The 127,202-nt window shown below is 41.0% G+C and overlaps 1 protein-coding gene across 13 annotated transcripts; it reads right to left on the minus strand.

Annotated features, from left to right (window-relative positions):
* Nucleotides 1-15,764: 15,764 nt before the first annotated feature.
* Nucleotides 15,765-112,788, minus strand: LOC133455011 (formin-binding protein 1). 13 transcript variants are annotated; one of them, XM_061733795.1, is made up of 18 exons: nt 88,095-88,477; nt 76,266-76,381; nt 68,547-68,603; nt 68,229-68,376; nt 57,340-57,402; nt 51,903-52,007; nt 44,611-44,739; nt 42,287-42,433; nt 39,614-39,805; nt 37,832-38,020; nt 29,201-29,215; nt 28,881-28,916; nt 24,232-24,341; nt 24,010-24,142; nt 22,829-22,950; nt 22,537-22,691; nt 20,464-20,622; nt 15,765-18,020 (listed from the first exon to the last, which is right to left on the minus strand). In XM_061733795.1, exons 1-18 carry the CDS (start codon nt 88,257-88,259, stop codon nt 18,013-18,015), a joined length of 2,049 nt encoding a protein of 682 aa, XP_061589779.1. In that variant the 5' UTR covers nt 88,260-88,477; the 3' UTR covers nt 15,765-18,012. The 13 variants fall into 13 exon arrangements, with proteins under 13 accessions (XP_061589779.1, XP_061589783.1, XP_061589778.1 ...); XM_061733799.1 differs by lacking the exon at nt 15,765-18,020 and having other exon boundaries at nt 19,114-20,622; nt 37,832-37,927; nt 88,095-88,478; XM_061733794.1 differs by lacking the exon at nt 15,765-18,020 and having other exon boundaries at nt 19,114-20,622; nt 88,095-88,478.
* Nucleotides 112,789-127,202: the final 14,414 nt, after the last annotated feature.

A 127,202-nucleotide genomic window follows, 5' to 3' on the forward strand; every position in this document is an offset into this window, starting at 1 on the left:
TACCATGCACCTCAAAGTTACATAGTGCCAGTAAAGGCGATACAGACCCACAATGACTCTGGAAATATTATATTAAGGTGGAAAAGTTACATAGTGCTGCTTTAACATGGGAGTCAATGGAGATTGACTTGCTTTCGTAGCCAGAATCCAGTGGTCGGTCGAGGAACTGCAACGAATCTTAGCATAGTATGAAGCTCAGCCCTGAAGTTAGATGGTTGGTGCCTGTTCTCAGCACATGATCTGGACAAAACCTTCTTGTATGCTGTCCGGATAGCTGTTGGGTCAGAAATTTGAAATAAACATGGTTAAAGCAGAAAGGTCAGCTTTGCTTTTCCACTGGTGTGGAAGTTTATGCTTTAACTGTTTTTTTTTTACTATCTCTTCTGCTATCGGGAATCGTAACCATAAGAATTCCTCCCCCTTCTGCACTTCCAACACGTTGTCCTCCTCCTTCATCAGCTAAAAAACCTCCATCTCTGCCACTGCCACAGTGCTGTTGCTGTATTGTCGTCTCCGTCCCGGTGCCAAGAGTACTGAACTTGAGTTTCTTGCTAAGTATGGAATGTGCCAGGCCAGAACAAATGGTGTTTTTATTTTTGCCACATCGAGAAAACAAACACAATTCTCTGCTATGGGCATTATGTGACCATCTTTGTTGGTACTTTTTTTGTTGGTACTCCTAAAAAAAAAACACAGATTTAAAGTACAAAGACACTTGAATTGTACTTTTTTGAATCTGTGAAACAGCCTGTAGCTTTAAAAAGGACATATTACCCTCCCTATGATTCAGCTTTAGTCAAACACTCCCTGTTGAGGTAATAGGGTGTTTCATAATGCTTACATGTTTCAGATTAATCTTTTCACTCTTCGCTGTAAAGGACAGGTCACAAAAAAGACCCAAAATATTCTACATGGATACTCATTAATGAAGCCTGGGTGCTGGTGGTGATAGATGGATGGATTGATAGTTAGATAGATATTTTATTGATCCCTTTGTAAGTAAGATTAATGCTAATGTTGCTAACTATCTGCTAACAGAAAAAGACACTTATAACACTGTTTTCTTATATGTGCTGCTCCTAAAAGGCGCAGAAAAAGTCTTTCACCAGTACAAAACTTGTTGTACTTATTTTGGACTCTGTGCGTCAGCCTGTAACATTTTCAAAGGCACATTTTTCTCCTTTTTAGGAGTCTAGTCCTCCAGCTCCCTTGTGAGGTGCTGCAGTGGTTCATAATACTGAGACATATGTTAAATCATTTTTTAACTTTTAAGCAAGTTAGATCAATGCTGAGTCCGAGGCCGAGGCATGAGGCCGAGTGCGACGCGGCAGGGATGAGAATCAGCACCTCCAAAACCGAGGCCATGGTTCTCCACCGGGAAAGGGTGGCATGCCTTCTCCAGGTGGGTGGAGAAGTCCTGCCTCATGGTGGAGGAGTTCAAGTATCTCGGGGTCTTGTTCACGAGTGAGGGAAAGATGGAGCGTGAGCTTGACAGACGGATCGGTGCAGCGTCAGCAGTTATGCGGTCGGTGTACAGGACTGTCGTGGTGAAGAAGGAGCTGCGTCTAAAGGCGAAGCTCTCGATTTACCGGTCAATCTACGCACCTACCCTCACCTATGGTCATGAACTTTGAGTAGTGACCGAAAGGACGAGATTGCGGATACAAGCGGCCGAGATGAGTTTCCTCCGCAGGGTGGCTGGACGCTCCCTTAGAGATAGGGTGAGGAGTTCGGTCACCCGGGAGGAGCTCGGAGTCGAGCCGCTGCTCCTTCACATTGAGAGGAGTCAGCTGAGGTGGCTTGGGCATCTGTACCGGATCCTCCTGGACGCCTCCCTAGGGAGGTGTTCCAGGCATGTCGCTCCGGGAGGAGACCCCGGGGAAGACCCAGGACACGCTGGAGAGACTATATCTCTCGGCTGGCCTGGGAACTCCTCGGACTCCCCTCGGAACAGCTGGAGGAGGTGTCTGGGGTGAAGGAAGTCTGGGCATCCCTGCTGAGACTGCTGCCCCCGCGACCCGGGAACGGATAAACGGGGGAAAATGGATGGAATGATGGATAGATCAATGCTCATGATGCTAACTGTTTGCTGACAACAATAGACCAATCAATGCATGTTTTCTGTTTAGTGGTGCTCCTCAAAACCTCCCAAAAGCTTTAAAAAGTAAAAAATCACTAAACTTCTTTTGGACTATCTGAATCGGCTTGTCTTTTTGAAGACCATGCACATTTTCCTCCTAATGATTTATCTTTGACGCGCTCCCTGTTGGGGTGGTGGGCTGAATCAATGTGTTGCTCAAATGTAATTCAGCCTTTCCACTCAGGCTTTACAAGATATGTTGCAAAAAATAATAATTTCAGGCAGAAACTTTGTGCATCACTTTGCACAACCAAGAGACTGTTTTTGACCAGTGATGCCTTAGGAAATAAGACGTGCTTGTGTGTTGTTTGATGCTGCTCCTCAGAGGCCAAAAAAAATGCTTTGAAAAAACATACAAACATTTAAATATATTTAGTGCTTCTTACATATTGCTTGTATCATACAAAAAGTGATTTTTCCTCTTTATAATTCAGCTTCACATCCTTCTTCAACGAGGTGGAGAGGTCATTCATTACGCTAAGACATAGTTCAAGCGATATATTCAGCCTATTTCACTCTTTGGCTTTTACAAGAAGGGTCACAAAAACGACCAAAACACTCCAGATTTTCATTAACTGAGCCCAGAAAGTCCTCGGTGTGACTGGTAATCCCTTGGGAAATGAGACAGGATTGGTATAAGAGTCATCGCATGACTGACGGCATCAAAAACATCAGCTTGTCTGTCTCATAGATGGTGACGGAGCTTCTCTATTAAAGTACATTGGGTCATCCAGAGTGGAGGCCATCTCTCAGTAGTAGACTCCCTCAGAAGCATAAATTACATTCAGATTTAGTACATGTTGATTTATTACAGAAACTGTTAGTCAGCCTCAAAAGCATCTATTTTGTCCGTCTTTGAGAACCTCTTACCTTCACCAAGGTTTTGCCGTATGCGTTCAGTTTTTTGGAGTCTGGGTGGCTCTGTGTGAGCAGTTTTACCCACTCTTGTTGGTCTGGAGATGTGCTCTCTGTGGTAGAGCTGCTCAGAGTCAAAGGTGGTCAGATGGTCTGGAAGTTTGCCACAGCCGCAGTCATAGTGGCTAGAAGAAGACCTCGTGAAATTGTCCAAAGATTACAAAGAGGGGCCAGAGTAACAGACTTTCCTTTGTCCTGCGGCGGAGGCTTTCATTACACTCATGAACTGCGGTATTCCCTGTGAATACTCACCAATGTTTGTCTCCAAACGTCATTTTCCATAGCTGCGCATATGTGTCCCTGCGTATGATTTATCGTGGGGCCTAAAAGAGGACGATGAGAGCGAAGGAACCCTCAGGTAAGAATTTCACTCTGCAATTTAACCGTGTGGCCCAAAGCCACCGTTGAAACCAAATTACAACTCGAGGTGGAGAGGTCAACAGAGGAATTTCATCATTGTGCTTCTTTGAGGGTGACAACCAGTGTGATGTTGACTTCTTTCTCACGGGCGTTCACTTCCAAACAAAGAAAGGACGTAAACAAGCGGCAGCTGCAAATAGAAATGCTGACATCACCAGGTTATGTGCAACAGATTAAGACGCATCTCTAAAATCTATTAAAGCTTGAAAAAATTCAGAGCATGTTGGCAGTTTTTAAAGTCTCCATGTGACGCTCCCACAGAAAAAGCTTCTGTTTGCTGCATTCAGAGATGCAGCAGTGCTGAGCTCGCCCCTCTGCCCCTTGAGTGTTCCCCACAAAGTACCAACAAATGTTCCACCACTGCACCAAAGAATAATTTAAAACTATCAAAGAATGTATGAGAACTACTATGCTGATGCTTGAGGAGGAAGAGGAGGAAGATGAAGAGGGAACTAACAAACGCGCAAAGGGCCAGACAGATTTTTATGTTAGACACTGAGGTGTTTTATGATCTTTGACCCTCGGTTTGGTCTTTGCCTCTAATCAGCAGCGAGTAATTAGAGAGCAGAGATGAGTGAGGAGCAGCAGTAGGATTTGCTGTGGAGAAAGTGAAAAGTATCTCCCGACACACCTCCAGGACTTGTGTAAACATAGAGTGTACTTCAGAGGCGCATTAAATCAGACTCCGAATCTGTACATTCAAGTATAAATCACATTGGTTGTCCCTTTGCCATTTTCTTTTGTAAGACTTTGTGGCCTTTAAATGAAGGCGGTAGGACAGGAAATGGGGGGACGGCATGCAAACCTTCACAAGGTGTGTTACCTCCATATGAGGGAGCTACCTTAGATTTCCAAGAAGGTATATCTTGATAAAACTGGGGTCCACTGCCATGAGATTATACAGTCCTGCTGTACTGCTCACAACATTGCCCACGTACTGATTTAATTAAAATGTAGTATACAGTATTCAAAAAAGAGGAAAATTGTCAGTATACAACTGACCAGGGTTGTTTCTCAAACCGGGGCAATTTTTTTGCTACTGTAGTTCAGGCAGTTTTTTACGTTAAGCTTCATAGTTTATTCATAGTTTTATTTTAATTCCTCAGTCTCGTTCATAGGTCTGTTTGAGGTGCAAGAGGTACTCATCAGCGTTTCCTCAGCTGGATTTGTGCGATTACAGTTTTACTCTAAGGTTTGGAGGTCATATGGGAATGTTGTGGTGTTCTGCCGGTTTTTCAAGACATATATTTCACTGTGTCTTCCTCTTCATGGAGTTGGACACATAAAATGGATGAGGGGTGTCAAAAAGATGGGATTTTCGACTTTTAAACTGAAACACTCCTCATACAGGGTTCAAATTTCTCCCAGAACTCAAGTTAATGTAATGTCAGCTTGATCTGTGGTGTGAAAATGGCCGTTGCTTCGCTGTGGTTGAGCGCCAGAAAATAAACTATTTTTATTCTTTTTTTTATTTTATTGTGTTTGGTATCTACCGAGTGGTTCAAAGCATCCCATAAGTGACCGCTGAGATACGCTCTGAGTTTCTTCTGGTGCTGGACCGCGTCTGAGACCCGTTGCAGATGGACAAGGCTACCGACGTGGAAGCTTGATCGGATGCGAGTCCCAATAAATGTCTGTTTGGAGGTGTCCTGAGATGATCCACCTTCAGCTGATCCACATCAGAGGTGCACAGATTTGCAACGGGGCCTCGCATTTCAAACGGCATTTCACAGACGACATCGGCAATGACGCTGCGTTTAGTGGACACACATTTAGCTAATCATCGGCCAGTCACGCCAATCTGCTTAGTACATTTAAAAGCAAAAGGACAAAAGCTGCTCCTGGCTCCTGTGGCATTGCTCAGTCAAGGCTGTGCTCAGAGTTAAGTAGCAAACGTGATGGCAGCTTGCCTTTAGCCCTTTAGGGGTCAGTTGAGGAACTGCAACTTTTCTTATTTAAATGAGATGCATCGGGTAGATCTGCTGTGGCAAACTGTTGCTTTTGGTCCTGTATTCTCACGTGGTTTTCACTTTTCAATGAAGGAGTCTGGTCCACTTTGGCTTTACCAGTGGCGCAATAGTTGAATATCTTACATAAAGGATGACAAAGCAGTAGTCTAAGAGATTGAACGCTGTCTCCTCATTTCAGACCCATTACAAAGATTGTAACAGGAGCCTTTGTTATCCTGTTCATCTGTGAAAAATGTATATGTGTGTGTGTGTGTATATATATATATATATATATATATATATATATATATATATATATATATATATATATATATATATATATATATATATATATATATATATATATATATATATATGTATATACTGTATATATATATATATATATATATATATATATATATATATATATATATATATATATATATATATATATATATATATATATATATATGTATATACTGTATATATATATATATATATATATATATATATATATATATATTAATAAAATAAATATATGTGACATATTTAAAAATATATCATATATATTTTATATCAAAAACGCACATATATATGTTTTAGGTTCTTACCAGCATGGTATTAACCATTAATATATGTGCAGACAAGGTAAAAAAAAAAAAAAAAAAAGGAAAGAACTAAAAAGCCAGAATGTGGGTCTAAAAGTGCTCTAACAGCAATTAAAAGAAAAATCTGGGATGTTGATTTTACAGATATAGAACAGCACAGAGGCATTTCAACACTCGCACATGGGGCGTGAGGTGAGAGACTTGAAGCGTTTCGCAGACCGACGCCGCTCTCACCGACCCTTAATGACGGGGCTGACTGGGCTGGACTCCAGAGGTGTGCTTTCTCCATCAGGCGACCTGCTCTCTCCACGACAGACAGGAACATAACAGTAATGGAACAGACTGAAACCAGCAGGTAGAGCACAGTCAGTCGGCTGGCCAAAAGGTGAATAACACGCTCGTTACAAACCGAGGAATTCATGCACCAAAAGTGTTTGGATTCACAGGACAGGGAAGTTAACTGACAGTGGTCAAAGACGGGAAACTGTCTTGATTTCTCTCTATTTTGTATTTTTTTTAATGTTTTTTTTGGAAAAAAGACCATTTTCTGATGCTGTTCCAGCCGGGATTCGACTCTCTCAAGACATCGGGTCCAAGTGATGCGGCAAATGGCTTTTGAATTGTTTGGAGATCTGTCTGAAGCCATAAAAAAAAAAAATGCAAATATGCTTAAATCCAAGCCAAGGTGGCAGGAATCCATAGCTCTGGCACCAAAACCAACAAGTTCAATCAGCTCCCCGCTCAGCAGCTCCCAGACTTGTGAAGCGTGTGCATATTAATTCATTTTATGCTCGCGGCAAGTAAATGTTTACTGGAGCATCCAAATAAATATGTGGAATGGCCTTCCCTCGTCTTTGCAAAAAAAACAAGACATATAGACAAATTACCACAAATCAGGCCCATACAACTTATTTTTCTTTTGAAGCATGCATTCGTCTCCAACTAAGCGCAGCATGTGCATCATGTAGAGGCACAACCGTCCATGTTCAACCCTGAAAGCAGATTTTCTCACATGAATTCATCTTTTCCACAAAATTTCTATGGGCTGAAGTTAAGACTTTGAACTTATTTTTCTCACTTATCTCACTCATCTTCTCCCGCTTGTCCGTTCCCGGGTCGCGGGGGCAGCAGCCTCAGCAAAGATGCCCAGACTTCCTTCACCCCAGACACTCCTCCAGCTCCTCCGGGGGGAGTCCGAGGCGTTCCCAGGCCAGCCGAGAGACATAGTCTCTCCAGCGTGTCCTGGGTCTTCCCCGGGGTCTCCTCCCGGTGGGACATGCCTGGAACACCTCCCTAGGGAGGCGTCCAGGAGGCATCCGGTACAGATGCCCAAGCCACCTCAGCTGACTCCTCTCAATGTGAAGGAGCAGCGGCTCGACTCCGAGCTCCCCCCGGGTGACCGAACTCCTCACCCTATCTCTAAGGGAGCGTCCAGCCACCTTGCGGAGGAAACTCATCTCGGCCGCTTGTATCTGCGATCTTGTTCTTTCGGTCACTACCCAAAGTTCAAGACCATAGGTGAGGGTAGGTGCGTAGATTGACCGGTAAATCGAGAGCATCGCCTTTCGACTCAGCTCCCTCTTCACCACGACGGTCCTGTACATCGACCGCATAACTGCGGACGCTGCACCGATCCGTCTGTCAATCTCCCGCTCCATCATTCCCTCACTCGTGAACAAGATCCCGAGATACTTGAACTCCTCCACCTGAGACAGGACTTCTCCACCCACCTGGAGAAGGCACGCCACCCTTTCCTGGTGGAGAACCATGGCCTCGGATTTGGAGGTGCTGATTCTCATCCCTGCCGCGTCGCACTCGGCCGCAAACCGCCCCAGCACATGCTGAAGGTCCCGGTCTGATGAAGCCAATAGGACAACATCATCTGCAAAAAGCAGAGATAAAATCCTGAGGTCCCCAAACCGGATCCCCTCCGGCTCCTGGAGAAATCCTGTCCATAAAAATTATGAACAGTACCGGTGACAAAGGGCAGCCCTGCCGGAGTCCAACATGCACCGGGAACAAGTCTGACTTACTGCCGGCAATGCGAACCAGACTCCTGCTCCGATCATACAGAGACCAGACAGCCCTTAATAGAGGGCCCCGGACTCCATACTCACTCAGCACCCCCCACAGAATGACACGAGGGACACGGTCAAATGCCTTCTCCAGATCCACAAAGCACATGTAGACTGGTTGGGCCCATGAACCCTCGAGCACCCTGCGGAGGGTGTAGAGCTGGTCCAGTGTTCCGCGACCGGGACGAAAACCTTATTGTTTCTCCTGAATCCGAGGTTGAACTATCGGCCGTATTCTCCTCTCCAGTACCCTGGCGTAGACTTTCCCGGGGAGGCTGAGAAGTGTGATCCCCCTATAGTTGGAACACACTCTCCGGCCCCCCTTTTTAAACAGAGGGACCACCACCCCGGTTTGCCACTCCAGCAGCACTGTCCCCTTCCTCCATGCGATGTCGCAGAGGCGCGTCAACCAAGACAGCCCTACGACATCCAGAGACTTGAGGTACTCAGGGCGAATCTCATCCACCCCCGGTGCCACTGAGGAGCTTACAAACTACCTCAGTGACCTCGGCTTGGGTGATGGATGATCACGCCCCAGAGTCCCAACTCTTTGCTTCCTCAGTGGAAGGCATGTCAGTCGGGTTGAGGAGATCCTCGAAGTATTCCTTCCACTGTCTGACGATGTCCCCAGTCGAGGTCAACAGCTCCCCACCCGCACCATAAACGGTGCCGGCAGAGTACTGCTTCCCCCTTCTGAGGCGCCGAACGGTCCTCCAGAATTTCCTCGAAGCCGACCGAAAGTCTTCCTCCATGGCCTCCCCGAACTCCTCCCAGACCCGGGTTTTTGCCTCCAGGACCGCCCGAGCCGCGGCTCGCTTGGCCTGCCGGTACCCATCTACTGCGTCAGGAGTCCCACAGGCCAACATAGCCCGGTAGGACACCTTCTTCAGTCTGACGGCATCCTGTACTTCCGGTGTCCACCACCGGGTTCTAGGATTGCCGCAACGACAGGCAACGGAGACCTTGCGTCCACAACTTCGAACCGCCGCGTCGACAATGGAGGCAGAGAACATGGTCCACTCTGACTCAATGTCCCCCGCCTCCCCCGGGATCTGAGAGAAGCTCTCCCGGAGGTGGGAGTTGAAGATGTCCCTGACAGAGGGCTCGGCCAGACGTTCCCAACAGACCCTCACAATTCTTTTGGGTCTGCTCGGTCTGTCCAACCTCCTCCTCCGCCAGCGCATCCAACTCACCACCAGGTGGTGATCAGTTGACAGCTCAGCCCCTTTCTTCACCCGACTGTCCAAGACATGCGGCCGAAGGCCAAATGAAACGACAACAAAGTCGATCATTGACCTCCGGCCTAGGGTGTCCTGGTGCCACGTGCACTGATGGACACCCTTATGTTTGAACATGGTGTTTGTTATGGACAAACTGTGACTAGCACAGAAGTCCAACAACAAAACACCACTCGGGTTCAGATCGGGGAGGCCGTTCCACCCAATCACGCCTCTCCAGGTATCACTGTCATTGCCCACGTGAGCGTTGAAGTCCCCCAGTAGAACAATGGAATCCCCAGTTGGAGCACTATCCAGTACCCCTCCCAGGGACTCCAAGAAGGCCGGGTACTCTGCACTGCTGTTCGGCCCGTAGGCACAAACAACAGTGAGAGACCTTTTCCCGACCCGAAGGCGCAGGGAAACGATCCTCTCGTTCACCGGGGTGAACTCCAACACATGGCGACTGAGCTGAGGGGCTATAACCAAGCCCACACCAGCTCGCCGCCTCTCACCCTGGGCAACTCCAGAGTAGTGGAGGGGCCAGCCCCTTTCAAGGAGCTGGGTTCCAGAGCCCAAGCTATGTGTGGAGGTGAGCCCGACTATCTCTAGCCGGTATCTCTCAACCTCACGCACAAGCTCCGGCTCCTTCCCCCCAGCGAGGAGACATTCCATGTCCCCACTGTGAGGGTTTTAGTCCAGGGATTGGGTCATCGAGGCACCCCGCCACGACTGCTACCCAGCCTGCCATGGTCCTTCCTGCGGGTGGTGGGCCTACGAGAAGGTGGGCCCACGTCACCGTTTCGGGCTGAGCCCGGCCGGGTCCCACTGGCAAAGACCCGGCCACCAGGCGCTCGCATACGAGCCCCAACCCCAGGCCTGGCTCCAGGGCGGGGCCCCGGTGACGACGATCCGGGCGACTTTGTTGTTTTCTTCACCATGTCAAGCTTGTGAACTTGGGAAACTTGGGAAACAGTTAGGGACCAAATATAATATATTTAATTTTCTCAGATGGCAAAAATAAGAACTTTATTGATCCCACATAGGAGTAATCCATGTTATCAGCTATAGAGAACAAGGTAGTGCCGAAAAACAATATATATCCCCCCTCACAAAAATAAGAAAAATAGAGAAACATATTTTCTCATCAACAAAACATATTTAAAAATTTTCAAGTAACAAAATAACATATTTGAACCAATTTTCAGACAATAAAATAACATTTGAACAATTTTTCAGACAATAAAATAACATTTGAACCATTTTTCAGACAACAAAATCACATTTGAACCATCTTTCAGACAATAAAATAACATGTTTTGTTGATGAGAAAATATGTTTCTCTATTTTTCTTTTGTGAGGGGGGAGCACACAGTCACAAGAACACCTGGAAGGATTCATGCTTATGACCACAGAGAAAGACATCCTCATGTCCCTTGACAATGACTTGGTCATAGACAGAGTTGCAGAAAAAAGTGACCTGTTGAAGAAACTCCTTATCCCCAAACATTGAGGAAAAGGGCATTGCTGGTTTGTTTTTTTAGGTTAGTATTCAACCTTCATTTCTAGGTGAGTATTCAAGTTAAACTGTATATTTACAGCCTCTTTACATTGTGATTTATCATAACTCAAACAGTGTTGTGTATTTCAGATACCTGTTTTATATTGGTTCAACTAGAGGGACTGCAGTGAGACCTGCATTTCTATGTGAAAGTATTCAAGTTAAACTAGAATACTATGTTCTTAACCCAACATCTAGTCAACATCATTGCTATAATTTGGATGGTATAGTATAATGAATCACAATTAAGTATTGTGACACTCATGCCAGGCGTTATTGTTTTTTTTTTGTTGTTGTTGAGTTTCCACCCGCCAAAGTTAAGACTTTGAACTTATTTTTCTGTAAAACAATAAACCCCCACCCCCCTTTTTTTTACCAAGAACAATTTGTGTGTTGGGGCTTGGTCTTGACTACCCTCTGGGCTTCAGCCCACAGACAAACATCACAACATGTTTCCTGAGAATTTCCTGGTAAAATTCAGAAATCGTTGGTCCATCAATGAAAGGAAGAAATCTTGGTCTGGCAACGCCGTGTTTTTAGAGGAATGACTTCTTGCAGCTCTCCTGGGGATGGTTTGAAATAACAAATAAATAAATGAAGCTGCTTTGGCTCCATTTGTAGGTAATCTGTGTGGAGACCAAACTCTTAATAGATGGCTTGTAACCTTTTCTAATCTTGTAAGCATCAATAACTCTCTTTTCTTTCTTTTGAAGTGCTGAGAAAACAACTTTTGTTCGATGAACATCCACGCGTGTTCTGAATTCCTGTTTTTTCTTCTTTTAATCAAATATATCCCCTTTCAAATCTGATTTTCCATCCACGATTGAACAGTGATTCCTGTCTCCAATTTCATCTCCAAATGTACTACAAATCACGGATGTTTCTGAAATAACACTTCTTTATTTATTTTTATTTTTTCCATCTGCGTGTTCCAGCTGCTGAAGTTTTATATGAGGCAAAACTGCCCTCTGCTGACCAGGAGTGAGACGTACACCAAAGGTTTTCCACTTCTTACAACTGGACAATTACAAAATAGTTGAATACATCTTTTAAATCCTATGCCCATCGTCCCGATTGCCTTAGGTAAATATGTCATATGAACAACCTCATATCATTTTTTATCAATATGTCATTATTTATTAAAAATCACTTAAAGAAAGATCATGTGGCCAATGCCAAGTACCCCCATGTTTAAATAGCTTGAAGATCTGTCTTTAGCAGCAATAATTTAAATGTTTGTGTCCTGCTTGACTTTATCAGTCTTTCAAATTGATGAGGGCGATTTTAAAAAGGTTTTATTATTACTTTTTTGTCCATGCCTCTTTGTTGTGTTTCAGCTCATTGAGCTTTACTGGAGATTTTTGTTTATGTCCATCAGGATCTATCCCACCATTTCCATTATGTTGAGGTCTGGACTTCTATTAAACCATTCCCAAACCGGGACTATTTTACTCTTCAGCTGTTACGCTTGTGTACTTCGGCTCATTGTTCTGTTATGACCCAATTCTGACCGGTCTTCAGCTGTAACATTTACGCCTGTAATAGGCTTGTAAACTGAAAAATCAGTGACATAATCCCTCCAACATGTCCTGGGTCTTCCCCGGAGTCTCATCCCTGTGGGACATGTCTGTAACACCTTACCAAACAATAACGCTCCAGATGTAGAGAGGCTGCAGGTGTGCAGAGATCTGCACACCTGCTGAGGATCAACTCAAGGACTGATGATGAGCAATACGTCGCTGCACCTATTACATCCAACGGAAATTTGAAGAGGGCCTTTAAAATTGTCTACGTGATTTTTTTTTTTGTTTTTGTTTGATTTTTGATTTTATTTGTTTATTAAATAAATAAGCATTGTTCTACTAATTAACCATGAGTTCATGCTGCAGTGAGAAACAATTACATAGTAATAGAAATATACTTCAGAAGTCGTCGCAGCAGGCATTGACCTGAGCAGATTGATCATCTCAACTCAAGATTAATGAAAATGTCAATGTGACATACACAAAAGTGTAGTCATATTTGTGTTATATTATATACCTTTCTTTCATGTTGATTAGCCTTTAATGAGCATTGGGAATAAACAGGGATCAGTATCCCAGGAATACACCTATTCCCCCTTCCACCACCAGGTGGCGCCTCGACACGTTCAGAGGTCGGTTTGGCAGGTTTGAAACAAGTTTATTAGGAGCACTTTATACTTTAAAGCAAAAACCGGACCTGGTTTAATGACATGAAATGACATGACTTTGTATTAGTTTGATGTATACAGCGGAAATTTAGGATTCTACACTTTTTTTTTTATTACGTTACAGCCGTTTACTACGTGACTTGCTGGTTTTTTTCATTGCTATTATTTTGTATGTTGCTCCCTTTAGTTGCAAATGCTCCTGTTTTGTGTTTAATGTGTGAATTACTGTTTAAAATGAAGAAGTACATTTCCGTTTTCTTTATACATTGTTAATTCTCTTCAGTTCTGCCTTGAAATACATCTAGTTTTCTTTATACATTGTATTATACACATCATGTAGTTAGCCTGTTATCAGAACAGAAGGAATTCAGGTTGGTTTTATGATTCTATAAATAAGTATTTAGTGATGGGACAGTTTAAAATAATAACACAGTATATGAACATGAATGAATAGAAGAAGGTATTGTAATGGTTAAGACATATATGACTGAAGGAAATATGAGTTATTGATATTTTGTGAAAATTATTGCTAATAAAACAGATGCGCAAGGAAGAGAGAGCAAAAAGCACTAAAACTGACTCTGTCTCATGTTTTTCCCTGTTTATTCAGGTCTATCCGGCAGAACAGTTTAAATATATATATAATCCGTTACAAAGCCACATCCTGGGCGTGTAACATCAACGTTTGACCTTCCAGGGTTTCGCTGGGAGCTGTACAAAATCTGATATGGTGGATATGGCGCACGTGAAAGGTTTCAATGAATCCTGATTTCATCTAAAAAAGCAGCTTTTCCCTCTATCAGGGTCTCCACCGTTAATCAATGTATTCTGCATATTGATTTGGCATCGGTCAGGGGTGTCGGGCTCTTTCATCCTGGGCCAAATCAGTATTATTACCGCCGTTTTTCAGCTACTGTGAGGTTATTTAAATGGGTTCAATTCCCGCCGGGGACGCTGTGGGCGCTGAAGTGCGTGTTAAGTTCCACCATGACTTCAGCACCCACACCCTGGGTGGGGTTGGAGAAAGGGCCCTTCTGTGTGGAGTTTGCATGTTCTCCCCGTGTTCCCTTGGGTAGCTAATGTGAGCTACCCTCACAAAAACATGCAGCAGTCCTGGGCTACACATGCCCCCTCTGGCCAGCCGGGGGAACCAGATGGGGTGGGGAGGATCCGGCCGGAATAACGTGATCCTTCCATGCGCTACGTCTGGCTGGAGAAGCCTCACCCTGTCTGGTGAAAAGAAGCGGCCTGCTCACTCCTCAGGTTAAGGAGGAGACTTGAGCTCAGTGCAGGGCAGTGGCGTCAATTCAGTCGAAGCTAAGGTATGGCAAGGTTACGAGTCACATTAACTAGAGTATCAATCAACACGTCCAGCAAATGCTCATCACAGAAGTCTGCTATGTAGCTTATCTGTGTGGTTAAGAAAATTGGAATTTTTTCAAATGCAGTCTCGCTCACTGCAAAAACTCAAAATCTTACCAGGAATATTTGTCTTATTTCTAGTTAAAATGTCTCATTTTTTTTTTTTCGGGGGCACGGTGGCGCAGCTGGTAGTGCAGCGGTCTCACAGCAAGAAGGTCCTGGGTTCAATTCCCGCCGGGGGACGCTGTGGGTGCTGAAGTGCGTGTTAGTTCCCCCATGACTTCAGTGCCCACACCATGGGTGGGGTTGGCGAAAGGATCTTTCTGTGTGGAGTTTGTATGTTCTCCCCGTGTTCCCCTGGGTAGCTAATGTGAGCTACCCTCACAAAAACATGCACACAGTCCTGGGCTATACATGCCCCCTCTGGCCAACCGGGGCGCCAGATGGGGTGGGGAGGATCCGGCCGGAATAACGTGATCCTTCCACGCGCTACGTTCGGCCGGAGAAACCCCACCCTGTCTGGTGAAAAGATGCGGCCTGCTCACTCCTCAGGTTAAGGAGGAGACCTGAGCTCAGTGCAGGGCCCTCCCGGGGTTGGTAGAGGATGGCAATGCCCAGGACTGTCAGTAGGTAGGAGCAATTTTTTAGTCAAAAAATCTCATTACACAAGATTCATCACCAGAAAAATAACTTGTTATTTGACCATTTTCACCTGATTAAAGTAAATTTTCACTTGAAATAAGTAGAAAAATCTGCCAGTGGGACAAGATTTATCTTCTCATTACAAGCAAAACAATCTTGTTCCACTGGCAGATTTTTCCACTTATTTTAAGTGAAAATCTACTTGAAACAGGTGAAAATGGTTGAGATTTAAAAGATTTAAAAATTGTACCTTGTGAAAGACACTTGAACATTTGTTATTTCTGCTTTTTTAATTCCTGCCAGCTTGTTTCGTGTTAAAACACCAACATAAACTGTGTTTTCTGGCCAAGAAAAAGGTATTATTTGGTTTTTCATCTCTGTTTAAACTGCCATCACTCAATCACTGAACTGGCAGGGACTTCTATTATAATTGTCCTTTCATGCTCTCGTAGGCCTATAGGCCTCAGCTTTGACGCGTCTGACTCAGGTTTCATATAAGATGTCCTTTCCTTACGGGTGCCAAACACATTTATCCGGGCTTGAACCCAGCAGTGCTTGTGTCTGATAAAATACAGACCATCTCTGACTGTATGCAGCCCAGGGATGCGTCGGCGGGCGACCGGGCCAGGGATGGATCCTGCTGGACCGCCCCAGCTGCTGATTCAAAACCAGGACGAGTACCACTTCTCATTTTCCAGGCATGTTTAATTGGCACAGTAAACACAATACAAAGTATTCAGTGCTCCAAAACACAAGCACGGGCCACCAAATGGGACGAAAAAAAAAAAACAAAAACAAAAAAAAAAGTGCAAAAACACGCCATTTGGTAGACCTTACAAAGGAAAAGAAGTCTTACTTCGCAAAAGCAGTTAGTCATGGTACAGTAAGACTGTCAATAGTTAAAATAGACTTTTTTCCTTTTTAAACTTTTATTCATATAGTCATATATATTCTCTCTAATTCCGTTGTGTGGTCTCCTCTGTACAGGCGGTCAATTTGGGGCTAAAACGGTGGTGGTGCTTTTGTTTCCGAGCAACGGCAGGCAGGTGGCTACCAGACAGCTAAAAGAAAAACAGGTGGTTTGTATATCTTGACGTAGGAAGCGTTGGGCTGGAGAAAGCTTTTGTTTTTTTTTTTCTTTATTCTTTATTCAGCAGGAATTTCGTCATTCTCTGCAAAAGAGAGTCCACGTGATCGCCGCGTCCGTCCTTCCACCGCGCGGGAAAGAGTTCAAGAAATTCTGCATCCGGTAAAGATTCAACAATGGCTTCTTCCAAAACACAAAGTAATCGTTATATTTGCAGTTATGACATTTAAGTCCCAACAATAGAACTTTCCAGCAAAAAGAGAGAAGGAAAAAAAAAAAAAAAAAAATCACATTTAAGAGAAAAAGAAACCAACCTGTTAATCGTGTACATTATGTGCCGTTGAGGGAAATTCTTAAATCTGACAGATTATTAAAAAATCAGCATCAGTGTTTCTCTCAGTGAGAGCAGAAACCCGGTTAAGGCCCAAATCAGGTGGTGTCGTCACAGGAAAATGTGCATCACAGTATATCTTTCATATACAGTAGATGGAGGGTTTGATCCGGGGTTTCTTTGACCACGCCGGGAAAGTTCCCACGTGGCGATCAACCGTAAACTAACCACAACTTTTGCATCTGATCAATAAACTAGCATTGTTTTCACACGACAAAGTAAAAAGACATCACAAGACGTTCATGAGCTATCTATGCATGAAAGTCGTTCAGAAAACAATGTTTTCGGGTCCCTGTCGTGGTTTTAATTGTGATTTTTAAACCTGGGATCACTGGGAGGAGATCCCACTCTGGTGTTATCGGGAAAACCAGGAAACATGCTCTCTGAACCAACGAAAAAACCACAGGCACCGAACCCAAACAGTAGCATTCAGGTTAATTTAAAAAACAGTGTGACCAGGCAATGAGGGTTAAAACTCAACAGAGGAGGCTGGAGGTGTGTGTGTGGGCTCGACGCCCACACCCGCCTCTCCGGGCCACCAGCAGAGGGGCGGGGAGGAAGACAGGGCAAGCATGCAGCACAGCACAACGCCCCGAGCTGTTGCAGCAGCAACAAAAAAAAGCAGACGCGGGGGTAGCCCGAGCCGCCTGAGGAGGTATGGGGGTAGGGGGGTGGGGGGTGTGGTCAGAGAGAGGAACAGACACCAGTGATGAGACAAGAACAGGATGCAGGATGGTCTGTGGCTGGTCCTGGACACTACGAGACATGAATGTGGATGAGAATCAGCCCCTTCCGTCTCCAGGTGGGTGACACCTGCTGGGGTTCAGAGGGAGGGAAGAATGGAGGTGGAGGTGGAGGTGGAGGTGATGTTCTCACAGATGAGTCTGGGATGAGTCTCCAAGTCCAGGTTTCACTTCTCTCACACACACACACACACACACACACATGGTCACCTGGAGGTTTTCCTCTCAGGCTGCTGCTCGTCTCCGTCCTGTTTCTGACCACACCAGTTCCTGCGTGTGTGCGTGTGCTTGGTGTGTGTGTGTGTGTCGGAGGGTGGAAACAAAAACAGAGCCGAGTGGAGGGGTGGGCATTCAGAGCGAGGAAGCCAAAAGCCTCGATTCGTGGCCGCGCGCAGAGCAAGCGGAGTTAGTCACGTTAAGAAGCGAAGCTTTGCTGAAAACAACACAAAGCAGGCTGGATGCTTGAATCTGGGTGGAGGTTAAGGATGGAGGTCGTGAGCGGTAAAATTTAGATGGATTTCTCTGCAGAGGAAGCGCAATGTTGACTTTTTTTTATTATTATTATTATTTTTCTGTCTGTAACGTTTGTAATATTCAGCTGCGCTCTTATCGGCCGTTGCTCTCTTTTTAGATAGGGTCAGGGTTCAGTTTTTCACACGCCGGAGTCTCCGAGGCTGCTTGCCCTGATATTCCTCAGCCAGCCTCACACTTTTAGGAATCTGAAATTCAAAAAGGGAAATAAACACACACACACACACACACACACACAGAAATGGTAAAACGGATGTTAGTTTTTGAGGAAAAATCAAGTGAAAGAGCTAATATTCATACATGGAGAGGTGGAACTATTAAAGGACGCTCTCGCACCATACGAGTCGCACCGAGTCCAGACGAGACCGACCTGCCGTCCCGTTATTCCAGTCAACGATGTGCATCGTATGCACGTCGTTACTTTAAACACCCGTTCATTCACTCAAAGCGACCTTTTTTTTACATCTCTGTTGTTGAATGTTTTACAGGAGGAACCGCTGCATCTAAAGGTCATGTTTATGTGCCGCATGACAGGGCTGGATCGTGATTGATCTGCAGTGGTGAACCTTTTGAGCTGTGGTCCACGTTACATCCACAGCTGAGGTCAACGATTGTGGCTGAAACACGTCACAGAGGCATAAATCACTGCGTAGGTGACGAATAAACCAAAAACCATCTCGTATGTGAGCTCAACTCACCTTACATGTGATTTAGGCATTAATTAACCGTCAGAGTTTGTCAGCGAAGCTACACGAAGAAACTTGAAGCTTCATCCCAGCCAGACAGCAGAAAATCTTACTTACCGTATTTTCTGGACTATAAGCTGCTACTTTTTTCATAGGTTTTGAACCATGCGGCTTATACAAAGGTTCTAATCTGTGGATTTTTCTTCCACCGCTCAGGGCGCTCTAACTGGAATTAGAATCCAAAAAACCAAAACTAAGACAAAATAAATGCAAAGAAGAATATGCTACTTCTGCTTTAGCAGATAGAAGTAGAAGCAGATTTCAAACAGATAAATAGATAAATAAATACCGGTTATTTTCTCTTGGTTCTGTCCCGTTTTAATCCGCAAAGTTGCTGCTGTGTTAAAAGACACTTAGGAAAGGATCTATTTAGGTACAAACATGTACATCATTTACAGTTCAAAATCCTTCTGTACATGTAGTAAATATATAATCTAACAACAGAAATATCTGCGGCTTGCATATATTTGTTTTTAAATAGAGCGGATGCGGCTTATAGTCCAGAAAATACGGTACTTACTGACAAATTCTTTGCCGTGGAAAAAGTTCAAACTACATTTCATCCCTGCACTTTTTCAATGTCAATGCTTTAGTTTACTAAAAGATGTTGAAGCTTTTTTCTAGCTTTAAAGTGTTTTTTTCTTTCTTATAAAGTGAAAATAAAAATCCAAATAATTATTGTCTCCTGGTTTTACTTTTAAGCTTTACAGATTTAAAATAATAGATACAATCCGAGTAGACCAGGAATCAGAATCGGGGGAACCAGATATTTGGAGGTCAGCGGCCCTGGGAGACGGTGCGAGTGGAGCGCCTGGTGCGAGGTCGTCCTCACGCAGCAGCTACTGCACTTGTCACAACGCGCTGAATTCACGTCATGGCAGAACACCGTTTAAAGCTGCTGCATGATCCACGCTTCAAGTACAGTAACATAAAAATAAGTACAGTGTAAATGTACATTTACAGCACTGATGTGGTAAGTCATAAAAGCTGATTATAAATACTGACATCGAGGTGGGAACTGATCTCTTAAAGAGATTATTTCTGGATGTACCCTGCTTTTATCCTGCTGATTCTGTTCAACCGGCGATTTAATTATAATAAAGTAAAAATGAATTTAAGAGGATGTTACTCTCACCAGCTTCATAAATAACGTTATAAATTCAACCCCCACACAGGTTGGCTTCACAACATCTTGATGCTGCAACGTCTCGACAACTGATCAACAGCATGCAACGCTTGGGGGCGTAGCCTCATTCGTATTTTTTTTTCTCTATTCCATCTACAAAAATAACTCTGTGCGTTTTTATTTTACAGCAGATGTAAGTCACATTTGCATGACTGCACACTGAGCATGCTCTCCCTTCAGCCGCAACAAAACACAAGACGTTGGTGAACATATTTTTTTTGATTTCTTATCATATTGATTTACATATTTGATCAAAACCATGTATATAGAAGTTGATTATCATAATGTGACAATTTTAACTGAACAGCATAGAAAAGAAAATGAGAGCAGACAATCATAGTCAGCAGCGGGTTTGAGCCACCGCGAGGCTGTGATGCATCTACACGACCACTAGGTGTCACTGCAGCGCGTCAGCGGCGAGAAGACACCAGTGTCTCCTCACACACTTGAGCAAATCTTTAGCTTCACAACAGCTCACAGTTACAAACTCACAAATGTCACGAGGCACAACAGACAACTCTGATTGGACCTTTTTTGTAAAGAGGCAGGAAGTGCGTCTGTCTGTCTGTCTGAGCAGCTGTTTTTGTTCATTTTTGCATGTGAATGGATATTTACTGGCAATAAAGGAAGAAAAAAAAAAAGAAAAACCCCACAAATGTTACAGCATTAGTTTGCTGAGTTAAATATACGTCATAGCACCTTTGGCATTTGTTTCCAAAAGGACCTCGACGTAGGATGTGGGGACGTATCCCTCCTCATCCTCGTTCCTCCGAACTCGCGTCCAGCCGTCTCCTTTATCTTCTTCTATGACGTACAACAGCTCGCCCTCAGCGACGGATATGGTGCCCTCATTATGACCTGGGATCGAGGGAAGTGAAGCAGAAGTAAGAGAAAGTTAGAGATAAGAGTTAAGGAACCAGAATGAAAGAGAAAATGGACCGGGGGCGTTTTAGAGGAAGCACCTTCAGCTCAGTTCATGCTGACCACTAATGTCATTTGTAAATCAGATTTACAGGAAAGAGGAAGCTCAGCCAGATGGTGTTACAACAACAACAAAAAAATGCAATCATAGAACTTGAAAAGTGGAGAAATGCCAGCTGGATTCATGAGTCCTGCAGCTTGTGAATAAAACAAACAACAACAAAAAAATAATTGTGGTTATCAGTGAAGGCAAACGTCAACCAGCTTGACCGAGCATGTCGAGGCTCGTAAAAAAGGCAAAAAAAAAGTCTTAAAGGAGCATGAGGCTCCTTTTAAGAAATGAGACTCATTAACGCCACCTTCACCACGAAGGCCGTTGGGGGTACTGCAGCCAACAGTGAAGCCGGCACGGGAGAACGGGGAGAACGTGCATGCAGCGTCATGTGACGTCACATCCGCAGGACAGCGCGGGAAATTCGACCCCACAATTGCAGCACATTTTGCAGCACACAGCCTGTTCAAGGCAACGGAGAGATACACTAGAGGGCTCATTCTTTTTGGTTTGGAACGCTTCATCTGACATTATTATTATTATTTTTTTTTTTTTTCATAAATCCTGCCTCAAGCTCCTTTAATATCCACTTTTATTTATAAAGAAAAAAAAGAGAGTTCCTGCCTCAAGCTCCTTTAATATCCACTTTTATTTATAAAGAAAAAAAAGAGAGTTTTTGGTGATGTGGTATAAGAATATTTTGTTTGAATGCCACACCTGATTTTTATTAATTTACTTTCTTTAAAAAATGAACATAAGGTGAACATATGAAGATCCATTTTAACTTTATTAAAAGAATAATTATAATACAGGAGTAGTACCATATGATGGTACTCGGTATGTAGATGAATTCAGGCTTTTGGAGTATAAATATTATATTTCTACAGCTGTTCAACGCTGTGATGTTTTCTTCTCACCCTACAGGAAGCTGGAGAAAAGCGACGCCGCTTGTGTTCCCAGGGTGTTTTTACGGGCGTCGTTATCGCCTGTCACACATTCCTCCCTTTTTTATTTACCGGTAACTTGATGGAATAACTGACTGCTACTTTTGCAGCCGACGCCAACACAACGTGCTCCCAGGAAGATAGCGAAACTGGGTCTGCTCTGGAAATACCATCATGGAAAAACTATTCTAACAGCAATTTATCTGAAGAAAACTCTTGCTGGGACGTGGAAGAGTTTAAAACATGTGATGACTTAATTCATGAGGCCTCCAGTTAAGGGAAGATCTTAGTACTTTAAACATAAAAGTATTACAAACTTTTACTTCATGCTTTATGTCACTTTATTTCCCAGTCACCTCGACAAAGAGTGGATGTAAAGAGCGGTCAAGCGACAGACTGAGTAGGAGGAAACCTTGTGCGTCGTTGACCCACCGAGGCCCCTCTGATCTAAAAATGGCAAAATGTCCTTTCATATCGGTTTTAAGAACATGCAAAAGTCTTACACAGCCATCGTTTTTAGCTGCAGCTGCCTTTTTTTCCAGCCACCTGTGCAGGTAAAACATCCTTTACATGTAACAAACTTAAAGAGAATGTGGCCGTCACGTGAGTGACACAGAAAGAAACACACTTCCTCCGAAGCATTTCTCATATCACGGATAGATCGGACCTCTTCACTATGTCTGGTTTTCCTCCAGTGCTAACAGGAATCACCAGTTTTCACAAATATCTCGCCCTTGCTCTTGTTTGCATCATTAGGAAGCAAGCGGGATGTTTTTCTATAAAAACGGGAACATACAAGCATTTCTATGCAGCGTTGTGCTTATATTAACCCTTTTGTGACAAGTGTGGACTTGCCTTCAAAGGGGTACAAGGCTTTGCAGGTGCCGATGGTGGGCAGGACTTCCTCATCGTCAAACTCGTCGTCGAACTCCGGCGTGGTGGTGGGGGGGTTAATGTTGGCTTTGACCTGAGTCTCTGAGTTCTGCTCCTCTGTGTAGCTGCCGTCCGGGCTGCTCAGGGGCCAACACACACACACAGTAAATAATACTGTGAAAACATACGTAGTTTTCTTCCAATATTTAAAAGGAAAAAGTCTGAGAACAGCTGCTTTTTGTGTCAGCCTGGTGTTCGTCAGAGCATACCATACCTCTCTCTGTCCTGAGCGCAGTTGTTGCTCACGGTCGTGCTGTTCTGGGTCTCGAAGACTACACTCCTCCGGTGCGTGTCGCTCTTAGACGGCATCCTCTCCTCCACTTCTGCTAGCCAGCCCTGAAACATACGCCGGTATCACCAGTACTCGAGTTGTAAAAAGAAATCAGGGGGGATGGTGGATTTTATCATATGGGGACAGATAATTTGTGCTGATTACAAATAATATAATATATTACAAATAATAGCAGTGACCAAAACACCTGCAGAAATACTGCAGGAATGACATAGCAGCAGTTAAATGCAGCCTTATGTAAGCTTTAAATATCCACTGGACTTACACCAAATACATCAAAACACAACAATAAAAAACAGTTTTCTGAACTTATCAATATGACTCTGTCCTTCACAGGATAAGTAAAATGGATCACTGCAAAAACTCAAAATCTTAACAAGAATATTTGTCTTATTTCTAGTTAAAATGTCTAATTTTAGTAAAACAAATCTCATTACACTTAAAACAAGACTCATCACTGGAAAAAAAATAACAATTTTCACCTGTTTCAAGTAGGTTTTCACTTGAAATAAGTAGAAAAATCTGCCAGTGGAACAAGATTTTTTTGCTTGTAATAAGAAGATAAATCTTGTCTCACTGGCAGATTTCCCTACTTATTTCAAGTGAAAATTTACTTGAAACAGGTGAAAATTGTCACATTATTCTGGTGTTATTTTTCTGGTGATGACTCTAAATGTTGAAATAGCAGTAAAACCACATTCATTGATGAAATGACATAAGGGATGGAAAGGGGGGATGGCAATTTTACAGGGGGGATGATTTGGACTGTTTTTATTTCAGGGGGGGATGCCATCCCCTCTCATCCCCCCTCAACTAGAGTACTGGGTATCACTGATGTTAGCAGCTCCAGCTTGAATTTTTCTCTTCATGACAGCGTAACATTCGTCTTGTTATCCGTTAATCAGAGACAAGACAAACCCATTTATGAGCAAAGGGTCAAAACGGGACTCCTCTGAGCTAGCACAGAGCTGGAACGTGCAGCCTCAAGCTGCATCACATCTTCTCTTTGTGTGCATGAGTGATGGGTCTCTTTGATCTTAGCCCAGCATGAGATTTGTGTTTGAGCTTGTATTCATTGTTGTGCCAACCAGCAGTGAACTCACCTCAAACTTTTGTACTTCCAACTGCAGCTTCTCAATGTTCTGGCCTATTTCTGATAGCCGGGGGTCCACACTGGCTGGATCACCCATCTGTGGGTTCTTCACGTACACGTCTTTCATCTTAGTTAGGGCGTCCCTGGGAGAGCACACGGCTTGAGTCGGTTTGCTCCGCACTCAATAATCAGTGACTTCATGATGCATTTATGACTTTTTTGCCAAAGATACCTCTGGTCCATCTCTTTTTGAATGTCTTTGTTGAGTTCATCGATCTTCCCCTGCAGCTTCTTCCTCCTCTGCTCTGGTGGCAGGTGACTGAAGTCCTCGGGTCCAGATCCCTGAGAGCACCACAGCGAGAACGAGAGACGTACAAAATGGAGGGGGAGGGGGGGGTTGGTACAGAAAAATAAGATGAGAAAACAACCGACTTTGATAATCCTTTACTTTCATCGTGCTGTTGTCGTAGGGGCCACCACTAGTTAGGTGCAGTATCTCCAAAAGCACAAGAGTTTAAATAAACTGAGCTTTTATGTTCAGACCACATCATTTACCAGAAGGAGATACTGCAGCTTAGGGCTGGGCGATATATCGAGATTTTAATATATATCGATATATTTTCAAACACGATATGGTACGAGACAATATCGTTTATATCGATTTAAATTTTTTTTTTTTTTTTTTTTTTTTTTACATTTTTTTTTTTTATGATTTTGATATAGCTTATTTTGTGACAAATTGACTTGAATGTTTTATTTGAGATTTGCACAAATGTTTTGTTATTTGCACAACTGTCAACCTCAGTGGAAAAGTCTGCCTGTTACTGTCTATTGTATTAATTGCACAGTGTATTTTAATTTAATTGTTATGCAGGAAAGGGATATTTGTTTTATTTTATTCAAGAAGCATTTTTATTCTATATATGCAGGCAGTTTATTTTTATTTCATTTGTTTTATACATTTTGATATTGTGCAGACCTCTGTTAATAAATGTACCTGTGTGACATTTGACACAAGGCTTTGTATTAAAACTGACTGTTTTTTTAAGGGTTTGCCTCAGAAAAAAATGAAGCTAACAGAGATGCTATGCTATAATGCTTTGGGGGAAACCCCAATTAAGGCACAGAAAAAATATCGAGATATATATCGAGTATCGCCATTCAGCTAGAAAATATCGAGATATGACTTTTGGTCCATATCGCCCAGCCCTACTGCAGCTGCTCTCTAACACACGGAGAGCTAATGTCTTTGTCTGAGTAAAGACTTGAGGCCTTTCACCTATTCAGTCCCCGCAACTAATCTAATACCTTCTGCAGTTGCACTGGAAATGTAATAAAGTACGACTGCCTCCTATTACTGCTCGTATAGCGTGTCAGCGTGGAGCTGGTTAATGGGTCTGAAAGTCTCTGGCTATGTGTTCTCCAGATGGAAGGCTGTGAGGCTGTGAGCCGTTTCCAGATGACACTGATATCAGTCTGAACTCAATGAGTCATGCTGCTCGCCAGACTCTCAGACTTTCTGCACACGTGCATCTACTCAGGTTTATCTTGGGGTGTCTATGAACCACAAGACTGAAAGGAAAACAAATCTGATAGAGAAAGTTGGCCTCAAATTGTCGTAGCGCGAGGAGAGATGCACCTATTGCATGAGCTGCAGTTAAACTGTTACGTAACCCACCACTGAACTATAACAGAGGCCGTGCGTTCGGCTGGATTTATTCGGAGCATACCTGTCTCAGCTTCAAAGCAGCAGCAGCTCAGCAGGGACATGCTCTTTTAACAGTTGTTGTTCTTTCATGCCTTTTTTTTTTTTAAAACCTTACAGGCCAACTGCAGCGTGTAGATATGTTGCTTATTCTTACCCTGCTGTAGGGCTGTGCGATTAATTGATTTTAAATCTAAATCGGATTTATTAATCAAAATCGATGTTAAAAAAGGAAAATCGGAAAATCGATTTTCCTTTTTTGCAGCTGGCTGCATTACAGACAGAGCTCCATCTTTGTTTGGTCAAGAAAATTGTAAATGTTGTCACTTTACTAAACTCAAGGAGGATTTACAGTATCTTTCAATTGCACTTCATTCCCAATAGGGAAATTTGTTTGCTATTTTTCTTTAAAAATAAAGATAAAATATTTTAAACAATTTATTCCATTGACTTTTGTAGTTTTACCAAAAAAATCAAAATCAAAATCGAAAATCGGGTTTTCAGAGAAAAAAATCGGGATTTTATTTTTGTCCAAAATCGCCCAGCCCTACCATGCTGGTCTGTTGTCATTAAATTAACTTCATAAGCCTAATGCCTTTTGAATTTTTATTTCTGAAATACTGCATCACATTGTAATGTTTTACACAATTTATCTCCAAAGGTTTGACTCTATAGCTGGTATTGAAGCTGCTGACGCTCCTTGGCGTCTGTCAATACATTTCTGAATTCTGGACTGGAGGTCTAGATCTATGACATCACAAAAGCTGTGGCCTCATATGGACTGAAGAGGTGAATGTCTGCTGCTGGGTCTCTTTTTTGAGACGGCATCACAGGATATATCTGCAGGAGCTACACGCTTCAGGTCAGGATTCACTACACATGAGCCAGGTCAAACACAGCAGCCAAGTTACCATGGCAACCTTACCCCTTCTCGCTGTATCAGCATGCAAGAGTGAACCGGGCATGCAACGATAACAAAGATCTGTCAGTCCTCATGCAGACACCACATGCTCCTCTTATCAGCGACTGAGTTATTAGTGTTTACATTCAAACTGTGTGTGAATAGATGAAAAGACTAGTTTCTAAACGGTTGTTCTATGAGGTAAAGCTACAATAAAAGCAGATATTTAGTAATTTATTGTTTGTAGTCTGACTGTTGTGTACTGGATAGGTACGTATTTGAAAATGTCTCTCTCTTTATAAAAACAGATACAGATTTACTAACATAAAATGCCCAAAATACTTCAGAGTAGTAAACTTGACATTTTCCTTTTAAAAGGAACCAATTTATCATATTGTTTTGGGAACTTTGAGGGGTATACTATAGCTTAAATGTTGAGCAAAACAATCTCACTCCCAACTCATCACAATAAGTCACTTTTCAATTTGTTAACGATGACAACACAACAAAACTACCTCAACGTTTTAGTCCACGGAGCACAGTTATATTATATTTGATTACTTTTAGGAAGCTTTGCCTACCTCTAGCGGTTCCGTCCCTACTATGGACAAAAACTACCCACAGTAGCTTTATGAACCCTCATCTAGGCGGGGACAAGTTCTCAAAGAGATACAATGCTCATCATGCCAGAAGTGACTAAGACACTCCAGAAAAGAGTGAATTTTGGACAGTGTCGCGGCTTAACTTGCACATCTATATTGGGACCCTCTGAACTAAAACTGCTTTACATGCCACGATACTGAAGCCAGATGTTGTGGGATGGGTGTCTTCGGGATCACTGAACTTGTCACTGTAGAAACTCATAAATTACAGAAGCTGTGTGTTACATGAGATTTGCTCTGTATCTATAGCTCAGTTGAATTCAGCTATATTAATATAAGCCAAATCACGACAAATGTCACCTCGAGGCGCTTCAAAAATCGAATTCGAATCCGAATTAGTCCAGTTGATATAAAGGTAAGTGAGAAAAATAATGCCCTCGGTAGGGCTGGGCGATATATCGAGATTGTAATATATATCGATATATTTTCAAACGCGATATGGTACGAGACAATATCGTTTATATCGATTTAAAAAAAAAAATGTTTTATTTGAGATTTGCACAAATGTTTTATTATTTGCACAACTGTCAACCTCAGTGGAAAAGTCTGCCTGTTACTTTCTACATTGTATTAATTGTACAGTGTATTTTAATTTAATTGTTAAGCAGGAAAGGGATATTTGTTTTATTTTATTCAAGAAGCATTTTTATTCTATATATGCAGGCAGTTTATTTTTATTTCATTTGTTTTATACATTTTGATATTGTGCAGACCTCTGTTAATAAAGGAACCTGTGTGACATTTGGCACGAGGCTTTGTATTAAAACTGACTGTTTTTTAAAGGGTTTGCCTCAGAAAAAAATGAAGCTAACAGAGATGCTAACAGAGATGCTATGCTATAATGCTTTGGGGGAAACCCCAATTATGGCAAAGAAAAAATATCGAGATATATATCGAGTATCGCCATTCAGCTAGAAAATATCGAGATATGACTTTTGGTCCATATCGCCCAGCCCTAGCCCTCGGAAACCAACAGATTGTACCCCGACTTCAGTATAATCTGCCATCCGGAGCAAGCACCAGGCGAATGTGGATGGAAAAAACTCCCGTTTAACCGGAAGAAACATCTGGCAGAACCAGACTCGGAGAGGACATCACTTCTGCCTTGAGCCGTTGGGGGTTGAGAGGACAAGAACACGATCTTCACCTAAACCGTGAGGATGTCTGAAACCTACCACTTTGGGTGATCAAACAAGCAGCAACAAATGGTCACACATGGGATGTAAACTCGAGCTACCCAACGTGAAAGTTCTTTAAATTGGTACTAATCTCTTTAAAGCTCTCCTTGCAACCTCCAGATCGAAGCGCATCAAATGAGTTGGAAGTGAGAATGTGCTGAAATACACAATTTGTACGGTAAATATGACACAAAGCCCCCAGAGTGCGTCTTGTTTTATTTGGAATCCTGCCATCGTGCAGGACTCTTCGGTTAGCTGCACGACACAAAATGAGACAAAAAGAAAATACTACTCGTCGAGTAAAACTGGCATGCAGTGTAAGAACAAGAGATCTTAAACATGATCCGATTAGTATTTGTTACAGAGACACACAATTTTGTCGAGACACACTGTACTACAGGACTAACAGATAAAACATAGAGTAAGTCTGATCACCTCAATGAGACTCCGGACGTGGGAATTGAGTGTAATCTGTACCACAGAGACCACAGAGAGACAGGACAACAACACAACCACAACGTAAAAAACAAACAAAACAGACAAAGACATGAGTCTCAGGTCCAGCGATATTCCACAGCAAAAAAAAATATGAAAATATTAACTCATATCCAAAACACCAACGAAAAAACAAAAACAGGAGCACACAACAAAGCTGTACAGGACGTTATTGACAAACGTGTTACTGGGATTGAGGGACGTGGCGTGCGTGCTACGGTCATGCCTCTACGGTCGTGCGGTTACACGGTCATGCTTACCAGCTTGAGAGAAAGCTTCATGGGGGGGAGGGGAGAGGAGGAGAGAGAAATGGCGAGGAGGAGCAGGAGGGAGAAAGAAACAACAGACATGAGTCAGCATCAGGAGAATATCACGGCCGTTTCTTCTGGTTTTTCCTTCTGATAAACACAGTTAACCTGCATGTTATAGAAAAGCGTCACTCTGCTAGACTTCACCAAGTGAGGAAAAGAGGCCAAAGCGCTTAGAGGATAAAGGATTTGGATTTACCTTAAACACAAAAATGTTCTTTCAGAACCCCCCCCCCCCCCCCCCCCCCCCCCAACTCTTTTCTAAAGTGGTGAAGTTTAACATTTGCAACACAGTGAATTAATTCATGAAAAATGAGAAACAAGATGATGAGGGGAAAAAAAGACCAACTCAATGAACAAGCATGAGGTGAACAATGAGGCAAATTAAGAGAGAAACTGATGAATACAAATGCAGAGGAAAGAAGTAGAGGGAGGGAGCCTGAGCGCCACAGCCGTGAATGAACCCTTTACTCGCTGATCCTCATCTGCTGCCGACATAACGGCACGGTGCGGGCAGCAGAGGGCGCCGCGAGCACGCCGTCATATCAGCAGGTCTGCGTGTCCACACTGAGGCGGATACAAGCTGGAGGGACACTGTCAAAACGAAGATTCAACTTGCTTGTCACTAAGAGAATGCTACTTATTATGAAGCAGATCATAAATAAATAAAGAAATAAAGAAATAAATAAGGGTAATTATGAAATAACAATGGAGCAGAGTTATTCAACAGCTTGTTTGCATAATTAGCTGGGTGGATTTGAGGGGATATTGTTACAATTGGAATACAAAGAGCAGGCTGCAGGCTGGTAGAGCTGGAGCAGATGACTGGTAATCCTGTTAGGCTCACAGGCCGGTGCACCGAGGAGCTCTGCTTCAGCGCTCTAATCAAGTCAATCACCTCCAAAGGCCTGCGTACGCTCCTCGCTTACGTCACTTTGTGATCCTCTCCCCAACTTCACACATCTTTAAATGGGTCGCACATCTTTCTAGTGACTTACTGAATATGAAGAAGAGGATGGAGTTGGTCAGATAATGCTACAATCTGTAAGGCAACTACAAACGCATGGAGTGCTGCTGGGTGTAAAAAAAAGTATACTTCAGGTGCTCTTCGGCATGGGGATCCAAAAGATTCAAAAACAATTTGGAAAAACCGAGGCACTCAAGAAGTTAGAAAAATTAAAAGGCCTTTATTAAATCATGGCTTAGAAAAAGTTAAAATGCCTAGAAAAAGTTAAAATGCCAACATGTTTCGGCCATGTAGGCCTTCCTCAAGGCAGATAGCAAAGACTTTGCTATCTGCCTTGAGGAAGGCCTACATGGCCAACTTTTTCTAGGCATTTTAACTTTTTCTAAGCCATGATTTAATAAAGGCCTTTTAATTTTTCTAACTTCTTGAGTGCCTCGGTTTTTCCAAATTGTTTTTGAATGCTACAATCTGTTTTGGACTTAAGTGGAAACTAGGAATGAAGCTTTTAAGCTAATGCTAGTTTAGCGATACAATCTTCCACCTCTTTGTGCTCCTTTTTCAACTACATCAGGTGTAAAAACAGCACAACAAAGGTGATATTGATTTGTTTGGCCATTTTTCTCGCTTCAGCTGATCTACCTGCAGCTTACTGTATTCAATGATGTCCAATAACCTTTTTTTTTCCAGCGACTGCTTCTCACTCTCATAAAGTGAAGTCACGCATGCTTTTTGCAAAACAACTGCAATCACTGTTTAACTCTGAGCACGATCTCCTCCTCTGAGCTTTCTATTATTGTGTGACCGCTGAAGAGCTCTCAACAAAGACTGTTCAACCACTTAAAATCACGATGAAGACAAAGACTACTCAATTCCACAGACCGACATGGGTGCACACGTATATCGCGGTACTTACAGACAGATATGGCACAGCAGCACACAGAAAAAGCCCTGGAGGGGTGAATTCTTGGTACTGCAGGTTGAACCCAGATCCAAAGTGTGACACACACCTATTCCAATTTATTTATGGGGGACCACACTTGAGTGGGCATTAATGTTGCATATCTTCAGGTGCTTGCAACACTTTGTTGAATTGACCCCTTGCAAACTGAGCGGGGGAAGCCTGGAGACGGCTGCAGGACACGGTGGACCTCAAGCTGATACATGTGATGAGGGATGAAGTCATCATGTTCTCCGATCATCCATCCCGAGTCTACACGTGTCAGAACCATGCGATCAATACGGAGCCAGCCACAGACACTGGCACTCTTTGTGAGGATGGTTTTTTTTCCTCTTTAATTGGGACCCGCAATTAGGGTTGCCACCTTTCAGAAATAGAAATAAGGGACGCCCCGATTTCAGCAGCGCAGGAGCCAAAAAAAAAGCCCCAAAAATTCTAAACTGAATAAAAATGTGTTTATTTTATATGAAAAAACTAAATGCTTTGATTTAAAGTTTAAAGTGCTTTAATAGCATTGAACTAGCATGACTGTACAGACAGACAACCATACTAGCAACTGAAATAGCCTCCTATGCTACGTATGTCCACATCAGCCCAGATGTAATATAGCCTACAGGTGAAGAATATGGTGTAAAAGTTAATTTATTTCAATAATTCAACTAGAATATGGTGTAAAAGTTAATTTATTTCAATAATTCAACTAGAATATGGTGTAAAAGTTAATTTATTTCAATAATTCAACTAGAATATGGTGTAAAAGTTAATTTATTTCAATAATTCAACTAGAATATGGTGTAAAAGTTAATTTATTTCAATAATTCAACTAGAATATGGTGTAAAAGTTAATTTATTTCAATAATTCAACTAGAATATGGTGTAAAAGTTAATTTATTTCAATAATTCAACTAGAATATGGTGTAAAAGTTAATTTATTTCAATAATTCAACTAGAATATGGTGTAAAAGTTAATTTATTTCAATAATGCAACTAGAATATGTGTAAAAGTTAATTTATTTCAATAATTCAACTAGAATATGGTGTAAAAGTTAATTTATTTCAATAATTCAACTAGAATATGGTGTAAAAGTTAATTTATTTCAATAATTCAACTAGAATATGGTGTAAAAGTTAATTTATTTCAATAATTCAACTAGAATATGGTGTAAAAGTTAATTTATTTCAATAATTCAACTAGAATATGGTGTAAAAGTTAATTTATTTCAATAATTCAACTAGAATATGGTGTAAAAGTTAATTTATTTCAATAATTCAACTAGAATATGGTGTAAAAGTTAATTTATTTCAATAATTCAACTAGAATATGGTGTAAAAGTTAACTTATTTCAATAATTCAACTAGAATATGGTGTAAAAGTTAATGAAAATACGGTACAAATCGTGTCCCGTATTAGTTCAATACGGGACGCAACATTTTTTTCTCAAATAAAGGACAATTCCGTATTTTACGGGACGGGTGGCAACCCTACCCGCAATCTCCCCGCACAACCCGGATGGATCGCAATTAAAGAGGCTAAAACCAGTGTTCGGTGTGGCTTTTTACTAATCACACACATCTGCACGCACTCGGTATTCATTCAGTCTTAATCCCAAACACACACCTTCTCATCCTCTCACACACACACACACACAAACACACCGTCGTCTATCTCACACACACACTTACTACATATTGCCTTGCTTCAAAAGCATACGTGGGCCGACCCAGAGTCCTCTTCATGAGCTCTTTGTGATAAATGAGCGAACGTGGGGATTGCTGCTGTGGTGGTCGTCAGAGGGAACAAGGCTTAATCAATGAGAACCTTAAACTGTAAACAGCCTTCATTTGACTCCCGGAACACAGACGCCTTTTTCTTTTTCCTTCCAAGCAACACACAGGCGAGACGAGAGCACATTCACAGTGAACGCCGATGGACTAAACAGCTAGTATGCAGCAAGCTTCTCCTGCGCGGGTACACATCTGTCCACTCTACCACAGGCACAACTGGAATCCTTAATCTGATGGTAGCGTTTCCATGCAGGAGGTGGCAGAGGAACTCAACTGAACTTTATTGATTTGCCTGCAAGTGCAACCACATAAGACACTCAGGAGCTGGTTTAACAGATATTTCCTCTATTGTGAAACCAATGAACATGGTTTCTGCAAGTTAAGACTTGTCTAAGACATTTTAATGACAAAAGTGGTGCAATGTAGCTTAAGGCTCAGTGTATGATTATTATTTTTTTCTTTCAGTGCAAAACAGTCAAATGAACGACACGTATAAGGACTCCCAGCACAGAAGGAATGAATGGATTAACTGGTGATAAATGATTAATTCAAGGTTTTGCTCAAGTCACCATCCCCCTCATTATGGGGTTTTTAAAAGTCCTTAATTTGACAAAATGACTAAAAGCAGTTTTTTGTTATTGGGGGTCAGGAATCAAGGAGGCTGCATTAGCTTCAAAGTAATTTTTTTTGTCTTTCTCAGGAGAAATTTGGCCTGGACGGAGAAAAGCTGTTGGTTTGACCTAGCAGTTCATACCGCTTGCTGACAGTATTGCACCAGTTTTACTTAAAAAAAAACAAAAAATAAGACTAAGATGAAGAAACTAAAAGAATAACAAACAGGAACAACGGATTCAGCATCAGAGGAGCTAAGATGGTTGATGACTGGTGACATCAAACAGCTAAACAACGCCGTGTCCTGCCTGCAGCATACCCAACCAGCACCAAGTTAACTCCCTGCAGATTGTCAGAGCCACACTGAAGTACAAAACTGAGGCAGGAACTTGTTCGGGTCCCGTACAAGAGTTTCTACTGGCAATGGAGACATGAGCCAAGTTTAACCCCCTGCCGATGGAAACACATTGAAACATTTCTGCCAAGACAGAAGGAAAATTAGACTTTTTAACTTTTTTAACAGACTTTTTGCTTTTTTTAAAATGAGCATTTCTTCTTAAAATGAAAAAAAAGGCATGGATGAAGGCTCATTTATGAAAATAAAGAGCTGCTGCTAGGACTAGCTGCTTGCAGCTGCTCAGAGGTATTAGCCTATACTATCTGTACCAGGGATCTAACACAAACCCTCCCTTCTTTATCCCAGGGACTAAAGAGAGTATAAAGTTGAACAGGTAGCTGTTGTGAGACATGGAACAGTTTACTGATATTTATTTTTTCAATGCTCATCCACTTTCTAGCCTCCAAACCTCCCTCCAGCTTTATCTACACAATTAAATGTCGCAGTTGGGTCAAATTTCTATATTTTAAACTGTATACAGTTGAAACAATGTACCATTTTCATCCTAGAATGTATATTTCTTTAAATCTCTCTTCTAAAGAGCTGTTGCAGCACTTCCGCTTTCAGAAACGTGCACTTCCTGCTGAATCTGCCTGGCGCCAGAAAAACTGCACACTTCCCTCTTTCTGCACTCGTTTCAATCATTTCCGCTGCACTGCCGTACAGTATTGTTCTCCTGCCTTTTCACATGTCATGTTAGCGCCCATTTCATTCTGAAGTTTTTTACCGTGAGCGCCTGCTGCCCTTTCAAAGTACGAGTGCAAACAAACAACACACCATTTCTAATTGTGGACACACCGGAAGGAACAGTGGAAGTTACTGCCCATTCCCGAGGTCAAGGGGACCCGGGAGAGGTGGAGAGGTGGGGAGGCGTGACCGGAAGGTGCTGGTGTGACCTTCCCCAGCGACTGTCACCCAGTGATTCCATTACAACACAAACCAGTGCTTCAGAACAGGAACAGGTGATGACATGAGTCAGGACACCGGGCTGGCGCTGATAACACCACCCACCAGAAATCCTGATGCTCCTGCTTACTATGGAGTCAAATCAAGGCCAAAAGTTTTGCTAATTTGAAAATAAAATTTGAACCTGAAAATTCTTTTTTTCAGTTTCAAATCTTTTTATTTCAGTTTCAAATCTTTTTATTTCAGTTTCAAATCTTTTTTTCAGTTTCAAATCTTTTTTTTTCAGTTTCACGTGTTTTTTTTTCAGTTTCACTTCTTTTTTTTTCAGTTTCACATTTTTTTTTCAGTTTCAGACTTTTGGCCCCGATCTGGCGTGGGGGGCGTGGCATCAACTGAGAGGGGCGTGGCATCATGAGTGACAGCAGAACAGAGAAGGCGGGGGACGTTCCTCAGTCATGTTGCCTTCAGGAAACGTAAGTTGCAGAAGTTATCAGTAGAAGTTTGATTCAACACTGTATATACACCATATTCACGTGATTGGCAGTGGAAAAAACTGATACTAGTGACACATTTCTGTTTAAAAAGCTGTTTTAGACCGTACTTGGTAGTATGTGGAAGTGGGAAATGTCAAACTTTAAAGTGTGGCTGTTGAACTGTACACCTGCATAGTTTATTGCTTTTATACTGCGATTGGTGTCAAGTATGGTCTAAAACAGCTTTTTAAACAGAAATGTGTCACTAATATCAGTTTTTTACACTGCCAATCACGTGAATATAGTGTATATACAGTGTTGAATCATACTTCTACTGATAACTTCTGCAACCTACGATTCCTGAAGGCAACATGACTGAGGAACGTCCCCCGCCTTCTCTGTTCTGCTGTCACTCATGATGCCACGCCCCTCTCAGTTGATGCCACGCCCCCCACGCCAGATCCGGGCCAAAAGTCTGAACCTGAAAAAAAATTTGAAACTGAAAAAAAAGAAGTGAAACTGAAAAAAAAACACGTGAAACTGAAAAAAAAAGATTTGAAACTGAAAAAAAGATTTGAAACTGAAAAAAATAAAATTGAAACTGTAAAAAAGAATTTTCAGGTTCAAATTTTAAAGAATTTTCAGGTTCAAATTTTATTTTCAAATTAGCAAAACTTTTGGCCTTGATTTGGCTCCATACTTACCATTTCCAACATCATCGCAGTGTTTCATTCTTTGTGTTCTTTCCCTCACATCACATGCATCAAAGACCCAAACTCAAACAACCTGCCTCCAGCACAGATTAAAAGAGGAGCGCAGGGAGCAACTGCAATCTCCATGCTTCGGCCGGGACTGTTACAGGGGGTTCTGTCCGAAAGGAGGGAAGGTGGGTGACACGCGGGTTGTCGTTGTGACCACAGTTAATATGAAAAATGAAGGGACAAGGTGAGGAAACAGCTGGTGAGTCAGACGAGACATGTGGAGACATAATGAAGCGCTACAGAAGCATGCTAGAGAAGCACAGAAGCTGAGCACTGCAGGGGCGAAGGCCTGCCGGACTGATTTGTTTTGAAAGCACCTCTGGACGTGGTTGTTTGGTTGATGGTTATGATGGTTATGAATCTTTATTTTATAGTACTTTATAGTAGGAAAAAAAACAACATTTCTTTTGCCGAAAAGGTGTAGGCTGAAGCCGTAGCTTATACATTACATTATACGTTATACGTTACATTAACGTAAAAATTCCAATCCTGTAACTTTTGCACAGACTCATATCCGGCACTTTACAAACCTCATTGTACATTTCTGTCTATACTTTTTTACCTTTCCTAAGTTCCTAAGTCACTTCTGTACAGACTCACCCGGCACTTTAAAACCTCATTTTGTACATTTCCGGTCTACATTTTATTTTACTGTTTATACTTTTTATTGTTTATACATTTCATTTTATTTAATCTCTTATATATTTGTTTTTATATTTGTATTGTGTTGCACCAATCCCCAAAACAAATTCCTCGTGTGAAAACTTGGCAATAAACCCCTTTCTGATTCTGATTCTGATTCTGATTCTGATAGGGCCTACCCTTTTTTCTTATGATCAGCAAAAATATGAGACATTAGCTTTTACTCAGTGGAAACAAACAATACATAAAGAAAAAAGAAAAAAAATAAGTAAGACAAAATATAAAATTGACGTTTCACATCCTAGAATGTTTTTGATAGTATACTTTATAATTATAGTGTTTTATATTTATTTACAGTATTTTCTTTAAACAATTTCTTAAACTTGACGATAGAGCGACACACTTTTAGGTTGTTATTACAACTATTCCAAATTTCTCTAGCCTTAACTGATGTACATCTCTTTTTAATATTAGTTCTTGCTGTCGTCATCTCAAACATGAGTTTCCCCCTCAGGTCATAGCGGGTTTCTTTTATCTGGAACAGGTCCTGAATGCAGTTTGGAAGCAGTTTCTGCTGGGCTTTAAAGGCAAATAAAACAGTTTTCTGCTCTACTATATCATGGAATTTTAAGGTATTATATTTAATAAAAAGATTATTTGTTGGTTCATAATAGTCGGTTTTATTAATTATCCTTAAAGCTCTTTTCTGTAATAGAAAAATAGGGTTTGTGTTTGTTTTATAGGTATTACCCCATATCTCCACACAATAAGTCATGTATGGAACTATGAGTGAGTTATACATTAAAAACTGTGCTCTTTGACAGAAAAAATAATTTGTTTTGTTTTATTTTATTGAATGCAGTTTGGAAGCAGTTTCTGCTGGGCTTTAAAGGCAAATAAAACAGTTTTCTGCTCTACTGTATCATGGAATTTGTTTAAACGAGACAAAGATGAGGAATCGGCCTTTACAGTGCTTCGCCCATACAGTGCCGAAGGTACAGGTGTAAACACGCACATATACACACACACACATTCACACATGCATGCACAAAGCTGCGATGAACGCACGCAAACGCACTTACCCCTCGCCTCAGGCTCCGGAGGCAGTGCATTTTGGGTTTGGAGGTCATGAAGTCGTTGAGGCGGTGGGAGAGGGGCTCCTTTTGCTGCTTGGGAGACTGGGGGTCGTTGGGAACAGCAGAGGGTGAGGGTGGGGATGTGGCTGGGGGGGCAGGTGGGGGCTGGTGGGGGGACGTTAACAGGGACATAAGCTACCGGTATGAGAGGGGAGCCGTAGCGGAGAGGAGTAGGAGGAGGAGGAAGAAAAACATGGAAGAAGAAGAAGAAGAAGAAGAAGAAGAAGAAGAAGAAGAAGAAGAAGAAGAAGAAGAAGAAGAAGAAGAAGAAGAAGAAGAAGAAGAAGAAGAAGAAGAAGAAGAAGAAGAAGAAGAAGAAGAAGAAGAAGAAGAAAGGGGTGAGAATCCAACGAAAAAAGACAAAAGAGGAAAAGGAGGAGGGAACACAAAATGAAATAAATAAGCCTCCCACAAATATTAAAAAAGAAACACACAACAGAAAAACTGAACAGAAGAGACAACCAAAGGAACAAAACCTAGTGTATGAGTAGTTTTGTTGCAGGAAAAAAAAAACTGTCAACACATAAAACATGAAAACTGTAAAAAAATTAGATAAAAAATATCAAATTAAAACAAAAATGACCAGAGTGAGTAGGAAGTGTCAAATGTGTTAAAGCGAGCAGCTGCAACAAAGCAAACAGCAGAGGAGTCAGTCAAAGCGCATGCTGGATTCCTTGATCGAGATCCCTCTCCGGTCTTTCTCTCAACGTGCCGACTGAGACGGGAAATTCACCACATTCCGGACCATTTCTGAATTTTCTAACCCATGGATGTACCTACGCTTGTCGCGGTACTAAAACCTCAGACTGCAGAGTTCACCGACCGGTAGCTTTAGAAGTGGAAGATTGAAGATTGAAGCGGGCATGAGGTCTAAGATTCCAAACGATGCGCATGCATGAGCAGGTGACCCGGCACCTTTCGCTTTAAAAACAGAGCCTGTAACGTTAGTACCAGCCCTCAGCAGTGTGTGTTCCCATTATGCTTGCATGCATGTAGTAGCATATAAATACCCCTATGCATTGCTTCCTATTCTTGCTATTCAGGGTTTAGTTGCCATTTTTGTTGCTAGAGTCTGCATCGAACAGTGCATACACACATCTTCCCACCAAAACACACACACATACACACACACACATCCAATTACTTGCTTACGCTCTAATCTAATTCATTACCAACAGTGCCACCAGCCCATAACCCAGATAGAGGTCAGTTTTTTGCTGTTTACAAGCAGGAAGCTACTGTAGGCTGATGATCTGTCAACAGACAGGTGGGGAGGGACGGTCGTCACCTCAGATCTGACCTTTAACTTATTATTTGCCGGGTAAGTCGGTCCACAGAGCAAAGGTAGAAATACATTAGTGTGTGTTACAGAGGGGAGACTCAAAAAATCGGTGAGGGTGGCTGCGAGGGAGGAGGAACAGGTGGCAAATAATAACAACACAAATGGCAATACTAACAAAGAAATAGCAACCAATTTGTTTTTAGCTTAACATTGAGAACAAAAAAGGTTTGTGCATAAATGTGACATTAACCACATAATCATTTACACCGGTGCAAACAGAAAATAATGATCTGTGAGACCCCCCCCCCGCAGAAAGGAAAAAAAAACACCAGCTCCTTTAAAAACAAGGTGACCTCCGTGTGAGCACACGGGCATTGGAGCCGGTGAGGCTTTGCTTTTATGTGAAAACGTGACTCGTATGAAGTGTTTGCTCATCCATGTGTTACCTTGTTCTTGTTCTTAATGAAAGGCCACAGTTTGCCCTTGCTCTTGCTACTGGGCTTCTCTTTGGCCTCTCTGGTGTTGGACAGGCTGTTTTCAGACGCCGTCCTCTTCATGGCCATGCCGTAGTCCTCAAACTCCACGTCTCCCGGAGGCTCGAACCCAGACTTATAGGACTCCACCACCTGCTTTGAATCCTTTTTGGGGAGACAACGGTTGGAGAGATTAGTGGAAACCAGAGGTGGACAGAGTACTCGACCCCAGTACTTGAGTAAGAGTACAAATACTACTGGTCAAAATTTACTCCGTTACAAGTAAAAGTAGCTCAGTCAAAATATTACTCGAGTAAGAGTAAAAAAGTACTTGCTTTTAAAGGTACTTAAAGCGACACTACGTAACTTTTCCACCTTAATATAATATTTCCAGAGTCATTGTGATGGTACATCAACTTCCAACAGGTTTAATGACACCTCTGTCATGGTCTGAGGGGTCTGTATCTCCTTCACTGGCACTATGTAACTTTGAGGAGCATGGTAGGAACCCTGCCACACTACTGGTAAAGCACTACCGCTTTTGTCCAAAGGAGACGCCAAACTCAACAAAAGCTGAAAGTTACGTTGTGCTGCTTTAAGTATCCAAAAGTAAATGCTTTTAAATTTACTTTAAGTAAAAGTAAGAGTAAGAGTAAGAGTAAATTTCTTATTTTCCACATCAGTAAATTACTATATTTTTTCTAAATTAATTGTTGCGGCTCTGTCTTGACTTGTTGCGGCTCTGTCTTGACAAACGCAGGCTACTTTGGCGGTATCGTTTTGAGGAGGCTTGACGTATTTCCGCTTTCCGTACATCCCAGGAGAGCGTGCACTGTGATAGGTCTCCTCCTTTGACAAAAACAGCTTGTGTCCAATAGGATTTTAAGGAAGAAGAAAAAAGAGCAGACCTGAAAGTAACGAGTACTTTTCAGCCTTCCTAGAAATTTACTCGAGTAAAAGTAAAAATATTTGTCTTGGAAATGTATTCAAGTAAGAGTAATAAGTACCAAAGAAATCTAATACTCAAGTAAAGTACAAATCCTCTGGATATGTACTTAAGTACAGTACTCAAGTAAATTTACTCCGTTACTGTCCACCACTGGTGGAAACCTTGCAGCCGAGTGTCTTTAGAAGGATGCTAAAAACAACTAAAAAGAGGAGGTCTATCCGTCTGTTTATCTTGATAATGAATTGAGTTTGTGGGCATAAAAATAAAAAGGATAAAGATCCAACAATGCTGTGAGCCGGTTTCTGAACTGTACTGGGATAAGAGCAGATGGATGGAGTGGAGATCAAGGGTTAAAGATCTGCAGTTGTGCTTTCCATATATGAAAATAAAGGAAGGCAGACGGAGGAAGGAGCATGTGATTTGTCATCCCCAGCCGTTGTTTATTCCAGCAGTCTGGAGTCATCTCCCTGGAGCTGGGCCACGCTCGGATAAGGACAAACACAAATACGATGCGCTCCCCGGGGACAGGCTTGCTTTTTGTCATATAGCAGACAGCCAACATGTGACATGGTGATAAAGAATGTTGCAGATTTTCCTTTTGAACACAAGCAGCCTTTCATGTCAGCATCCAAGAGAAAGAAGTAATAACAAACAACTGCAATGTGCTCACAAAGGAGAAGTGAAAGCAGAAATTATACTCAACACAGTTATCCTGACTTTTATTCCCTACAGATCTGAACATCTCATACATATCTTTTTGTTTTTAACTCTTCAGGCTAAGTGGCAAACATGGCTTCGTCAAAAATGTTAAAACTAAAGCCATAACTGAGATAATCCTTGTGGCATCAGGTTTATTTTTATTTTTCGGCACCAGAAGATATTACACAACAGTTCTAATAACCAGTTTACTCAAACCACGGAGCTAAAATCTGTGAAATGCCCCTTCAAAGGGGAGTCCCGGATATGTTTTTAACCCGGAACCCATTGAAAGTTGATGGAGAGAACTGGCATGTGTTTCTTCCATTGAGTTTCTTCCTGTAGAAGGTCGGCCTTCACCTAAACTCCTCCTGTGTGAGTCAGAGTTATTATCGTTCACGAAAACGAACGAAATAACGAAAACTAAAATTGAAAAAACAATTTCGTTAACTGAACAAAAACTTTAGAAAACTAACTAAAACGAACGATATAATTTCCTCCGTTTTCGTCCCTGTCAATATAAGCCTCTTGGTATGATCAATTTATTCTGCTCTGGCCGTTTATCTCCAACTGGCAGCTACGGCACCTGAACGCCTCACGGTCCGTGACGTCAAAACTAAAACTAATAAAAACTAAACTAAAACTAAGCATTTTTGAAAATATAAAAACTAATAAAAACTAGCAAACCCACACTAAAAATGAATTAAAACTAACTGAATTGAAGGAGAAAAAGTCAAAACGAAATAAAACTAAACTAAAATGAAAAATTCTAAACTATTATAACCCTGGTGTGAGTCTGGTCTAACTCCCCGTGTTGCTGCTTGTTTTCACTTTGAAAGAGTACTCATTCAACTTGCACACTTGTTGCTTCAGCGAGGGCTTCATCAGCAGTGTATGGGTTCTGTGTGTGTGTGTGTGTGTGTGTGTGTGTGTGTGTGTGTGTGTGTGTGTGTGTGTGTGTGTGTGTGTGTGTGTGTGTGTGTGTGTGTGTGTATACTCACAGTTGTGGGCTCGATGGCCTCGGCAGCGTTCGTCATGCCGTCTAAACACTTCCCCACGATGGGCAGCACCTGGCGGTCCACGTCTGCGAACGTCTTCATGCACACCGATACCCTCTCGATCCTTTTCTCCTCCATCTCCTGGAGTTTCTGCATTTCAACACACGTTTGTTCATAGATGAATAAAAGCCAACTCGGACGCCACTTGATGTGGAAAAACTGATGCAACGTGACTCGGTCTGAGAATATTTTTGCGACTGACGATATGAGATCAGATGCACCCATAAAAACAAAGGAAAACAGCAATAAAGTAGTTTTGGAAAGTTATCAGATACATTTTAGGACAGAAGTGGCTGCTTGGCTTTTGAGTTACTCAGTGCGGTTCCATGCACATTTAAATCAAGCTATTGGCAACAATCTAGCAAAGGATTAAACTGGAGTGTCCAAAAAATCCAAGTATACATGCGCAAGAAGATTATTATTATTGAGTGAGGTGCGTTCGACTCCACAACGCTAGGTGGCGTCACATGCACTTCCCGTTAGCATTCTTCAGGTACATAAACAAGCGCGAAAAAGGACAACAACATGTTAAAAAATGGACGCTAATGATGCAGCAGCTCTGTAAATTTCATACATACAAAGCCTGATCATGTTGCAGGTTAGATGCATGCAAAGTCTCCCTCTTCTTCTTCTGTTACCATGTTGTAGTGATGCTGTGACTGTTATTATTCCTGCGGCTCGTCACTTCCAGAAGGGGGAGTTCCGGGGCGGTCAGTAGCTCGGTTAAGCGTGGGTTGCATATACATGCTGAAATAACTCGAACTAGCGCCGCATTATCTGGCATTAAAAGCTCGATCTCAAGAGCTTCAGTTCAGCCCGGCTAAGGTGTAAACATGGCTTTTAAAACGTCGATATCGGTCGGAATAAGGCAAGAATTCAACTTTCTGTTAGTGCATGTAAACGTACTGACTGTTGCTAGAGCCATCTTTGCGATTTTGAACAATATCAGATAAAGCAGCAACTCTTCATGTCTGGTTCCCACTGTCCTGCATGCTTTAGATGCTCCCCAGCTCCAACACACCTGAACGGCTCACCAACCAGGTTTAGCTGCACGTGAACCACTTCAGCGGACATCATTGAGTAGCCCCAGAGGTGGACAGAGTACTCGACCCCAGTACTTGAGTAAGAGTACAAATACTACTGGTCAAAATTTACTCCGTTACAAGTAAAAGTAGCTCAGTCAAAATATTACTCGAGTAAGAGTAGAAAAGTACTTGCTTTTAAAGGTACTTAAGTATTCAAAAGTAAATGCTTTTAAATTTACTTTAAGTAAAGTAAGAGTAAGAGTAAATTTCTTATTTTGTTGAGTTGAGATGTTGAGTTGTTGAAAGCAGAGAGGTAGTTCTGCTTCGGCAGACACAATAAACATTTGAAAATAAATGTCTGTGGTTTGTCTGTGCCCTCGTTTTTTACTTGGTCGAACTCAAACATTGAGTTAAGATACGGCCAAGGATTTTGTGAAAGTCCCTGCTCCGAGTCCGGCTCATTATCAGACTCAGACGACTCAGCGGATTGTCTTTCTTCTCCTGACGCAGGCGTAGCCGTTGTTGCGGCTCTGTCTTGACTTGTTGCGGCTCTGTCTTGACAAACGCAGGCTACTTTGGCGGTATCGTTTTGAGGAGGCTTGACGTATTTCCCCTTTACGTACATCCAGTGGAGAGCGTGCACTGTGATAGGTCTCCTCCTTTGACAAAAACAGCTTGTGTCCAATAGGATTTTAGGGAAGAAGAAAAAAGAGCAGACCTGAAAGTAACGAGTACTTTTCAGCCTTCCTAGAAATTTACTCGAGTAAAAGTAAAAATATTTGTCTTGGAAATGTATTCAAGTAAGAGTAATAAGTACCAAAGAAATCTAATACTCAAGTAAAGTAAAAATCCTCTGGATATGTACTTAAGTACAGTACTCAAGTAAATTTACTCCGTTACTGTCCACCACTGAGTAGCCCACATCTATTCAATGGGCTGCATTAAAAAAAAAAAGCTATTTTAAAGAATTTCTGTAAATTAAAACTTAAATCTACAATGAATATGTTGAAATATGTTGTGTGGGGGGCATTTTGAACTCGTCTATGATTTAAGAGTGGATAGATAAATAAATGCTATCACAAATGAACACTGCTTCGCACATCCTGAAAACAAAACACTGCACCGTTATTTTTATGAGTCATCCACAGAAGGGTTAGTGGTTACACGTGATGCACAACCCCGGCGGACATCTTCATCTGAACTAAACCAGTCTGCAGCAAATCATTTCCTTGTTGCATTTACCTGAAATATGGTGGGAATAACTGAGAAGTAATGGTCATGCTGCTCCTGGTTGAACTTTTGCAGGTAGGAGGCGTAATCACTCTTGCTGTCAGAAGCCATCTGGTGCCTCATCTGAGCTTGCTGCCTTGCCTGGAGGAAGATAAAAAAAAAAAAAAAAACATAAACAACCACATCCCAGGCACGTTCTTGTCACTTAAGCTCATCGTGCCCTGATTAACACAGAAATATGTGTTACACACACACTCACAGGCCAGATTATAAAAACCGCTATAAGAGCATTTGTGCGTACGAGTACCCATGCACACATACAGTATGTGCACACAGACACACGGAGCTCGCGGACGCACAGACACAGGTGCAAACCCAAGTCAGGGGCCAGCTAGAGACATCTTTATTAGACCATATATAGGTTAGAACAAACATATACATACATATACCTAAAAAGGCAGTGCAAAAGCTGCAGGACGGAGGAATTGGGATTTTGACTGCCTGCCTGATCTGGCCAACGTCTGCTGTCCATAGTTTTGATTATTTTAAGATGGTTCAGGGCGAGGGCAGGGAGGCAGGCAGTCAGAAACGCAGCAGGAGCAGCTTATTACAGACCAGGAGCAAACAGATGGAGATGAGATTGTTGCAGTGAGACAGCACGTGTGTGTCTGTGTGTGTCTGTGTGTGTCTTTAGGACTCATATCAGTTTCATCTTTCCACCAGATCTGAAGCCCGTCCACACATAAACAGTGACTTCACTGGGTTGTCCATAACAGAGGGTCAACTTACGAGTCTGTGAGTGCAATCAGCGTTCAGTGGGCTGAGTGCATATGCAGGGAAAAAAAGTGGGAATACAACCGTGAGGGGCAGTAGAAGGAACGGAGGCGTGATTTGTCCTCATTCAGTTGAGATCACGTTGGCTTGCATGAGCGGAGGCAGATAAAGGAAAAGGAGACCATCGGCGTTGAGGCCGCTCAGATCCAGAGGTGCATTGTTTCCATGAGGGATGACGGATAATTCCTCAGAGGGAAATAATGTGAAGCTAAAAAACACATGTGAGAAGCCCACATGGTGACCTGTGAGCATTCTTTGGTGCACATGTGCTACGCTGGTGTCGGTGCATGTAAAGTGCGCTGGCTGTTTTTGAGCCACGGTGAGGGTTACAGTTTATCGCCATGGTAACAGAGCAGGTAACAAAAAACTTTTAAGAGAGCAGTTGTGCCTGCAGCCACATCACATCCTGTTGTCAGTTTCTGGAAATTGCCTGTTCTGTGATCGCTCTTCGTATACGCTTCCTGTCGTCGGGTTGATGATTTCATGTATGTTCAAATACGATTCATCTCATGTTTTAGTGTAGCAACATAATAAAAATCATGTGATCATGGTGCGTCTTGGTATTAGATGAACAACATAACTCTGCTCACCTTTACAAACATTATTTATTTAGCAAAAGAAAAGTAAAATGATCTGGACAACACCGAGCACCTCATTACTTCTTCCACAGGATTTAAGAGGGTTCACTCTAGCCAGGTGCTCAGTCCTTCATTCAACGATCATCAGCAGGTGTAAAGACACCTATATAAACAACACTAGGGGTGGGCAAAAATATCGATATGGCAATATATCGCGATACTTTTCCAGCCGATTCAATATCGATATAAAAAATTTGAATATCGATTTTTTTTTTTTTTTTTTTTTTTTTAATATATTTTTTATCCCTGATTTTTTTCCCATTATATCACCCAGTGCTCCTACCTAAGTGACAGTCCTGGGCATTGCCACTCTCTACCAACCCCGGGAGGGCCCTGCACTGAGCTCAGGTTTTATTTCACGTTTTATTTCATTTTATAATTTATTTTTTATATAACACAATTGCCTTTCCTTGGTTTTAGTACCCATCTTTCTTGTGTTTATTATCATTTGCCACATAATTAAAGCAACCTCATACTAAATTTAATGTTAATTTCATATGATGTAAATAATATGAAAAACATATACAAATAAGTTGTAACTTTAGCTTGTATAGTTATAATAAAACATTGTTTTGACTCAGTTTGTCCCATGAATTGTCACTATAATCTGATGAACGTGCAACTCGGATTTTAAGATCCATCACTATCATCTGATGTACATATATACAACTTGGATTTTAAGATATGTAATGCATTTTTAAATTTTTCGGTGAACTATGTAGAATATAATAATCGGGATATCGCATAATCGGGATATCGCAATGTGTATCGTATCGTGGCTCAAGTATCGTGATGCGTATCGTATCGTGAGGTCCTTCCCAATACCCACCCCTAAACAACACCCTAGGATTTAGGTGTGTAACAGAATGCCATGAGGGAAAGACATAACCACTAATTGCAGAAAAGCACTTGTTGCTGCACAGCAATCTGGACAAGGTTATAAACCCCCTTCAAAGCAATCTGGAGTTCAATGTGCCCAAGTGAGCTACACCTCAGACCCTACGGGCCTCACTAAGCACAACTGGAAAAGGACAAGAACAAGTACAATTTGTCTGAAAGGGTTGCCAGGGGGAAGTGTATTCGTTCCTCATTTAAAAAATAAAAAAAAGAAAAAGAAATTTAAAAGCAACTGAGTTTTGCAAAATTGCTTTTGAACTTCTGGAAAGGGGTCCCTTGGAAGGTTGAGACCTACAGTAAAGGGGGGGGGTTGCAGGGCCTGGACATCCAGCATGTGTGGCAAAAACTAGCAGCATTTCAGCAGGAACGCCTCATTTTCACTGTCAACTACGGTGGTGGCGAGGTGATCCTTTTGGAGTGGTTTTTGTAGCCACAAGAACCGGGTGTCTTGCGGTCATTGAGTCAACTATGAACTCCTGTGTTCAGAGTATTCCACATTCCTGACCCAATTAAAGCGCTGTTGCGAAGCCTTTAGCAGAGCTGTGCATGAGTGATCACAAAAATATCCATAAACTGATGCAATGCTGGAAATAAGAACAGGCCAAAACTCCTCCGCAACAATGTACAAGATTGATGAAGTCATACAGGGGACAAATACGTCCAACTATTGCTCTTAAAGATGGATCTACAAACTAAGGATCTGTAGAGGTTCTTCATTTCCCACACGACATTTTCATTTCGGCTTCATTTTTGTCAATTAAATACGAGTACGGTGAAAAAAAGTTATGTATTTGCTAGGTATGGGCGGTATGGACTAAAAAAATGTATCACAATATTTTCTGGCATTTATCCCGATAACGATAAATATGACGATTAAAAAAATACCAATTCAACTCCACCTTTTCAACTATAAATCTATCTCTCTCTCAGATCCGCCATGTTTGTTACACAAAAACGTCATCAACGGGAATTTATCCTTTTTTTTCTTTCTTTCTTTCTTTCTTTTTCTCTTTCTTTCTTTCTTTCTTTCTCTTTCTGGCTCATTTCCTTCCTTCCTTCTTTCCTCCTGCTCTCTCCTTCCTTCTTCTCTTCCTCTTTTCTTCCTTCCTTCCTTCCTTCCTTCTTTCTTTCTTTCTTTCTTTCTTTCTTTCTTTCTTTCTTTCTTTCTTTCCTTCCTTCCTTCCTTCCTTCCTTCCTTCCTTCCTTCCTTCCTTCCTTCCTTCCTTCCTTCCTTCCTTCCTTCCTTCCTTCCTTCCTTCCTTCCTTCCTTCCTTCCTTCCTTCCTTCCTTCCTTCCTTCCTTCCTTCATTCCTTCCTTCCTTCCTTCCTTCCTTCCTTCCTTCCTTCCTTCCTTCCTTCCTTCCTCCTGCTCTCTCCTTCCTTCTTCCCTTCCTCTTTTCTCGCTTCCTTCCTCCTTTCCTTGTTTTCTTTCTTCCTTCCTTCCTTCCTTCCTTCCTTCCTTCCTTCCTTCCTTCCTTCCTTCCTTCCTTCCTTCCTTCCTTCCTTTTTTTATTAGAATTTATCGTTTTTACCGCGAGATGACAAATTCTTATCGTGAGGAATTTTTTTGACGGTATATCGTGAACGGTAAAATATCGCCCATTCCTAGTATTTGCTCATTTTTTTTGGTTGTATTTTCCAACTGCAAAGATTCACTATGATATAGATCTTGGCACTTTTGTACATGTACGTTTTGCTGCACCTGTAAGGACCAGGGTGAGAACGTGTTCGGCAGAGGACAGAAAGCCACCGATCACAGTCAGACAGGACACGGTGTGCCGGCGGTGAGTCACACTCCACAGGAGACCACTTGTGTGTCGAGACACGAGTCGAGACAATGTGTGTTCTCACAGATGTCAAACGTTCGCTGCACGCCAGACCTACCTTATGGGAGCTTCGCTTCAAGGTATGGCATAAAATAGATATACAAACACACATGCACACAAAAGGAGCGTTAGCTGTTTCCAGCTAAACTAGAAGTTGCCATGGATGCACTTCCTGGACTGGCAGGCGTGTCATCGCTCAGAAAGGGAAGTTGGTACTCAACCACGGTCATCATCTGAATACTGGAAATGTGAACTGCTGCTCTATGTTGAGAATGAGCAGAAGTAGAAAGGTGTCCAAGTGTTTTTTTATACTATGTAAGCCAGTAAAGTCTGAGGTTTTACACTGACCTTTTACAGGCATCGTGGATATCTGGGCTGTGAATCCAAACCCCAAATTGAGGTATTTGTTTGCCAAAAAGGTGGAGAGGGAACAGTTTCGAGGTTTGCTCTGACAGCCCAGAACTCCACAAAACCTCAGCTCACACAACAGCAGCTCTTTTACCCTGACAACGTTTTATTTCAGACCAAAAGTAAGCGCTAGAACTTCAGTCGGTCCAGCCGGCCGTTCTCTAAAACCTCCCTTAAATCTGAAATTGAAAATCTAATTTTGTCATTAACAGTTTCTAAATTATTTTTCAGAAGCCCTATGAAAACATTGGGTAATTTATGTATTTATTTATTGTCTAAAACTATGACATATCTGACATTAAAGGGTTACAGGTAAAGTCATGAGGAATTGCATCGTACATGTTTATGTTTCATAGAGAAATGAAACTTTCTTTTGAGAACCAAAAAAAAAACATAATAAACAGAACTGATGAAAGACAAAGGACATTTATCTTCTTATCTCTTTAAAGGAGCTTGAGGCTCCTTTTAAGAAATGAGACTCTCTAGCGCCACCCTTCACCACGACGGCCGTTGGGGGTACTGCAGCCAACAGTGAAGCCGGCACGGGAGAACGGGGAGAACGCACATGCAGCGTCATGTGACGTCACATCCGCAGCCCAGCGCGGGAAAATCGGGACCGAATTGCAGCACATTTTGCAGCACACAGCCTGTTCAAGGCAAAGGAGAGATACACTAGAGGGCTCATTCTTTTGGGTTTGGAACGCTTCATCTGACATTATTACTAGAAAACTTAAAATGTATACGGATTTTTTTCATAAATCCTGCCTCAATCCGGCCTCAAGCTCCTTTAAGATTAAAGAAAAAAGAAAAGGCAAATCTGAAAAGTCAAACGTCAGTCAAAACTTCAGGAAATTATAAGTTCTTTTGAACTTCTTATGTTCAGTAAAGAGCATAACTGTACTCGCAGCAGGGCGGCTTCCAGAGCAGCTTCTTGATCTGCTGTTCTGGATCTTTCCGGCTCACAGCTGAGGCCCATTGTAGACGTTTAGCTGCTCGTCCAGGGTGCAGAAAGGCTCTTTCTTCCCCCCCGTATTTGCATAATAATCGGGTCTGAACCGTGTCAACTGCCCGAGCTCTGCTCCAGCAGCTGATGAGGCAGCAGGAGCACGCGCTGCTGACCCATGATGCCTTTCGGGCGTGGGAGCCGTGTGGGTTAAATGCTGAGATTTTTGAGGGCTCTTTTTAACTGGTCGCGACAACAGGAAATGACATCAGCCGCAGGCCCAGGAGGGCTCTGGTCCGCAAGCTCTGAGAAGCAGACGATTGCAGCGTGCGTTGACGTACAGACGAGCAGACGAGCAGACTGTGTAATCTCTGAAACACCCAGTTACATGTTTGATTTATTTCGCTGGGAAAAAGCAAGTGAACCAATATGTATCATTAAAAAACACACACAACCACACAAGCATGCTGTTAACCGTCTCTGTCGCTCAGGTCTGGCCCGCCCAAGCTGCTCTACCATGATAATGAGGACTCAGTTTTACTATCAGCTCGGTTTAACAGCCGATCGTCGTGCTCACAGGACAATGCCAGCTTCTACACCAGGGGTCGGCAACCCGCGGCTCCAGAGCCGCATGCGGCTCTTTAGCGCCGCCCTAGTGGCTCCTGGAGCTTTTTCAAAAATGTTTGAAGTTTTTTTTCCTTTTTTTTCTTCCTTTTTTTCCTTTTTTTCTTCCTTTTTTTCAAATTTTTCTCTTCTTTCTTTTTTATTTTTTTCCCCTTCTTTTTTCCTTTTTTCTCTTTTTTTCTTCCTTTTTAATCTCGAAATTTTGACTTTTTTCACACATTTTGACTTTTTTCTCGAAATTGTACTTCAACATTAATCTCGACATTTAGACTTTTTTCTCGAAATTTTGACTTTTTTTTCAACATTTCAACTTTTTTCACAAAATTTTGACTATTTCCTCGACATTTCTACTTTTTTCTCAACATTTTGACTTTTTTCTTGTCATTTCGACTTTTTTCTCAACATTTCGACTTTTTTCTTGACATTTCGACACTTTTATCTTGACATTTCAACTTTTATCTCGACATTTCAACTTTTTTCTTGACATTTCGACTTTTTTCTCGAAGTGCATAATGAAAAAAAGATCTTCCCCCAGTTCTAACTAATATAGTTACATGCAGCATGTGTTGTCACACATTTTGACTTTTTTCTCGAAATTGTACTTCAACATTAATCTCGACATTTAGACTTTTTTCTCAAAATTTTGACTTCTATTTCAACATTTCAACTTTTTTCACGAAATTTTGACTATTTCCTCGACGTTTAGACTTTTTTCTCAACATTTTGACTTTTTTCTTGACATTTCGACTTTTTTCTCAACATTTAGACTTTTATCTCGACATTTCAACTTTTTTCTCGACATTTCGACTTTTTTCTCAAAATGCATAATGAAAAAAAGATCTTCCCCCAGTTCTAACTAATATAGTTACATGCAGCATGTGTTGTCTTCATTCTAAGGCTGATACAAAACTTTTCATTTTTTGCGGCTCCAGACATATTTGTTTTTTGTGTTTTTGGTCCAATACGGCTCTTTCAACATTTTGGGTTGCCGACCCCTGTTCTACACGGTGCCTCTGGCATCACTCAATCTATATAAAGGCTGATAGCAGAGGAAGGGGGGTGAGCGGGAGGAAAGGCCAGGAGATTCTGTTCAGGAAGAACTTGTGTGCGTCTTGGGAGAGGGATGATACGTACCTTTTCCACATCGGCCTTAGTCACGTTAATATCGGCATCCATCTTCTCAAAGTACTGCTGTGCTCTGTCTGCCTCTTTGCAGTCCCTCTCGAACCTTCTTTTACACTGCAAACGAGAGGAGATCGAGTTTATTATGATCCCAGACGTATGCTAGCCGTTTCCTGCCGTGAGCAGGAAAGAGTATATACTGCATGACCTTTTAAATGGACGTCATGACTTGTACGTATACGTCATGCGTATTTCGGGCCCAGCATTGTGTGCCGCAGAGGCCACTTTCTGTCACTGACACAGCAGTGGGGTCTGTTAAAGTCTGCAGCCCACAGATTAAACAAATATTCACAGTGGTCATTTGTGGACAGAAAAACAACCGTTCATTCAACCCTCTTTCGACCCCACTGACGGAACAATCAGTGTTTGTCGGGCCAGTGTGCACTCCCAACTACGCCTCTCTGCCTCACACACAATGGCATCATTGAGCGCACAGAGACGTTTGAGGAGGACAAGGCAGTTATGCATCTCTCTCACGTTATTCCTCTCCCTCGTCAAAGGGGCCAGGCAGAGATAAGAAGTGGTGCTCGGCGAAGTTTCTCCTGCAGCTCCTCACCAAGAAAAACAAAAATAATCTGCTCAACAGCTGATATGGAAGAGATATTTCCACGTTTCTCCCTCTGAAGCTACATCTGCCTTTATGAACGCGCCTTTTTTATCCCTCTGAACCTGCGATTTAGGGCAACAAATGACATATACTTGGCCCTAACCTGCACTTTATGTCTTTCTAACATATCTGACACTCGATGATGTGTACCTTGGTTACCATAGCAACCATCATCTCTGTCAGCCCTACCTCCAATGATCATTCATCATGATGAATGATGAAATGATGAAAAATGCATAATAAACTTTCATGGATGAAAGTCAATGACAGACTAGCATGTAGCCTGATACTGTTTTTAAAAAATATTTACACATGTCATACACCAAATTATCTCTTTTTTTCAGTTGCTTCTTGCTAATGATAGCCACAGCTATCGTACTAGACATGCCACGAGAGGTCATTTCACCCGGCCCAAACCTAAAACCCATGCACTAAAAAGAACAGTAATGTACAGGGCAGTTACTTACTGGAATAGACTTCCAGAAACTTGTTGGCTTCAAGAGGAAACTAAGAAAGGAAGTTCAAAAGAAACTGGTTGTTTTAGATCGTGTCTAATGGTTTTAGACGTTTTTTTGTTTTTGTATTTGCCTCATTTAGTATGCACTTATTTATCTTTAATTGTACTTGGATTTATCTTTAATCTATCTGTTTTTGGTTGTTATTTGTTTTTTTCATTTTCGTTTTTTCATTTAGGAAAATTCATTTTCTTTTTTTCATTGTGCTTCTGCTTCTTATTATCTTTAGTTTTTATTAGTTTTTGTTTTTTGTCTTGTTTTTCTTTTTAGTTGTTGTTCTTTGTACTTGTTATCTACTTTGTTTTATTCTGTTTAACTAACATTTTATATTGTACTGTAAAAGTTTTTTAGAAATGTATATTTGTACTGTTGGACCCCAGGAAGAATAGTTGCTGCTGAGGCAGCAACTAATGGGGATCTGAAATAAATAAATAAATAAATAAAAATTCATAGAAAGTTAGTAGTAATCTAATTTTACTTCATGTCGCTCCTGTCCAGAAGAAATGGCGCATGGTTTCATGCAGACGACAGAGCAGGAGGTCCCTCGGGGGGTTGTGCAGCCAGACAAGCATTGAATGAGACCTCCCGTCTGTCCTACCTCGACTCTAGAGGCAGCATGTGTTTCCCTATCATGTGGTAATGACTGAGGGTGCCTGGAGCAATGAGAATACGCTCAATTTTAACATTTTTGTTTTGTTTTTGCCACGAAAGACCCTACTGTTAGACCTTTGTGCGACTAAGAGCGTGCAGCGAAATGTTCAGTGTAGTTTCTTTGAAAGTACGGTATTTCAAAAAGTCCACAAGTTGTGGCCGGGTATGGCCCGTCACTCTGTTTTATCTGGTCTATGAGAGCTTTGAAATGCTGCTTAAGAGGCCCGAAACTGTTGTCCATAAAGTTGGAATAATTTTGTTTTCGGTTGTAAAAAATTGTTTAATCCCAACTTTATGGGCAACAGCGTACATGGACCTTGACAACAGGTTTCAGTTTGACCGCCACATCCCGATTTTGAGACTTCCTACTAGGGCTGTTCGATTTTGCCCAAAAATAAAATCTCGATTTTTTTCTCTCAAAATTCCATTTTCGATTACGATTACGATTATTTTGTGAATTGACAAAAGGCAAACAAATGATTTCAAATATGCTGTTTTTTTATTGAACATTTGCCCCATCGGGCTTTAAGTGCAAACTTTGCTCTTATTAAACCAAAAATGAATGAATAAAGTTCAAAACTCTGTAAAATAAGTTGAAAAAAAGTTTTAAAAAATATAATAAAATATAAAGTTTTATCTCTGAAAAATCAGCAAATCAGCACTTGCAAACATACAGTAAGTTATATTTCCAATTAAATAAAACAAGACATTTTCTAATTAAACTAAACTGGGTCTTTGCATGCTAAATAGAGGTGTGTAATGTCAGTCATTACATTTGCTATTCACATTTGCAAGTTTTTTGCAAGGAACACGAGCCGGTCTACCACATCTGGCTTGAGGGATGCCCGGTGACATGTCGCAGGTATTGAGAGGTATCAATCATTAATATGTGTGCAGACAAGGTAAAAAAAAAAAAAAAACGAAAAATCAATTTTACGAGTTTCACGTTTTAACATCGTTCTAATTACATAATCGCGATTACGACTTAAAATCGATTAATCGAACAGCCCTACTTCCTACAATTTATTTTAGTTGCCTGGCCAACATTTGTACGTGGGGTCTATCTGATGTAAATGAACTGAATCTCTCGCAGTGGTTCTGCTCAGATACACGGGTGATGGGTGACCATGTCCCCCAAATCAGTGTCTGATCCGGGTCCGACTTGAGCCAACAACATAAGTGAGAACCAGCAGATATATTCATTTTTTGGGAGGTCTCATTTTTGAGCCCATATACAGTACAGACCAAAAGTTTGGACACACTTCCCCATTTGTTTGAATGAAAAGGTGTGTCCAAACCTTTGGTCTGTACTGTACATCTACGAAGGCCGCAGGCCCCTTTGTACCCTGAAAGATGGGACACCCCTACGCTATATGGTTTAGAAGTGTTTGTCATTTCTAATCTGCGACTTCAAATGTGATCATCAAACTGCCTCACGTGGACGTGTAAGAGGGACGGGCGTATTGAGTATTGAGGGAGGCAAATGGGATTAGGCCTCATCCTTGAAGCTTCATTCTAGAAACCAAATTGCAAACCACAAAAAAAGCAGCAACAACCTTGTGTTAAACTTGTGTTATCAGTTTAAACTTAATTTGAAGAAACTTTTGATTATCTTGAAGAAGTCTTGTTCTGATTCCTACTGTCACCTAAACCACCTGACGTAACCTTGTCCTCATCGTCTCTTGTGACAACTGTTGATGGTTTTATGGCACTACATCATATATCAACAATGATGAAACGAGTTCACAGGGCTACATGAGGGAACCAAGAAAGTCACAAGTAAAAATGAAAGAGAAAACTGTTGTAAAGGATCCATAACCTCCACGCCTACAGGAGGACCACCTGAGCTAAAAGCTTAGCTTAGCTTTAAACCACTCCAATTCTTTTTGATTATTGTGCTTCATCACATCTGTGTGACACCTAACTCAACCCGAAGCAATTTTAAAAAGACCTCTTTTATGTTGATCTTTATTCACCATGAGGTCATGTTTTGGGTGAAAATACCACAGAGACACGGTGCAAACGTTTCCTTACACGTCTGCGCCGCTCTCGGTTTCAGGGTGTTCCTCGCTCGACTCCCCCCAGTTCCTCTCTTACATCCGTTGTCCTTCTCTAACTTCCCTCTGAACTGACGTTGCAGCTTCCTACTTCCGGGGGACAGCGAAGGCCGCATGACGTCAAGCTGGGTGGCTCAGCTTAGGCCTGGTATCAGCATGAAGGGGAAGTAGCTCAAACCCCAGCAAGTTAACTCAACTCTTGTTTCAGATCTTCACTGAGAGTATGTCGCCATGGTTTATGTGCTCCATCAGCACGACCTGGTTGAGACTAGGGATGGGCGGTATGGACTAAAAAATGTATCACGATAATTTCTGGCATTTATACCGATGACGATAAAAAAAAATACCAATTCAACTCCACCTTTTCAACTATAAATCTATCTCGCTCTCAGATCCGCCATGTTTGTTACACAAAAACATCATCAATGGGAATTTATCCTTTTTTCTTTCTTTCTTTCTGGCTCATTTCTTTCTTTCTTTCTTTCTTTCTTTCTTTCTTTCTTTCTTTCTTTCTTTCTTTCTTTCTTTCTTTCTTTCTTTCTTTCTTTCTTTCTTTCTTTCTTTCTTTCTTTCAGGCTCATTTCCTTCCTTCCTTCCTTCTTTTTTCCCTTCCTTCCTTCTTTCCTTGTTTTCTCCCTTCCTTCTCCCCTTTCCTTCCTTCCTCCGTTCCTTCCTTCCTTCCTTCCTTCCTTCCTTCCTTCCTTCCTTCCTTCCTTCCTTCCTTCCTCCCTTCCTTCCTTCCTTCCTCCCTTCCTTCCTTCCTTCCTTCCTCCTGCTCTCTCCTTCCTTCCTCCTTCCTTCCTTCCTTCCTTCCTTCCTTCCTTCCTTCCTTCCTTCCTTCCTTCCTTCCTTCCTTCCTTCCTTCCTTCCTTCCTTCCTTCCTTCCTTCCTTCCTTCCTTCACGTACGTTGTGCGTGGATTTAACGCAGAACCATAAATCAGCTTTACACAAAAACATCATCAACAGGAATTTATCATTTTTACCGCGAGATGACAAATTCTTATTGTGAGGAATTTTTTTGACGGTTTATCGTGAACGGTAAAATATCACCCATTCCTAGTTGAGACCCTGCTTCGTTGCCCGAGCGAATCACTCTCGTACCACGCGCATTTTAGAGGAACACATTGGTGATGAATGTGATGAATGTGTTGTCATTAGTTCAGTAGAAGGCCCCTGAGTCCATCTGGGGATGATTTTGTGTTCAGACTGTGAAGGGAATGTGGACACAAGGTCTGGCATTAATGTTGGCCCCTTGTGGCTTGATTTCCTGAATCTCAGGTCTGAACAGGGTCAGACGTGGAAACTGGATAATTCGGTGCTGATTTGGATCTGTGATGTTAAAATACCCGAAAAAATATCAATCGCTCACCGAATGAGTGGCAGACATTTTAAGTTAGTAGTGTATAAAATCCACCCCTTCTTAAAACAGTAAAAGGTGTAAGGCCTCTACTCTGTAAATGATTTTGCTACTAAAGCCAGGACTAATTAATGACCAAGAGAGAAAATAAAGATGCAGGGATGTACGGGAGGATGACTTCACGTATACTCGGTCACTTACTGATTCCAGCTGTTTCCACGAACTTTCAATGTGCTGCTGTGCCTTACGTCCATCATGGAAATACTGTTGGAAAAGATGAGGAGAGAGAGAAAAAAAATCATAACACCATTCATGATTTCCAGGGATTTAAAAAGCAGGTGTCCCTGACCTTGACACGTAAGAGATTATAAATTAGAGTCTTCAAGCTGCTCTCAACGCAACTCGCTACGTGACTGGAAAATATTGAGGCGAACATAGAAAGTAGGGCAAATTCTAATACACGCTTTAATAATTATCACCGCGTATCCCACAGGCTTAGTGGTGATAGATTTGTGTAAGCTCGGGCAGATGGCTACGAGTCCAAAAGATGACATCCAGCATTCGCTGCAGGTGCATCAATACTCCAGAGAATCTGTCACCATTTTGATTTATTTAGAGCAGAAACAAACGAAAAAGAACAGTTTAAAAGAATTACAGGTTCCCCGTATATCGTAAATCCAGCAACAGCGTGATGAAGCAGAGCAGGCGTTTGTTTTGACAAAGTTTTAAAGTCGCGTTTAGAGCCAACAGTGAGGTTTCTGCTGTTAATGAAGCATCCCCCCCCCTGTCTGTCGGGATGTCGCGCATGCTTTCACTGCATGATGATTTCATGGAGCCGGTGCAAATCAAGAGGCCTGAACCGAAAGAATCGGGCTAAAAAAGAAAACAGAAAACCGTGTATCCTGGAGAGGACGCGTAAAAGTACCACATTTGTTTCTGGTGCCACCGTGAGGGGCGTATTTGTGGTTTAGACTGACATATAGTATATTACACTAGAAGAGAAGCACAGTCGAGAAATTCTTGTTCCCTCAAGAATTCACACGAATAACGCTGGTTGTTCCCCCTGAGTTTATCTCTGAATGTCATTGAATACATGCAAAGCCAGTTGGCTGCTGTTTTAAGTACTACTTCCTCTCCCATACCGGATTTTACAGATCTGTTCATCGCATTTCCTCACGAAACACAAAAACAGTCCAAAATAAATCCATCTAGAGCTGCATTAGTAATTGCAACTTACACCATTTGCAAACTGAACCAGCTAAAAATGTCGATCCATCCATCATCTATCCTCATTCCTGTTTATGGTCGTGGAGATCTAGTGGAGCTTACTCAAGCTTTCTTCAGCTGAAAAAGGCTCTCTAGAGAGGTCACCAGTCCATCTCAGAGATAAACGAACCGGAGAAACACCTTGCAAAGACACAGAGCATGGACAACATGCATGGAAAGATGAACCAGGAAACTCTTGGTGCCCTTAAAAATGCATTGGATTCAGACTTTCTGACCTATAAGTTATAGAGGTGGGTGCAATTCATCGATGTGTCGATGCATCGCGATGCGTCACGTGGCGATTTGTAATCGATTATGGTCCAGTTAAAAAAAAAAAAAAAAAAAAAATTTAAGTTATCCTATCCAGATTCCAGACTGAATAAGCTGTCTTGAATCATTTCATTTTCAAGAATGCACATTTCTTACTGTTCACTTGAAATATGGCAGATAGTTTACACTAAACAAATTTGATGGAAGTACATATCTTGTTTACTTGAATTAATGAACTCATTAAATCCAGGGCTTGACCGTTTTCAGTGTTTTCCGCTAATAGAGGGCGCTCTCATGCAAGTGAAGCTTTCCCTGGTCAAAGTTAAGTAAGTCAAAGAGCAAATGTTTACATAGTCATAAAATAAGTTATTTTGTGTCTTTGAAAAATACATGTCAAATGTTCAAACAAACTTGTTATTTACTTAAAGGTATTGTGACATCATTTTTAACATGCTTTTAACACTATTAAAAGTCTTGGCCAACATCCCTCAAATGTGTCTAAAAGAGTGTAACAAGAAAAACTTCACTCTAGTACTCTTTTCCTGGCTTTTTATTACAGTGTTTTTTTGCGCCGTGAAAAATGCTTCCTTTCCCCCCTTTCCTGTCAATCATTGCTCCTCTCCTCCTCCAAAACTCGTCCTCCTCCAGCCATACGCTCACAGCGGCGTCGGAGAAATAAAGGCATGTAAATAAAGTGTCCCCTTATCTTAAGTCCAGTCAGTGCCCGCAGGTCTTCTTAGCAGTTTTCCTCCGCTGATGAGAACAGAAGAGGCTGTAAACAGCTCCGTGTTAAGCCTGATTTATGGTTCCGCGTTAAATCGACGCAGAGCATACGCCGTAGGGTTCAGCGTACGGTGCGCGTCGCTGCGTAACCCTTCGCCGTAGGTTCTGCGTCGGTGTAACGCAGAACCATAAATCAGCCTTTATGGTGCGCTGGAGAGGAGAGGAGGCAGGGAGCTGGGTGGAGGGGGCGGTGATTTAGCGGGCCGTTACGTAACGGCCCGCCAGCAAACCAGGTGCGCCGTTTTTGCATAGTTATGCGGAAAATCCCAGAAAGCACACAATACACTGAATGTTAAAAGTTTGTTGTTTTTTGGGTGTAATTGATGTCAAGACACCCAACAAAACACAAAAAATCAAGAAAAATGTGTTTTTCATGTCACAATCCCTTTAATGAGTGTTGTTAGAGGAACTGAGTTCATTGATTGGCTATTTATTTACAAATGTAGCCACAGATGAAGACAAAATCAATCTTGTATGGAAAAAAGCATTAAAAATCACAATAATCGAAGAATCGTGGCACCAATAATCGAATCGAATCGACAATCGTTATAATCGAAGAATCGAATAATCGAAGCTCCAATAATCGAAATCGAATCGAATCGTGAGGTACCCTTGTTTGCACACCCCTAAGTTCCCTTCTCATAAATGAAACATGGGAAAGGTAAGAGGGCACACAACGTGAACCAGACGAAGGCTTGCATTTAAAGTGGACAGCCAGTGATGTCACAAGTAAATCTTAAAATAAGTTAAGGAGGAGAAGGCAGGTTTAGTAATATTGGGGGAAGACAGTGAGGATGTGGCAGATCTTGGCAAGGCCAAGTAAGTGTGACATGCTGGACAAAGCTCGGTGACAGCTGCTGGTCTAAACTACCACAGCACATATGGTGTTTCCTTCCTGCCTAACTTGGCCCACCAAGGTGTAACGTAACCAAAGAGACGGAGTCCACCGGTATTAAAAAACGGAGAAGAACAATGCCCCAAATTTGTTCCTTTTGAAAGTAGCTTGTTATTTCTTTGAATGCAAACAAATACTTTCTTCACTGCATGTGCACCACTTGTTCGGCCAAAGGACTCAAAAAGAGTCGAGCAGACTAGACTGTCAATGAGTTCGGCCCTGGACCATGGAAGCTGAGCTGAATATTGATGCTGCTGTTCAATGACGGACTCGGGCCACTGTGAAGAAAGGAGGCCTTCTCCTTTGGGACTCTGCAGGGCTTCAACGCTCGGGCAGCACCAGGAAGTCAGAAGTGACTTCTGTTCGTGCGCTGACACGGGCACCAGTGAGAGATGGGAAATTAACACTGATGCAACAGACACAAAGGTTTGTCTCACCTGAAAAAAAAAAACTAGGTAGGAGAAGTTTCTGAGAACTGGTTTGCCTCAAACAGTCGTACTTCTCATTTCCCAAAGATTTTTAGGGAAGCTGAATGAAACGGGGAAGTGCTCCAGTTTCTCAGAGGAAGTATTTCAACTCTAACAGAAACGGGTGTTCAGAGTTGGTGAAGTCCTGATGATCCAGCGTAAGAAAAAATATGGTGTTTTTCATCCATGAATAACTGTCTGGCACCATAAACCATCTTAATACCTTGAATTTGTGTCTCACTAAGTAATGACAAGAGACATGTCATCAACCACAGACTGGCCGACATCACTGCAACCTTGGTGCTTTCTTTTGACTTCAAATTTGTCTCCATGACAATATTTCGAAAACATATCCAGTATACCATCTCACGGTACAAAACATCCATCACAAGGATAAATAAACTACAACTACACTCCTACTCAAACTGCTCCGGCAGGATTACATCTCATGATGGAACTGTGACCACCAAATCAGATTCAGTAATGATTTCATTGACGAAATTCACTGCTCTGGTTTAGGAGTAGGGACACAAAAGAGAAAAAGAAGGGGGGAAAGAGCGAGTAATTGCATATATTTTGTTGTCATAACAGTAACCTATCAATTTGATTTTAATCTCATTATAATGTTTAAGTTGTTGCAATACCCGATGCATCTTTTTCACATTAAACATTATTAATCTAAATTAATTTATGATTCTTTATAGCAGTGGTCCCCAACTTTTTCTGTACCGCGGACCGGTTTAATGTCTGACAATATTTCCACGGCCCAATCTAAAGGTGTAGCTGATAAAAACGAAATAAAATGACCGGCATTAAAAACTGTGGTATTTTCGCTATAGTAGTAGTAATAATAATAATAATAATAAAAACATCATTTTTGAAGAAATAAAATGAAATAATGGAAATTGTAAATTACCTATAATATCAGTGTTTCTATAAATGTGTTTTTATGTTTGTTTTCTCATTAATGTTATTTAAAGCCAGGCTTTTATTTTATTGTTATATATTAAGTAGACCGATATTTAGTGCTTTTATTTTGAAGGGATCTCACCGAGACCTCGTAAACATCCGGCGCTTCGGACTTTAACGGTAAAAGTTTAACGGCAGTAGAAAGTGTGTCTGAAAGACTAAACTAGTGTCGGGAATGCTAAAGTGGTGGCCAACTGACACAAAAAGCACCTGCTGATGAGGATTTGTGCAAATTTTATACCATATTTATGTCCAGCTTGAGTTTGGTCGCTCATGTATTGTGGTAGCTTTATTGCCAACCGAGCGAGCAGCTGCGTCGGTCTGTATTTAAGTTAAACTTATATGAATGTAGAAAGACTTACTATTTTATTTTATTTTATTCCTTTATAGCTCTTACGGTGTGTTTGCAGTGTATTTACATCCAAGGAATAAAAACATTGTGAACCATCAGTTTTAGAGTCATCCATCATCAGTCGGGGATTCTACAGAAATTATGTTTTTTTTTTTTCTCTCTGTGCGGCCCGGTACCAAATGACCCACGGCCCGGTACCGGGCCGCGGCCCGGGGGTTGGGGACCACTGCTTTATAGGACCTCCACATGTAGCCTTCGTATGTCCCATACTTCATCGTAGTTTCTTCTTCGTTGCCGTTTGTCATTCTGTATTTACACCACCGAACACTAGACGATGCTGCAGCGCTACTCTGAAGCTGTAGCTCGTAGTGTCCCGTTTCCTTTTGTTTACTTCCTTTCAGCGCATCTTACGAGAGTTGAGGCTGATAAATGTTGAGCATCGGTAACTTTAACGTACATTACAGCAATCTGTCCATTCAGCTTCAGGAAACAACAGAAAACAATAGAAGCAGTAAAAAGTAAAAGTCAGTCAGTCAGCGAGACCTGACGTTTACATTTCTGTGCCAGAGCACATCAGGCTGCATCAGAGGTTAGAGGTAGCCAATGCTAGTATAGGTTTTGCTTACACATCCGATTCTTTTTAGATTCCCTGGTCAATTCTTTTTCAAAACTTTTAAACAGACAATGGCTCATACAACATTGAAAAAGATGTGCATTTCAGTGTATGGTATAACACTCTGGAACAATCTTGATGAAAGTGTGAAGGTCTGCAAGAACATCAGGCTATTCAAACGCTGCTATAAGCAGATTCTCATACTGAACTACCAACATTTGATGTTATAATGACCATGATTTTTTATTTTATTTTTTCATTGTCTTTTTTTCTTCTGTGCATGATGCTTTTCTTTCTTTTTAGCTACTTTTATTATGGTGATTGTTTTTTTTTTTTTTTTCTTCGCTACTGTGCTTGATGCCTTTCGTTTTAGCTACTTTTATTATTGACTCACTTGTCTTTTAATTACTTTTATATTGATATACTTTTATATGTTAAGAAGAAGGGTATATACTGTATATACGTATTATTGTTGTTATTAGTATTATTATTGTTATTGCTATTATTATTCTTTTATCTATCGGATATTCTTATATTGCAAGAAGGGGCCGGACTAGATAAGCATTTGCTTCTTCCTGTCCCTTCTTGAACAAAACTGGTTGTGCTTTATTATTGTTGTTGATGCATGGTGTGTTTTTTTTTTTATTGTTTTGTTCAAGATGAATAAAGATCAAATCAAATCAAATTCCAGATAATTCAGCGTAGAAACAAATATGTCTGTGCAGGTTTTTAGCCTCAAGACAATGGCTTCACTGAGCACTTCCAACAAGTCAGTGCTACGACACCTCTGTGGGGGAGAGCAGCACCTACATCCAAAAGCCCAAATCAGTGGCTTATGTGTGATGTCTCATTGAGTTGCTGTGGACATTGTTGGCACCTACCGGCATCAGTAACGGAATTAATTAATTCTTAATGAAATGATCTGAGGTGGAGCCAGTTTTCGATTCTAAACTCAAAAATAATGTAAACATTCATCTTTTTACAGTTTGCACACTTTTATTTGAATTATTCAATTTGAAAGGCCTACAGCTTTTTGCTGCTACCTGTTCAATGCAAATCAGTGTTTTTATTATAATAAATTTAAATTTAATGCATGTTGTATCATTTTTGCAGCCTCGGTACCTTCTTCTTAAGTCCTGCAATTTCCATCCAACCTTAATACCAACAATAAGAGCAAGAATAATGATATTAAGGCAAAATATCTATGATATCAGACTGGATCTTAAAGGAACAGAATAGTTATATATTGAGAATAAATAGAAAAAGATGAGCTGATTCACTTTAAACTGCGATAAAATGGACCACCAGCCATCTGAGATGCAGCGTCACATTAAGGCAGATGTTTTAGTATGTCAGCTTCTCTGTGAAATCAGAGGTTCATCCTGTCCTCATGACTGCAGCAGACATACGCCAGCCTCCTCCACTCATTCTAGTTAGTAACAGCATGTGACTGTTATCGCTGTCAGGAACCTCCGACGGCGCCGGCAGAAGCACAACGGGTCGCTGACCTCAAGCTGTCACTCTCAGTTACAGCCACTTGAGAGGAAGAGAGTGGAATCCTTGAGATCATCATGCTTTAATATGTCCATGTCCATAAAAAAAAAAAAAGGGGTCAAATTAAACAGCAAATTAAATAATTAGGTTAACTTAATAATACCACGTAAACCAGTTTCGTCTGTTGGGACTAATACGACTTCCACAAAACAATTCCTCATGGTTCAACACACACACCAGTGAAATTCCCTTCACGATGTGGTCTTAGGTTTTTGGATTTACAGAAGCGTGATTATATCAAACAGAGCATTTTTCCTGCAGATATAATCACCTCTACAAGTATTTGGCCAGTATGTAACATTTTTAGAGACGTAAACTCAGGCCAAAGTGAAGACAGTCCCAAGAAAAATCCAAAATCAGCCTGCTAGAGTTTAACCCACGACTGTGACTGTAGAGTGAAGTCATTTTAGACTGAGATGTGACACCAGTGACTACTGTAAGATCAGACCATCAATTCTTCCTCTCAGCTTCCTCTTTGTTGGCGGGGGGGGGGACCCGAGTATCTTCATCCACGCACCAACTGATAAGGGGTGGGCAAAAATATCGATATGGCAATATATCGCGATACTTTTCCAGCTGATTCAATATCGATATTAAAAATTTGAATATCGATTTTTTTTTTTTTTTTTTTTATCCCCGATTTTTTTCCCATTATACCACCCAGTGCTCCTACCTAAGTGACAGTCCTGGGCATTGCCACTCTCTACCAACCCTGGGAGGGCCCTGCACTGAGCTCAGGTTTTATTTCACGTTTTATTTCATTTTATAATTTATTTTTTATATAACACAATTGCCTGTCCTTAAAAAATTAAAAATAATGGACAGAGGTTTATTTATTTATGGATTTATATCTATACTGACTGATCACTGTGCCTGTCCTTGGTTTTAGTACCCATCTTTCTTGTGTTTATTATCATTTGCCACATAATTAAAGCAACCTCATACTAAATTTAATGTTAATTTCATATAATGTAAATAATATGAAAAACATATACAAATATGTTGTAACTTTAGCTTGTATAGTTATAATAAAACATTGTTTTGACTCAGTTTGTCCCATGAATTGTCACTATAATCTGATGAACGTGCAACTCGGATTTTAAGATCCATCACTATCATCTGATGTACATATATACAACTTGGATTTTAAGATGTGTAATGCATTTTTCAATTTTTCGGTGAACTATGTAGAATATAATAATCGGGATATCGCATAATCGGGATATCGCAATGTGTATCGTATCGTGGCTCAAGTATCGTGATGCGTATCGTATCGTGAGGTCCTTCCCAATACCCACCCCTAAAACTGATAGCACTTTTTTTTTAAACAAACGGATTCTGAATTCATCATTGCTGCTCTCTTTGATTCGGCAGATGAAACATTTAAGCAACCATCAGAAGAAAGGGCACAGGGACTTTATCAAGTCAGACAGGAAGATGAAGGAACCGCAGCGGTCAACTCCAGAGTTTGATTGTCAAAAATACCCCAAAGAATGCTAGGAGGCCACAGCAATAATGGAAAAAATGACTGAATTAATTGTCCTGGTTGACCAGCCCCTGATGGTCACTGAAAATGTCCCATTTTGCTGCTTAGTTGAAGATCTGTAGAGGGCATGCCGTCCCAGAGAAGTGTGAGTGATGCACCAGGAAAAAGAAACTTTAAAAACAAAAAGAAGTATTGCACTCGATATCAGACGGCACAAAAAGGCCCGGTATGGGGATAAAACGATAGAAATGCTGAGTCATGTTGGCGTCGGAGGTCGTGCAGGGTCTTTAAGGGTCTTTAAAGTTCTCATTAGAGAGGACAACTAAGCTACAGTGTGAATGCTGACTAAACACCTTACGGTCATTCCTCAGCACAAACACGGTCCAGTGAGACTTAGGCTCTTCATCCCATATTAACCCTGATGCAGCTTCAACCATACCCTGAGAGCAGGAACGATGACTCCTGCACAACCACAACTCAGACCATCGCTAATGCTTTCTCTGACGTGTCGCAGACACGCTCACGATAACACTTATTCAAAGCTTTTTTCTTATTAGCTTTGACTTCCTATTCTTCTTAGCTTTTTCAACATGATACCATTCATCAGTCACTTGAATGTTTGGCCTACACTTTCCCCACGAGGACACTGTTCTGAATGTAGAAACTATTAGCTCGATGTTTGCGGATGAGAGCAGTCCTCTGTTCAGAGAAGATGCAGTAAATTATGCTATGAAGGGTAGCCCCCAGCACTGGCTAATTGAATCAACACAGCTGAGCATTTTCTTTTTTTTTTTTTTGTCAAGACACATGACACATTATGAGCAACCATGAAGTTCCGAGGCTGTAGAGCAAAGTAAAGTAGGACAGATGGGGGTAGAACGGAAGAAACTACGATTTAAAAGTAATGAAGGAAAGAGAACAGGAAAGTGTAGAGTAATGAAAAGGAAGAGATGTGTCAAAGTGGCATCCTGCAGGTGGTGAGCAGCAAGGGTCTGTCCAAGGACCCTGTAAATGTAGGGTTGCCACCTTTCAGAAATAGAAATAAGGGACGCCCTGATTTCAGCAGTGCAGGAGCCAAAAAAAAAGCCCTAAAACTTCTAAACTGAATAAAAATGTGTTTATTTTATATGAAAAACAAAATGCTTTGATTTAAAGTTTAAAGTGCTTTAATAGCATTGAACTTTCATGACTGTAGAGACAGACAACCATATAGCAACTGAAATAGCCTCCTATGCTACGTATGTCCACATCAGCCCAGATGTATAATATAGCCTACAGGTGAAGAATATGGTGTAAAAGTTAATTTATTTCAATAATTCAACTAGAATAAGGTGTAAAAGTTAATTTATTTCAATAATTCAACTAGAATATGGTGTAAAAGTTAATTTATTTCAATAATTCAACTAGAATATGGTGTAAAAGTTAATTTATTTCAATAATTCAACTAGAATATGGTGTAAAAGTTAACTTATTTCAATAATTCAACTTTTATATGGTGTAAAAGTTAATGTATTTCAATAATTCAACTAGAATATGGTGTAAAAGTTAACTTATTTCAATAATTCAACTAGAATATGGTGTAAAAATTAATGAAAATACGGGACAAATCGCGTCCCGTATTAGTTCAATACGGGACGCAACATTTTTTTCTCAAATAAAGGACAATTCCGTATTTTACGGGACGGGTGGCAACCCTATGTAAATGTGAACATCAAAATAAATGCTTAACTCATCCAAACAAATACAAACCACATAAAACAACCAGGCATCCTAGGGTGAAGGGTTCCCCTCTGGGAGGGCTGGAAATCCCCTCTCTAAAAACTGACTGAGCTTCCTGTGGACCAAGAGTGAATGCAGCAGCTCTGATGTCACCACTCGCACTTATGAATATCCAATCTAGAAAAAAACAGATCTGGTTGCTGTGCCTTCGAGCACCTCTCTTGGTTTTCCACTTCAGTTCCCTCAACTGGACTTCTGAATCCAAACAGCTCATGACAGATTTTTCAGAACGTACTATTTCAATCCCTCTCGCCGCCACTCCTCCACCAACTCTGTTGTTGTAATGCGACTTTGCTGTTACTTGCAGATAATGAAGTCCGCTGCTTTTCCAAATCAGTTTACGGGGTGAAAAAGGAACGACTCTCCAGTGAGGAGAGCCTCTGATGTTGTGACTATCGGTCACGTTCTGCACTTAATAAGCGTTTGGGTACATCTATATTTACTCAGTGATGACCTCAGTTCATGGAGAGCTGAGTATGTAAGAGGAAAGAACGACTTCACTTCTTCAAGGACTATTTTGCTGCATGTCCAGTTTAAATCGTTAGCATGGGTAAAATGAAAAGACGGCAAGGAAAGAGTATAGAAGATATTGGAGATGCAAAAGTAGAAATCGATTGCTCTGAATAGAAAAAGATAAAATCCTCTGATTATCTCACCGATTTTCTCTCAGACTTCAGCTCCTGCAGGTAGCGCGATAGCTCTGTGATGATTTGAGATGTCAAGTTCTCTGCTATGACCTCGTGTTGACCCGCGTAGTCGTTTAACTCGTTAAGCGTCATTAGGAAGGCTCGACAGAAGGTGTATCTGGTGACATGCAGGAGGTGAAGTTAGAAAAAAACATTGGTAGCCATAGAAATATTACACTTTCACAGGTAAAGAAACTGATATATGAAAACAGTATTATTCTTCACATCTGTTTCTCTAATGTTAAACTGTTCCTTTATTTACTTGTCACACGTGACCCATGAACTTACTTGCTCTCTTCCTCTTCTTTTGAGTTCTTCTTGGGCTGATATTTCTTTGACAGATTCCTGTAAAGACAAAAGAGTACAGTCTCATCAGCTGATTCTTACTGTATATATTCACAAAGGACCAAGTCTGCAGGCAGGCAGAGCATCATTCCCTTTATATTCCCCTGACACCACTCTTATGGACCTGCCAGAGGACCTCTGGTACACACTTCAATCCTGCAGGACTGAGTGGAGTGCTTTCTGCTCCGACTACTACACCCACTTTTCTCTCTTCGTGCCGTAAATCAGGCCTCCAGGAGGATGCACGCAGGGCGAGTCGCCACAGACAAGCGTGCTTTTCCAAAGCAGCCATTGCGCTTGTTTTGACTCTGGTTGTGTATTAGTGGCATGATATTAAAAGAGTGGGATGAAGGGAGACAAAACGGGATGTATAGTAAACAGTTGCGATGATGGAAATATGTCAGTGTGCCAGATGTGGTAGATCCGTACAGCTGCAAGGACAGTTTGCAGCCTAATCCAATGTCCCTCTCTTAAATCCCCAATGAGAAGTACTGTACTGTGTGATAGATCATCTCACAATATCATTCATATAGGGTAACAAAGTCGGCTGTGAGCAAAACACCATATCACACTCTAAACCAGGGCTATTCAATTGGCGGCCCGCGGGCCACATGCGGCCCGCTAGAAGCTTTTATGTGGCCCCCGGTCATATTTCAAAAAAGGGGGTGTTTGTTGAAATTTTTTTTTTTTTTTTTTTTTTTAATAATATTTTTATAACTGGCTACTATGGACTAAAAAGGTTGTGCTCAATGCTTAATATAATATTCAAATAAGGAAATCTTGGTGGAAAGTGGTGCTTTGTCATTATGGCATGTTTTATTAAAAGTAGGTCAATATCAATTTCATTAAGTTTGCACAATGCATGGTTTCAAAATGAACTTGCATTCAAAATAATATTTCTTTATCTGAATATCATATTTAACATTCACAATTGCTAAATCTGGAGACAATTAATACATAATTCATATGTAAACTAGATATATTCAAATGTATAATACAAATGTATTATATTTACATAAGTCATCGTCTTTGAGTGCAAAATACATTTTGAAAACCCCCACATTTTCAAATTGTGCGGCCCTCTCCATACAGTCCTTTTGCAGATGTGGCCCCCGGCCGAATCTAGTTGAATACCCCTGCTCTAAACTCAAGATTCTTTGTCTGAATAAAGAACAGCGATACCACGTTAAAAATGAACAACCAGGCAACAAAATGGTATATAATGGTTGGTATAATTGTCTGGGTGGCAGAAATGCATCAAGCTGTTTGCAAATGCAAACAACATCAGAATAATGCCAAACTGCTGCATACATGGGGTACCGACGTTGTAAAAATGTAGTATGAACGAAATGTTCTTGTTCACTAGACAGATCCAGTTGTGAAGATCGGTTCGTTCTTGATACAGAAAGCGTGCTACTTCTGGAGACATTTCTAGTGTGCAACTGACCAGCCCACCTCACATACAGTATCCCACAAAGCAACTACAACAGCAGAAGCTGTTCACAGCAGTCACATGACCGGCGTTTCTTTTTAACCTATAGCATAATGAATTCAGAAAAGGTCTGTCGCAGTGAACATCACCGTCAGTGACACATCCCTTCATTTGAGCAGTTAAAAGGATGACATCCTGATGTGTAGATGTACAACAAACAACAGCCAAGAAAAATTACCTCCAGGCTGGCGCTACCTGACTGGCTTGAACTGTGATGCTATAAATGCTAGCTCACTTAGCTAATGTTGGTGCATTCATGATTAACCTGCTTTTATTTTCAGTACACACTCTGCATAGTCGTGTATGACGTACACATGCAACGCTGCACAAGTCTGCAGTTATCTTTACATTATGCTGGAGGATCCGTTACAATTTCTGACCATCAATCTCAAACCCTTATCTTGTCGTTGGCCCCACCAGTCCATCCTTGGAAAATTAAGCTTTGAATATTTGTTGTAACCTTCTGATGAAGCTCCCAGAGCCGGCCGTAACCAAGACGACACGCCTCATATGTCTGGCAAGGTTGCACAACCTACAGAATGCGTAGGCTGCCTATTTTTATATTTTCTACAAGTTTAAAATCGTGCTTATTAAGATCAGTGCTAAACTGATGTATGAAAACATCTTTGCAGCTACTGCTGTGGAATGTGTAAATGGTGGTCCCTTCCTCTGTCTCATTCTGAGCGATTTTCAAATAAATATTTTCCTCGGCTCAAATCCATCTACACATTAATGTGCATCAATGCTGATCTGTTGTGGGGTTGTAGCATTTTATTGACTGATGGAAGTTTAAGTGCTTAAATGTGAAAATTTTTCTCAAAGAGGATGCTTAATTCTTATTTAAATAATGTATAAGTTAAAAAAAAAAAAAAAAAGAAGTGCATGTGATGCTCTCCATCCAGCTCTGTCTGCCACATCCCCCACGCCTCAATCCCCTCCGGTGTTTGGACTGTTGCTAGGCAGATCTATCTCTGTGTCTTGCGCTCTGTCCTTCTCACTCCGTCTCTAATTATAGCCCCAGTTTCCTTTCACCCATTTATTCACTCACACTCACAGCCAGATGATATCTACATCTGCTAGCCTCCAAAATACATTTAACAAACATGTCAAATTCAGAGCAGCAGCTTGTTTTTGGGAGGGTTCTTTTTTTTCTTGGTCCACATTGTACTGGAAGGAAACGTCTGTACATACTGGCTGATAATACAACCAGACAGACGCTCTTTTTTTCACCCTCACCCAGTGTCTTTTGTTAAAAGGACTTTATTTCCATTATATTATGGATTATGCCAGACTGGAATTTGGGGGGAGGAGGAGGAATTAATGCACTGGCCTGCAACGACTGGACTGGAGCATTGTGCATGTTTACACCGATGCAGAGGAAGAGGATTATTCCTGGATTAGGGTGTTGTGTGATTGGTATGGGGACAGAAAGGGTGCAAAGGAGTTAAAGCCTCAGATGGCATTCTTTTGGTAAGGGGCGACGGTCACTTTGGAGAAGCGTTATGGTGGTTTTCAATCTTGTATGAAGTTCATGTGTTCTTACTGTGCATGGGCTTTTCTCAAGGTACTCCAGCTTTCTTCCCCCAGTCCAAAATCGTGCATGTAAGGTTGTATGGAGATTCTACACTGACTCTGATAGTTTGTCTCTGTGTGACCCCGTAATGGACCCGACAACCCGGCTGGTATAGGCCCCACCCTCCCCACACGACCACGGAAATGGGTACATAAACGGGGTGGATTGATAAATGGATGGATGCTTATAACTGGAGCTGGTGATCAATACTCAGTTTGCCATAACTGACCCAGTTCCCCATTATTTTTTTTATTATTGATCTTGCGAATATATGACCAATTCTTTGGTCTACGATGGAATCATGTGAGGGCCCACATTGACACGACCAAAACACACACAGCTGTATGTAATGCCAATTCTGTCTTTTTTCTTTAAACTGTTTCTTTAAATATATGTACACCTTTTTAGTTGACACATACCAAAATGTCTAATGAGAAAAGACATTTTCTATTTGAGATGGACAAATCTGCCTGACAACACAGATGAGAGACAACAGGATGAGATCAATGGGCCAGCTCCATTAGCTTATTAGATCTAAAAGCCCTGTGTATTTTTCTGTACGAGTGTGGCCAACAGTTTAAACCTGATCTCGTGAGATAAGTTGATTACAAAGGATAATTAGTCTTGAGGTATGGCAAAGTAGCACTGCAACACTGAAAGGTGGAAAACAATAGAAAACTTGCACTCAGACTTTCCTAGTCAAGCCGCCCTATTTTGGGCTTTTTAGTCTCATTTGACTTGATGTGCACAGACGTATCTTTATGCATGTGCATCCACTCAAGAGCTCTGTATGGGCACAAAGATGGAAACAATCTATGTGCTCATCTACATGTCCTCAGATGGGAGAGCAAATATGGTTATATACTGCCTGCTTTAACGCAACGCAACAGTATAGACTAAATGCACCCTTAGAAGTTTTATACAAAAAGCAGCTAAACACCTTTCTGTTCATCGAACACCTTTGACACTATTGAAGTTGCTTCTGCAGATATGGGTGTTTTACCAGATGTATTATTAGAAATCTCTCCGTTTAAGATGAACCAGTGTGTGAAAAGTTAAGAAGTGGAAGGTTATAGGTTATATGGTTAAAACCTGCACTGAAACACAGACAGCTAGTCTTATTATCTCAAGCTGTCTTAATTCTCAAAAAGAGGAGTGGTGTGGTCTGCAGAAGATCTGAGGAGTTTTAATATAAATACTGGAATGGCATTGGTTGCTCCCTCTGAAGAGGGGGCGGGTGGTCAGTACTTAGGGCTTTAGCCATATTGGCCATCCTCTTTACAGATGAAGATGGTGGATTTGGGGGGGGGGGGGGAGGGGGGGATCTCCTACTGTGCTGGCTGAGCTGCAAGAAGCCCGAGGAGCTGGATTTTTGTCAGTACGGGGTTCCTCATGCTGCCATCGCTGAATATCAGTGACTGGAGGAAAACGGAGTGTGTGTGAGGGGAAAAATGAAGGGGGTGAACCAGGCAAAGGAAAAAAAAACTGGGTCAGACCTAGGGTTGAAAAGGCTGATACCTTGTAGTTACTATGGAAATGCAAGCTCCGCCCCATCCCCCCACAAGCTGACTTCCTCTTGCCTGAAGCTCAAACCAGCAACCACGAGAAAATGAGGCAGACAGACTTTTCACAACAAGAGAAAAATAAAATATAAGCATGTCGTCTGCCTGCTCGCAATCTAGTTGGAACAAAATCCAGCAAAATGATCTAAATCAATGGTTTGATGTTTTTGAAGTCTTATCATTTGGTTTAAATTCCCAAAACACCTTTTCACATCATTTGAAGCTTAATGCAATCTACTACAAGTTCCAGAAATGTACCAGGACTGAGCATTTTCATTGTTTACATTCGTAGTTTTAATTGCAATATCAAACTAAACTGTTGATGTGGCAGAATTGATTAGCTTAAACACACAGGCCGAGCAGGCATGAGGCCAATTTCCAGTCACACAAGTCCAGGATAGTTTTGCAGAACAACTGCTGGCCCAAGTCTCCTTAACAAGAACCACCATGCAACAGACATTTCTGGGAGTTCCTTGAGGGCTGAGATAAATCTTGGGTTGACCTATACAACGTAGTCCTGAAAAACTCCTTGGTGGGAGGTGGTGAAGACTCATCGGTCATCTATTTTAGGGAGGGGTCTTCTTACGTACGCAAACACAGCAACCATCTCGTCTCCTTCCATGTTTCCTAGCATCTGCCTTATCTTTCTTCCTCGTCTTCTCCTTCTTTTATTTATTTATTTTATTAGCAATTAAACAAAAACAACAAAAAGCTGCGCAGTCCTGCCCCCAACTAGTATGGAGGGTCGGTTTGGCTTTACTGTTACAGTAACACAACCACTGAAAGGACAGAAGAACTCCCCCCTGTCACAGGTCCCACCTTTGTTAGTTTGACCCTGGCGCCCGAAAACGGAAACCCACCTAAAGTCTGCTACCTCTATTTAGAAGCGAAGAAAAGCACGACAGCAGCTTGTAATGTCAGCAGTTCAAACATTTCAAGTAAAAAAACCACAAAGAAAAGCATCCACCGGACGCATTCCTCTAAAGGTCCATTAAAGATGTGCGGTGAAATGGATGAAGACGATGCCACGACTTTAGAGATTACAGAGGGGTCAGTTTCACAGAACTGGACATCTGCTGTTATCTGTTAACTCGATGGGTTCTGAAGCCTATTGGAAAACCTCCAGCCAGAATGTAGTTTGTTAGTAAACATTAGAGTACACCACCAAGGGTCACCAATAAAGCCTGACTTATACTTCTATGATAAAGCGACACGTTACTATGATGTAGGTGTGAACCTGAAGGCGTAAACTGCTGTCAACAGAGTATGTTTTGGTTTTTCAGACCATTTTAGCACCTTTTGGTTAAGAGTACACCATTATTTTCAGTCCTTCCCAGCAGCAGCAAGTGAAGAAACACCTCTGCAGGCTGAATTATCAAATGAATCCAGCTAATTCAATCTGATTCAGACAAGCCAGCCAGTGGCCAACTGCTTCAAATGTAGGGACATGTTATATCCATAGAAATGTTTACATTTGCATTAGGTGTACAGTAGTAGTAGTAGTAGTAATAGCAGTAGCAGTAGTAGTAGCAGTAGCAGTAGTAGTAGTAGTAATAGCAATAGCAGTAGCAGTAGCAGTAGTAGTAGCAGTAGTAGTAGCAGTAGCAATAGCAGTAGTAGCGGCAGTAGTAGTAGCAGTAGTAGTAGTAGTAGTAGTAGTAGTAGTAGTAGTAGTAGTAGTAGTAGTAGTAGCAGTAGTAGTACCAGTAGTAGTAGTAGTAGTAATAGCAGTAGCAGTAGTAGTAGCAGTAGTAGTAGTAGTAGTAGCAGTAGAAGTAGCAGTAGTAGTAGTAGTAGCAGTAGTAGTAGTAGTAATAGCAGTAGCAGTAGTAGTAGCAGTAGTAGCAGTAGCAGTAATAGCAGTAGTATTAGCAGTAGCAGTAATAGCAGTAGCAGTAGTAGTAATAGTAGCAGTAGTAGCAGTAGTAGTAGTAATAGCAGTAGCAGTAGCAGTAGTAGTAGCAGTAGTAACAGTAGCAGAAGCAGTAGTAGTAGCAGTAGTAGTAGCAGTAGCAGTAGTAGTAGTAATAGCAGTAGCAGTAGTAGCAGTAGCAGTAGCAGTAGTAGTAGCAGTAGTAGTAGCAGTAGCAGTAGCAGTAGTAGTAGCAGTAGCAGTAGCAGTAGTAGTAGCAGTAGTAGTAGTAGTAGTAGTAGTAGCAGTAGTAGTAGCAGTAGTAGTAGTAGTAGTACCAGCAGTAGCAGTAGTAGTAGCAGTAGTAGTAGTAGTAATAGCAGTAGAAGTAGCAGTAGTAGTAGCAGCAGTAGTAGTAGTAGTAGCAGTAGTAGCAGTAGCAGTAGTAGCAGTAGTAGTAGTAGTAGCAGTAGCAGTAGCAGTAATAGCAGTAGCAGTAGTAGTAGCAGTAGCAGTAGTAGTAATAGTAGCAGTAGTAGTAATAGCAGTAGTATCAGTAGTAGTAATAGCAGTAGCAGTAGTAGTAATAGCAGTAGCAGTAGTAGTAGCAGTAGTAACAGTAGCAGAAGCAGTAGTAGTAGCAGTAGTAGTAGCAGTAGTAGTAGTAGTAATAGCAGTAGCAGTAGTAGCAGTAGCAGTAGTAGTAATAGCAGTAGCAGTAGTAGTAGCAGTAGCAGTAGCAGTAGCAGTAGTAGTAGTAGTAGCAGTGGTAGTAATAGCAGTAGTAGTAGTAGCAGTAGCAGTAGCAGTAGTAGTAGTAATAGCAGTAGCAGTAGTAGTAGTAATAGCAGTAGCAGTAGCAATAGCAGTAGTAGTAGTAGTAATAGCAGTAGCAGTAGTAGTAGTAGTAGTAGTAGTAATAGCAGTAGCAGTAGCAGTAGTAGTAATAGCAGTAGCAGTAGCAGTAGTAGTAGTAGTAGCAGTAGCAGTAGCAGTAGTAATAGTAGTAGTAGTAGTAGTAGTAGTAGTAGCAGTAGTAGTAGTAATAGCAGTAGCAGTAGCAGTAGCAGTAGTATTAGTGTCTTATTTTTAATCTTATTCATCTGAAGGAAAAATGAAAAGTTCAACCTGATTTTCACTTTCCAACTCCAAATATGTGTCTCATGTCAGTTTGAAGACTCACCTAATTTGCTTTGCATAGCTGACTTCAATCTCCGATCGCTCCTTCACAAATTTGGTGTACTTCTCCACAAATTCAATCCCCCACTGCGTATGCTTCTCCAAGTTGTCAAACTGATCCTGTAGTGAAGAAAAAAGAAGGTGCATTGATGATTACATCATTCAAAATGAAGTAATTCCTTATCTTTTACAATGGAGACACACAAATGAAGTAAACATTCAATCAACTTGATCATGATGATATCATGGTGCAGGAGCGGCAGGACAAACAAAGGTATCCATCTTGGAATCAGAGGAGCAAAGTTTTTACAGATTCTTACAGCCAACACGGTTGATTATGTAAAGCTGCACAATTTATGGGCAAAACCAAAAATCACAGTATTGATTCACATGCAGATTCACGTATTGATTTATTTCCATACATTTACAAATTTCCTGATGTTATTCGTTGTGTAACAAAACGCTTGTTGATTCACCGGTCGAGCCAGAGATTTGCAAATTATTTACAAAAGGTGTAGCAGCGGTGTGAGGGAGGAAACAAAAAACACTCCACACGTGTGACTACAAACACGACCAAGCCGGAGTTTAGCAGCAAGGTAGAGAAGCTGCAGAAATAAATACCGCCAACAGTGGTGGAAGAGGCTGAACCTTGCTCGACCAACCGTATTATATACTTTGTCGCTTGCTTTACTGGGGCTGCACGATATAAATAAAAACATGCAATATCATAATTGAATAAGGTGATAATTATAAACAAACACACATACGATTAATAGCCTGACGGCTCAGAGCCATGTCTAGAAATAATACGGTATGAGAACAATCCATAGGGCCTCCTCATCCACAGGGCAGCACCAGCGGTTGTTATCAAACTGCCTTTGGTCAGAGTCGGTCAGTGTCGGTCAGCGTCGGTCAGCGTTACCATCAATCAGACCAACAAACACGGTTACGTGTTCCGAGTGACGGAAACGAGTCAATTGGAGAGTGAGTTGTGTTGAAGAGTAAATTAAACTTTTGCTTCAGCCTGTCAGCAAAATTATCTGATGAAAAAAAGAATAACATTAAAAAAATCAGTTAGGGTCTCTGATTGGAAAAGTATACACTGTGGTGTTGCCTAGCATCATGGCTATCATCTGCTGAGGCTGAAGCTACATCTCCATCGCGCAGCACCGGAAACCCTGCAAACACCGGCAGCGAAAGCGAAACTGAGGCCAGTGCCCCGGGACGCTCAAGAAGCGACTGCGATTCCCGTGGCAGCACTTTATGGGATGCTGTTTGAGTAACGTGACCAAAGACATCAGGGACTAGTTGCCATGGAACTCAAAGATGAAGAACGAAACAATCCTCTGATTACAAAACACTGTAACGGTTAGTGAAAACAGACGCCGGGGAGGTAATGTTACGCATTCATGGGATGGTTTTGAATGCACAGCTTGGGAATGGAGGCAGAATAAAGAGGGAATCTATAGTTTCTATGTGTGAAAATGGCCAACCTTGAAAGTCCCGTTTAGACACTACATGCTTTTTTTTCTGTTGAGTGCAATAAATATTTTCACACACAAGAAGAATATTGTGATTAATTCAGTTTGGTGGATATAATGCAGCCCAATTTTTTTATACAATCGGGTCTCTCTCAACCATAATCATTTGACATACACGATATGAATAAATTAACATTTTTCACCCTCAGTTACGAATCAGACAAAAGCATCTGCATGAATCCTTCAGAAACTGGCTTCCTGGTTATTCATGCACTCATTCTGAGCTCCATGCCAGTGTGACAAATAACTTTCCCTTCAATATCTAAACTTGATTTGGTAGTATTTCCATCATGGGGATTGAGTGAAGCTCAAGGTAAAATAAAGGTGTCGGGAGTCCGCAGCACTGATAACCGCACACAACTGTTCAGGCTGAACTCGAATTGTAGTGAAAATATGAGCCTCGAGTTGGCTGAGGTCAAGTCATGAAATTCATCAGCTCAGAGAAGAATGCACACACATACCTTCACACATCACAGCTCAATTCATAGCTACTTTAAAAACCAATCGTGATAGCACAAACTTTGTAAGATTTTAAAAGATGGACCAAAAAAATTAATTATAAAGAAAACCTTGGTGTAGCTCCAACAGTCCCCCATCCTCTCCTCCACCATGTCTGGCTCCCTCCCTCTGAGTCCAGCTAATAGCACTTGCAGCGGGATGAACTAAGCAGGTGTCAGCAGAAAAAAAAAAGGATTCAAGGATTCTCTGAGAAAACCATGAAGCTTACTGCAGGACTGCTTCAAGATATGTGCACTAAAAGCTTTGTGACACTCTAGACACAGGAAGCGGTTGCGGTGATGAAGAGGTGTACTGTCGCCTACAAAGTTATGCAGCATGTGCAACTTCAAGTGAGCATCAGTAGCTTTTTGTATGGTTGACTTGATTCAAGCAGAAAGGTCAAGGCCATCCAGTTTTGTGGCGTGGCAGTAACCTGGACTATGACAGTGTCCTCAACACCTCTGATGAACAGCCCTCGCAAACTCGACGCCTCCCAATTGAAGTACTCAAGGAAAACAATGGTGGGTCTCTGAGTGACAGGGACTTTCCAGTCTCCATTGTTTGTCAGTTTCAATGAGAAATCAGTCATCAACAAGCCACTCAACAGAAGAAAGACAAGATTAAAACCAAACAATTAGATGTTTTTCAATGAAATAATGAGGCAACTCCTCTGCTTCACCAGTCAGCGTTGTTTTCCAATGCTTGCAGAGACACATTTGCTGCTTTTTTTTTCTGTTATGACCTCCTTTCCTTTTTATGACCAAAGGGTTGCTCACTCCTCTGGAACCTTGTGATCTAACCTACTTCAATGTAACCATCCAGCAAAACAATCAGGGCACAAAAAAAACACACACACACACACACAAGGAAGAGCACACGTCAGCGCCACTACATCACACACAAAAACGTCCTTTACTCCAGCACACACATTTCTCACATTACCCTTTTCTGCAGGGGCACCATCTTATCCACAGCATGGAATGTGTACCCTTTGAATCATCCAAATCCGGGAAAATGTCCATTCAACTCGTCACTACCCCCTCCAAAAAACAAATGAGCGCAGCAAAAAATAAAATAAACAAAAAAAGCTCAGGTTAGGTTGGTGAGATCATCTGCAAGACCTTTTTGGTTGACCGTATCCAAAGTGCAGCAAGTGCACATCAGTAAGACAATGGTTTGGGAACAATGCCCAATGACCCCCCCATTCCCACTACTCCCACTCAAAAACAAAAAAGAAACTGCCCAGCTGTGGCAAGTATTTCCCAATTTTCTGGAAAGGAACAGGAATCCAAAAGAAAAGGGGAGGAAACGGTTGTAGAGCCGGCTCTCTCTGCAACACGCTCCGAATATGAGGTCACGGCTGCCTACAGCATTCAGGCTTAATGCTCCATCAGGCATAAGGTGGAATAAGTGAGAAGGGAGAGGAGGATGGTGAGACAGAGAGAGGGAGACAGAGAGAGAGAGAGGGAGAGAGAGAGAGACAGGAAAAACAAAGGGAGGGGGCTTGAAAGAAACTGAGGAGGCGGGATTATACGCAGAGGGGATTACACATGAGGGGGGGATTCGAGACCATACTGTAGAGGCTTCATAAATTGTGTCACTATCTACAAAGTATAAAAAAATCCTAAAAAATAAACAGAAAAATATATTAAAACACTGACTTAAAGCTTATGATCCATCTTGTGATGAGTCATTGTGAGATCCTGAACCTTTTGATGGGGCGTAATGGAAAAGCAATCGATGAAGCAATTTCCAAGACACAAGAAAAAATATCAGGTTTATAAATTATGGATTCGAGAGAGGAAACTAAAAAAAAAGAGCATAACAGATAATGACAATTGAATTACTGAGACGACTTCTCGCATCAACCTTCTGTCATTCCAGTGAGTGAAGTACTTAACACCATGAAAAATAAATTAATCTCTGACCAAAGAGAGCAGATCTGATGACAAAAATCTGCTGACTGCAACACTCTCTTCTCTCACCGGGTACGACTATCTTTGAAAATTAAACAAGCTCTAAATAAGTCTATTTTTAGGCTGATTAATGCTTTATTTCAGTTTCCAAGGATTTGTCTGGTTGATCAGACTGAATGGGGGCTCATTACTGGCTGTCAGGTCTAAAGCCGACAGAGAGTCTGTAGAAAACCTGATGATCACTGGTTGCTCTCTGCTCTTATTGGCTGATATCACCAGGTCCTAACCTCAGACCTCATGCATCCAGCCCAAGACTTCCTCTAAGCACTGCACTCTGGCAGATGCTTTAGCTCCCTCAGGTCGCACACCTCTAGAGTCCCGTGGGTAATACACACTTTAAACTCTGTACAAAAAAACGCATACCTTTTGTGCAAGCTGTGCATCTTCCACTTAATTTTAAGATATTGCATCAACAAAATCAACATTCCTCACTTGGCTAGCCATTTTCAGATTTATCAGAATGGGAAAATCCTCGTCTCAACTAGCAACAATGAGGAAACTATTTGATATTTTCATGAAGAGGGCATCCTTTAGGTATCTCAGTTGTGAGAATTCAAATGCTTTTTTTAAGCCAACAAATGAAATATACCGTATTTTCTGGACTATAAGCCGCACCTGTATATAAGCCGCATCCGCTCTATTTGTAAAAAAACAATAAAAAAAAGATATACAAGCCGCACCTGTATATAAGCCGCACCCGCTCTATTTAAAAAAAAAGATATGCAAGCCGCAAATATTTATGTTGTTAGATTAGACATTTACTACATGTACAGAACCATTTTGAACTGTAAATGATGTACATGTTTGTACCTAAATAGATCTTTCCTAACAGTGTCTTTTAACACGGCAGCAACTTTGCTGATTAAAACAGGACAGAACCAAGAGAAAATAACCGGTATTTATTTATCTATTTATCTGTTTGAAATCTGCTTCTACCTACTTCTATCTGCTAAAGAAGAAGTAGCGTATTCTTCTTTGCATTAATTTTGTCTTAGTTTTTATTCTAATTCCGGATAGAGCACCCGAGCGGTGGAAGAAAAATCCACAGAATAGCTGCACCTTTGTATAAGCCGCATGGTTCAAAACCTATGAAAAAAGTAGCGGCTTATAGTCCAGAAAATACGGTACTTGGATTTTGCACAGCTGGTAAGTTAAATTAGGGATTAAAGGCACAGGTTCAACTATGAAAAGTAGTAACCAAAAGAATTCCGTCCATCTGTCCATTCTTCAGCTATACCCGTGTCTCCTTATTCGTGTTTACTGGGTCTGCGGGAGCATGAAGTGGGATGGGCTCCACACTTTATTTCCATTTCTGGCTATGAATGCAACTCCTTCCAGAACAAAGACATAAATAAAGACAGGACACAGTCCTAGTGACTTGACCGCACGTAAAGCAGCAGCGTGCCAGGTTTTAGAGTCTTCCTGCTCTTCCTGGATGCAACTTTCACACTTTGAAATCCCTCAGTCACAGTTGGCTGGAACGTTAGCAGCACATGTGCTTCCAGCGCAACCCCCGTACCGAAAACTCCTCGTCCTGACCTTGACTCTCATCGTCTCTTTGATCTGCAGCCCCCAACACCCAACCTTGCTCCTGCAGCAGGGAATATGTGGGGGATCCCTTCGGGATATGAAACGGCCCAACCGTGCTTGTTATCTCAGGCCACAGTCCCACTCGCTGCTATGATCATTCTATTGTGGCAGTACCAAGAAAGAAAATAAACAGAACAGCGTAGATAAATATTTCTCATCATCCAGTAAATGGGAAACAGGTTCAGCTGAGAACAAAGGAGACACTTACTGTAGATGTTGCTAAATATACCGCATGTAGGTTGTACGAAAACAAACACATGCTTGTTTTAAGGATCAACCTCCTGACCTGTAGCACCCCTCCTAAGCAGTGCCGGGGATTATGGAGCAGGTTTACGTATCAGACCAGCAGTTAATCTGAACTAATGCACATTATTTAGCAACCACTTCAATCCAAATCTCCCAAGATTCCAGTTCTTTTATCACACACAGAACAAAGAGGCGAGCCTGACGTATGAGCACTTCCTTTCATGCCGTCTATCTGCAGGTCAGAGCAAATGATCAATATCTTTTTTTACCACAGGGGGCAGTAGAGAGCAATAAGCCTTCTGCTTCAAAATCACTAAAAGAGATGATGAAGCCCATCCATTATAGATGGAAAAGGTTTTTTTTTTATTATTATTATTTATTTAGTGTCCAGGACATTAAGGAAAAAATGATGAAGAAGTGCACAATAAAAAACGTTATAAAACTGAGTTGATGAAACAAAGGAACAGGAAGAAGAAAGATGCAGGTTGTGTGAACTGAATCATGAAAGTCAGTCGTGTAAATGAGCAACTGGATGGTAAAATAATAAACACTCGTGGGAACTTCCTGGTTTGTTTGGGTCTTGGAGCCTTGTAGAGGTCGCTTTGACACTCTGACCATCAACTAAGGGGATTGCAACGAAAAATACACGAGAAACAAGACAGGGCCGCTCATCCATCGAATAAGGGGAAACTACACATAAGACAGAAGTTTCCACATTAGGATACACATAAATCTGGATAAACATCAGTCATGAAAACACATTAAACTGTAATATTTAAAGAAATAAAAATACAAATTCTGCACATTTTCCAATAACAACATTTTGACAGTAATCATTCACAGTTGTCCAGTTTTAAAGAAAAAAAAGCTTTTCATCTAATTTACTTTGTGGTGTATTTGTGGTGTAACTGTGTATTTACACCTGATGAACTTATTAACAGAGTTTTACCAGTCAGTCTCTCTAAATTTCACAAAGTTTCCAAACTTAGTAACACGCTTTCACAATGTGTCAGTGACGTGCTTACAGTATATGGAGCTTCACCACTGACAAGAAATGTGTTCAAAAAGAGACTAGAGAAAAAAAGAGAGAAACAAACAAACAGAGAAAGAAAAAAAAGAAGAAAAAAAGACAAAAAAAAGAAAGTGATAGCGCAGGAGGTGATTCACTGAGGCTGCCGGGATAGATGTAAGGCTGCAGGGAGGACAATGGGACAAGAAACCATTTGATGCTTTGTCTTCTTTTTTTGTGGCACATGTGTTGACCAAGGAGTGAAGGCAGCAGGACTGGGAGGGGGTCTCCAGCTGCTCAATAGAAGAGCTAACATCTGTTCTTTGTTATTCTTCTACACCTGCTAAATACCTCTCACATTCAGAGCCATTTCCATCATTTCAAAACATACCAAACCAATTGCAAGTGGAGGGGAGGCTTTATGTAATGACCATACAGGAGTGTCCAATCTAATATTCACAATTACCAAGATGGCTGCAGAATGGTAAAAACACGTTGATGTAGGGCTGGGCGATATGGACCAAAAGTCATATCTCGATATTTTCTAGCTAAATGGCGATACTCGATATATATCTCGATATTTTTTCTGTGCCTTAATTGGGGTTTCCCCCACAGCATTATAGCATAGCATCTCTGTTAGCTTCATTTTTTTCTGAGGCAAACCCTTAAAAAAACAGTCAGTTTTAATACAAAGCCTCGTGCCAAATGTCACACAGGAACCTTTATTAACAGAGGTCTGCACAATATCAAAATGTATAAAACAAATGAAATAAAAATAAACTGCCTGCATATATAGAATAAAAATGCTTCTTGAATAAAATAAAACAAATATCCCTTTCCTGCATAACAATTAAATTAAAATACACTGTGCAATTAATACAATGTAGACAGTAACAGGCAGACTTTTCCACTGAGGTTGCCAGTTGTGCAAATAAAAAAACATTTGTGCAAATCTCAAATAAAACATTCAAGTCAATTTGTCACAAAATAAGCTATATCAAAATCATTAAAAAAAAATGTAAAAAAAAAAAAAAAAAAAAAAAAAATCGATATAAACGACATTGTCTCGTACCATATCGTGTTTGAAAATATATCGATATATGGGTCATTCCAGAATTGGAGGACATTTGACGTCCCACCCATGAAATTTCAAATAAACTGTGTACAAAATACATAATCATCAAGTTTTTGTGTAAGTTTTACTAGTCCTTACACCAAATCTAAATCATCTGGGGGAAACAATGTTTTGAAAATATTTTTAAAAATACCAAATAAGTTGGGAGTAGCCCCTAATATGCCATTTCCCCTGGTCCCAGCCCCTTGGTGACCAAATTGAATATCAGATAAAACTGTTAAAATTACATTTAAATCTACTTTCTTTTGTATTTGTTTGTCCATAAATGTCTCTTGTAGATGTGGAAAGCAATTTTTTTATCAAAAAAATATTTTAAATAAGTATTATTACGAATGGAATCTATGTCCCACACTTTGGCTGCAATCCTGTTACCTTAAGCTTTTTAGCATGGTAGAAGAAGAAGAAAGGTGCGTGTCACATGACACATTGGAAATTACATCATCAAACACTTTACCTTCAGCATGGGTAGAGCACAGGTATGTCCTCTCTTCTATTTTTCATATTTTTATAACATTGTCAGCCTTGCTTGGATGTCTCAATCTATCACCAAGAACCCTGTTACGCATATTTCCAGTATAATATGAATACTTTAAAAAAGGTTTTTACTTATTTACTTATGTAAGAGTGTTCTCTTGGTAAATGCTAACAGTTAGCTAAATAGCTAGCTTCATCTTTTGAGAAAAAGCTAACATTAGCATGGATTTGCAACCCTGTTAGTGGCAACCCTGTTACTGTGAGGGGCAACCCTGTTGCTGTGATTAGAGTAACAGGATTGCAACTCCTCAGTTTACTCAGAATTCAAAACCATTATTCATGGTCCAAATAAATATTTTACAAATAGTAAACTAATTGAGTTTAGTCTACATATTTTAAACAATTCAATTGTATTATTTTATTTTTCTTTCAGAGTGATGGTCCACCCCTCAGCGCTGCTGAAAAGCAAAGGCGCTATCGCGCTAGGCGTGATGCTGATCCAGAGAGGAGACAGCAATATTTAGAAAAAGAGAAACAGAAATGGAAGGAAGACTTAAAAACAGGGAAGAAGCTATTGCAAAAAGACCGCACGGAGAGAGCACAGCGTGTCCAGCGAAAGAGATGGAAAGAGGCACATGAGAGGTGCAACGCAAGGAAGAAGACGCTCAAAGCATTGAACACCCCTCCTATGAGCCCTGCATCTCCAGTCACACCAGAAAACCCATTGAGGGCCCAATTGCCAGATTCTAGCTCCACCTCTCAATCTGGGACTTCAATGTTAGGGTACAATAAAGTAAATGAGGAATGCATGTTATTGTAAGCACATTCTGCTAATAGTTGCAATGTTCAATTTGCAACATGTAAACATGTTTTTCTGGCCGTTGAGGGATGATCTCAATTGGTATCCATTTGAGGATATGCTGACAATAATTCCTCCACCAGAGAAGGTCAACTCCCGCCACTTGGCCATTGCAAGCGAAATATGGAATACTCTGGTCAGCCATGAAAAGTAAATCTGAAAATGAGGTGGCAGAAGTTAGCCAAGTGTTAATGTGGATCTGTTGAAAAGCTGTCTGTTTTTGTTTGCAAGTTGAGATAATTGCTGTGGGACGTTCTACCATGACCCCAATGTTTACAGTGCCAATGCACCAATGTGCCAATGTACAGAATGTGTACCATTTGTTGTTGTTTCCAGTTTTGCACTTTTTTCCGCACTTTTTTGGGGGGCTAAAAAAGCAAATATTATATTATTTCATGAGAAAAAGAAAATTCAAAGAATTAAAAACATTCAAAGAATATCTTTGTTGTCTTGAGCATTTACTTTACACATTTATTTAATGATCTATGCTGAAAAATAATGTAGATAGCAAACCAGTTACTTAACCACAACCCTGTTACACTCATTTCAACCCTGTTACCATATAATTTTAATCAAAAATAATAATAAATGGCTTTCTCAGCTTACAAGGGTTTGACCTTTTGTCATTTAAGCTCTTTAACCAACAATATGCATGAAGTTGTAGAGCAAATATCTTAAAATACATACTGATATTAGTAAAGTGAAACATGTCCTTATTGAAAAGTTGAGTACAATAGATTTTGAAAGTTTCTTAAATGAATTTAAATCAACTCATATCTGAAATCTAATAGTTATTTAGAGAGAATGTTACTTATTTCACCTAATGGTAAAGGAATTATATCTATTTATTTAAATTGTGATACTTTTTCAGGTCCCTGGCTGTTGGTAACAGGGTTGCGCCAATTATAGCAAACAATAAATTTAACATTTAATAAAAAATTTGTCTTTAATGTCTGAGCTGAGCCAATCAAGATTTTGATAGTTTATTACCTAGTATTGATGTGTACATAACTGAAAATGGTAAAATATCAAGTTTTTTTTCCCAAAATTCTAAAGCCCAAATGTCCTCCAATTCTGGAATGACCCATATATTAAAATCTCGATATATCGCCCAGCCCTACGTTGATGTGACGTGCGTTTTGTTGATACTAGCCTGGCTGTCACTCTGTCTATGTTGCATGATGTTCTTTCTCTGACGGATTGCAATGGAAGAAGCGGTTGCTTTTACACCGGTTGGAAATCAAAGTGAAATCCAGAGGAACCAGACTAATTCTTTGTACCAAAGAGGGAAAAGAGTTATGATGGCTAGACGGGAACTGCAGGGTCACACCCAGGACAAGCCTGTTTCACACTGATTTAAGGAAAACATGGTTCCCAAGCGGTTTTAAATTCTAGTCCATGGTTCTTGGTGCTAAACATAAATCTGATTGTTTCAGTAGTCCCATTGACTCACACACCCTAAACGGTAGTGGTGAGAAACTGCATTCATCCGTAACTGTTGGTGGGCCGATTAAAGCAAAAAACAAACAGCTCGACTGTTCAGGCCAAAGTGCGGTCGAATAAAGCAGTGGCCGAAAATGTACAATTCTCCGGACTTGTTCTCGCAAAGATTAGTCACAGCCTTACAGTACATAACTCAGATCAGCGGCGCATCCAGCCAGGCAGAAACGTCGCTGTCACCCGTGAGCTGGCCGCTGCAGCGACTGGCTGCCTTTTACCACTGTGGGCGTCCGGCAGCAAGAACAAATATTTAGTGGAGATGCCAAACCCCCTCTCGAACACACACCAAGCTCTGTCCAAGAAAGCGGGGCGGAACAATGCTCCTCATAGCCCAAAGTTACCCCGGTTTCGCTGGAAAAGACACACTCATGCAAACAAAGCCAGATGATCATGTGTGACTTTAGTCTAAATGTCTACTAAAAGTCTAAATGAAGAAATAACCATGCAATTTGCTCTCACGTGTTTTTAAAGCATAGGAACATTCTTCATTATCCCCATGTTGAACAAGAAAGAAAAATAAAATCCCCCTGCTCACATGTAGAGCCAAAAACAGTCTGTCCGCAAAACATGAGCAGCTGTTTGTGGTCAGTGAGTGACCCTGTGTGTAAAAGTTCTTGTTTGCATGCCATGAACATAATTATAGAACCAACACCTTGGCCCGTCGGAAATTCAAGAGTGTATGTTGGTTGTCCACATGGCTGCAATTGAAAGGTGCTGGCAATGCGCTTACTATGTACTGTATGCCTGCTTCTACATTGTCCGAGTTTGCCAATCAATCATTAAACCATGAGAGATATTTTGTGTCAGTAGTTGATACCCTTAGTAAGAAAAAACCTTCCTCTGGCGATCAACTTCACATATCGCAAATTTTATCAGGCACTATTTACTTAGCAGCAATAAAACATACCAGAAAGATAGAAAAATCACTAACACAGTGTGTCTTAATGTTTAATCAAAATGCTCTAGTGACAATACTAATATTGCAAATATCCTCTGCTCACTCACAGTGCTGGTCATCTTCATCTGCAGCAGATTCTGCACATACTCTTCAAAAGGACTCGGCGTGTGCTCCTCGTCTTTTTGTTCTTCCACCTCAGTTTTCACGGAGAGGACATTGTCCAGGAAAACGAAAAAGTCACTCTTTCTGCGCAACATGGTCACGGCTTTCATGCAAGGACAGTGTGGAAAAACCAACTCCCGATAAAGTTAATCCATCACAGGGGGAATGAACTACTACAGAGGAACAAGTCCTGGTTGAGCAAACGGATCTTAGTAGAGTTAATGTCCAGAGGATAGTAGCACCTAGTCAACAAAATATCCTAGATCCTGGTGTTAAATTAACATTTTCATCAACCTAAACTCCCCGAGTGAAGGAAGGACGACGTGCGAATTAACGGGTGCAACTGAAATGCTTCTAGCAGCACAGACCTTGATTAGATGACGCTGTTATTAATCTGATTAGTAAACCTCTCCTGTACGTACCTTAAACACCCATTAGGCTACTCAGTGGTTTAATCCCACCAGTCCAGCAAACACACACTCGCCATTGTTCCTGTTGAGTTGTTTTTGTTCCTTCTGGAGGATAAAGCGCTTTAATTCTTATATAATACCTTCCATGAAATCAAGGGAACTCTGAACTTTACAAAATGACCATTATGAAGGTACCGCAATCACAATTTACTGGCTATAATAATTTAAGACCCCGGAACGTGGTGAATCTTATCCTTCATTCAGATTCAAGAAGCTGGGTAATGTATTGGTTGTGGGATTAACACTTAACACTTAACATTTATCATTCATACATCTATCAATCTCACCACATGTTATATGTCGACCAGTGGGTACTCCCCCTTCCATCTTGGGGAATCACAAAGTTGTTCCTCCCCTACTGAGTAATACAGTCAGGTTTCAATTAGAGGGCGTCCGAGGTGAAACCTCGGAAGCTGGAATTATATCAGGACAAACCTCCTCCTTTGTTGTTTTTGCCATTGTGCAACTTCATTACAGTGACCGACCTGGTAGGAACCACTGACTGAGGAAACTACCACTCCATAACACTTGGTGGGAGTGGTGCACCATCTCTTGCATTCATCTCTTGCCTCCCTCTCTCTCTCTTTGGGTTAGAAAGTACCTAACCCAAGGCAGGGACTTTCAACAGCCCTGTAGAAGTTCCCAAAAATGTTCATAACGGGACTGTTACTGGTAATGGGCACGCATCATGTTTGAAGTCCTGTAAAAGTACCCTGAACCCCCACTAATGGTAACTACTGGAAGAACATCTTCTTTGTGTCCATACCACAGATAATAGCAGTTACCAGATCTAAAATAACTGGGTTGGGTTCTTGTTAGCTCCCTCTTTCAGATTAGGGGCTGTTCCAGCATTAAACATATGTTACACCTGTGTGCAGTCAAAGTATGGTACTGTATGCTGATTGGTCCAGACAACGTGATGGTTGAGTTTATGGACCAAATGCTGGCCATTATGTAGTTCAAATGTAGTCGGAAAATGAAATAAAAAACAGCATTCTAATTCATTTTGTGCTCTCTGTTTAGATTAAACATCTCCAAAGTGTGCAAATAGTGGTCAGCAAATCAATCAAAGCTTTTTCTACATCAGTGCACTTCAATCGAGGGTTTCAAGACCTACCTTCCTTAGACGTTTCGCTGATTGGTTCGCTCTCAGTTTGGCATCAAAAGCTGCACAGGTCGGTAAAGGTTGGTGTGATGGAGCGGGGACACATTTAAATGATGCAGGACGTGTCCTGAAGACCTAGTTTGAGGAAAACTGGGGTATTTGTATTTGTATTTGTATTTGTATTTGTATTTATTTATTTAGCACAATTTTAAAAAAAATAGTGCAAGGAGGGAACGAAGCCCAGAGGGCTTGTACAGAGTTCCACTCCCGTCATCTACTGTAAACAGAAGATTAAATGTACAAACATAGGAAAACTCTAATTATAAACATGAAAGAAAACAAGGATACATAATAGAGAATACATTGAAAAATTAGGAAATGAGATGTTTTTTTAGCAATTTTTTGAAGGATATAAATGACAATGTGGACCTCAGAGACATATCTAAATTGTTCCAGAGTTTAGGACCTCTAAATGAAATATTAAACTGATGAAAAGATGTTCGACAGAAGGGTAAATGTAGATTGACACTGTGTCTAGTGCAGTATGAATGCAAGTCAGATGAAAAACTAAAGAAATTATGAAAGGTGTCCGGAAGATCTTGCTTATTGTTGATAAACTTGTGCACAAATAAACATGAGTGAAAAACATTGAGTTTATGAATGGGTAATATAGAGTATTTTTTGAACAGAGGTGCGGATGGATTATGTCTATTGGACATAGAGATTGATCTCAGGAATCTCTTCTGGATTATCAGTAGTTTGTTAAGGAAGGATGGATAAGTTGCAGACCAGACAATATTACAGTAATTCATATACGGAAACAGAAAACTATAATACAAAGTTAAGTGAGCGGAGCGATGGATCAGGGGACAGACTTTCCTCAGTATACCAAGCATCTTCATAGATCTTTTGCATACTTGATCAATATGGTTTTTCCAGTTAAGGCCTTCATCCAGGTATAGTGATTGCTAAATTATGTTTCTAAAATGCAGATGTTCACTTACTGCAATTTTTTTTTTTTTTGTCGTTGATGTTGGCCAATTTCAATCCTGCTTCCTCAAACTGTCATCAACTGCACACATTAACTTAGAGGAGATGTATCAAAAAATGTTTCTGTGCTTTAAAACAAATATTTGGTGTCACTAAATCACAAATGTCATAGAACGTGTAGCCATTTTTTTTTAGCAGTGTCAACCGGACAAAATAATTAATTGAGATGTTCAAATTTCAAGGGTTCTGTTCTGTGACATCACAGACTCAGCTCTGAGCACAATAATCCTGTCTCCCCACTTTATTCCCCATCACATCATCTGTGATCCACTGCTCCTCTGAGGTGAGTTGCAAAGTTTTAAGAGGAAGTCAAAGACCTAGTAGGGAAAAAAGGGGGGGGGGGTCAAATCAACTGTTGGACTCCACCCCTTAAAATCAGCTGCTGTGAACAGAGATGTACTGTACCTCTTGAAAAGGCAGCTTTTACGGTGCATCTCTGTTTATCTTTACAGGTTTTTCGTCAATGTCTCAGATAACGACCATGACGGTGAGCGATAGCAGAGGCTGCAGTGCTTTATGAGCTTTTTAGCCTTTTAACCTTTTTTTAGCCTCATAACATTGAGCATGCTCAGTCAGCAGACCAATTTGTTTTATGTTTTAGTCACATTTCTTCCTCAAACTATTTTTTACCTTCCAGATCTACAATGAAGTTGTGTTTTTTGTTATTTTGTTTTACCCATGGGGAAAACCTCCACAGCATGCTTACCGACTGGAAAGAAATAAAACTAGTGGCTTGCATCGCATGATTTAAACATCAGCCGATCAATCGATGTAGCTGTACTTCACAGTCCGCTCTGAAAAGCTTTTGTTTTAATCCCACTGCATCATGTTTTTTTATCTAACAGAAAATTGGAGAAACACAGCATGAAACCTGCGGTATGCCGATGTGGGGAGTTAATTCTAAGTAAATGACACCCCTGCTGAGCTGCCTACTTATCGTACAGATGCTACATACGTTTCCGTTGATCCTGTTTTCAAGGCAACCGTGCCACGTGCTGTCATGACATGTTTCATTTCAAATGCCTCCACTTGAGAAAAAAACAAAAAAACATGTTAACAACATGTTCCATCACAGTGGATCAAAATATAGTCTTCATGATTACTAGGCTTCCTTGCCAAAAGGTGTCAGCCTTTAAATCAAAGTGTGGCTGTTATGGAGTTCATTGAGAAAAAGTAACACCCAAGGAAGTTTGTAATTAAGTCAATTTCCAAACACGATAAACGAGAGAGACCAGACATGAACTCGTATTCTGTACTTCAGACGTAGAGCCATCTGTGTGTCGTGTGCTTAGAGGTTCAGTTCATAAATAGATCAGTCGGGTTGCTTTTTCTGTCAGTGTCATGTAAGACTTATCTTCGCGCATTTACTCACTGCAGCTCGGCTTCAGATGGCATGAGTCAAATCAGTCCCTCAAGTGTCATGCTTCGCCAGACCGGCGTCCAGCTCTGAGCAACCATGTGTTTCATGACTTTTCTTAGTCTCACGACACGTGTTTTCCCTCTCCTGTACAGCAATGTTGCATTTGACAAGCAGAATTTATATAAGAACTCCTCTTTCTTATATAGTGTTTTAGTAAGGTCCCTGATGAGAAAGAGCCGCTGTTGTAAAACATCTGTACGATCTGTAATTTAAGATATTGCAGCTACTGCTGAGGCCATGAATTTAAACGTTTATTGGAAGATTTATGGATGAATCAAACACCTATTTAATTGATAGGGGGGGTTGGTCTCGATATAATGTACTTCATCTGCTGCTGCGGATTTGTCCCGTAAGTTAACCTGCTGAAGGACACAAGACCGCATCGCAACAGCTGAAAAGAGCTGTTTAGGTGGCTGCTTATTGAAGTTCATCTGTCAAACTGTGTTTCTTTGTTTTGTTAAGTTTACTTTCCATTTAAAACTATGATTTAGGGCTGCACGATTCTGGACAAAATGAGAATCACGATTTTTTTGCTTAGAATTGAGATCACGATTCTCTCACGATTTTTTTCCAATATAAAATTTATTGCACTTATTACTTTAACTTTGCAACAGCTGAACAAAAATATAATAACAATAAACATCTCTTGTCTTCTTTACACAAACCTTTGAATAATTTAAACAATAATAACAATTTTGAACAATATTTGTTCCTCCCTGAGTTGAACACCCTTTCAGAAAGGGGACTTGTAACAGATCCTGTAGTTCTGAGGCAACAAATTATTCCTCTGGCTGCTTTTTGCTGTAACAGCTGACATTGAACATAAAAACAATAAACATCTCTCTTGTCTTTAAATAATTTTAACAATAACAATTTTAACAATATTTATGTGCAATATGTGTCAGGTGATGAGAAAGGTAGATGTTTCTCCAAATGTAATCCACAATCATTAACAAAATATAACAAACATGACAACATGATAGTTGACCATGACAGGACTACAACAACCTAGAACATAGGCCTAGTCCTTTTTTTATGCAGCCATATTTAAAAAAAAAAAAAAAAAAAAAAAAAAAAAAAAAATTTAAATCGTCGTCATTTGGAAATGAGATTGCGTTCAAGCATGAATCGAGATCGCGATTTTTTAACGATTAATCGTGCAGCCCTACTATGATTGCTGAAGCCTTTTTCCACGCTGCTTTGGATGCTTCTCAGACAGGAAGATTTCCACTGGAAGCATTTCCCCTAATCACTTAATAATCAGAAAAATACCTCAAATGCAGATGAGTGGAAGAAGACGAGAGGTCAAGTATTTAGAGCAGGAGAAAACAGAGGAGGGGGGGGAAAGCAGGAGGTTCTGAAGAGGGAGGAGGGATGGATGGGGTTGTTCACCTGACGTGAGACAGCATGTGGTGGAGGAGGATCTACAGTCGGTTGGTTTGACAGGTCGAGACAAGTCAAGAAGGAAGCTGGTGATCTGCTGTTTCCGACAGTGTACGGAGAGAGGGGAACAACATTTACCTCATATCATTTAACTATGAAAATATGCTCAAATCTTTGGCTTGCATGGTTTTAAAGAAGTTCGCTGAATTACGTGGCAGCCCTCGCATTTCAGGAGATGAGTTTCAGGAGATGAGTAAGGATGGAGTTGTTTTAACGCAACAAACAAATTTCATCCTATTGATATTTATCTTATTCTGACTCATATCTGTGTGGATGTTTAGTAAACTGAAATGCGAGACAGTTGCAGGCACCGCTTCCTGATGAAGGTTCGACACCTGCTCAGGAAGACGTAAACTTTAGTTTGGTGGAGATGGAGCACTTTGCTACTAAATAAAGCCGGGCCTCGCGAGAACCTGCCCCCTACACATTCACAGACACACATGTCCACACGTGTTCCATACAGCCGTGTCCTTTTTTAAAAAAAACTGTGTCTCCCTCCAACACATTCACATTTACAACGCTATATTTTGAAGTTGTACTTCTTAAAGTGATGAAAGAAGACTTTCTGAAAGCAGTGACTTGTAGGTCTTAAAAGATAAATGTTGGTATCAATCATAACAATGTGATATAAAAAACCTTTTTGATGTCTTCGTTTTTATAAAATTTGAAAATATAATTTAACTCGTAGGTAGCCATTGTTGTTTACACCACAATGCACTCTGGGTAGTAAGGTCAGTCGGTTGCACCTGCTGGCCCCCGTACACTGTTGTGACTGTTCAACGAGATAATCCAGAGGATAAACATGTCATCTGTTCAGCCATTTCAATTTGAACCCGAGCGCAAGGTCAAGGAGGAGGACAACACTGAAAACATATCTCAAAACGAGCCAAATGAAGACCAAGAAAGACGGGATGAGAGTGGGACAAAATCGATGGTGTCTGTGCAGCAACTGCGTCTCGATGCCAACAGAGAAGGAGAGCGTTTGTTGTCAAGAGTAGGGCGGCAACGATTCATCGGCGTTGTCGACGAAAATCAATAATCAAAATTGTCGACAATGAATTCCATTGTCGACAATTGTCGCCAGACGTGTTTTTCCATTGGAGTGAGGCATCTCACTTCAATACAATCTCTGCCGAGAGTTGCACTTGCACAATAGCGTCTCAGCGCAGCTGCGGGTAATAAAACGTAAAAAGTTTTGGGAGCATTTTAGCCTCGATACGGCGAATAAAAAGATGACTTGCAAGGTTTGCAAAGCCGACCTTGCTTTTCACGGGAGCACGTCGGTAATGCATTTGAAGAGAAAGCACGTCGGAGTGTTGAACGAAACGGACTCGCCTTGGTAAGATATTAAGCGTATTTTGGCTTTAAAAGAGAGCTTTAATGTTATGCCTGACAAAGTATTAAATTAAATTAAATTAAGTCAGATAATTGGAGAAACTGCATTTAGTGTCTGTGGGCGCATCTTGGAAGAGAGACGCACGGGATTGGGACCTCAGTCGGTCAGCAGCATTCTCTCCCTCCACAGCAATCTCATGGCCAAGCGATTCATTTGTTAAATAAATTAGTTTCATTCTTAACTTTGTTTATTTTATGTTATTTATTAGTATTATTTGAGCCACTCACAGCCTACTCTCGATCTTGATATAACCTCAATCATAATTGATGCAGCGCGAAAGGCGAAAAAAGGCTTGTGCGAACATGGCAATGATGGATTTGCATCTAACTAATTATCTTATTATCTAATTATCCATCAAGCTCCACAATGATCATGTTAACATTAAATCAGATAGATTTGTCTGGACATTTCTCTTGCAGGACGGGAGAAGACACTAAATCAATGCATCTCTATTATTGTGCGCCGTGCGGGCATGAATTTTCAGAGTTTTGCGGGAGTGTAACACACACGTTGCGGGCGGTAATGGTCAGAAATTCAGCGGGAGCAGGATGAAGAAAACAGTCCCGCTATAGCAGGGTTCTAGTGCCATCTTTCTTGTGTTTATTATCATTTGCCACATAATTAAAGCAACCTCCTACTAAATTTAAAAAAAATTACTAATTATCCGATTAGTCGACTAATCGTTTCAATAGTCGGTGACTAGTCGACTATTAAAATAGTCGTTAGTTGCAGCCCTAGTCAAGAGCTCATGTTTTTGTCAGCAGCTGTTCACTTTAAGCTATTGTGTGATAAAACGTAATACAATATCAATAATTTATTATTATTAGCATCCACCGCTGTCCTATGCTTTATAAATCATTAGGACAGTGGCGCCGCCAGGATTCAATTTGGTAATAGGCAAAGAAACAGTCCGTCCACTGCTCTATACGGCTAATTTCAAGGTCCCACTCAGCCTGAATATTCCACTATCCATTAGGTAGAGGATAGATTGGTTGGCTATTCAGAGTTCAATAAGTATTTCAAAGATCTTTTTTTCTCAAACAAAACTTTGCCGTGACAAATTGGATAACGTACGCACGGCCCACTACAGATATGGTGACATTATTATGCGCACCTCCACACAAATGCAAACATAAACATTATGGTGTCGGCGCACCAGAAACACAGATGAAAACACAGCTAAACATTAAGGTGACGGCGTACCTACAAAAAAGTAAAAAAAAAAAAAAGTACAGCACCATAAAGCATGAACAAACAATAAAAACACCATAAAATTACCATAAAAGCTCCACCAAAATGATCAGAATAGTCATTAAATTAAATAATGATGTTCTTGCCTATTTGAAGCAAAGCCTCCCCGTTTCGTCAAACTCCGGGGCCACTCAGCCTCTTGTCTGTCATGGTAACATCAAACAGTGGACCCAGCACGTACCAAAAATAAATACAAAAGGGTACGCACAGTGCGTACAGGATTCCGGCTGGCGGCGCCACTGCATTAGGACATACAGTTTAATGCACTGGTAAGATGCGCACGGCTTTGATCATTTTTGCAGATCTCCCGTGCATCACAGCACACGAGAACTTTGAGCCAGTTTGCCTCAACCGAGACGTCTTATGGGCTGCCCTCGTCAGCCTCCACGACCGGGCTCTCCCGGTCGTGTATCTATGTTTTAGATACCTGTCGCAGTTAAACAAACGCTAGCGTCAATAGCTTATCTTCCCAGAGCAACCGAACTACGTCATCGCCCCCAGAGTTTATTGCGCAGGTAAAACATGGCGCCTCCCGCAGGTCAAAATATGTAATAAACATTGTAGATTTTTAAAGCAATTACATTATTTTGTGTTTCTAACAACATATTTTAGTATAAGAGAACAATTGTGGCTTATTAGGGCCTACAAGTCTTAATAACCGGGGTTTCTTTTAAAAGGTTTCTGTGTGTCCTGACACATCTGACAACACTTAAAAAAATAAGATAAAACACCACCTCGATCAGATGAGCAGCAAACTCAGGAGTTTGTCGGTGTCAGATACGTGGATCAACTTTAGGACCAAAAAACAAACATGTACGACAGCCAACCATTTCTGGTGTTCATCTTTAGCACTTGAGCACAGAAACACACAAACAAAACACAGACACACATCACTAGGTATTTTTATGGTATTGAATTGCTGCATCTACCAAATGTGTCAAGTAAAGACCACAGATTATAATCTAAAAAAAAACATGCACCACTTCCTTTAGCCAAATTGAGCAACTTTCGAACTCTTCTATGACAATTTAGAAATAAGTATCATGTTAAAGTTGATCTGCCACTCGCTCTTTTCGCTGGCTGGACACTTTTTAAGGCGTGAGTACTTTTATAGTCAAGATTGCATTAGGAAAGAAAGTCCTCCGTTCACCTCGAACACCGACAGACAAGCACCAATGATCTCCACTCTCTATGTCTCCATGTGTAGTACAATATAGCAGCAGTTTGTACATGGATGGGGACGTGGCTCAGGTTACATCTCGTCAGGGCTCCAGTGACTTCAGCTCAATAGTTGTATACATTTCTGTGTCACAGCAGTGATTAGAGGCTGACTTTACACACAACAGAAGAGGCCGAGATGCTGTAACTGGCCGTGCTGGGAAGGACTGAGTCACTTTTTCTTGGACGACATGAGTAAACTGCTTCGTCCTCCATTTGTGGTCTGAAGACACCTTACAGGGGATGTGTTGTCCGGAAAAAAAATGAGCTTGAAAGCAAATTCTGGCCCCACAAATCACTACCGAGTTAAAAAAAAATATTACAACCTTGTCACTCTGAGAGGGGCCACCTCAGTAGGAAAACATGTCAGCGAGGGAGTGCTTCAGAGGTGCAGGGTGTTGTGACATCACAGGAACTAGACCAGAATCATTCAGCTTCCTCATCTTTAACTCCACCTAAACTTATAACATGTTGCATTTTCTGTAACTTCTGCAGGGACGCAATATTTGATACATGAGGTTAGAATATACCAAGTATTGGATTAGTCTTACTGAAAGTGTAGTTTAATAACTCGCGTAAGCATCTTGATCTGATGGAATTCGAACTATACTTAACTATACTTAAGAAGAAGAAGAAAACTGAAGCACACAGGAAAAGTGTATCACTTCCTATCAGTGCCAGCTAAACAATTTTATCTGTTGTCCTGAAAAACAACATTATAGGTCCACCAGCAAAGCCCAAGAAAGGCTGAAGACGGTTCGACATTCTTTGGTACTGTAGGTATTAGGGCTGTTCGATTTTGCCCAAAAATAAAATCTCGATTTTTTTCTCTCAAAATCCGATTTTCGATTACGATTATTTTGTGAATTGACAAAAGGCAAAGAAATGATTTCAAATATGCTGTTTTTTTATTGAACATTTGCCCCATTGGGCTTTAAGTGCAAACTTTGCTCTTATTAAACCCAAAATGAATGAATAAAGTGCAAAACTCTGTAAAATAAGTTGAAAAAAAGTTTTAAAAAATATAATAAAATATAAAGTTTTATCTCTGAAAAATAAATCAGCAAATCAGCACTTGCAAACATACAGTAAGTTATATTTCCAATTAAATAAAACAAGACATTTTCTAATTAAACTAAACTGGGTCTTTGCATGCTAAATAATAATGCAACCCATGAAGGAGGTAGAGGTGTGTAATGTCACTCATTACATTTGCTATTCACATTTGCAAGTTTTTTGCAAGGAACACGGCCGGTCTACCGCATCTACCTTGAGGGATGCCCGGTGGCCGTTACAACGCCCCCTCCTACACTAAAGAGCCTCTCCGATGGGGCACTCCATCAATCATTAATATGGTATCAATCATTAATATGTGTGCAGACAAGGTTAAAAAAAATAAAAAAAATAAAAAATTTGAAAAATCGATTTTACGATTTTCACATTTTAACATCGTTCTAATTACATAATCGCGATTACGATTTAAAATCGATTAATCGAACAGCCCTAGTAGGTATATTGATTCCCCTCAAGTGCACGAATGTACCTACTCCGTGACCTGTGATAGGTAGAAGTGGGTAAAATGATGGATGAATGAATGGATAACCACACATTACTATCAAATTCTGCTTTAAACAGGATTAAAATGGCAAACCAGATTAACAATTAGTCAAACTCTACATTAATTCATCTGCATATCCTATACGTCTTCATGAGTCCATACTCCTTCCCCTCTCTCATTTCCTCACCCCCAGGGGGCCACTCGGATCAAGTGTGGGTCCATTCATCACCATTTTACCGTCACACGCCTTTGAAGAAAGGGGAGATGAGAAAACGGGCCTGAGTAGTATCGCTGAGTCAGCAGGTGGCGATGGCTGGACGGTTTAACAGGGAGCTCTGTTCCAGTGTCTGACCCCCGCTGACTTCAACACAGAGAGACAGGGAAACAAAGTGGCTCAGATTTCAGTCCTGGAAGTGTTCAGGGTATCAGATGAACTAGTGGTGGGGGGATTGAGGCTGAGCCCTCAAGATGAGATACAAGAGCAGAAAAGACGAAGGAAATCTCAGTCTGACGCCAACCTGTTTCAAATCTCTACATGGAAATCAGCCCAGACGGCTCACTGTTGTGAGTGCGGGACCAAAAAGAGGTTTTCACTGAGACTATCTGCCTCTGGCTCGGTCTGGAGGGCCCTGAGTGTATCAACTGACTTGTAAACAGCCTCTCCAGTCGATACCACTTTCCCTTTTAAATGACACCAAGTGTAATGGCCAGTAAATGAAACCAACACGTAAAAAAAAAAACAGAAGAATCTCTCTTTAAAGGAGCTGTATGTAAGAGCAATAATAAAACGAATCATAAAATGACCCCGATATGTCAACAGACATTTAAAAATCATGTTCATTTCAAATACTTATGTCACTGACAACAGCACTCAAGCCAGGATATTCCAGTTTAAAAAGAGGAGTTGCAGCCCTCAACTGATGTTTATGTTTTCATTTTTTGTTTTGGTCTGAAGCTCCACCCTCCACCTATCTCCCAATCACCAAGTCAGTATTGTTTCGGCATCCGGGTTGCCAGCTCGGCTCTAATTATCGCAGCAGCCGCTACGAACGTGTTGAATGAAAAACCTGGCAACCTCTGGTCGGGGGGAGGAGGGGGAGGGTACACGCTGCTCAACAATATTTTGAAAATGACTGCAGTACCAGTTTTGGCCATTTCTTACATACGGCTCCTTTAAAGCTGTTAAAGCCTTTAAAGGGATTGTGACATGAAAAACACATTTTTCTTGATTTTCTGTGTTTTGTTGGGTGTCTTGACATCAATTACACCCAAAAAACAACGAACTTTTAACATTCAGTGTATTGTGTGCTTTCTGGGATTTTCTGCATAACTATGCAAAAACGGCGCATGTGGTTTGGTGGCGGATCGTTACGTAACGATCCGCTAAATCACCGCCCCCTCCACCCAGCTCCCTGTCTCCTCTCCTCTCCAGCGCACCATAAAGGCTGATTTATGGTTCCGCGTTACACCGACGCAGAGCCTACGGCGTAGGGTTACGCGGCGACGCGCACCATACGCTGAACCCTACGGCGTAGGCACTGCGTCGATTTAACGCGGAACCATAAATGAGGCTTAACACGCGTCTTTTGTTCTAATCACCGGAGGAAAACTGCTAAGAAGACCCGCGGCCACTGACTGGACTTAAGATAAGGGGACAGTGCTGCTTGCATGCCTTTATTTTTATGATTGTTTGCTGTGGTTCGCCCTCCTGCTTTTCCGTGCATGCTTCGCCTGTCGCTCCAACGCCGCTGTGAGCGTATGGCTGGAGGAGGAGGAGGTTTGGAGGAGGAGCGGAGCAATGATTGACAGGAAAGGGGGGAAAGGAAGCATTTTTCACGGCGCAAAAAAACACTGTAATAAAAAGCCAGGAAAAGAGTACTAGAGTGAAGTTTTTCTTGTTACACTCTTTTAGACACATTTGAGGGATGTTGCCCAAGACTTTTAATAGTGTTAAAAGCATGTTAAAAATGATGTCACAATACCTTTAAAAGATAACTTTTTTAGCAAATGCAAAAACAGCTGAAAAGTGCCAGTTTTTAGATCAATCGAAAGCTTTTGATTCTGTTGATCATACTATTTTACTTTCTAAGGCCACGTTTACACGTAGCCGGGTATTTACAAAAACGGATATTTTCCCCTCTACGTATTAAAAAATATCCTCGTTTACATGGACCCGCATGAAAACGCTGTTAACGTCATGCCAGCCAATCAGAATCCTGGAAAAACATCAACAAATGACACGTGTAACTTCCAGTTAAGGCTGATTTATGGTTCCGCGTTACACCAACGCAGAGCCTACGGCGTAGGGTACGCGTCGACGCACACTGTACGGCGCGCATCGCCGCGTACCCTACGCCGTAGGCTCTGCGTCGATTTAACGCGGGACCATAATTCAGGCTTTACTTCCAAGACGGAACGAGAGTCTTTTATATAGAATATAAATCAGGTAAAATACAAGAAAATATTGACGGTGGCCAAACTAATTGTAAACACAGGTCGCACACATGACGCTGGTGATTTTCTGGTGCATAATGTGACGTTCTGAAGCTTAAATCTCAGTTTTCCTCCGTTTTCCTCTGTTTAGACGCAAACATGAAAACAGAGTTTTTGAAAATCTCCACTTTGGCCGGAGTTTTCAGAAATGATCGTTTTTGGGGGCTTTGAGCTGCGTTTTCGTGTAAACGAACGGCCAAAACGCATGAAAACGCCTCAGTTTTTGCTCCGTGTAAACGGGGCCTAAGTTACATCGCTATGGTTTTCATGAGTATTCATATACATGGCTTGTCATTATGTTTCAAATCGTGAACAATTTGTCTCTGTCAATGGTTGTACTTCTTCCAGAGCCCAGTTATCATATGGTGTCCCCCAGGGGTCCATACTCGGTCCGTTATTGTTCCTTGTATATATTAATGATCTTGCATCTGTTTCCTCCACTATGCTCCCCATTCTTTTTGCTGATGATACTAACTTGATTTCGACACACAGTAACTTTGATTTTATTGATTAGTGAAGCCAACTCTGGCATTATTAAATTTTGTGAGTGGTTCCGGATAAATAAGTTAACATTAAATGTAAAAAAAAATAATTTTATTATATTTAGAGGAAAAAATTAAACATACTGTAAATCCAATGCAAAGATCACTATGGGGGATAACGACATAACCCAGGTTTCCTCTACCAAATTTTTAGGGGTTTTAATTGACGAAAGGTTATCACGGTCCGAACATATTAATCTTGTCAACAACAAAGTATTGAAATCAATTGGTATCATCAGAAAAATGTGTGCTTTTATATCACAGAATTCTTTAAACATACTTTATTACAGTTTAATTTATCCACATCTCAGTTATTGTAATATTGTTTGGGCCAGTACTTATTCTTCTAATTTACAGAAATGATTAATCACTCAGAAGAAATTTGTTAGATTAGCCACCTTCTCTAATTATTTGTCTCCATCTGCCCCTCTGTTTAGGAAACTTCGCATATTGTCAGTATACGATATAAACATACTTCAATCATGCATATTTATTTATAAATGTATCCATCTTTCCCATTTGCTTTCCAAATCTTTTCATGAATTCTTTACAGCCAACTATCAGGTCCATACTTACAACACAAGACACAGTAATAAACTTCATCCCCCTTTTTGTCGCACTACACACACACAGTTTTCTTTTGCTTATAGAGGCTCCTTAATCTGGAATTCCTATCAGTTCATTGTTGAATCATCCTCTTCTATCAAAATGTTTAAGTTAAGACTTAAATATACAGTATTCTGTTAAATCAAGACTCTTAAACGTTTATTTTACAGTATGTTAGATGTGGATTATTACCCTACATACTCTCATGCGTTCCCTGCTCATGTTGTTTGCTTTCTTATTGTCTGTTGTTATAGCTTCTTGTTTATTTTGTGAATACCAGTATTATTGTTGTTATTGATTTATTTGTCAATTCTTTTATTTCCTTGCGGAGTTGCTTTTTATAAGCCCATACAGGGTTTTTTAACCTCTCTCGCACATATTACTTTTGTCTGTTAGTTGTTGTTTTTGTTTTTCTCTTTTATGGTGCAAATAAAAAAAGAACAAAAAAGAACAATGCAGTCTGGGCCATTACCCCTATTTTACCCAATACGGTGCTGCTAATAGACTCACCTTTAGCTGCAGCTCTTTGAGGAGATTTTCAGACTTGTCCATGTCGCCTCATCGATAAGTTGTTTGTGACCCTGAGTTCAATCAGACGAAATGGTCCCCCGTGAGCAACCACGACAAGAATAGCTGGCAGATCAACCACATGAGAGAAGTGATACGTTTGAGGTGTCAGTACGGCAAGCCGTAGAACTAAACTGAACACGTAAGCCTCACTTCATTGTTCTTTTTGTCCTGTTGTACTCAATTAGTTAGATATTATAGAAATAAAGTGTTAGATATTCGGCTTCACTGACTGCCAGTTTTGGTCCTACTGACACCTACACTTTCTTCTGACTTTACTCAACATTTAAAGAGGATATTTTCTGTTCATGGCAGCATATATTTATCATTTTAAGCATCTCCAAAGTCAAACACTCTGATATAACACCACCCTGACTGAACTGGTCTGAATTTCAGGGTTCGGTGACATCACAGATCCAGATCAAAGTAGAGCCATCCAGCCTCCCCATCTTTATTTTCACCCATTTTCACAACCTTCTTCATCTGCACCTCTGAAGTAGGTGGTGTTAGAAGAAGTGTCTGTCTCCACCTCCGAAGACTGGCTTTGAAGCCAGCTTTTCTGGACTTACAGGGGGCTCCATCTTGTAACAGAGCTGACTCCACCCAACCGTGAAAAATCTAAAAATAGACAAATGACTAAGAAGCCTGGGAGTCGTTTGGAACACGCCCACCTCACCTTGGTTACCACAATCAAGCTTGGCCTAACGGCTTTGGAAAGGACTCTGAAATGTTGGAGTTGCACTGGTGCCGCCTCAGAAGGATGAGGCCAGCTGAGGTCCGGCTGAAGAAGCTTGCAGCCACGACCACTGGACTCCAGCTGCACGCCATGTTATCTTTATGCTCTCCGAGGTGTTAATGCACAGCTCAGGTGTCATGTTCTCCCAAAGTTCATCTTAAAATAAAAATAATATTTTTTTTCAAAAGCGCCTCTTAAATCATTAATTTGTCTCTGTACACCGTAAAGTCGTTGTGGATAATCTCGCTATGGAGACTCTGATAATTGTTTTTTGTAACAGGCTGTTAATATGTGTATTTTGACATGGCGGTGAAAAGACACTCGTTTTTGGAGACAGAACATAGTGGTCCTTAAAAGGAACCCTGGCTATTAAGACATGTAGGTCTTAAAAGATAAATGTTGGTATCAATTATAACAATGTGATATAAAAAACCTTTTTGATGTCTTCGTTTTTATAAAATTTGAAAATATAATTTAACTCGTAGATCGCCATTGTTGTTTACATTCTGGGTAGTGACGTCAGACGGTGGCTCCTGCTGGCCCCCGTCCACTGTTTTGACACCCAGAAACAGATGAAAACGCACCAGAAACACAGATCAAAACACAGCTAAACATTAAGGTGACGGCGCACCTACAAAAAAGTAAAAAAAAACAAAAAAAGTACCGCACCATACAGCATGAACTATAAAAACACCATAAAACTCAGACAGACTAACCGACCACACGTTTCAACTAGCAGATAGCCGATGCTACAATAAAAACCCCAGCCAGATCTGGTGTCATTAAATTAAATAAAGATGTTCTTGCCTATTTGAAGCGAAGTCTGCGCCTCCCGTTTCGTCAAAGTCCCGGGCCAGTCCCCTCAGCCTCTGGTCTGTCATCACCCAGCACCGAAGCCGGTTTTAGGGGGGGGCAGGGGTGGGCTATGCCCACCCAAACGTGCATATTGCCCACCGGCGTCTCCATCCCGGCGGCGGCAGCGAGAGCGGAGAGCGGAGAGCGGGTGGCGGTGCGCTGCAGGCTCTAAAGCCCCGGCTACGCCGTCTACGGCGTAGGCTACGCCGTCTACGCAGGAGTCTAATGCACTGGTAAGATGCGCACGACATTGATCATTTTTGCAGATCTCCCGTGCATCACAGAACTTTGATCCAGTATGCCTGAACCAAGACGTCTTATGGGCTCCCTCGTCAGCCTCCACGGCCGGGAGATGCTGCTCATCTTTGTTTTAGATACCTGTCCCAGTTAAACTAACGTGGCTTATCTTCCCAGAGCCACCGCTCTACGTCATCGCCCCCAGAATGCATTGCGCAGGTAAAACATGGCGCCTCCCGCAGGTCAAAATATGTGATAAACATTGTAGATTTTTAAAGCAATTAGATTATTTTATGTGTTTCTAACAACATATTTTAGTATAAGAGAACAATTGTGGCTAATTAGGGACTACATGTCTTAATAGCCAGGGTTCCTTTTAAAGGAACTGGATGTTTTTGTGATGTTTACAGTTCAGCAAGCCGGACACAGACCACTTCAGCCTCCAAAACTGGCTGCTGTGTACCGAAGGGTTAAGTAACATTGGAAAAGGGACTTTTGTACGATATCTAAACTTCAATCAAATAATGTCACAGACGTTTCACAAACACCTCGGGATATTGTAACAATTTCTGTACAAGGTGCATAACTGGCCTTCTTCAAAGCCAATCTGACTTGATTTAAAACAGCTTTTTTAAGCCAAATTTGCAAAGAGTCTTGCATCCATCCCTTTCCTACACCCACTTCTTCCTGAGGTGGGTGGGGTTGCTGTCATCAGATGAGATCCTGGACAGGTCACTAAATATTCTTGCGTTCACATACGCTTGTTCCCTTTGTGAAACTGTCACGTGTTTCACCACACTCCACTTCCTTCTTCTTTGTCCGAGTCTGTACATCACATGCATATTTAGGAACGAAGTTTGGGGTCTTTGTGGCGCACGCATGCGATTCAGGACCATTTCTTCATTCTCGGCTTGCTTAAAAAAAAAAAAAAAAAACTGTCATTTCCTGACAACCTGGCAAAAGCTTCATAGCCACTTTGCAGAAGGTTTCTGTCACTCCGACATGAATCACATCTAGAGTCGGTGTTTTCTCAGCAACGTCTCATTCACGCACTGATTTGTAGCATTTCAATCTGTGTCTATTTGGCGACGAATAACAAGGACTGAAACGTGACGGCGGCGGACATTCGCAGGCTGTCTTTAAGAACCCAGTGAAGACTATAATCAGTCCTGTGATGTTGCACCAAAAGCATTCAACATTTTGAAGCCGACTGAGTGGTGTTTTACTCACTGTGAGTCACGACGCTCAAACAACAGACCCACCATAATCATTTATGTTTATTTATTCACTCTGCTTGCTATCTGAGCATAAACACTCTTCAAGATGTAACATGCTCCATATTCACAACACTCAATCTATTGGATATGATTCAGCTAAGACTTAGTGACCCCCAACTTTTTCTTTTTGTAGCAACATTTCAGCTGTACTTTTCTTCATGAAACAGTGATAGGAGACAATATCACCGCACGATCTGTTTGTGATGCGTCGCCACAGTCTTGCTGGTGAGAGGTTAAGAAACGCTACACTGTTCTGGCGTCACCCCCGGAAATATCACTGGCTTTCCTGTTACAGCGAGGAACAACAGGATGAGCATGACGACAAGTGTCATGAGTGTGGTGCCCCTTTATCAGCGCTGTAGATAACAAGCATGCTGTTTCTTGAGAAAAATCCCACATTTAGGTCCACAAGTATGTGGACAAAGACAACCTTCAGTTGTTCCTGGTTTATGGGTCGTTCTGCCCTCAGTTTTGTCTCCAGGCATTGAAAAGCTGCTTTGTTGGGTTGCGATCAGGCGACTGACTCAACTATTAAAGAATATTTCATTTATTTGTCTTCAAAAAGTCTTGAATTGCTTCATCAGTATACTTACTGTCTTTATCCATCTGCACTGTGATGCTCTGTCCTTTAAGCAGAGTATAGAACTACACATCCCAGAGTTCATGTGGCTGCCTCTGTCAGCAGCCATATTATCATTAAACACCAGTGAGACTGTTTCACTGGCAGCCATACATGTCCATACCATAATACTGCATCCACTGTGTTTGACACATGATGTGTCAAACGCAAGTGTTTTTTGGTCTTATCTCTCTAAAGAATTTTTTAACATAATCCACCTTTCCTGTTCTTGAATGTTCCCATCGGTTGGCACCTTGTTCATTCTGATTTTGATGATGATCTATCTACCTTCTCCTCAGTAATCCTGATTTCTGTTGATGTTGATGGAGGGCTTTTTCTTCACTGACATAATTTCTTCCAAGGTCTTGAGGCATTATGTTCTTGTTAAGTTCACATTTACAATATAGCTTTTATTTCCTTTGAAGAATGTACAAAACTGTTGATTTGGCCACACCTGATGGTTTCTCTCTAATAGTTGAAAGTTTTGTTTTATTTTTTGTTTTTCAGCCTAAAACCGGCCTCTTTCGCCTATATTAGGTTCTCTTTGGCTCTCATATTGGTAGTTCCAGCCAAGCAGCTGCCAAATGCAGCTCAATACCTGACATCCACTGCAGATCTCAGGGGTACATCTGGACCTAACTGAGCATGCATACATGTTGCAGATCACATCTCAAGGGTGATTACAGCAGTGCCACTGTGATGTTTTTCTCTTTATCTGCATGTAACTTCACAGATAACTAAATTACTCTGGATTTTGAATTGTTATTCGCCCAAAACGAGGCTTCTGATTTCTGCTTGCACACTTTCTTGAACGGCAGACCGAAGACAGTTATTGGGAGATTCACTTACAGTAACATGAAAACAATGTTTAGCTGCAGCCCTTACTCCTGCTACTAAAGGTAATCTTATCCTCAACCATCACATCCTGGTCTTGCTTTGCATAAAAGCTGTGGGTGCTGCCACAACACCAGAACGGTTATGTTTTGAGACGACGCACCGAAGCCGGACACTCTGCAGAGTGGCGAAAGCAGCTGTGGATTATCGCAAAGCTCAGCATGCTTCTCTACTGCAGAGACGGAGTAAAGAAACAAGTATCTGGATCCCATTGAGTCTGCCGAGGAACTAGAAAGCAAGCATCTGGTCATAATACAGTACATTTCGCAAGGGCTTTGACTCTAAAAGACTTGTAAATGTTTTCCAGACTAAGAGAAACACCTTAAGGGTATGTTCGCTTCACGTGACCACCTGGGGAACGGTGTTTCTGTGTCAGGTGTTAGAATAGAAAAGAAAAGTTATAAATATATTGACAACATTTGGAAAAAATATAAAGAATGTGGGGTGATCGTGCATTTTCTAGTGAATCTTGACCAGGTAAATTACTGGAGAAATACATTGAGTCAAGCCTCCTTTTGTTTTTAACACATCCTTGATGTCTCCAGACATTGTGGCTGTTAGGTGAGAGAGAAGAATAAACGTCATATTTCTTTTGCATCCTAAGTAAAAAACATCTGGCAGGTCTTAGGAATGAATTTATCAAGGTGAATGTTTAAAACTGGAAAGAGACAAGTTAAGGAAATGTCTTTTGAGTGCCACAAATATTTACACTAAAAAGGGTCCAACATAAATTAGTGTCAATGTAACCCCTGTGGTAAGGAATCCCGCCACGAGTCAACACCCCTGCCAGTAAAAAAAACACGAGCCACTCGAAACAAATCTGAGTGGAATTCCACTCACCACAAGTGCTTATTATCAAGTCATAAAAATAGCCCGACACAGTCGACACGCCTCGTCATTATTGCTTTTCCCTTTTAACGCTGCCTTTAGTTTGTCGGCATGTGTCTGAATGTGGTGAAATACTCTGAAAAAGTGAAACAGCTACCGGGTTGTATGATGTTCAACACTCCTTGAAAGTCAATTTCAGTGGGTCGAAAGGTGACATAACGGCAGAGGAATTTATTGCGGTGAGGTCACCGGGTTTCTACTTTGTCTTCAGCTGCTGCCCACAAAGGGTTTTGCAAGTTTGATAAACAAAAAATTCAACACGGACAAGAAGTAGAGTCACACGAGGTCCACTTGGAGGACCTTATTGTGGTCAGCTAAACTGGATATACAAGGCCGTGCAAAACTCTTAAGCATCCCTAAACTTCAAAGTTTCCGAGTGCATTCCCATTTGTAGCACGGTAGTTTTGTTCTGTACTAAAGCAGAAAATTTTACATTTAGGGTCAGTTTGCTATTAAAAAGTCCTGGTTCGGCCTTTTAAAATCAGACAGAAGAAATATGAGAAAAGTCACAATCTGATGGGACAAATGAATCCCCTGTTCCCATGACAAACCCTGTGACATCACCCACAAGTTTTCCCAAAGATGCTTTTGAAGCCTTTTTTATGTTTACGGTGTGGCACCATGTTACAAATGGATGGAACGGCCAGATCCGTTAAGAAGGCGCATTATAAGGCGCAAAATCAATGAGCGGGTATATTTTCATACATAAGGCACACTGGGTTTATAAGGTGGATGATAAAACATATATAAAGCGAAACAAAACAGTCTGGTTGGTTGAACTTTATCCAAGTCAAATTCCCTGTCTTGTTTGACCTGACTTGGCCAAATGATTCTGATTCTGATTCTCATTCACAATAACTCCGAATATCGTTCAGTTGTAACTAACAGAAAAATAGTCACATTTTAAGTCATTCGTCTTCCACAAATCCACAAATAAAACGTGGAGGAGGTAAGCGTCGTACTACGTCCTGTTTGGTCCTGATTGGTTCATCATTGCCACCGAAAGCGGACACCTGAAGTTAGCGTGAGGTTGGAACAACGATGTATTCCAACTTTTGATTATATTGGATTATGATGTACATTTGAAAATTGGGTTTAAGCTAAAACCTAAGGTTGGCTTGGCGTCTAATTACGGTAAGGTAACATTGATTAGATGGATGATGGTTGCTTGCCAGCACTCCATAATTACTTATCTAACCTTGTCTGATGTTACAACCTGTATCCAACCAAGGACCAACTTTAATGTGTCAGCTGAACGGTCCGACCATCAGTCAAGTGGAGCGGCTTCGTTGCTACCAAAGTCACACTAAAACTGCATTATTTTTGAGTGCAGCGTACCACATACCAGGTTATAAGCCAAGGGAGGGGCTGTTTCAAATGTAGTTTCAGTGGTGAAATCAGAAATGACTGGTGCATTAAGCCCATGCTCAGGTGGCACAGGCTGCCTGCTCTAAGCTAAGCTTCCTCCTCGGACCCTTCAACCTACATCCCGTCATAGCAGTCTGTTGGTACAACTACAAGCATAAGAACAACTTTAAAATATGATAATGTTCTGTTAGGTCTTTATTCACAGCCCAGAAGTCAATACAGTGCAAAGCCACGAGTAGCAAAAGTGATGACAGCTAACCACTGGCTAAGCCCGCCACAGCGAAGTCTGAATCTGGGAAACTGGGGTGACTGATGCAGGAGCGAGTGAAAGACAAACACCCAAACTGTCTGCTTTTCTTTATATTTTGGATTCTCATGTAGTGTTTACTTGGTTCCATCTTTTCAAATGTGTTAACTTCTATACTCTCAAACAGTATGTTTCCCCACCCACAAATATCAAAATAAAAGAAGACAAAATAAGGGAACAAAACCAACAATGACGAAACATCATGGTGCTATGACACAAAACAGCAACCAAAGTTGTCCTGGTTTTGTTGTAACAACAGGGGCAACATTTTTTTTTTTTTTTTCAAAATAAAGATGGCATGTGATATATAAACAAATACTTCAGTATTTGCGCAGTTAGTGTCTTTCTGCTTTGCATCTAAAACTGACCTCTGGCGTATTTGCCTAAGTCTTTATAAGTCAAAACATTCTTCACCTAAGCATCATGAGCAGTGAGGCTCCATCTGATTGGGTAAATATAGACTACTACTGACATTTAGAGCGTAAATACACGACATTTGGAAAATTATAGACCACTCTTTATTGCGATATTGTCTTTTTTGGAATATTGATATTGCCCATGTTGGTATAACGATAATGATAAATTTGCGATATAATGTGCAGACCCTACATAAAATCCTGGTTCTCAATCAAATACAATCAATAAGTTGTCCCCTCTATTTTAGTTTCAGACAGCCAGGGTCCTGTTTTCTGTTTACATCATAAAGAGACTGAAATATATAGAGAGATGTTATCAAAACTTTGATTTAGACTTTTGCACAGTGCTGCAGTACTTCCTACACAATCTGTCGCTGAACAGCACCTTGCCGACTGCAGATCAATAGGATATCTTGATTTAATGACGTTTTTAGCTTGTTGTTGCACACAGGGGCGAAAATCCCGGGGGGGACAGGGGGGACAAGTCCCCCCCATTAGTAAAGCTGTCCCCCCCCTAGAATAATTTGAGACTGAATTAATAATTTTGGAACAATGCAGTAGTATTTAGTAGTGATGCACCAAAATGAAAATTTGTGGCCGAAACCGAAATCGAAAATAATAATAAACAGTAAAATCTCATTACACTTAAAACAGGACTCATCACTGGAAAAAAACAACAATTTTCACCTGTTTCAAGTAAAGTTTCACTTGAAATAAGTAGAAAAATCTGCCAGTGGAACAAGATTTATCTTGTCATTACAAGCAAAAAAAATCTTGTTCCATTGGCAGATTTTTCTACTTATTTTAAGTGAAAATCTACTTGAAACAGGTGAAAATTGTTGTTTTTTCCAGTGATGAGTCTTGTTTTAAGTGTAATGAGATTTTTTTTTAACTAAAAATGAGACATTTTAACTAGAAATAAGACAGATATTCTTGTTAAGATTTTGGGTTTTTGCAGTGTATTATGTCAGATGTGCTGTATTATTGCCACCTTCCACCTAATACCATTGTTTTGTATTACTCTAAGAAAGGTCTTCTGCCTGTTTGCGAGATAGAGATGGAAATGTCAAAATGCTGTATTAAAGGAAGGCTAAAACTTGTATTCCTTGTCCCCCCCTGGATTTATTCTCTAAAATGTTACTGTTTATTGTCCGCCCCAACTATGAAACAGGATTTTCGCCCCTGGTTGCAAATTTATCACATGAAAACACAACGCAGGAGCCCCTGCAGCCCCTGCAGGCTGAACAGCCTGGTACCGCTCGCTGCTCTACTACATTAGTGAAGGGGTGTGTGCAAAACGTGGTCTGAAATACACAATTACAAAACCAAAAATACATGTTTTTGGTTTTTTGTTCCCACTCGCATGACCGTCCTGACAATACCACAACACCAACTGCATGAGTTGTGGCGATTATCGCAGCAAATTAGCCCCTCTGTCAGGCTGAAGCCAGCGAGGCTGAACATCGCAGCGTTGCAGACGAGCCGTGGCTTTTTGCGAACAAGCGGGGCCGCTGCGCCTCCCAGGCACGGCCGCTCCATCCGTGACCGTAACTAATGTTTATAACCGGTTATAACTGGGAACAAGCACGGCGGGGACCTACCCAGAGCTCCGAGCCCCAGCTCATGGTTTCAGTGTGATGTCCTCGGAGAGATAATAATCCACGGCCGGTAACGAGCTCGTTTCAGCGACACGCACGTCGGCGTGCGGCGGCGGCGGCGCAGGAGGACGTGGTCCTGGGCTCTGGTGCGTCCGTTTATCGGCACCCGCGAGAAAGGGGTGGGGGGAGAAAAACCAAATAAGCTAATTTTCTTTTTCAGAGCCTCATCTTGTGTGTGGCAAGATGGCCAGGAGCTGCGGCATAACCTTCTTCAAACAGGATGGTGCTGCTATCTGCGGCGCGGAGCGCGCCCCCGGCTTCACAGGCTGACAGCTGCTTTTGCGCGTGCACCAGCATGGGGGGGGTAGTGGGTAGTGGGTAGGGGGTCCACTTTTATTTAAATCAAATGGTGAAAGCGGGAGTTGGTACAATGAAACTCACTTGTTGTCACCACCAGGGGCTTTGGCTGGAAATGTAAGGCCCCTGGTAAAGGTGGCCCCCAGGGGACAAACACCTAACTTCCGGGCTGAAGCCCTTGTGGAACTTAGAAAAAGTGCAGGTCCTCCACTAACAGCTAGAGCTGGTTGCAAAAAAGCAATCTCCACTGACATCCATGTTAAAATGTCCACCTTTACAGCAGTTCAAACATTTTTACAGCCTGGTTCCTAAACAATGTTTTTGGTCTCTATTTTTTGATTTTTTAAGAAAAAAAAACTTCACAGCACTACATTTATTTATACTACTACTACTAATAAAGACACTTAGGATTTAGAAGTACTCAACTTCACATTAAGCTCAGGTGAAAAGTTGTGTGAAAGATAATTTGAGTAAAGGATAACTTTATGTTTAATTATGTTTAATTTGACAGTTTAGAAAGGAAAAAAAAGATTATTAATGAATGGAAATGACATGGTTAAATTTGGGTTTATATTTCATATTATTTGTAGTAATTTCTGAAGAAATGTGATTACTGTTGAGTTAAAGGCGGTGAAATCATAACGTCACAGTTAGTCACAGTAAGTTAAAGTAAGTTAAAGCTTTTATGTTCTCAACATCCATGCTTGTGTTAGAAGATATGCATCTCGGTTAACGTTGTGAGTTTAACCACTTTAAGGGGGAGATGTGATGATGAGCGACAAACGGGCTACCGTAGTCGGGGTATGACGTCATCAGAGTGCGTTCATAACAAGCTGGTATATGTATCGTGTGCGTGGTTCTCTGGTTAATAAACGGCCTGGTTAATGCCGAATTGAGTCGACGTGGTCGTCATCTTTGAACTCCCATTACTGTTCATGACAAATAATAATAATAATAATAATAATAATAATAATAATAATAATAATAATAATAATAATAATATTTTATTTTGTCAATCCTTTGTCAGGCTGGTGTGGTGAGGACCCAGATGCAGGAGAGAGAGGGAGGCCGGAGGCAGGAGTTCTCAAAAAAACAAGGATTTATTCCAAAGGAGGCAAAAACCAAAATCAAAGCGCTGCTTGGCAGGATCAAAAACTCAAAGAAACAGGGATCAAAAACCTGGAGGAAAACCGTGGCAGGAAACATGGAGGGAAGAACAGTACAATCCGACAGGGAACAAGGGAATGACAAGACCAGATATACTCAGGGGATAACGAGACATGACGAGACACAGGTGCAGACAATCAGGGCAGATGGGACACAGGCGGGGCAAAACAGAAACTCAAAAGCTGTGTCCAAATTCAGGGGCTGCGTCCTTCTGAGGACGCAGTCTTCGTAGGCCACGCCTTCGAAGACCGCGAAGGCCGTACCGAAGGCTGGACGGACGCTAGTGGAATGAGACGGTCTAGCCTGTGGGGGATTTCCTGGTTGCGTCACCAGCTGTTCCCGCCCTCGTCCTACGTCACTAAACAAAGTAGAAAGAAAGAAAGAAAGAAAGAAAGAAAGAAAGAAAGAAAGAAAGAAAGAAAGAAAGAAAGAAAGAAAGAAAGAAAGAAAGAAAGAAAGAAAGAAAGAAAGAAAGAAAGAAAGAAAGAAAGAAAGAAAGAAAGAAAGATAGACAGACAGCAAGATAGACAGAAAGAAAGAAAACACGATGGAAAAGAAAGAAAGAACTAAAAAAATAAAAAGAAATGGAGCCAGAAGTTTTGTTTTTGTTTTTTTTTTGTTTTTCATTTTGTTGGAGGAGGAAGAGAGGCGTGTCCGCCGGCGCCGGCGGAAATAATATATTTTTCTGAAAAAATTTGAATCTGAAAATATTTTTCTGGAAATAAATAAATTCTGACTGTGCGCAATGAATCTTGGGATATGGTGGGCCGCGGAGGATACAACCGATGGATCCTTCAAACAGCGGGAAAAGAAGGCTGCATTTGAAGGAGCCTTCGAAATGGGACAGCCTTCGGCGCGCCTCTGTGACGTAATCGGTCTTCAAATCCAGCCCTCGAAGGACGCAGCCCCTGAATTGGGACGCAGCTAAAGACTGGGGGAGGGAAGTGTCAAACCCTGACATATTTATAGAGCACTCTTCATTCAGGGAATCTCAGAGTGCTTACTATGCACTACTATGAGGCGTGACTTTTTGATTGACAGCTGGCTCAGCCAATGGCTACCTGTTGTCACTTCTTCATTAAGCCTAATTCATGCTTCATGGCAATCCGAGCCTCTCCATCCGTGCAAACCTCCCTCCATAGAGCTCTGTGTCACCAAATATGCAGCTCCTCAATTTTCTGACTACATGTCACGTCAACGGAGACTGCAAGAAAAGTCATTAGTAGATTTCTTCTTTTTTGAATTTCCCACTGCTATTTCTTTGTCATTTTCAAGTCAGGTAGAATGATTGTCAACATTTCTCAACTCCAAATCGCGTAGAATATATTACTTTTGCTCCGTTGCTATGTTTGAGCTACATACAGGGAGTAAACAAAAGGTCTGGGTGGTGGTGTGATGACCAGACTTTAGAATCAGAATCAGAACCAGCTTTAATGACAACGTTTGAACATATCAAACAGGGAATTTGACTTCAGTTAACACCGTTGGCACCATAGTTGTTATAAGGTGCCATTTATGTCAGACAAGTCAGATTTGACTCTCTTTTTAAAGTTTGTGTCTAATTTTCTAAGCCCAGTCTCTGCTACGGTACCAGGGGTGGGAGGTGTGAAGTTTGGTCTGTACAATTACATTTGCAGTTTTTTTCCTAGGATAATTATGATGCTGGTAATACTACTGTAAAACTACTGACACTAACAATGTGGAGGGCACTAGAATTTTCCTAACCCCCCCCCCTCTCTCTAGGGCACCCTGGATCATAGCTTGCGCAGCTGAACTGGGAGGAGGCCCTTTTTCCCCATTTTGAAACACAGAGGCATGAAAGCAGGGGGGTGGATGGTTCAGAGAGGTCACCACCCATGGCGTATGTTTTATTGAATACTCCCAGTGGGTTTAATGCTGACCTCTGAGCAGATGACCCTCTTCCTGGTTCTTCCAGACTCTCTAGATTTCTTGTTGCTTGTGATCATGCTAAGCAACTGCATTGATTTACTTAACATTTAACATTTAACCATAGCAGCCATCAGCATTTAGTGTTGCACACAGGTTGTCGCATTGAGGGTGCAAAAGTAAGGTTGTTTTTTTATCTTAAAAGAGAGAAGAGAAACAGATGACAGTGAGTCACCACGAGTGAGTAATGATATCATTCTGCATTTCTGTTAAATCATTTCCCTCACAATAAGTCTGTTGAAACTTTCACTTCTGGCCATTGTTTTGCACACATAGTCAATGATTTTCTGTTAAAGTACCTGTGAGCAGATATCTGCTGGAAAACAGTGCAGATGTTCTGCCAGCGTTGGCCCACATTTCCACCGTCAGCAGTGCTTTTCAAGCCAGCAAAAAGAAAAAAAAAAACGGTTTCTTTTCTAAGCTGACAAACTCTATCCGTTAATAAAAGATTAAAGTTGGAGGAAAAAAAGTTCTCAATGTCATTTAACTTTCTAAATCTGATGTTGTTTGTTAGATCAGCTTCTGTTTGTGTTCTATATATTTGTATCTAAAAGTTGATCAAATATATTTTTTTAGGAAGACGAGCTCCTTTTCATATTCAACCTCCTACAACTAAGGAATTTTATTAGGTAGACAGTAACCGAGTCGTTATAATTTAAGAAAAGTAAGACTGAAACTGAAAAAGTGAAAGAATCATCTCGTTAACTAAAATAAAAACTAAAGATTCTAAAACTAAAATGAACAATTCAAAACTAACTAAAATTAAATAGAATTGCATGTAAAATTCACTTTGTTTTCATTCTCGTTTCGTGCCTAATTTTTTAAATCTTTCTAATTACTATATTTTTTTAATTGTAATTACTCAAAATTAAGAATGAAGGAGTCTTGTTCTTTATGACTATGTTGATAGGATTCTTTCATCCCAGATGTATTTGCTTATCTGTAAGTCAATACCTCTACAGCTAAATCAAAGGCTAAAACGAAACTAAAATGAACCAATTTTTTGAAAACTAAACTAAAACTACTGATGTGCTTGTTAAACGTACTAAAACTAAACTGAAATAATCAAACAAACTGAAAAACGAAATAAAAACAAAAACTATTTACAATGTAAAACCGTTATAACCCTGGACAGTAAAGCTTTTACCACCATCTAGTGGTAGAAATAAGTACATGTATTTAATTGAAAGCTGTGGTTCTGATACTTAAATCAACTCCATGGGCACAAGGTTTGCTTTCAAATAAAAGAGCATCGAGTGGTCCCTTTTCTACACCAATATATGAGAAACAAAGTTCTGCAATTAAACAGTAATTTGATGTATCTATTTTTTTCATTGTCTGTGTCAAAGTAGGTGAAATATTTCTGGAAAACGTATCCTTGTTAGCGGCAAAATTAGGTATCTTTAAAGGGTTTGTGAATTGCATTTTGCCACTGTAACCCATTCAGGCCAGCCTGATTTTTTTCTTCTTCGATATAAAAAATGATTCTGGTTCCTCTGGATTTTACTTTGATATTTCAGGGGCAGCACCGATTGATGCAGAAGGAACCGCCTCTGGATGCCATCACATCAGTCTGTCTGGACCTGCACAATAATCCCACATGTCCACATGTTCGATCCTGCACCACCTGTTCAGCCTCAGCCTGAGCAAGGAGAAAGTTTCAGTCGATCCTGCCTTGTTCCAGTACCAGAAAGATTGTGTCTATATTCTCCCAATGACTGTAGACCTGTAGCCCTAACATCATGAAAGTCCTGGAGAGTTTTATTGGCTTGAATATATAAAGAAGCACCTTTCAGGACCCACTGCAGTTTGCTCATCATCGTTGACCATCATACACCTGCCCCAACAAACCCACAGTCACCTGAACAAAGCAAGCAGCACTGTGAGGTTCATACTATTTGATTTCTCCACTGTATTTACCACCACCCAGCCTGCATCCAGCCCCCAGAAGACACATGTGGAAGCCTGTGGAAGTCAATGTGCTGCATCTTCTAGATGTTTTCCTGGTTTCAACCTGCTTGATTTAAATTAATTAATGTATTTGTACATGTGAAATGTATTCTTTTCGTTTCTATTATTTTTTTAATGGTAATTGTGCGTAAATGAGGAGATGACGTCCTTCATTTAGTGATTTATTTCAGCAGCAGAGGGCGCACGAGGGCTTTTCACGGTCACACGATCGTACACAAAAGTTTAATTAAAGATTAAGCTTGATGTTTAACTTGAACAATTTATCAAAGTTTAGTGATTTCAGAAGTTTTTCTTTTCATTTGCAAGCTGTTTTTACAACTGCAGAGCAACAACATTTGACACAACTCAAAACGCAATAATTATTTATGAAGGATAAAAAAACTAGAATGGGATTTGGGGATTTGTTATATTTTCTGCTGTATGTTTCCATCTTGCATGTCACAGGTTCTGCAGGAAATATTAAAATAGAACAGCTCACTTTTGAAGCAGCAGTATAGTGGCTTAGTGGCTGGGACTATTGAGTCACTGCAAGAAGGTTCCTGGTTTGCCTTCCGGCAGAAGTCTTTACCCAGGAATCTGCATGTTCTCCATGTGCCGGTGTTGGCTCTCTCCAGGTACTCCAGTTTCCTCCCGCAGTCGAAAAACCTATATGTCAAGTTAATTGATGATTCTAAATTGCCCGTAGGCATGTTTGAGCGTGTATGTTTTTCTGTCCCCTTTATTTTCCCCTTGATTTATAACAAAGATAAAGAGGCATTCATTAACTTACATATAGCCTACTTACAAAAATGTCTTACAAATGCACATATATTCATATACATCAATACATACAACATCTCGGAAATACATAATCAGGGACGGACTGGGACTAAAAAACGGCCCTGGACTTTGACTAGGCCCAGCCCAAAGCAATCGACGCGCGGAAACTCAACAAAAACAACAACAATAACGCCTGGCATGAGTGTCATAATACTTAATTGTGGCTCATGATACTATACCATCCAAAAAATTGAAATGAAGGTCTCACTGCAGTCCCTCTGGTTGAACCAATACAAAACAGGTATCTATAAATACACAACACTGTATGAGTTATGGTAAATCACAATGTAAAGAGGCTGTAAATATACAGTTTAACTTGAATACTCACATAGAAATGAAGGTTGACTTCATACTAACCTAAAAAAACAAACCAGCAATGCCATTTTTCTCAATGTTTGGGGATAAGGAGTTTCTTCAACAGGTCACTTTTTTCTGCAACTCTGTCATTGTCAAGGGACATGAGGATGTCTTTCTCTGTGGTCATAAGCTTGGTGTTCTTGTGACTGTGTGCTCCCCCCTCACAAAAGAAAAACAGAGAAACATATTTTCTCATCAACAAAACATGTTATTTAATTGTCTGAAAAATTATTCAAATGTTATTTTATTGTCCGAAAAATGGTTCAAATATGTTATTTTGTTACTTGGAAAATTTTAAATATGTTTTGTTGATGAGAAAATATGTTTCTCTATTTTTCTTATTTTTATGAGGGGTGATATATATTGTTTTTCGGCACTACCTTGTTCTCTATAGCTGATACAACATGAATTACTCCTATGTGGGATCAATAAAGTTCTTATTTTTGCCATCTGAGAAAATTAAATATATTATATTTGGTGCCTAACTGTTTCCCAAGTATATTAATGCGTGTGTGAATGAATACATGAGACGTAAAACTAGGGCTGAACGATTTTTGAAAATAATCTAATTGCGATTTTTTTTCCTCAATATTGCAATTGCGATTTAATATGCGATTATTTTTTCAAGGTCTTGTTCTCATGTATTTTTCAACTACAGCAATAAATCAGTCTGTTTTATAATAAACAATGTCATATTTATTTAAAGCACAGATTACATTTTTTTATTTTTATTTATTTAAAGCACAGATTACAACAATAAAGAAAACAACCTCTTTAACACGTCTACACATGTCTGTACACACGAGTGTTATGGGTCGTTCTCTGATCCCAATCACACGACACCAAACCGGGTTAAACTTTAGCCAAAACGAGGCGTAGTTTAATAGAAAACACAAAAAAACTCCCACAGCGAACTCAGAACTTCTTCACAAATAACTTAAAAATCATTTTTTTTCCTCAGAGAGGAAAAAAAACCCCCAGCAAACTAACAAACAAACCAACAAAGCTCACAGAGTTAACAAAACGAACCAGCAATGAACAACTCGCAGCCCCGCTCTCTGATGAGCTGACGAGCTGCAGGTGTGGTTTAAGGCTGATTTATGGTTCCGCGTTAAATCGACGCAGAGCCTACGCCGTAGGGTACGCGGTACGCGCACCCTACGGCGCCCGTCGCCGCGTACCCTACGCCGTAGGCTCTGCATCGATTTAACGCGGGACCATAAATCAGGCTTCACAGCGCGAATCACTGTTCGCCGCGTAGCTCCTCACCACGCCGACTCCACGCTCATATATTTAATAAATTTATAAAGCCCATATATTTATAAAGCCCCGCCTGGACGAGCCCTAACACTGTGGCCGGCCACCGGCCGTCCTGGAGTACCGGCCGTTCTGTGATTCTCCAGATCACACAGATGGCCAGTCCGTCCCTGTACATAATCAGTAAAAGTGTTTTGGGAATAAAAATCGCAGGTTGAGAAAAAAAAATCATGCTAACTACTCCCATGATTCAATAGCTTGTAGATCTGCCTTTAGTAGCAATAATTTGAAGTGTGATTTTATCCATTTATTACATCATTATCAAGGATATTTCGCTAAAATTTGTCACCATCGGCTTGTCTGGGAACGCTTAGTATCCCCCCAGAACAGCTGGAGGGGGTGGCTGCTTATGCTGCTGCCTTCCCGTGACCAGACCTTGGATAAGAGGAAGTGCATAATGGATGGATGGATGGATGGATGGATGGATGGAGGTTTCCTGCAGTTTTTTAGGACATTTGCTTATTTATTTATTTTTAAATCTATTCTGGTATAGGATTGCTGGTGCTCAGCTCATTGACTGTGAGGTGCTTGGGCCCCGTGGCTGCAAAACATCCCCTACATCCTCATTCCTCCTACCATGGGCATGAGGTGTTTCTGCTGAAATACTGTGATTGGGTTTCTCCATAAACTGCAAACATGAATCCATTTTGGTCTCATCTTTCCATAGGACAGCTGGCTATGGCCATTTTTGAATCTAGTTTTTGTCAACTTTACGCTTTCATAAAAAATAATTTTATTTGCAAGCCTCACAAACAAGTAATACTTTTCCGTGTTATTTATTCTTTCTTTTTTATGTACCCAAGGGGGTACTTAATATTACCCACATGATATCATTACCATTTGGATTTTGATTTCATTTGTTGACTAAATATTGGTACAATACCTAGGTTTTATTCTTTGACTACAGGTGAGATTTGTTTTTAATTAGTATACATATGAAAAGACAACATGGATTGTCAAGGTTTGACATTCCCCCCAGCTTTCAGTTTCTGTTTTGCCCCGCCTGTGTCCCATCTGCCCTGATTGTCTGCACCTGTGTCTCGTCATGTCTCGTTATCCCCTGTGTATATCTGGTCTTGTCATTCCCTTGTTCCCTGTCGGACCGTACTGTTTTGTTCCTCATGTTTCCTGCCACGTTCTTCCTCCCCCAAGTTTTTTGACCCCTTTAGTTTGTTTTGATCCTGCCATGCAGCGCTTTGTTTTTCCCTTTTGTTAAATAAATCCTATTTTTTGCCGACTCCCGCCTCCTGCTCTCCTGCGTTTGGGTCCACACCTTACCCCAAGACGTGACATAGATCAAAGGGATAATACTCCAGATAACTGATAAATCAGTGCAAACAGGAGCCATTTTATTTAAATTTATGTTCATTTATGGATACGCCGGGAACCTCCTCGTCACCCACCGCTTCCAACTTTAGAGTGACTGAGGACAGAACATACCTGTGCGCGTAAGCTTAACTTATGGTTCCGCGTTAAAACAACGCAGAGCCTACGGCGTAGAGAACGTAGCGACGCGCAACTACGCCGTAGGCTCTGCGTTGGTGTAACGCAGAACCATAAATCAGCCTTAAAGGTTTCACGTGCGCATGTAAAACTCATGATATATACCTGTATATAAGAAAAATCCGTGTCCATTTAGGGGCTCCGTATCTGTTGGCTTCCACCTTCAAATCACACCACTTCTTTTTTTTTTTCTGCACCATCTGTCCGTGGCACTCATGGCGTTTACCGTAGCAACGACGTGCTGCCACTCACTCGCTTTATTTTATACTATTCATATACTTTTTCTACTTTTACTGTGACCACCAAATAATGTTGTTTTCCTGTCCTCCACCTCATCCACAACATCTCGATCTCGGTCTCCGTGAAATTTAGTGGCACGGTGGCTCGACACGTCTCATTCATCCTGACGCGCAGCAGAAACAGGCTGCAGGGAGCCGCTGCACATGCTCAGTAGGCTCATTTAGTGATTATTTGCCAATTAGTTGTCAATCAAACGTTGCGCTGCTGTCAAACTTTGTGTCAGTGGGGATGAGAGATGGACAGCAGGCATGGCGGCGGGAGGAACTCATACGAATAAGAGGCAAAAAGCATATTACTTCCATGAAGAATGGGAAACAGAGTTTTGTTTTACCAATGTTAACGACAAGTGTGTGTGTCTGATCTGCGGTGCTAGCGTGTCGGTCAGTAAAAAGTGTAAGCGCCATTTCACCAAAGTCCACAGCAACTTTTCACGGGACTTTCCTGCAGGTAGCAGTCTACGAAAAGAAAAGATAAAAGAGCTGAAAAAAGGCTTGGGCACCCATGGTACTGAGGCGTGATGTGGGGATGGTGAGTAGTCCAGCAGAGTTTGAGCGGAGGGTGCAGGGCTGTATTCTTGGAGGAGGTCAGAGAGGTAAGTGGGGGCAAGATGGTGGAGAGTTTTGTAAGTGAGGAGGAGGTTTTTGTAGTGGATGCGGTGTTGTACCTGGAGCCAGTGAAGTTGGGTGAGAACAGGGGTGATGTTATCAGATGCACATATATATGCCTTAGGTTCTTACCAACATGGTATTAACTATTAATATATATGCAGACAAAAAATAAGAATACATTTTAAAAAATGCAGATTTGTAAGATTATTACGATTCATGTATATTTGTCACGGCTCAGACAGGACAGAGAACCCAAATGCACAACACCAGGCAGGATCAGAGTCCAAGAGGCTTTAATCTTTGTCAAAAGGCAGGCAGGGGTCAAACCGGGTAGTCAGGCAGATCAGGCAAACAAAACCAAAACGGGCAGGCAAAAATCCATAAACCAAGAATCAGGCAGGGTCAAAGACAGGCAGGCAGGCAGGCAGGAACAGGACAGAAATCAGGAAGGCTGGAAAGCGAGGCAAAAGCACATGACAATCTGGCAAACTAGAAGGTGGAAATGGGCCGGTATATGAGGGGAACTGCTGATGAGGGAAACCAGGTGTGGAGCTGGGTGGGGAAGCACAGGTGAAGGGAATGAGTGGATCTCTGGCTGATTAGGGTGGCAGGATCTGGAAAAACAGGGGAGTGAGTTAAACAGTAAAAAAAACCTATCCTACACTGTGAAACTGTGACAATATTCCTGATAATTTGTAAATTATTAAAGCCCCTCACCCCTTTTAACCCTAGAAACACCACCTTTCTTCTGCGCAACACTGCATTCCCTCAAATGGCTGTAACATCTGAACAAGCCTCAGCAGGATTTATGTTTGCTCACAGGGTTGGTTTTGTTTTCTTGGTTTTAACACAAACTTCACATTTACAAATCCATCCTGTTGAATAATCAGTGCATTTCCACAGTTGCAACAACCACGCCCCACGCCCCCAGTTAAATTGTAGTTTTACAGAATAACAACTCCAATACAGAGTCCTCCCAGTCCCCCAAAAAGCTCAAAACAGCCCTGCCACAACCTCTTCACAATTCATTTAAACACTGCTTTATTTATATAGCACCAAATATACAAAACTCATTCCAATTTAGTCCGATTAACACAAAGTCAATAAAATAATAACTGCCTAGCTAAGGAAACCAACAGATCACGCCATAATAAACATAATTTTATTTTTAAATTTAGAGGCATCTAGTGATTCAGATAACTCCACGAACAGTATTACATATGGATTAATTACTCATCGATCCTAATCTCTGAAATTATATCAAGCTGAGCTCTTCAACATAACCCAAACTTCACTGTGAAGCCTGCTGGACAGTGTCAGATTATAGCAAAGAGCTGGATTATCACCCCTAATCCATTTATACAGGGTGTGCTTTCATCTGCTTTCAAATTGGCCTAATGCCGAGGATCACCCAGAGGAGAGAGTGAGGCCATTTATTTGAGGAGAAAAACCAAAGAGGTGTTCCTGAAACATCTCAACTGAAGGATTTCACAGTTATGTCGTCGGGTCACAATTAGGGTTACCAACCGAACCTTGAAAAACGGAATTGCACCGTATTTATAAACTAAAGGTATTTATAAACTAAAGTGCGCCTCCTGCATTGAGCTGAAAAGGGAAGCCCTTTGTCCCGTATTACTGTCAGAGTCAAAATATAGTCATAAAATACCAATGGAAAATGGCATTGAGCTGTTGAGTTCATAAATTGTTGTTTTTTTTCTGTTTTAGTACAACTGTAGCCTACAGTCATGGCCTCTGAGGCACAAATATGTTTACAAGTTTTTTTCTACAGACTTTCTGTTTGCACTTTTGTTATTGCACTAAAAATGTTCACTATTACAGAATGGATGTTCTGCTTTCTTTCAATTGTTTTATATTAATGTATACACTTTTAAGTTAAGCAGGACAGGTTTCTGTTTAAGAAAGGTACTTTTAGGATTTTATTCAGTTCATTTTGTTTTTTTTGTATTAAAGTGAATTGCCGGATAATAATTTGTTTTCCATGTGTTCATGGCATTCAAAAATATGCATCTAATTCAATTCAGGTTCGAGTCAAATAGTTAAAAAATCGTTTCACTCACAAAAAAAGGGGCTAAAAAAATTCACCAGGCCAGGAAGGGTGAAGGCAATCGGGTTGGCCGGCCCTGCAGATGAGGTGTCCCTTATTTATTTTTCAGGGAGTTGGCAACCAGACCCGGATTAATTCAGTGTGCTACCCCTGGGTGACCACACTTGAAGTGCCCCCCTCCTCCCACATTTTACAGTAAAATAACAAATAAAAACATATAAAAAAAATAATAAAAAAAATAACAAACAAATAAATGTAAGACAAGCAACCAACTAAGAGTAACACCACAGATAGACATGAGTCTACAAACGCCATACTACACTGATCAGAATGCAACTCACAGGCCAATGTAACACCATGTGTCATCATTATCATCATTTCCATCATATATGACCTGTCTGAGGACTACATGCAAAACTATTATATTACAGCATATGACTAAACAATCAAACAGGCCTATGAATGAGCTGATGTGAAGGTAGGGGACAGCACACTCACTCAATTTTATTATTTTTATTATTATTATTATTTTCATGTATTTTTATTATATCACTGGTTACCACTGTACCTGTTTGCTCCTCTTTCTGCAAATATATAGAGAAAATAACAAAATATGACATATATGATCCAGTTAGTCATTTGATTTGGTGCCCCCTCATTGGCTGGTGCCCCTGGGCGCTCGCCTGGTTCAGTATATGGATAATCCAGTCTAGATCAGAATGCAACTCACATGCCAATGTAACACCACATGTTAACTATCATCATTTCCATATGGCCTGTCTGAGGACTACACCTATTATAGCATAGCCTATGACTAAACAATCAAACAGGCCTACTGAATGAGCTGATGTGAAGGTAGGGAACAGCATATATGTGTATATGGATATATGGATAATCGGATATATGGAGTCGGATATATATATATATATATATATATATATATATATATATATATATATATATAAACGATAAACAGCTTTAAAAACAAAACCCTCCCAAAAAAAACAATCAAGTAAATTGAACCAGGCACTTGAGACGAGGTGGATAAAAAGATTCAATGATTATTGCTTGTGATGAGTTTAACTCCCCATACCACCTTAAAATGTTGCTATATGGTTCACCTGTGTTTTCTCCTTGATGAGTGATTGTTTTCACCTGTGCTCATTACCACACCTGTGGTTATTTATATGGGTTCCTTTCCTCTGTATTGCTTTTGCCCTGATGAAGGCCAGATAGGCCGAAACATGTTGGCAGCCCTCTTCTAATGAAGGCTTTTTTAAAAATCTTTTTATCCACCTCGTCTGGAGTACCTGGATCTTTAGCTTTTATTTTTCCACATTGTCTCCCGGGTCCGATCCAAGAGCACCCTTTTACAGCGGTCACACCCTAACGAGCACCTGGTCGACTCTTTTTCTAAGTAAATTGAACCGGTAACAAAAGTCGTTATGAAAACAGAAACTGATGTTTTTTTAGAACCTCTATTGTGTTCAGCCATCGACAGTGGAATACCGGTATGTTTCCAATGCTGGTTGTATATCACCTTGTACAAGTCACCAAACACCCCAGCGGCCCTAAAAGCGCTCTTGGATCTGCCTACGTCCTCCAACACCTTCATGTGCAGTGACGCTTTGGGGCACATTCATTATATTATTATATATACCATATAATAACAGTATGTGGATAATCCAGCCGAGTTAGCAACCCTAGTCGCCAGTGGCGTCAATTCAGTCGAGGCTAAGGTATGGCAAGGTTACGAGTCACAGAACTTAACTAGAGTATCAATCAACACGTCCAGCAAATACTCATCACAGAAGTCTGCTATGTAGCTTATCTGTGTGGTCAAGAAAATTGGAACTTTTTCAAATGCAGTCTCGCTCACTGTAAAAACTCAAAATCTTACCAGGAATATTTGTCTTATTTCTAGTTAAAATGTCTAATTTTTAGTCAAAAAATCTCATTACACTTAAAACAAGAGTCATCACCAGAAAAAAATAACTAATTTGACAATTTTCACCTGTTTCAAGTAAATTTTCACTTGAAATAAATAGAAAAATCTGCCAGTGGGACAAAATTCATCTTCTCATTACAAGCAAAAAAATCTTGTTCTACTGGCAGATTTTTCCACTTATTTTAAGTGAAAATCTACTTGAAACAGGTGAGAATGGTTGTTTTTGAGTCTTGTCTTAAATGATATGAGATTTTTTTTTACTAAAAATTAGACATTTTAACTAGAAATTAGACAAATATTCTTGTTAAGATTTTCAGTTTTTGCAGTGTATAATAACTAGTGAAATCAATCATGTTGTTCTGATTTGCATTTGTAGTTAT

This window comes from Cololabis saira, chromosome 11 (assembly GCF_033807715.1).
Source record: "Cololabis saira isolate AMF1-May2022 chromosome 11, fColSai1.1, whole genome shotgun sequence".
NCBI lineage: Eukaryota > Metazoa > Chordata > Actinopteri > Beloniformes > Belonidae > Cololabis > Cololabis saira.

Bases quoted from the DNA above. Each gene is read 5' to 3' on its own strand.
- LOC133455011 (XM_061733794.1), bottom strand. From the start codon at position 88,259: ATGAAAGCCGTGACCATGTTGCGCAGAAAGAGTGACTTTTTCGTTTTC. The intron at 42,434-44,610 runs GTAAATGCAACA...GTTGAAATGCAG, and splicing joins TTATTCCCACCATATTTCAG to AAACTCCAGGAGATGGAGGA. The intron at 22,951-24,009 runs GTGAGTTCACTG...CGTATGTTTCAG, and splicing joins TGGAAGTACAAAAGTTTGAG to GGCTGGCTAGCAGAAGTGGA.